At 43.6% G+C, this 144,179-nt stretch overlaps 1 protein-coding gene across 1 annotated transcript; it reads right to left on the reverse strand.

The window, feature by feature from the left end:
* Positions 1-3,357: 3,357 nt before the first annotated feature.
* LOC309554173 (adhesion G protein-coupled receptor E1-like) lies at positions 3,358-54,661 on the reverse strand. Its single transcript, XM_082255790.1, has 12 exons — positions 54,550-54,661; positions 46,175-46,343; positions 38,395-38,508; positions 36,422-36,609; positions 32,316-32,483; positions 30,933-31,127; positions 16,337-16,572; positions 14,986-15,046; positions 12,555-12,646; positions 4,997-5,165; positions 4,805-4,903; positions 3,358-3,472 (listed from the first exon to the last, which is right to left on the reverse strand). The coding sequence occupies exons 2-12, from the start codon at positions 46,290-46,292 to the stop codon at positions 3,398-3,400; spliced, it is 1,515 nt and encodes a 504-aa protein (XP_082111916.1). The 5' UTR covers positions 46,293-46,343; positions 54,550-54,661; the 3' UTR covers positions 3,358-3,397.
* Between the last annotated feature and the right edge of the window lie 89,518 nt (positions 54,662-144,179).

A 144,179-nucleotide genomic window follows, 5' to 3' on the forward strand; every position in this document is an offset into this window, starting at 1 on the left:
CCCCTCCCACGCCTGACTAAAGCCACCTGTTCTCATTGGTCTTTTCAGTTTTATGTGTTATTTTGAACTGGTGCTGTCTTTTCTTCGATTAGTGGTACCATCAACCAGTGGCGGCTGGCCCCCCCAAGGCTAGTCACCGTAACATCAACATTGAAAAACAATAAAAAAGTGTACCTTTAATGGCAGCGGGACACCGGACACACTGCTGGCTATGGAGAGGGGTGGGGGTTTTGGCATCATGTGCCTCTTTCTTGTAAGCTGATTGGCATCCTTTTAGAGTGTCCTCAGGGTGCAAAGCGATGCACCCCGAATACTCCCACTCGCGATTGCCATCCTGTGATTGGTCCAGGACGTCCAACGTCGTAGGGGCGGTGCTTGGGCGTCACTCTGTCTGCTTCCCGCCTGAGCCTCATCCCATGCAGATGTCTTTCCATTGTCTCTCTCTCATGTCTGCTACACAGGACGCTGAGTGAGGACTCGAGTGAGGACGGGTCGGATGAACCGATTCAGAGAGGACTCAGGACAGGACAGCGCTACCAGGGCAGCCAGCCAGCCAGGAGGACTGTCAGGACAGCTTTTTTACTGAGAGAGAGTTCTGCGAACATAAAAGGTGAGTAGAATTTCTGGAAGCAACCCTCCATCACCAGCTTGCCAGGGAAGGGAGGGAATGGATCATGTAGTGGCCCATACTGGAAGGACTTAGCAGGAGTTTGTTACCACTCCTGCTAAATCCTTCCAGTATGGGCCATTACATGACTATGAGCTTTCTGGACTGTTATCAGTTAGCATTGTAATCCCCATGAACTACAAGACACCTCCCCCTGTTGTAAAGAAGAGAAGGAGGCCTTACCTCCACTCACAGATTTTAATGAAACTATTTTCTTTTGTAAATGAGGTCCTATTAATTGGATGCATTTAAAATGTATGTGATTTTACCTTTTACATTCACTTTAAATGCCTCCACAAAGTAAAAAGAGGAAGTCTGATTTAGAAGGAGTTCTACTTTTTTTGTTTTGGTAAATAAATGGGTAAGCAATGCCTATTACATCTTTCTGCTTGCGCCCCCTTCGATCTTTCAGTTATTTGTGCTTGATGTATAAAGGTCCTCTGTTAGCTCCTAGCTTGTGGGAATGTATCCTTGGTTTCTTCTCCCCCCCCCCTTTTTTTACTCTATCTAGTAAAATGGTTGTACTTCTGCTGTCTATTTTCTATATATGGTTTGGAATTGTCCTCACCTTGAGATATTTAATTTCTTTAAAAAAAAAAAAAAAAGTGAGACGGTGAACACATTTTTACTTGGGCATTTAATAAGCTAAGTGAAAATTCACTCTGCAAAATGAACATGCTGTACTATATAAGCAAATCATCCCCAAAGTCCTGCATAAGGCAGTGTTTCTCAACCTTTTTCCAGTCGGGCGCACTTGAAAAGTATTTTCAGTCCTGAGGCACCCCTGTCCAAGGTTCAGTTCTCGTTCCTGTATGACGGGAATGCGCGCAAAATCGCGTTCATTCCTGACACACACAAAAATGCTCTGCTCTTTAGGGGTGCCAATAATTCCTGATGGTAACCTACAGATTAACAAACATGGGGTGCTTTTGGTGCTGTGTAATTTGAAAAAAAAAAAAAAAAAAAAAAGGCCAGGGACTTCTTTCTCTGCATTTCTGCAGGTAGTGAAGCCCATTGAAATAAATTGGCTGCCTTACACGCAGCACGCAGCCATGCAGAGGTGAACCAAGGGCTTGTTCACATGTCAGGTTGGAGAGGTGGTAAAACCACATGGTTGAGCTGTTTTTACCACCCCCACTTTCTTCCCCTTTAGCTGCAGAGGCAGCAGCTGGGGGTTTACACATGCTGTGGCTGCAGCTGGAGGTATACCCAGGGTGAATGGGGCTGCACTGCAACTACCCTGCAACTGTGTACGGTTTGCAGTGTACGGTTGCGTGTAGGGATGCTGCATTTACAGGCTTAAAAGAGGTGGTGAGGAGGCAACATAATGCCTCTTTACCGCCTGTCAAATGCCTCAGAAAAGCAACCTGAGCATGGATTGCTTTTCAGAGGAGCAGCAATCCTTGCTGCTATCACAAACAAGCCCTAAAAAAACATTTCTGATGGTACAGGAATAAGGGGGGGGGGGGGGGGGTCAGGATTAAAAGTAACATACATACACCACACACACACATACAGACATGTATATATGCACAAATACAGAACTGCAGGAGACATGCAAGTAGTATACAAAAAAAAAAATCTGTAAGCAGAATACAATATATAAAAAAAAAAAGTACTGTTATCATGATCAGTATAATATAGTAATACAGTAGTTAAAACAAACATCTTTATCTTTTTTTTTTTATATACCCACATATATTTAAATTACATATATTTTACATTTACAAAGTAATCATCAAGGTGATCCTGTGTACTAACAAAGGAGAATGAAAACAGCTGAGAGGAACACTGTTCAAGGGTAGGTCAAAAATCCCAAGCAGTACATTTATTAAGTAGGTAAAATATTAAAAAAAGTTATGCCACATAATCCTCTGTACCTCACAGAGCTGATATGCAGGCACAGAAGATCCTCCTTCCTGGTTTCTCTCTCCCGCCAGCTAGCATCACCCGGCTCGAACGTCCAGCAAGCCCTTGCTTGTGTGCCCGCCCCTCCCATAGCAACCGATGACGTCATCGGTTGGCAGGACGCGTGTCGGGAGGCCCACACAGCTTTCCGAGTGCCTGTGGCAGCGGGTAGCGAGTATTAGACAGCGGACCGGCACCGCTGTATCAACTGACCAGCCAGCAATCAATAAAGAGCAGATTAGTTAATGATAGGTTGGGGGTCATTTTGCCGCGGCACACTTGGGAACCCTTCACGGCACACCAGTGTGCCGCGGCACACTGATTGAGAAAACCTGTAATAAGGAATGGTAAATTCTTTCAATTATATGTAGCTTTGAAAAGCAGAAAGTAGACCTAAAGATGTAAAAAATATGTCTGTCTTAAAGTATATATTTTATTACAAAAATGTTATAATTTTTTTTTTCTTTTAAAATAGACATATATTAATAACTATATTTACATCACGCTGATGATTTTTTTACTCATGTATCTAAAAGTTTATTTAAAAAAATACAGGTTGCAGTATTGTTATGGAAGTGAGGTTGATTAGAAAATATACAATTCCTAATTGATTCTTAGCCAGCACTTATAGTATTGTTACATACAAAACAGTTTTTTTGATTTTTACATACACAGTTTTGCTTTTGATCCCTGAAAAGAATTGTTGCCGGTCCTTCTTTCACTATTCCGTCATATATTATCTTCAAATGTCCTTGTAGTTTACAAAGTCCTCAGTCTTTTCATTAACAGTGATTTTCTTTGAGATTTAGCCAAAACATTCCTTCAGAGTTCATACTGATTTTCCACAGCTCGAGCTGATTTCGCTTCGATATTTGGTACCTCCGAGGCTAGACTCTGCTACAAAGTAAAACATTTTATTATTACATTGTTATTGTCAGTTGTGAAAATACAAGCAGTGCAAACATGATTCATTTTCAAGTTTTGTTTGTATATTCGGATTCATTTTGTATATTGGGATTAGTTTAGTTTAGTAGTTCAGAATTTCGATTCGTAACTAAACGAATTTCACATGTCTAGCAGAAGGAAGACTTGTGATGACTGAATGGACGTAGCTCATGAAGATTAAAGATGAGCGGAGTGATTTGGAAAAAACACATTTTCCTGGGGAATTACTGATTTTGCCAATATTGAAATTATACTGAATCGGAAGCTTAATTCGGCTCATGGAGCTGTTTATATGAAACTTGTTTTAACAAAAAAAAAAAAAATCCTTTATTTTAATTTATGAAAAGTGTTGGTTTTCTTGTAGGGGGGGGGGGGCACTGGGGCAGACGGCCAGGTGGGCTACATTTAGAATAGTTCAGTTTATTCAATTTGTGCTCTTTGTATTTGTGATTTCTTTTTTTTTCTGTATTTGAACATTATTGGTCACTAGATTTTTAGTGTTTATGTTCTCTTTTATGACGCTAATATGGGGCACAAGAACAGGTCCAGGATAGTTAAAAAGAGATTATTTGACCCTCAGGAACCAGTTAAGGCCCTTGGCACCATGCGAAACTACCAAAAACACCTTCCATTTGTCTTTACCTTTTAAATGACTCCAGTGCATTTGGTAAGAATGGCAAAGTTTTGTTGAAATCACCTGATTTTAGAAAAATTTTAACTCTGTTTCATCCCTACTGATAGTCTTTTAAAGGTTGACAGAGCATTTGGATTAAATAATCATTAGGGTGCTTTTAAAGTGTATATAAACTATGAACTTCTCTTATTTGCTCAGTTTTGGTTTGTAAAATATACCACTGAAAGCATTTTGTTACATCTGTTCAATAAGTGCAAAAAAGTACCTGTTGATCCATCAGAAATCAGCTCTGCACAGTTCAGTCTGCAGTCTTATTATGGAGAGTTTGAGGGGGGGGGGGTGTTCTTCAGTCCTAACACACTTTCTGTCCTAGGGTAACAATGCTTTTTCTCCATAGATTTAGTACACTGAGTAAGCGTTGTCACCTTACTACAGAAACTGGCATGATAACCAAGTGAAAATGAAGGGTAAAAATGCCTAACAAAGAAATTGAATTCAGCCACCTTATCCATGGACTGGTAAGCTTTAAAATGTTATAGTTTTGTTCTTGAGTGTAGATAAACTTTATCATACGGTATCTCTATTGGAGTCTATTTGCATTTTTGTAGTGTATGCTGAACACTGTAAAACATATGAAGGTCAGAACTTACAGACTTTACAGTCATGGGCACCGTACTGCCAGACGTTGCTTCTAAATCTGACTTCTTGGACTGGAATTTTCGGAATCCTCTTCTATACTCTTCCCTTACCTGTACATGTAACAAGGAAACTGTTATTTAGCAGAGAACTATGGAATAGCACCATAGACATAAAGCTTGGTAAATAAATAATTGTCACATGACCTGGTGGTTGAGTAGGCAGTGTACACAGAATATGTACAGTCCCTGGAGGCTGTTGCAGATGGTGAAGATGTAGGACATGACCAGGGAGCCCGACCCAAACTGGAAGATCCCAATAATCCAGGTACAGCCCAATATGAACAGCTGGGACAAAGCCTTAAAGGTCAGAAGACTGTAGGGAAAAATAATGAACATAAGTTGAACCACAATACGAATGTGTCTTAAATAAAGCTCAAATCCATTGAAAATTATGTTTTTTTTCTTAATAGAGTGGTAAGGATTTAGAACCAGTCTTTTTTTATTGCTGTGTATCAGTGATTTCTCCCTGTCATAGTCCCCGTGACATCCTGTCATTCCCCATGAAAGGCATAGAGAGCAATAACAGTCTGAGGTTTTAATCCTTTTACAGCCTGTTTAAAACGTTGCATGCAATTAGTATTTAAATTCAATACTTGACTATTTACTTTCCAAGCTCAGATCCTTTCCATTCGTTCAGCTTTAGATGAGTTAATGTCTGTATAAAAGGAGAATGGGGCCTAAGCAACTTTATTTTCAATGTATATCCTGCCTAATGATAAAGCTGCAGAAAGACACAGTCTTGCTAATAAATTATCTGAATATATTTTAATTCCAATATCCCCACTGTCACCAGAATGTAACTATTCTTGGCTCAATTTTCACATACATTTTGCAGCGGGACAAAAATCGAACTGCCAACAGACTGATATTGATTGTCACTGGGGTTGGTTAACTATGCATTTAACGCTATAAAGGCACACATACAGTAGTGCCAAAACAAAGAAAACAGGGGTCCTTCCACCCCATGGGAAAACTCCCAGGGTAAGGCGCAAAAACCCCAAAAAGGGACTTTAAGTTGTGCAACACTGGGAGACACAATATTGTACAAACATATAGTAAAAACACAATTTTATATTACAGAGATTAAAATGTTACTTTAAAAGCCCTATATACATCCAATGCCATATCTCTACATATTTTTTTACAATAATAACTGATCATTATCTTTTAGAAGCGTGTAGGCTCTATGAGTTTTGCATAATTTTTCTCTTCAGGATCCACGCTTGCATATAGAGAATAGATATGGCTAGAGCAAGCAAATAATAAAATGAACATCATATACACACCTTTTCACTTAGGGGTGTACTCACATTTGTTGCCAGTGGTTTAGACATTAATGGCTTTGTGTTGAGTTATTTTGAGGGGACAGCAAATTTACACTGTTATACAAGCTGTACACTCACTACTTTACATTGTAGCAAAAGTGTCATTTCTTCAGTGTTATCACATGAAAAGATATAATAAAATATTTACAAAAATGTGAGGGGTGTACTCACTTTTGTGAGATACTGTATATTGTGTATAAAGGTTCATTGGGTTAGGTTGTGTATTCCACAGTCACAAGATAAATGTGAGGAGTGTACTCACTTTTGTGAGATACAGTGTATATACTGTATATATATATATATATATATAGGTCCAAGGGTAGCCACGGCACTCTAAATTTGAAGTAAATGCCCATATATGGAAGAAATCCATATAGTCATCACTTGGGGGGTGTTGTTGGTGGGCGGGGCTTTGGGTTTATTAGTCTGTTCACTTCCATGTTGTAGTGTCTTGAGAATGATGGACTGAGCTTCATCAAAATATTGTCAATAATAACATTGCTCTTTTTGATCTTCCTCCTCTGCAAGACCCGTGAGTGCCTCTACACACACATACACTTTCGTCAGAACATTTTATACTTTTGCAAGGAAAGTGGTAAGGAGGAAAGAGAAAGAAAACAAAAACAACCCCAGCCCCCACCCAAACCAACAAAGGCCCCCAATCCCCATTCGCCCCATATACCTCCATTCTCACAAGGGGTAAAACAGCCAGGCGTGGCATAACCAGGTAGACAAGTAAATATCCAAGGTCTAAGCTGTAATATAATGAATTATGTTTGGTGGTGGATGGGTGCCTTGGTTCAGATCTAACCTTTAGTTGTCCCCTCATGGTCTACTCGGTTATGACACACTTACCTATTTTGCCCCCAGTGGGAGTATAAAATGTTCTGATCGAAGCGTGGATCCTGAGGAATCAAGTTATGTGAAGTGCGTCGATCCTACATGCTTATAGAAATTACTGATTGGTTGTCATTGTAAAAATACGTAGAGGTATAGCATTGAATGTATATTGAGCTTTTAATGTAACATTTTAAACTCTGTGATAAAAAAAACATGTGTTTTTACTATAGGTTTGTACATTATTGTATCTCCCAGTCTGGCACAACTTAAAGTAAAATTTTTGGGATTTTCCACCTTACTCTGGGTGTTGTCCTATGGGGTGGACGGGCCCCTGTCTTCTTTGTTTTGGCAATATTTCATTGGGTTGGTGTCTGAGTGGGGATGGTATGGAGGGCACATTTTACACATTTGTTTTTCAACACACATACAGTAGCTCCCACCAAGTGTTTTAAGGGAAACAAGCACCATTTACAGAATCAGGTGTAGTGATTCTGACCTTTAAGAAATATCTGTGACACTCACTGCCACAGCAGACAGGCAGGTAAGAGAGTTTAAAATATGGCAGATTTCTTTGAAGAGGCAAGGATTCTTTAATTTTTGATGACAGCTTTAAAAAAAATCAGCTTAATTAATTTTAAAAATAATTTGAATAAAAATAAAAGAAAAACTGTATTTACAGATATTACAGATATGTAAAAAATATTAGAAAATAGGCAACTGCAACATTAAAATAAACTAGAATAACAGTGAAAAATTCTTAACGCGATTCGCCTGGCCTTTAGTTCCAGCAGTAACAAATCCCCCTCAGATTAGGTCCAATCCTATGTATTAAGAATATCAGCTCTCATGGATGACCCTTAGCGATCCATTACATATGGAAAATGAGTTCCAGCTGCAAATTGCAGCAGCTGTGTGTTGACCCATTCACAGGGTGTTTAGGGGAATTAAATAACTAATCAAAGGGTCTGTGGGGTGTGCTGAAGGGTGTGCTCAGAGGTATTGAAGTCTTTTATGATACTTTAGAGACACTCCCTTAAAGTGTTACTAAACCCTAAACAGTAAAATCAGTCTGTGTATGCAGTAAAGAATGCTTGTTATACTCACTGTGGAACCTCAGGGGGCAATCATCTGCATCGTGTAAAAAGGCTGTTTGATCCTGTCTTCTCTTAACCTCCCCTTCTTCCACTGTCCCCAATCTATCTGCTGACAGAACAAAGGCTAGGGGACAAGCTGCACATGCTCAGTTTGGTGTGCATTGTTAGAGATGTTTTTTTTTTCCTTGGGAGAAGGTATGTGATCAGCACAGGGCCAATCATACTGTCCAGACAGAGGGTCAGGGATTCTGCAGCCTCACAGGACAATCAGGGTAAAATGAAAACTCCTCCTACAAGCTTTAACAAGACACTGAAAGAAGTCACAAGACTGCTCTAACTGCTGATGAGAAAAGGTATTTAGCAGTATATATTTTCTAAAATAACTTCATTGCCATGCTCTGTGTACTGTGGGAGACCAGATATAGTGAATGCAGGGTACTGGTTTTAGTAACACTTTATTGCCAGTTATATTCAGATTATATCAATATTTCCATATTTATTTTTGAATAAAATGAAATCTCAGTTCAATAGACATCAAATCTGATATAGATCTTATACATAGTCTCCTCGGGAGGTAATGTGTCCCACCCACCTTCTGCACCTCATAATATAGCCATGTTTGGTGTGTAACTGATAGCTATATTCTAATACATCTGTGCATTTGCTTTTTATATCATAACAGGATTTATGGAATATAAATAGATTTTGGCAGGTTCAAAAACACCAGTATGTGTGTTTGTTTACAACCATTCCTGGAGTGTTTGGTTACAACCATTCCTGGAGTGTTTGGTTACAACCATTCCTGGAGTGTTTTAATGACTATTTTACAAGAGCTTTTAGTAGGTTCTGTCTTGGTTGAGGTTTATGACATCCAGTTATGGCTAGGATACAGGAGAGCTTGTTGATGGCTCTGCTAGATGTTTTATGACATGGAAATTTTGCAACAAAGCTTAAAGTAGAAGTTCAGCCTAATACTAAAATACCATAAAATAATATAAAATAATAAATAATAAAATATAAATGATTTTAAGTTATTACAATTTATTATAAAATAATACAATACTATATCTATAGACTTCCACGATCTAGCGCTAACCTATCTAGCCCTGTAAAGAAGAAATCAGTATACATACAGTGCACCTGGAAAGTATTTGCAGCGATTCAATTTTTCCACATTTTGTTATGTTACAGCCTTATTCCAAAATAAATTAAATTCGTTATTTTCTTCAAAACTCTACAAACAATACCCCATAATGATAACTTGAAAGAAGTTTGTTTGAAATCTTTGCCAATTTATATAAAAAAAAATCACATGAACATAAATATTCACAGCCTTTGCTCCATCCTTTGTTGAAGAACCTTTGGCACCAATTATAGCTTCAAGTCTTTTTGAGTATGATACTACAAGCTTAGCACATCTATTTATGGGCAGTTTTTCCCGTTCTTATTTGCAGGACCTCACAAGCTGAATCAGGTTGGATGGGGAGCGTCGGTGCACAGCCATTTTCAAATCTCTCCAGAGATGTTTAATCGGGTTAAAGTCTGGGCTCTGGCTGGGCCACTCAAGGACATTCACAGAGTCACTCCTTAGTTATTGTTAGCTGTGTGCTTAGGGTCGTTGTCCTGTTGGAAGATGAACCTTCGCCCCAGTCTGAGGTCCAGTGCACTCTGGAGCAGGTTTTCATCAAGAATGTCTCTGTACATTGCTGCATTACTCTTTCCCTTGATCCTGACTAGTCTTCCAGTTCCTGCCACTGAAAAACATCCCCACAGCATGATGCTGCCACCCCCATGCTTCACTGTAGGGATGGTATTGGCCAGGTGATGAGCGGTGCCGGGTTTCCTTCAGACATGACGCTTGCCATTCAGGCCAAAGATTCCAATCTTTGTTTCATCAGACAAGATAATTTTGTTTCTCATGGTGTGAGAGTCCTTCAGGTGCCCTTTGGCAAACTCCAGGTGGCATGTCATGTTCCTTTTACTGAGGAATGCATTTTGTCTGCCCACTCGACTATACAAGCCTATTTGGTGGAGCTCTGCAGATTTGGTTGTTCTTCTGGAAGATTCTCTCCACAGAGAAATGCTGGAGCTCTGTGAGTGACCATTGGGTTCTTGGTCCCCTCCCTGACTAAGGCCCTTCTCCTCTGATCACTCAGTTTGGGCTGGTGGCCCCCTCTAGGAAGAGTCCTGGTGGTTCCAAACTTCTTCCATTTATGAATGATGGAGGTCACTGTGCTTATTGGGACCTTCAATGCTGCAGAAATGTTTCTGTACCCTTCCCCAGACCTGTGCCTTGATACAATCCTGTCTCTGAGGTCTACAGACAAATCCTTGGACTTCATGGCTTGGTTTGTGCTCTGACAGGTGCTGCTAACTGTGGGACCTTATATAGACACGTGTGTGCCTTTCCAAATCATGTCCAACCAACTGAATTTACCACAGGTGGATTCCAATCAAGTTGTAGAAACATCTTAAGGATGATCAGTGGAAACAGGATGCACCTGAGCTCAATTTTGAGTGTCATGGCAAAGTCTTTGAATAATTATGAACATGTGATTTTCTTTCCTTTTTTATTTTTAATAAATTTGCAAAGATTTCAAACAAACATCTTTCCCATTGTCATTATGGGGTATTGTTTGTAGAATTTTGAGGAAAATAATGAATTTAGTTCATTTTGGTATAAGGCTGTAACATAACAAAATGTGGAAAAAGTAAAGCGCTGTGAAAACTTTCTGGATGCACTGTACCTTTTCTGAAGCCACTGCGGTTCAGTCCAAAGCTGGGCTGTCAGCCATGGCTTTGCTGTGGAGGCGGGTGCAGAGGATACAGCCGACAACGGAAGCCCCATAGTAAATCTATGGGTGACGTCACTTCCCATTAATTTCACAGCCGTTGTTGGCTATGTCCTCTGCAGAACTTCTGCCGCTGGCCACCGGACAGGAGTGGCTTAAAAAAAGGTATGTATATTGATTTCCTCTTTACAGGGCTAGACAGCGTAGTGTTAGATTGTGGATGTCTGTAGGTGTAGGGATTTTAGTGTTAGGCTGGACTTCCACTTTAATTAGAAGTCATTAGCACTTTTACAGACCCTGGCTAGTAATGTTTATTCAACTTGATCTGTTTGAGCTGGTTGTTTTGGAGTAGGAAGTGGGGTGACGTGAAATGTGTTCGCTCTCTGCCTAGCCATACAAATTTGTGAAGGATCATTAGTTTTAATTTAACCATTCAATGCCATTAAAGTATTGAACAGACTGTTGCAGTCCTGAAAAGGTGCCCTTAATCCCAGACCACTGTAACAGATCAGTTTCCCCCCATCCCTCCAAGCATTACTCTTCTTAGCTCCTGCAATTTTATACTGACCATTTAGGCCACCCATCATAATGATGACCCGTGATTCTGCTGCTCCAACCCCTACATGCCCCTAACTTTAAACGCTACCAGGAACCAATGAAACTGGCACATGCACATTAGTATTGTAAGGATTTAAAGGCTTTCCCATTCTAGTCTAAGGAGCTGAGCACACCCAACCTATTGACTCAGTGACAATACAGGTGATTGACTAAATTACAACTTATAATGGCATTATACTTTATAGCAATAAGTAACACGTAGCTGGTCAGGTCCAGGAGCAAGGTAAACAATAACATTATTAATAAAAAATACTGCATATTAAAGCTTTTTCTGGTAGCGGAAGAACATGATCCCTATACATTTTAAAGTTCCCGTTGGTTTCTAAACTGGACCCCTCTGCATTACTGGGTAAACTGTGCATTATATATTTGTATATATGGTCTGTTTTATTTACACCCTATTAGAGGTGTCTCTTGATCCCTCCCCATGACCTCACTCGGAAGCACCAGTGACAATACTGACATTGATATTAACATTAGGTATGCTTAAATCAAGGGCAGGTAGAAGGAGAGCTGTCAGCATTGTCAGTACATTATCAAGCACCAGTGCTATGGATATGAGTTGTCAGGGAAGAGGGGGGCAGCAGCGCACCAAATTAACTTTTTTTCTAGCTTACTATTCTGTTTTCAGTAGTTTACCAGATTTTTGTCATCAAGTATGGATTGAAAGAGGTAAGAAAGCATAAAGAAAGAAAAAGTTGATGAATTTAGATTTGGGACTAGTGAGGACCCTAAAGACTGTGCATGTGAGGTCAACTCAGATTTTGACCTCACAGGGGCTTGAGTCAATACAACCTCTCCCATCCTCCCACCCACATGGGCTGCCATGACAACTGTTACGCCACTGGTCACACTAATAAGTTTATGAAATAAAGTTATAAAAAAAGTAATGAGGGTATGCAATGTGCAATATAGGTCAATCACATTTTAGTTTTGAGATATCAGAAAAAGTTGAATTTTAATTGGCTACTGTGTACACTTTGCACATTGTACTTTCCCTTACTAAAAAAAAACCTATATATGCCATACTTACCGGGTGTGATTTAAAGTTGAGACATTTTTATTGAGAGATGCCAGCTTCTTCTTGAGGAGCACAAATGTAAGAACCAAGAGGATGAAATTTATCTAAGGAAACACATTGAGAGAAAGAAATTTTTTTAAAGATTTTTTTTTTTTTTTTTACAGTGGTCAGATCATCTCCTGAAAAATCTTCTATCCGGGTGAAACTTACACTGAGCATACACTGATCGAAATTTGGCCAATTCAGCAGGAACTGTCCAAATTTCGTTCAGAGGGTGGTCTCTGATGCCTGACAGAAGTCGTTTCTTTAATCAACTTCTGTTGATATGTTGGAAATTTTTTACTGATCATCGGCGGCAATCAATCAGCCGATCTCCAGAAGGGGAATTTCTCCATCCACCTAAAGCTGGCTATACACTAGTAGATTTTCAAATGAACATTTGCAAGTGAGCACATCCCTCACATTTTTGTAAATATTTTATTATATCTTTGGAGGAACTCCAATATCCTTGCTGATTGGTTGCCCATCCAGGTTCCCCAATGTGTCGCAACCTCTTCGGGTGCTGGGGACCCGGATCGTCAACTTTCTGTACAACGCTCTCGGAGGTAGCAGGTTAAGCTGTGTTTTCTAAGTCATTCTCAGAATTTACCTGCACCTGAATTTTTAAGTAGAGTCAACTACTCCTCGCTTTATGTAGTTCTTGTTTCATATTTTTCATTAGCCTTCTGTTGTGCTCCCGTAGCTTTAGTTCTAGAACCGTATCATGATGCCATAGCAGGAGGAAGACTCCCGATTTTATGCTTCCGGCAGTACATGATCGGTCGTGAATAAGGTTCTATAGTTCATGCCCTGCACGGTATAACAGACACAATTTGTTCTTTCTGTTTTATTATCTCTTGTTGTTCCTGCATCAAGGTTGTTTTAATGTCCCTTTAATGCTGTGTCACATATTGTATTGATACTGTATTCCTTGTTCGCTTGTTTTTTTTTTTTCTGGCCTCTTAATAAAAACTTATTGAAAACTAAATATTTTATTATATCTTTTCATGTGACAACACTGAAGAAATGACACTTTGCTACAATGTAGTGAGTGTACAGCTTGTATAACAGTGTAAATTTGCTGTCGCCTCAGAATAACTCAAAACACAGCCATTACTGTCTAAACCATTGGCAACAAAAGTGGTTACACCCCTAAGTGAAAATGTCCACATTGGTTCCAATCAGCCATTTTCCCTCCCCGGTGTCATGTGACTCGTTAGTGTTACAAGGTCTCAGGTGTGAATGGGGAGTAGGTGTGTTAAATTTGGTGTTATCGCTCTCCCTCTCTTATAATAGTCACTGGAAGTTCAACATGGCACCTCATGGCAAAGAACTCTCTGAGGATCTAAAAAAAAAAGAATTGTTGCTCTAGATAAAGATGGCTTAGGCTATAAGAAGATTGTATCAAAGTTTATTCCTCAATTTGATGGGATTGAATAGGCAATAATTCTAATAAGAACAAGGTATACTGTATTTCAAAAAAATCTTTACATTTTATTTAAGTTACATATAAAAGAATAGGATCCCTATGGGTCCTATATCATAATAGTCAAACATTGACACTTAGCACAAAAGAATAATAAGCAAAAAACAAACAAATTCAAAAGTAAAAAATGAACAATAGGGTCCATACAAACAACCATATTTCATTTTGTGAAGAGTGGCTCGACCCAGTGTGGTAATTCCAGCTATTGGAAGGACCAGTCATCCATGTTGCACTTTCTGTTGTAATGGATACTACAAATATGCTGGAAATCCCAATGCATTTCAACATACAAAATTGTGTTCTTCAGGGAAGTTTTTTACCACTTTCTATGAAACATTGGGATATATATTACCAGCCCCCAAAAGAAAGGTCTGGACAGGCACTTCCAATCCCTGCAGAGCTCACTGGGACCCTCTGGGTAATAGTACCCTCCAGGTTATGTACCTCCTACAAAGGATCATGCACTCCTCTGTGGCGGAAAGCACACAGGGTCAAGACTTTACCCCACCAACAATTAGAAAATTGAAGAATGTTCTTAAAACAATAATAAATAATATTCAGTAATTTTGAACAAAATTCTACTAGTGTATAGCCGGCTTTACAGTGTATGGCCAGCTCTACTATTCGTATCCTGCAAGCATGCTTGCATGTTTTTTTAGATCATAAATCCTCCCCCTTGTGCTGACACTTATCTGGGGAAGATTACTTCACAATAAAAAAAACACTCCAACTTGGCTGATACCTCACAGGAGATATGCAGAGGCTGTGGGAAATGCATAGATACAAACTGTTTTAAAGTAGTTGCTTCTAAAATCAGAAGCATTAAGGACAACCACCAAGTGTATAGGATAAACCAAAATGTAACTAGCTAGAGATAAGAATACAGTCAGTATAAGGAGTCTCATTTTATATACTCACAGTAATAAACACACAAACTGGACCAAGGAAACTCCAGATGAGATCTTTTTTAAGCCAACAACTAGAGGAAACACATAAGTATGGTTTCAGGTCACTAGACGTAAATGCATATTTTTTTTAAACATGTTTCCAAGAAGGATAATTTTTTGGGATGGTATCCTTAAAAACAGAAGCTCTGGGATGTTAATCATTGAATATGGGAAAATATCAGGTTATCAGTGAAAAAAAGACTCTCAGGAAAGGTTCCTGAAGAAATAGAAGATACTCAGAAAGCAAAAAAGCTGATTTGAGAAGCATAGTTGGTACTGAGGAAAATATCAGAAAGGTAAAATAATTGATAGAGGAGAATTTCATGAAGATTTATTAGCAAAGACAGAAGAACCTTGGAAAGGGAAAGTACTCAAAGCGGAGTTCCAGCCTCGGGTGTGAAATTTAGCTAAAAATACCCCCGGGACAGTCAGGGCTAGTACATTCCATAATGGATAGCCTCTGAACTGTCCCGGGTCGCACTAACCTTTTAGAAGAAATACTTACCTTGAAAATTTCTTCTCCAGTGCTGCCATCTCGGATGTAGGCAGCTGAAGCCAGTGAGTCCTCTTCTACGTCCTCTTCTGTGTCCTCTTCTCCCAGAATGCACCTGCACCGGCCCCGCTCGTCACTTCCGGTGCGGGCGCGTCATCCCTCCACAGCTTCTGGGCATGCCCAGAAGCTGTTTAGCAGAGAATGAGGCACCCACACCAGAAGTGACGATCGGGGCCGGTGCAGGCACATTGATTTCTGGGAGCGTTGACGTTCAGCTCCCAGGAATCAATGCAAGGAGGAAGTGACGGCGCGGGCTGCGGCCGCAGAGGGAGGAAGTGGAAGAAAGGTGAGTTATATTTTCTTCAATAACAAGGTAAGTAAACAAAAAAAAATTGTAACTATCCATTTGTTTTTCAGGTGACCTAGAGCAAGCGGATGGCCCAAAATCAATTATGTCGATTTTGAGGCCGGAACTCCGCTTGAAAGAAGAGAATCCTCGGCAAGGTTAATTAGTGGGGAGAGGACAATTTTGGGAAAAGTAAATGTTGGAGTGGAACAATTTTAGGAATGGTAATTGGTAAAGAGAGCAGAATGTTGGGAAGAGTAAATGATGGAAAGGTGAGAAATTTAGGAAGGGTAGTTAGTGCAGATGATGGTAAAAGGCACAACTTTGAAAAGGAATATTGTTTCCACAGTGGAATGAACAATTAGCAAACAGAGGGCAGACTGTAGAGAAAATCAAGGAGATATACTCTGGAAGGATGAATTGGAAAGTTATCAGAAATGGAACAATGGATTCGTCTTTTCTATACTACCATACACAACTTACTATTTTTCTGTTCCATATGAACCGTGTCGCATTGCTGCAGAGATAATAATGACGATGAGAGGAATTCCAAATCCAGCTATACAAACATATGGGAAAAGATGGCGTTGAGATGTCATGTAATTCATGGCCTGCAGGTTTCGGACTGTCATGAAGAGTAGGGCGCTCTCCAGAGACATCCAGCAGAAGGCACAGAGGAAGGAGAACTGAAGGAAACCTGCAATCATTGCACAAAGGACCTGAAACACACGAAGCAATAGTAGAGACACAGAGAATAAGTCCGCAGTCCCTTTGTGTAGACTGATTTTCATGCATAAAATGTTTTCAACCTCTAAGCCATGAATTTGATTATAAAAAATTACAACACCAAAATCTCAAGTAACCTGATTACTTACTTTAGGTCATAAGTGTAGAAAAATGTGTCCTACTCCACTAGCATCCATGAAATATGAGAACTTTGTTAGGTTTTATTCAGAGCTCACCACCAACCAGTTAAATAAATAAAACACAACCTATGCAGTTCTATATTCAATAATACATTCATTACTGGCATTAAAATAGTGCCAGCAATATATAAAGAATTTTACATACTGCACTTTCCCAACAGTCCCTGCCCTCAAGGAGTTTATAATCTATCTCACATACATTCATACATACATATACACACCAAGAACAGTTTAGACAGGAGCCAAAAAACCTACCAGCATGTTGTTGAAGTTTTGGAGAAAACCTATGCAGGAAAAGTGAGAAAACTCCATGCTCATATTGTCCTGGCCAGCATTCGAAGCATGAACCCCAACGCTGCAAGTTAAAAGTGCTAGCCACTAAACCACTGTGCTCTCTATTATTAACTACTGTATATACTGTATCTAAATTAGAGATCATTCCTATGTTACAGAGATAAGGAGAGGTGCATGGCCAGACTGGCCTACCAGGATAGCGGGAAATTTCCCGGTAGGCTGCCTGCCCTGGGGCTGCTTTAAGCTGTGGCTATGACCGCCGCTGCTCTCCTCTCCTCCCGAACAGTCAGGAGACACTAACATGCTGCCGAAAGAAAGGTGAATCCTGCCTGTGCATTTTTTAGTATGAAGAGGAAGATGATTGGCTAGCTGTCATGTCTCTTCATTGTGCTACGTCCTCTGAATGGCAAAGGAGAGTTCAGCGTCTTCCTCCTGGTAGCAATCACTAGGATGGGATGTGGCTTATTACCTGCTTCCTCCTCCCCCCGTGCTGAATGCTGAGTTCCCGGTCACTGCATGTCCAGACGCCTGTACCAGGTAATACACCGAACTCTCCTCTCTACATGACTTTCCTATCTGTGCTGTTTGAGTGTGTGGTCCTGGGAGGGGGCAGGGGAGGCACTGCACTGCACTGACAATGGTGTCCTGATTACACCATACATGTGCAGAGGAACCAAGCTGCACATGCTTTCTATATGCAAGGGGCTTCATGCACATTAAGGAAAAGTTCACACTTGTGAGTTGTGGGAGGGCATGCAAACATGCACCCCTTTTACATTTGCGCAACAGTGCAAGTGGAACTAAAGGGGTTAATGCTCTAGATCTTCACCCTCTAAACCACAGGTTTTAAAACATCTGGTGGCCCAAAGCTGTTGCGGAACTACAAGTTCCATGAGGCATTGCAAGGTCGACAGTAACAAGCATGACTCAGGCAGAGGCATGATGGAACTTATAGTTCTACAACAACTGGAGGGCCACCAGTCTAAACCATGATCCTTCTTCTCCAGCCCTCTGCATGGATTATGTTTTTTTTTTTTTTTTTTTTTTTACACAAAATTGTCCTGCCCCACCAACCTTAAATGTTAATTGCCTGGGAGAATGATGTGCACTGTCCTCCCTTAACCTCTTGGAATAAACATGTCACACAGGGCCGATTCTGAGCCGGTGCACAGGATGCACCACGCCCAGGCACTGCAAGCTGAGGCGGGGGGGAAGCCAGTGGTGTATCAACAGGGGGGCAGTCCGCACCGGGTGCCAAACATGGGGGGGGGGGTTGTCAGGCTGGTGTCGCCCGCTGTGAAAGCTTTGATTTGAATCACCGTGCTCCCGCAGACAGTCACACAAAGTTCCACTTCCTGGATCAGCTCCTTTGATAGACAACACACAGGTCCAATGCCGGGACATGTGAGGCCTATCATAGGAGCTGATCTAGGAGGCAGGACTTTGTCTGACTGCTAGCATTGGGAACAATGGGCAATTCAAATCAAATCTGTCACAGTGGGCAATTTCCCCTCTGTGTAATGATCTGGCCAGCTCTCCTCTTCCTCTCCCCTCTCTGATTCCCTGCGCTGATGGGCACTGGTGAGGTAAGGCTACATTGATGGGCACTGGTGAGGCTGCACTGATGGGCACTGGTGAGGCTGCATTAATGGGCACCAATCAGGCTGCGCTGATGGGCACTGGTGAGGCTGCATTGATGGGCATTGGTGAGGCTGCATTGATGGGCACTGGTGAGGCTGCATTGATGGGCACCAATCAGGCTGTGCTAATGGGCACTGGTGAGGCTGCATTGATGGGCACCAATCAGGTTGCGTGGATGGGCACTTGTGAGGCTGCATTGATGGGCACTGGTGAGGCTGTATTGATGGGCATTTGAAAGGCTATGTTGAAAGGCACTGGTGAGGCTGCATTGATGGGCACCAATCAGGCAGCGATGATGGGCACTGGTGAAGCTGCATTGATGGGCACTGGTAAGGCTGCGCTGATGAGCATTGGTAAGTATAATACACTCTTCAAATGTGTTTTAAAATGCATTTCCCTTTTATGAACAAGCAAATAATGACATTATGCTGGTGGGCTGCTATAATAATGCTATGGGGCTGGTATGAAATTATTTCCGGGGCTGGTATGAAATTATTTCCAGGGTTGTTTTTCATACCCAGTCCGGCCCTGGAGAGGTGTTGTAAAATCCTGTGGAAAAATTCCCGTTGATCCTGCCAGAAATCCAATGCCCTTGTAACTTTCTGTGCTCTAAAATTAACTGACTGAAATCTCAAGCAATGTTATTGCCTTTTCAGCTATAATAGGTGAACAACAAAACTCCTCTTCCATAATACAAATATGGACAAGAGAAGGTGTTTGCAGTCCAAATCAGGAGAGCAGCTTAGGGTGACAAAGCTGCTCCTCCAAAGATACAGTACAATAAGTGAAAGGACAGGCAGTGCATTACTGGCAGGATCACGGGGTGTAAATAAGGGGAAGAAGCCTGGAAACAAATGTATGCAGCCACAACATCTAAATACTGGTAATCTGCATTTTAATTCTGCTCGTGGGTTTAGATGTGCTTTAAACTAGAAAAATCTCAAAAGCAGATATGGCTCCCAATCAAAATTTCTGGAAGTCCTTGGTTCCTTGGTTAATGCAGTACTTCCCCTTTAAAAAGCTTTGTATACTTCCAGAGGCTGTCCAAAGAGATTTACTAGAGTGTGGGATATATGGCTCAATTTAAATTGTGCTTTTGCGGCTCATGACATAAATAGTTCAGACCATTGATTGCCAATTCATAGTGTGGGTTTCCGCCTAGCAGAAGATACATACACCGCCATATATGCTATAAGATTGGTAAACCAAGACATGTCTAACTTAATTTCTTCAATCCCAACTCAATAATATTAGCCTGATATATTATTCTCACTTATATTGGCCTCCTTTGGGCAATTGCATTCAAAATTGAAAGGATGGGGAGGAGCTTGCCCCCACATCAAACTCACCATGGCCTTAAAAACATAACTTGTATTAAATTATACATAAATTAAGATCAATTATATAAATTGAAATCTATCAAGTTCCCATGTGTATGTGTAGCACCCTCCTAGGAAGGTGCTAGTGAGAAAGTATAGTTTGAGCACTGTCTGCTTACCAGAAGAGCTGCAGGTAAATCTATATTGTTCTCTGCCTACCAGAGAGCAGGATCTGTTAGTGAGATCTGCTCATTATGCTCAGGATGCAACTCATTCTGTCTGCAGAGTGTTTCACACTGGTCCAATAGGGAGGCATGTGTGACAGTGGAAGGAAACCTGACGAATGGGTGCATGGGCTTTTGATACAGTCCTGATGATTGGCAGAGGGAAAATGACTCGGTGCATTTTAGAATACTGTATAAAAGCCAGGAGCACATGTGCTTTAGGTTTTTTGTCTGGATAGCGGAGTCCCGGAGGGAGGGGGAGGTAGAGATGTCATGCGACCTCAGGGAGTCTCCTGAGGGCCTGGAGAGTAGCAGTGAGGAAGTGACCCCAGAGGTCCAGAGAAGCTGACTGGGAGGGGAGACACCGGAGGATCTGTCTCTGCAGTACAGTGAGTACAGAATCTGGTGTTAAGGGGCCTGACCTGAGGGGAGCCACCCCTGCTCCTAGGATAGTCAGTGGAAGGGTGTCAGTTGAAAGGGGATGCTAATGAGAGTGTCCTGAAGATAATTTATTACCCACCAAGTGTCAGAGAGTAAAGAGAGCAAGAGACTTAACCCTTTCTACACTGGTGGCAGTGTGAATTAAACAGCCTAGCTGTTTCCAATTGACATAGAAGTTCTGAAGATAGAAGTCCTCAACCAATGTGAATAGTTCAGCTGGAGTATCCCAATTTTCCCTTCTCCTATCCCAATTCCAAATAAACACCAAAAACACCAACACCCCTAGACTGTTTATTTGTTTGACGAGCCATCAGGAGCAAGGAGGGATTCATGGACTATATCTCAAGGAAATCGTGTGCTGGTAATCAGGGGAGCCCGTCAAGTCACTATTCAGCAGGCCCTGCGGGGTCATTGCTACATAATACATATGTGACCCCTTTCATAGGGAAGTGTCAGTGCCAAGTGCCAAGTAGGGACTTAAAATCCCATAATTATGAAATGATCATATGACCATATAGACTACCCCAGTTACCTCTGAGGTTGGTGATTGCAACAGCCACTGAAGAAGAGTATTTCTCCTCTCCACAAAAAACTTTACTACCCTCAAATCTGTAGAATATAATAATTTCATTAATATGGGCTTTGAGTCCCTACACTGACACCTTTAAGTGAGCTCACATACAGATGGGAGTTTGAAAGACTTCAATTTATACGGCATAATTCATTTTATTTTATTGATGTATCATTTAATAAAAGTTATGCTTTAAGGCCATGGTAAGTTTGATGCACATCCCTGTCTTTTCAATTTTAACTTAATTTCTTGGCTCCCTTATTTCTGGGGGACTTGTATACTTTATTATGTGGATTAAATGTAAGGGTGAGGTTGTGGCGCTGCTCTATCAGCACTATAGATAACATCAAAAATCCCAATGCCTAATAATTATATGCAACAGATACAAATTTAGTGCAAAAACTGCTCCTGTTGTGCAAAAATATGTATTATAAATTATTGTGCAAACTTGGCAGAGGGTGAAAATAAATTTGAGTGCAAAATATGCCAAAAAGTACAAGTGCTACAATCAGTGAAGCCTTCAAATACACACAAATAATAAGGCGTCCCGTGATTCTGTTTTGCACGATTTTGCCACGATTGTCCCCCGATTGTTGCTGACCATGTCCATCCCTTTATGACTACAGTGTACAAATATTCTGATGGCTCCTTCCAGCAGGATAATGCACCATGTCACAAACACCAAATCATGTATTCCAATAGCCTCCACAGTCTCCAGATCCCAATCCAACAGTGCACCTTTGGGATGTGGTGCAACAGGAGATTCGCATCATGAATGTGCACCTGACAAATCTGCAGCAACTGCGTGATGCTATCATGTCAATATGGACTAAAATCTCAGAGGAATTTCAACACCTTGTTAAATCTATGCCATGAAGAATAAGGCAGTTCTGAAGGCAAAAGAGGGTCCAACCCGGTACTAGCAACGTGTACCTAACAAAGGTGGCAATGAGTGTATATTATATGGGAGTTCAGGAGTAGTGTTGAGCGAACACGGACTGTATTATTCGTGTTCGTACCGAATAATTGGATTTTTTTTACCCGAACACGGACACGGACACTTTACTGTATGTTCGGGTAAAAATCCGTGTTCGGTCGTTTTATTTCCGGGTTTTGCATGCTTTGGCGCTCTTTTCATGGCGGGCTTTCAACAGCCAATCAACAATCGTTTAACTGGTGTGCCTTAAGCCATCCCAGCCATGCCTGCAAATGTCTTAGTAGCTGTGATTGGCCGTCTGAAGCATGTGACCAAGTCTTTATAAGTTCGAGGCAGCCGCCGCAGCAGCGTCATTCTGCTGCTTAGCTAAGGGACAGAGCACACATCAATGTGCTGGCTGCTGATTAGGGAAAGATAGGCAGGAAAAAACCATTTGTGTCCGGATAGAATTGAGGGACAGGTCGGAGTGTTTAGGCAGGGCGAGTTGTAGGCATTTTAGGGATAGAGTCTGCTGAATTATAGGGTCAGTGTCTTCTACAAACTACAATCGATATTGCTGTGTGGGGGGTGGGGTGAATCTGCACTCAATCCTGATCTACGATCTCTTCTCAATCCTGTTAGGGACAGAGTCTGCTGAATTTTAGGGAAACTGTGTTCTACAAACTACAATCGATATTGCTGTGTGGTGTGGGATTGGAGATAGGCAGGTGTCAGTGATCCACATCCATTTTTCTGTGTGTGAGCTGCAGTGAACACAATCTTTTTGGGCTGCAGTGAACACAATCTTTTTGGGCTGCAGTGAACACAATCTTTTTGGGCTGCAGTGAACACAATCTTTTTGGGCTGCAGTGAACACAATCTTTTTGGGGTGCAGTGAACAAAATCTTTTTGGGGTGCAGTGAACACAATCCTTTTTGGTGTGCAGTGAACACAATCTTTGTGGGGTGCAGTGAACAAAATCCTTTGTGGGGTGCAGTGAACACAATCTTTTTGGGGTGCAGTGAACAAAATCATTTTTGGGGTGCAGTGAACAACATCCTTTTTGGGGTGCAGTGAACACAATCTTTTTGGGGTGCAGTGAACAAAATCCTTTGTGGGGTGCAGTGAACACAATCTTTTTGGGGTGCAGTGAACACAATCTTTTTGGGGTGGAGTGAACAACATCCTTTTTGGGGTGCAGTGAACAAAATCCTTTTTGGGGTGCAGTGAACAAAATCATTTTTGGGGTGCAGTGAACACAATCTTTTTGGGGTGCAGTGAACACAATCTTTGTGGGGTGCAGTGAACACAATCTTTTTGGGGTGGAGTGAACAACATCCTTTTTGGGGTGCAGTGAACAACATCATTTTTGGGGTGCAGTGAACACAATCTTTTTGGGGTGCAGTGAACACAATCTTTGTGGGGTACAGTGAACAGAATCTTTGTGGGGTGCAGTGAACACAATCTTTGGGGGGTACAGTGAACACAATCTTTTTGGGGTGCAGTGAACACAATCTTTGTGGGGTGCAGTGAACACAATCTTTTTGGGGTGGAGTGAACAAAATCATTTTTGGGGTGCAGTGAACAACATCCTTTTTGGGGTGCAGTGATCAAAATCCTTTTTGGGGTGCAGTGAACACAATCTTTTTGGGGTGCAGTGAACAAAATCCTTTGTGGGGTGCAGTGAACAGAATCTTTGTGGGGTGCAGTGAACACAATCTTTGGGGGGGTACAGTGAACACAATCTTTTTGGGGTGCAGTGAACACAATCTTTGTGGGGTACAGTGAACAGAATCTTTGTGGGGTGCAGTGAACACAATCTTTGGGGGGTACAGTGAACACAATCTTTTTGGGGTGCAGTGAACACAATCTTTGGGGGGTACAGTGAACACAATCTTTTTGGGGTGCAGTGAACACAATCTTTGTGGGGTGCAGTGAACACAATCTTTGGGGGGGTACAGTGAACACAATCTTTTTGGGGTGCAGTGAACAACATCCTTTTAGGGTGCAGTGAACACAATCTTTGTGGGGTGCAGTGAACACAATCTTTGGGGGGGTACAGTGAACACAATCTTTTTGGGGTGCAGTGAACAACATCCTTTTAGGGTGCAGTGAACACAATCTTTGTGGGGTACAGTGAACAGAATCTTTGTGGGGTGCAGTGAACACAATCTTTGGGGGGTACAGTGAACACAATCTTTGTGAGGTGCAGTGAACACAATCTTTGTGGGGTGCAGTGAACACAATCATTGTGGGGTGCAGTGAACTCAATCTTTGTGGGGTACAGTGAACACAATCTCATACTTCTGAAGATTTGAGGGTGCTGCCTGTTCCATACTCCCCCTACTCCTCATCTAGCCTTTTAGGGGTACAAACAATAGTAATTGGGGCCTAGTGTGGTTGTGTACGTGTGATATACATACACTTTTTTTGGATCATATTTTCTATTCCGCTATTTAATCAAAAACCTTTGGGGATCAGTTAAATTGGGGGATAGTCTGTGTTGGTACGTGTGAGAGAGATCCACCTTTCCAAGTTGTTGGGGTTCATCTCATACTTCTGAAGGTTTGAGGGTGCTGCCTGTTCCATACTCCCCCTACTCCTAGCCTTTTAGGGGTACAAACAATAGTAATTGGGGCCTAGTGTGGTTGTGTACGTGTGATATACATACACTTTTTTTGGATCATATTTTCTATTCCGCTATTTAATCAAAAACCTTTGGGGATCAGTTAAATTGGGGGATAGTCTGTGTTGGTACGTGTGAGAGAGATCCACCTTTCCAAGTTGTTGGGGTTCATCTCATACTTCTGAAGGTTTGAGGGTGCTGCCTGTTCCATACTCCCCCTACTCCTAGCCTTTTAGGGGTACAAACAATAGTAATTGGGGCCTAGTGTGGTTGTGTACGTGTGATATACATACACTTTTTTTGGATCATATTTTCTATTCCGCTATTTAATCAAAAACCTTTGGGGATCAGTTAAATTGGGGGATAGTCTGTGTTGGTACGTGTGAGAGAGATCCACCTTTCCAAGTTGTTGGGGTTCATCTCATACTTCTGAAGGTTTGAGGGTGCTGCCTGTTCCATACTCCCCCTACTCCTCATCTAGCCTTTTAGGGGTACAAACAATAGTAATTGGGGCCCAGTGTGGTTGTGTACGTGTGATATACATACACTTTTTTTGGATCATATTTTCTATTCCGCTATTTAATCAAAAACCTTTGGGGATCAGTTAAATTGGGGGATAGTCTGTGTTGGTACGTGTGAGAGAGATCCACCTTTCCAAGTTGTTGGGGTTCATCTCATACTTCTGAAGGTTTGAGGGTGCTGCCTGTTCCATACTCCCCCTACTCCTCATCTAGCCTTTTAGGGGTACAAACAATAGTAATTGGAGCCCAGTGTGGTTGTGTACGTGTGATATACATACACTTTTTTTGGATCATATTTTCTATTCCGCTATTTAATCAAAAACCTTTGGGGATCAGTTAAATTGGGGGATAGTCTGTGTTGGTACGTGTGAGAGAGATCCACCTTTCCAAGTTGTTGGGGTTCATCTCATACTTCTGAAGGTTTGAGGGTGCTGCCTGTTCCATACTCCCCCTACTCCTCATCTAGCCTTTTAGGGGTACAAACAATAGTAATTGGGGCCTAGTGTGGTTGTGTACGTGTGATATACATACACTTTTTTTGGATCATATTTTCTATTCCGCTATTTAATCAAAAACCTTTGGGGATCAGTTAAATTGGGGGATAGTCTGTGTTGGTACGTGTGAGAGAGATCCACCTTTCCAAGTTGTTGGGGTTCATCTCATACTTCTGAAGGTTTGAGGGTGCTGCCTGTTCCATACCCCCCCTACTCCTCATCTAGCCTTTTAGGGGTACAAACAATAGTAATTGGGGCCTAGTGTGGTTGTGTACGTGTGATATACATACACTTTTTTTGGATCATATTTTCTATTCCGCTATTTAATCAAAAACCTTTGGGGATCAGTTAAATTGGGGGATAGTCTGTGTTGGTACGTGTGAGAGAGATCCACCTTTCCAAGTTGTTGGGGTTCATCTCATACTTCTGAAGGTTTGAGGGTGCTGCCTGTTCCATACTCCCCCTACTCCTCATCTAGCCTTTTAGGGGTACAAACAATAGTAATTGGGGCCTAGTGTGGTTGTGTACGTGTGATATACATACACTTTTTTTGGATCATATTTTCTATTCCGCTATTTAATCAAAAACCTTTGGGGATCAGTTAAATTGGGGGATAGTCTGTGTTGGTACGTGTGAGAGAGATCCACCTTTCCAAGTTGTTGGGGTTCATCTCATACTTCTGAAGGTTTGAGGGTGCTGCCTGTTCCATACCCCCCCTACTCCTCATCTAGCCTTTTAGGGGTACAAACAATAGTAATTGGGGCCTAGTGTGGTTGTGTACGTGTGATATACATACACTTTTTTTGGATCATATTTTCTATTCCGCTATTTAATCAAAAACCTTTGGGGATCAGTTAAATTGGGGGATAGTCTGTGTTGGTACGTGTGAGAGAGATCCACCTTTCCAAGTTGTTGGGGTTCATCTCATACTTCTGAAGGTTTGAGGGTGCTGCCTGTTCCATACCCCCCCTACTCCTCATCTAGCCTTTTAGGGGTACAAACAATAGTAATTGGGGCCTAGTGTGGTTGTGTACGTGTGATATACATACACTTTTTTTGGATCATATTTTCTATTCCGCTATTTAATCAAAAACCTTTGGGGATCAGTTAAATTGGGGGATAGTCTGTGTTGGTACGTGTGAGAGAGATCCACCTTTCCAAGTTGTTGGGGTTCATCTCATACTTCTGAAGGTTTGAGGGTGCTGCCTGTTCCATACTCCCCCTACTCCTCATCTAGCCTTTTAGGGGTACAAACAATAGTAATTGGGGCCTAGTGTGGTTGTGTACGTGTGATATACATACACTTTTTTTGGATCATATTTTCTATTCCGCTATTTAATCAAAAACCTTTGGGGATCAGTTAAATTGGGGGATAGTCTGTGTTGGTACGTGTGAGAGAGATCCACCTTTCCAAGTTGTTGGTGTTCATCTCATACTTCTGAAGGTTTGAGGGTGCTGCCTGTTCCATACCCCCCCTACTCCTCATCTAGCCTTTTAGGGGTACAAACAATAGTAATTGGGGCCTAGTGTGGTTGTGTACGTGTGATATACATACACTTTTTTTGGATCATATTTTCTATTCCGCTATTTAATCAAAAACCTTTGGGGATCAGTTAAATTGGGGGATAGTCTGTGTTGGTACGTGTGAGAGAGATCCACCTTTCCAAGTTGTTGGGGTTCATCTCATACTTCTGAAGGTTTGAGGGTGCTGCCTGTTCCATACTCCCCCTACTCCTCATCTAGCCTTTTAGGGGTACAAACAATAGTAATTGGGGCCTAGTGTGGTTGTGTACGTGTGATATACATACACTTTTTTTGGATCATATTTACTATTCCGCTATTTAATCAAAAACCTTTGGGGATCAGTTAAATTGGGGGATAGTCTGTGTTGGTACGTGTGAGAGAGATCCACCTTTCCAAGTTGTTGGGGTTCATCTCATACTTCTGAAGGTTTGAGGGTGCTGCCTGTTCCATACCCCCCCTACTCCTCATCTAGCCTTTTAGGGGTACAAACAATAGTAATTGGGGCCTAGTGTGGTTGTGTACGTGTGATATACATACACTTTTTTTGGATCATATTTTCTATTCCGCTATTTAATCAAAAACCTTTGGGGATCAGTTAAATTGGGGGATAGTCTGTGTTGGTACGTGTGAGAGAGATCCACCTTTCCAAGTTGTTGGGGTTCATCTCATACTTCTGAAGGTTTGAGGGTGCTGCCTGTTCCATACCCCCCCTACTCCTCATCTAGCCTTTTAGGGGTACAAACAATAGTAATTGGGGCCTAGTGTGGTTGTGTACGTGTGATATACATACACTTTTTTTGGATCATATTTTCTATTCCGCTATTTAATCAAAAACCTTTGGGGATCAGTTAAATTGGGGGATAGTCTGTGTTGGTACGTGTGAGAGAGATCCACCTTTCCAAGTTGTTGGGGTTCATCTCATACTTCTGAAGGTTTGAGGGTGCTGCCTGTTCCATACTCCCCCTACTCCTCATCTAGCCTTTTAGGGGTACAAACAATAGTAATTGGGGCCCAGTGTGGTTGTGTACGTGTGATATACATACACTTTTTTTGGATCATATTTTCTATTCCGCTATTTAATTTAACTGGGCCTCCATGCGAGACCTGTGTGCCTTGTTGCGCTGTTTTGAGTACTCCACCAACATGGCCAGTGGCAATGACGCCGTTCTCAGCTTAACTATCCCACTTCTATGCCTCCTTGAAAAAACAATTCGGGCGATGATGGAAGAGGATGTGGCACAGGATGAGGAGGAGGAGGAGGATGAAGAGGTAACATTTCCAAGGCTTTCAGGGCAGTCATTCGCAAGGGGCTCCGAGGGTGGGTTCCTGCACACGCAAACGCCAGGGACGCAATTGTCCAGCAGGGGCACAGTTCTGGAGGATGAGGAGGATGAGGAGGAGGAGGAGCTGGAGGAGGAGATGGAACCATGTTCACAGCAGGGTGGCACCCAGGCCAGCTCATGGCCATCACTGGTGCGTGGCTGGGGGGATACAGAGGACACGGACGATACACCTCCCACAGAGGACAGCCTTTCGTCGCCTCTGGGCAGCCTGGCACACATGAGCGATTACATGCTGCAGTGTCTCCACAACGACCGCCGAGTTGCCCACATTCTAACTTGTGCTGATTACTGGGTGGCCACGCTGCTGGATCCCCGTTACAAGGACAACGTACCGTCCTTAATTCACTCACTGGAGCGCGATCGCAAGATGCGCGAGTACAAGCGCACGCTGGTAGACGCCATGCTGCTGGCATTCCCATCTGACAGCGGGGCCACAGTGGAAGCACAAGGCAGAGGAGGAGGAGGAGGAGGTCGCCAACGCAACCAGGGCACCGCCAGCACCTCAGAAGGCAGGGTTAGCATGGCCGAAATGTGGAAAAGCTTTGTCAGCACGCCACAACAAACAGCAGCACCAGCAGCTCAGATGGAACGTCTTAGCAGGAGGCAGCATTTTACCAACATGGTGGAGCAGTATGTGTGCACACGCCTACATGTAGTGAATGACGGGTCTGCCCCCTTCAACTTCTGGGTCTCCAAATTGGGCACATGGCCTGAGCTTGCCCTTTACGCCTTGGAGGTGCTGGCGTGCCCTGCAGCCAGTGTATTATCTGAACGGGTATTTAGCACGGCTGGGGGCGTTATAACAGACAAGCGCAGCCGCCTGTCCAGAGACAATGTGGACAAGCTCACGTTCATTAAAATGAACCAGGCATGGATCCCACGGGACTTTTCCGTACCTTATGCAGAATAGCAATGGATACCGACCTTACCCACCCATTGTTCCATTTTTGCTCTTTCTCACTCTTTTGGGGTGTACCCTCATTTAAAATTTTTGAAAAGAAGCAGTGTTGGCTACCTCGTCCTCCTCCTCAGGGCCAGATTAATGTAGGGGCTATTGGAGCTGCAGCTCCAGGCCCCTACCTTTTATATAGGCCCCGGGTTGGCCATATTCACTGTTACCGCTCTTCTGTCACTTGTAAACACAGAAGTCTGGCTTCTATGCTCGCTTCCCCAGGCAGCACCCTCAGAACCTCCCCACACAGCGTGAAGGCCGGACAAGGAGGGACAGTTGGCGATGCATGGATGTGTTTATGGGCTTCAGAGACAGCATCCCATGTTGAATTAGGCATGCATGGCTGCACCCTTCCTCCTCTGGGTGCATGGCAAGGCACGGCCCTTAAGGCCCTTCAAAATCCTCAGCACCAAGCCCATGATGCTGTTAATCCGGCCCTGGTCCTCCTCCACCGCCGCTTCCACCTACACCGCCCATAGGTGTGCGCAGCCTATTGCATTAAGGTGTGCACCCCAAAGTTGAAATACACATGCATGTGTTTGCCAGCAGGGAGAGTAATGTATCGGGGCCATGTACCTGTAGGCAAGGAGAAATAGAGCAGAGCAGGTCCCAGGGAGATCTTTCCCATCTCCTCACTGGCAATGCTATGTGCCCTAGGTGATTAGGGTGTGCCCAGGCACACCCAGCACACCCTGTGCGCACGCCTATGTCACCGCCACATCCACCACCACCTCAACCTCCCTCCTACTCCATATGGGCCTCGTCCTTCAGAGATGAAGAAGAACATTGTTTTATTTTTCTGTTTTTTTTTGTTGTTTTAAGTTATTTCCCTATCCACATTTGTTTGCAGAGCACTTGCCATGCTCTTAATTACGTTTTGCTGCCATTTGCAGCACTCTAGCCCTTTCCTTTGGTGTTTTAGAGCCATTTTAGTGCCTTAAAGTTCGGGTCCCCATTGACTTCAATGGGGTTCGGTGTCCGGGAAAAGTTCGGTAAAAGTCCGGGACACGGACCCGGACTTTTTTTTAAAGTTCGGCCGAACCCGTCGAACACGGACATCTAGGTGTCCGCTCAACCCTATTCAGGAGGGTGCAGATCCAAGGATGACTCTTACAGTAAAAGTGAAGATTTACATATACATTTACCTGCCCATATCTTCAGTTCTACTAATTGTTTTGGTATGTGTGGTTTTTACTGAAAGTCATCTGTGCTTATTCAATTGCCTATCAAATCAAATGGTCTATTGCTCAGGTTTATGAAGTTAAGTAGTAGAAAGCACACATTTACCTGATTCCCAGTTTGATGCAAGCCAAATAAAGCAAGTAGTTGTCCAAGGAAGAGGCAACCGCACAGAGCTGTCAGGAAAGAGGTGTGAGCGCTCTTTATAGACCGACAAAGGATGAATGTGAGGAATGATAGGCAGAGACAGACAAGAGACACACTCAGGCCAATGCGAGAGATCAGAACTAAGCCATAATCCACCTGCAGATGAGATAAATTAAACTTTCAAAGGATTTTAATATTTTTGGCTCGTACATTTAAAAACTACAACTGCTATTAAGAAAGGTAGATTTACTAATGAAGTTGAGAATCTTCACACAACGAATTGTGAGAATTCAACTTAATTCTACAATCATGTGAAAAGCAAAATCCATTTCATTTAATTCATCTGCACATCACTGGGTATCGGAAGTAAACAGTACTTTGCGTTTCATATAATTGGAAAACTGAAGTGAATATTCACAAAATGTGTCGTCAATTGCTAATTGAGTAAATCAGCCCCAATATATTGTATTTTCAATGATTTTTAGATGCATAAATAAAATAGATCGGCTTAATGTAGATTATATTATCAAGTTGTGTTAATAATTTAAAAAATTTGTTTCTAGGTATATTTTTTAAAATAATACATGAACAGTTGTACATGGGAGCAGCTATTTTTTGCCATTACATACTGAGGCTCTGCTTCCTACTTTGCAATGCTACACAATGATTGTGCTTTACTGCTCATTCTTTCAGTGTTAGCTAACCCATTAAAAACAAAGTGCTCCCTTTCTACAGAATATATTTTCTCAACAGTTCTTAAAGCCTAAGTTTAGCTAAAATCAAAGACATAAAAATCAGCACAAGGGACTATATTAACTTAAAGTTAGGATAATGTGTCCCTTTTGCGGATTCTTCTTCTTTTAGAAGAAATCTTCCCCTGCCCTAATCCCCCCCCCCAACCACCCCCACTGCCAATCTTCAGGTGCATCGGTGGTATATACCGTAAACTAAAGAGCTGTCAGGATCTCTCTTCAAAGGAGCTTGACTTTGCCCATCATTTTCTGCCTGACCAGCCATATCAGCCATACTAGAGCTTCTATGAATGACACTGAATCACTGAATAGAGGGGGCCAAGCTATTAATCATCTGCCTGTCCCTCATTCAGAGATCCTGCTTCTTAAGATTTTGGGTGTTTATCCATTATGATATAACCTACAAATATATCTTTATTAATATTTAACTAGAATAATATGAAAACTGTTTTTTTACCAAAGGTTCCGTTGGAGCCAAAGTGCTTGTGGGGGGTGTTCTTACTAGAGAACCTGCCATTTTTCTCTGATAGGGTAAAATGGCAAATATTTCACAGTCCTTATTTAAAAACATGGAAATTACAATTTATATCACCTGGATGTCTTCGGGTGCCATAAGGACAGCAAAGGTGGACAGGTGGTTGCAGACACAGAGAGTGGTGTTCACTTTGTCAGAATTCCTTGTCTCACATCCACGGCTTGACCAAGTCTTCAGGTCCATATCCAGAAACACACATTGTAAAACAAAAGAAGGTGGAACAACCTATTGGGGAAAATATAGTAGGTATAATACAGATATTTACTGTAAAGGTAACACCTGCTTTACTTTTACACCCATCTTAATTACATACCTTAAAGAAAATACCTCTAATTAGTATTGATGGCATTGTTTGTTTACCTGTTTATTCTTAGCTACTCTGTTGAAGAAAATCATGCTATTGTCAACGATCAATAGCCCAAACTCAATATACACGCACAGCTGAATAAATCAGAGGAGTGACTTCTCACCCTCCATCTCCCTCCTGCTCTTTTAAGTTCCTCTGCAGTTTCTAAGGGAGAGTAAGCGAGAGCCCAAAGGCAAACAGCTCCTGCTCTGCTCTTTAGAAAGTCCAAAACACTGTATAATCAATGTTATTGGTGCACCTTGTATTGGTTTTTTTAAAAAAACATTTAAATAAAGATTAGTGTCAAGTATAAAAATGAACTTAATCTCAAACTTTTATAGTTTCCCATCAAATATAAGCTTAAAGCCTAACTCTAGCTCAAATGTAGCTTTTTTTCGTTTTCAATAAGAAAGACACCGTGCCTGCAATTTTATCGGTGCGATTTTCCCTTACCTCCTGTCCCTGTCAAGCCCATCAAACAAATGGTGGGGTGTGGTGGTCAGCCAGATAGAAATAGAAACATTGTCAAATATTCTAACACTTCCCACTCAACCTAAAATGTGTTTTTTTTTGTCTGTGTCCTCATTACAAAAATTTCCCACCACTTCATGTACTGACAGGATATTCTTTATTCCTTTTAAAATGCAATTTGCTAAGGGACAGAGGGTTACTTACTTGCTCTGTCAAAAATGAAATAATATGTTTTGACTGGTGTTGATCTTAAATGAAGGGGCCTATTTTTCAAGCTTAAAGTGGAACTATAGGCAAAACATTTTTTTTTTCATTTTGGATAGAGTAAAAGAGGGTTATAACCCATCACATTTTTTTCACCATCAATGTCCCTTTGCAGAGATTTACCATCACTTTCTGTCCCAGAGTCAAACAGGAAGTGAGAGGAAATCCCTGCAAATAAAGGGAAATCTTTGGGGCCCCCCAGGATACCAGAACTAGGGTCCCCATTGGAAGATTTCCCCTCCATTACTTTTATGGTGACAGCCCAAAATGTAGGATTTTCTTTTACTTTCACTTTCAATGATAATGGTAAACAGGACATATAAATATAAATCTATATAGGGATAAATCTCCCTAATGGGGGCACAGACAGCAAAAAAAAAAAAGTGTGTGTGTATATATATGTACATATATATATATATATATATATATATATATTTGTTATTATTATTTAATTTCTTTTTTTTTTTTAGTCAATACATTTTTATTGAAATTTGCAGTTTTTTGCAGTTTTACAAACAAACAAACAAAGGGTATTGCAACATACAAGGAGGAAATATGTATATTGTATAATATTAGTAAAATACGATAACAATATGACAACAATAGCATCCACATTGCAAGCATATAGTCGGCCGGATGATAGGGATAAGCATTTATTAGTAGGAAGTAATCTATTGGTCCAAATATTCCAAATTTGGGTAAATTTGGCAAGGTTTAGAGAATTTATTGCTAGGAGATGCTCAAAGGAGTGGTTAGAGCTTACTATAGTCACTACCTCAGAGATGTTCGGATGTGTTTGTTTTCCATTTCCTCAGAATGGTGAACTGGGCTGCCAATAGTATATGGGTTACCACTGGTCTGTATGGGGTCGGGTATTGGTCTATACCTACGTTGAGTAGGGTTAAGGCCAGTTGCAGTTTGCATAATATACCTGTGCATGAAGCAATGAGTCAAAATGTTTGAGACCAGAAGCTAGTGAGATTAGGGCAGGACCAAAAGATATGCAAGAGATTACCCACTTTACCGCAGTCATGCCAACATAGAGGGGAGGTGTTAGGGGTGAATTTGGCTAGTCGGTAAGGTGTATAGTACCACCTAGTAGTAATCTTGATTGTCATCTCCTGGGGGTTAGTACAGTGTGATGCTTTGGAGCTGAGTGTGGAATGCCATTGTGTCAGGGTAAAAGTCATTCCAAGGTCCTTTTCCCATTTTGACATAGGAGTAGACTTAGATAGGGTTCATTTGTCCTGTAATGTGTTACAATAGAGGGAGATCCCCTTTGGTTGGTTGAGAAAGTCCCAGGTGGCAGGGGGTAGGTATAGTGAGAGAGTTGGGTATTTAGCGAAGAAGTGTAGGATTCTTATATATGTGTAGTGGAGGTGTTTGGGGATATGGTGTGTCCGAACTAGTTCTAATTATAAAGCACACTGTAATAGTTAGCAAACTCATCTGCAATGGCTTGACGGCTCGTAATCTTACATTTAGAGGTGGGGTGTATGAGGTGGGGAATTCTGTTTTTCGTTTGGGCGGTCTTTAGTCTGTTAGCTAAGTGTTTACCAGCTCTGTTAGAATTGACACGTGAGTTTAAGTGAGCGAGGATGTCTATCGAATTGTTCCATGAGTAGGTCCCTGCTTGCTACATGTTGGATGCAGATTCCCTGTATGTATGCTTTATGGGCATTGCATAGGGGTGAATGGGTCTGAGACAGAGTGGGTGTTGTGGAAGAAGAATTCCCGGAGATGCTGAGACACAATCTTAAAAGCTTGGCAATCCTGTAACAGTTTAACATTGCTTCGCCACGATTAAATTCTAGGGAGGGGATTCCGCTCCTCAATCACGATGGAAATAGCTGCATGGTCTGACCATGTAATATCGTGGATGGAGGAGGAGTAAACCCTCTGTAGAAGCCATTGATCAGGTACGAAAAGGTCAACACGAGAGTATGAGTGGTGCCTAGAAGAAAAGAACGTGTAGTCCCATTTGCAGGCATGCCAGACATCATGTACCCCCTCTTTGTGGAATAAGTCTCGTGGAGAGTTGTGCCTCGCTCTGCATAAGGAGCTGGAGACTAGGTGAGGGTGCATGGTTACATTAAAGTCTCCACATATCAAGAGTTGACCGTACCTGATAGGGGAGATGAGTCTGAAGATTCTGCTTAGAAATTGCACTTGACATGTTTGACCCTTTTGGGGGGACCAGTGACATTAATGCAGTAATCAGTGCAAAAAATATGCAGTTAGGGGACTGATCTGTCCGCTGCATTGTTGCAGTCCCGCTAAAAATCGCTGATCGCCACCATTACAATTAAAAAAATAAATAAATAAAAAATAAAAATGACATCAATCTTTCCCCTAGTTTGTAGACATGATAACCGTTGCGCAAACCAATCAAAATATGCTTATTGGGATTTTAACAAAAATATGTATCAGAATACAAATTGGCTTAAAATTTTGAAAAGATTTGATTTTTAATTTAACATTAAGTTTAACATTTAATTTTTTTTTTTGGGAATGTTATGTAGCAGAAAGTGAAAAATATTGGTCTTTTTTTTTTTTTTTTTCAGAATTGTCGCTCTTCTTTTGTTTATAGTGCAAAAAATAAAAATCACACAGGTGATCAATTACCACCAAAAGGAAGCCTGCCGCATGCCCGCGCAATTGTCCGTTAAAGTAAGGCAGTGCCGAATCACAATAAATGGCCTGGTCATTAAGGGGGAACGTCTTCCAGCCCAGAAGTGGTTAAAAATAGCACAAAAGTGTCAGAGGGGAGTGAACATTTAAAGATTTACCTTTGTTAATGCTTTGTGAACAGTTGAGTTTTAAACTGGTATCCCTATGAACTGGCATTGGAGGTCACTTATGACACCACCAAATATTTTGACACTAAAACGCCATAAGAAAAATAATCAATCCAAAAAACAAACAAACAAAAAAGTAAATTTCCAAATGGCTCTATTGTATTCTAGCTACAGTGATATCTGCAAATATGCTTGTAGACCCAGTTGGTGCTCCAATAGGTGAGGGGACACTTGATATAGAACAAATGAATAAATTATCAATTTGCTGCCTTTTTTGTACTGACGTTTAGTTGTCTCAGGTAGAAGACCACCGGAGGTTCCAGGTGTGCTATATTGGGACTAGTGATGGCTCCACTTATAATGGGGGAATTGATCTCCTCTCTATCTTCATTGTCACTTTCTCCTAATGCCCCAAGAAGGCTGGCGTTCAACTTAGATTCCAATCCTTTATAGGAAATGAAGATTGCTCCATCTAGGAAGAAAATATGTACATGCGATAAAGATTGAACACAATAACACAGATGTGTATCTTTTTATAGAGTAATACTCCCACACATGAGTCCTTATTGAACATTATTTAATAAAAAAAAAATTACATTTAAGCATTTTTACAAAGTGAGCCAAGTTGGACAGCCTATGCAAATTGACACCTCAATGCTCAAAAATGTCAGTCCTGTTACATTTTTTTGCAGTGTAAAATGTCCATGCACACTAAAGAGAAAGTGGTAGTAACAGTAACACCCAGCATTGGTGTTGGAGGTTGCTATCGAAACCCCCAATGTTAGTGTCAGTGGATGGTATAACAACCCTAAGCATTGGTGTTGGAGGATGCTATAATAACCCGAAACATTAGTGTCAGTGGATGCTAAAATAACCCAAAGTATTGGTGTCAGTTGCCACAACAATATCCACCAGCACTGGTGTGAGTGGCCGCAATAACCACCAGCATTGGCGTCAGTGGCCACAATATTACCCTCAGTATTGGTGTCAGGTTCTACAATAATAAACTACACATTGGTATCAGTGACCACAATAATACCCCCAGCATTGCTGATTGTATTGAAGCATTTGACTACATATACAATTTTTTAAATGCTGCTTTAAAGTGGAATTTTACACCATGTACGATTCTGGTTTTCTTTTCCTTGAGTATAGATGGAACCCGCTCTGGAGATATCTCTCAGCTTATATAATTATGAGCCCTGTGGTGCCCATGTTACCTAATAATGTAATGATTTACAGTACATTAGCTTAGGTCATGGATTGAAGGCGAGTGGTGTCCAGAGGGAAGTGGCAGTACACCAGGATGATCACATTCATGATGTGGAGAGAAGTTAAGAGTGAACACTGTGGGAAAATTTACTAAAACTGGTGCACACAGAATTTGGTGCAGCTGTGCATAGTAACCAAACAGCTTCTAGATTTTATTGTCAAAGCTTAACTGAACAAGCTGAAGTTAGAAACTTATTGGGTACTATGCACAGCTGCACCAGATTCTGTGTGCACCAGTTTTAGTAGTTCTCCCCCTGTGTGTTCATTGATGTGTGAATCACTACACTGCATGATTACATGTTTATATTACTGGACACTGCTTTTTATGGACATTTTGTTATCGGTGTACGTTTGACACAGGTGTGCATATACAGTATATTCTTTCATGTTATACTATAATTTGACATAATATATAATATATTTTATTTAAACAAATACATAGCAGCTATATAATAGATATTTATTTAATTCAACGATGCACTGGCATAAGGGAATGGTGTGCTTTTTTCTATTTTTGCAAATACCCCCGCATTGGTAGCAGTGCCAGTCCCTCCACCTGCACTAGTGCTAAGTGGCATTGTTTATAACCCCCAACTGTATTGGTAGTCAGTGCCAGTGAACTTTATTCACCCAGCAGAGAGGTTACTTACCTGATTACACACTGTCCCAGCGCTCTCTATTCTCTCCCCAAAGAGGCTAGGACTTTATTTGTACTGTCGGGCAGAGATCACTCCACCTGACAATATAGTCTTTATTTCAGTGCCAGGTGCTGGAATACAGAGGGTATTTCAGCACTCGGCATCATGCTGAATTTCTGAAATATAACATGAAGGCCCTTTCATATAGGCATTCCGATGAGGTCTGTGTGTCAGTTTTTTTTTTTTTTTGTTTAGAATTGCAGTAAAAGGTGATTTCTGCAAAACTGTAATGGACTTCTGTCCCTTGAATATTGCTCTTATCATGATTACATAAAAGCGGTACTCACCTTTATCTCCACTCACATGTGTACAAGGGACCTGCATGGTGCTCCCTAGCACAGTTAAGGTTATGGAAGTTTCTCCTCCACTGCATATGTCTATGGCAGCCTTCATGTGAACCTCTGGAAGAAAGACAAAGAATCATGGATAGCTCATACAGTCACATTAATGAATATCTAGCCGTATGCATTTTATAATGCCTGATCATTCAAAAATGATTTGCCCTCTCTGGGGGATTTCTTCTTGCTTCCAGTTCTGTCTTACCCCTGTAAAAATAGACACGAAGTAAAGAAATATTTTCTCACTTCCTCTTTTGTCTGAAACTTGCCAAGTGGACAGGAAATTCGGTTAAATCACCAAAAAGGGGGCAAGGACTGATAAGGAAATTGCATATTTCATATTCCTTATTAAGGTTGGCCTCACAAATATCTAAGAAAGCTTCTAATATCTTGGTTATTCTGGTAACTTTTAGCAGACTCATGTGATTGGAAAGTGATTCTAAGCTGACTATGGACAAGTTAGCCCCCCCCTCTTTTCCTTACATTCAAGTTCTAAATACCACAGCCCAAACTGGAATAAGTTAGTCTCACACCAGAGCTTGCAAAACATGCAGGCGTCTTTGATCACTTGCATACCATGCTGTACATACGCAGATGGGACTCCGTGGTGGGAACAGCATCTTTAGTAAAGTATTCTTGTCATATTTTCTTTATTTGTCATTAGATTTAATACATGTTATACTTTTAAGTATTTGTGCAATCTCTCTTTGCAGATATCGAACACAACCTCAAAATGTGAAAAAACACTTGGTACCAGAAAAGTGGGGTATTTGATTTGTGTAAACAAGAGATACAAACATAATGCAGAATTGGCTAGTCTGTTTGTGTTGGGTTTAATGTTATGTTATTGTATTGTAAGCCATAGCACATTCAGAAAGCATAGAAAATGTACTATATACTTTGCTGGTTTAATGGAGATGCCTGTAGGTGATCGGATGCAAGCACTTTAGTTTGCGATTTTGTTTTTAGTTTCATAAATTGGGTGAGAGACTGATATACGAGTATGTATCTTCTGCAAGCCTCAATTTATGATAGCAAAAGTGTTGGACTCTGGACTATAGGCAAGTTTCAGAGCTTTCTTGAATTTCAAAATGATGAGCTGATGTTCAGAATAGTGATTACTGCAGTAGCGTAAGTTATGTATGTATATGTTGACCTCTTTGTGTTGTGTTAGCTAAATAATGATGAGGATTTGTTGCTTGTATGAAGATATGTTGAATGCATGTAGTTTTGTCTGTGTTAAATTTGACAATGTTGCCTGAATAAAGATGGAAAGGTAATGCTAAGTATGGCTGATATGTAAAATAGGTTTTGCTACTGATGTTTGAAGGTTATCCTGTGTCAGAAAGCATTTGGGAGATGAGAAGCTTGCTTGTGTCTTCAAATTCCTCACCCTTCCCTTTACATGCCTGTGTGTGTCTGTGTAAGAGAGGAGAGGTAAAGAGACATTGCAGACATCCCCTCCTTCTTAACCCCTTTTTAACGAAAGCCTATCGGTGAACAAGACAGTACTGAACATCTAAGAAATTAGAAATATACTGTTAAATGTGATGTTCAAATGTGGGTGGTGGTTTTGTAAAGCAAACTAAATGTTTAATTTTGTTGTTGAAATAATATCCTAGTTAAAGTTGTTAGTTGTTGCTATGTAACTCTAGTATTCATTTGAAACAAAGGAAAGAAAATGTCATGGTTCTTGCCATGTATTACAGACGGCCAGGCGTGGCCGCCGTTAAGTACCTGACATGGGATTCTGTCCTGTTATCCTACCTCTGAGCCACACTTCAGCTCATATGGATCCAGTCTTGTTAATATGGTATTGCCTGCAGCACTAGGGGGCTGGACTTCACCTGAGTATACTCCTGTCTCTCATTGTCCACCTGAAGCAAATTCCTCAATTAAGCAAGCTATAAAACACTGCCTCTCCCTTAGAGCAGTGTCAGTTCATTGCTGATCTTCGTTCCTGTTTGACAGACTTTGATCCTGTGTTCCTGATCTTTGTTCCAGATTGTTCCTGTTTGTCAGACTTTGTTCCTGTGTTCCTATTAATTGAGCGTGTGTTCCAGACTGACTCCGGCTTCCATCCTTACCTTCGCTCCTTGTTGTTCCTGCGATCCTTATCCGGACTCGTGTCATCCAGTGACTACAGTTATTCCTGGACTTCCCTTCCCATTGTATTCCTGCCGGTCCTGATTATTGGAGCACCTTCCCTGCCAAGCCCCTGTGCACAGATTCACAGCTCAGGTGGCTTTCTTACCTGGTCACCTTGGACTGTGGATATCTGCAAGGGTGAGCGTACATCTCTGTGTTACAGACTCCAACAAAGGTAAGCTCTGTGACAGAAAATGGCTGATTGAGGTTGACACTCTGTAAATTCCTGAAAGGCCGCCATGATCATTATAATTATTTAAATGTTTAGTTCTCCAGTCCAGTCTATTGGGTGTGGAAAGGGAGAAGGCTCCACCTACTGATAAAGCCTGTGTGTGTTTTTTTAATGGCAGTCAGTTGAACAAGATAGCTGACTAGACTAGACAAGTTGTGTATAACATGTTAACCACTTAAGCCCCGAAGGATTTGGCTGCTAAACGACCAGGGGGTATTTTGCGATTCGGCACTGCGTGACTTTAACGGACAATTGCGCGGTCGTGCGACGCTGTACCTAAACGAATTTGGCGTCCTTTTTTTCCCACAAACAGAGCTTTCTTTTGGTGGTATTTGATCACCTGTGCGATTTTTTTGATCATGCGCTATAAACAAAAAAAGAGCGTCAATTTTGCAAAAATAGCAATATTTTTCACATTTTTTTATATGAAATTCCCCCCCAAAAAAATGAAAAATCAAAATTTTTTTAACATTTTCGGCCAATTTGTTTTCTGCTACCTATGTTTGCTAAAACAAATCCCAAAAAGCGTATTTTGATTGGTTTGCGCAAAAGTTATCGCGTTTACTAACAAAGGGAAAGATTTTTGTCATTTTTGTTGTTTTTTTTTTTAACGCCTAATGGCGGCGATCTGTGATTTTTTTTGCGGTACTGCGACATTGGGGCGGACAGATCGGACCCTTGACTGACATTTTTGACACTTTTGGGGTTACCAGTGACATTTCTACAGTAATCAGTGCTATACATATGCACTGTTACTGTAAAAATACACTGGTAGTGAAGGGGTTAACTTTATTTGGGAGGGAGGGGCTGTGTGTGTCCCTAGGGGCGTGCTTTCTACTGTGATTGGCTGTGGCTTGAGCTGTAAGGACACTGATCAACGGATCTACATAGCAGATCCGTGTGATCAGTGTCTTTACACCGAGGAGAATGACAGGCAGCTTGTTTGCACAAGCTGCCTGACTTTCTCCCTCTCCCCCGCCGATCGCAGAGTGGCCGGCGGACATCGAGTCCGCCGGTCACACGCGCGGGGGGGTCCGTGACCACGCGGGAGCAGGAGCGTGCCTCCGGGGGCGCGCGCTCGCTCCCTAGACCCTCACAAGCAAGCGACGTAGACCTACGTCAGTTTGCCTGTGAGGGGCTGACCGCCCACGTAGATAGTCGTGCGGCGGTCGGCAAGTGGTTAAATGTATGACCCAAGTAAAGAGTAACAGCATAAGATAGGACAACAGTAAATGATTACAGGAGATAAATATGTATATCTACTTTGTATTGTCCTTATTGGTGACTGTAATGAAGTGTGATATTTTAGAACAACACTAATGATTGTTTATACGTTTTTTCGTTAATAAAGATGGAACTGTGCGTAGAAGATTCCAAGACCTGTATAGTTAGGATTAAATGAGAGGCTGAGATTGTTAATTAAAAATGGATTTGGTGATGTATAATCTTTATGAACACATTATAAATGTTACTATAAATGTAATTTCAAACATGATGAATTATTACCAACTTTTGATGGACATCCTTTAATGAAAATCCTACATGGTGATAATTAACTAATTAATTAAAATTAGCTAATTTAATATGGATAGAAAAGACTGCACTCCATATGTTTTGTATTGTATGAAAGTGTTTTTTATAAGTTGTTTGTTGCTAACCATTCATTTATTTATAGGAGGGAAATGTAATGATAACCCACTAAGACCTTTCATTTTGTTTAGTTCTAGATAGTACTAAACAGCTTCAATCCACCTGCCTGATATAGTTTGATGTCCAAAAACTAAAGAGTAAGATTACAGCCTCCACTGAGAACTTGCGTCCTCTTATTGTTGTTGATATTTTGTTTGCCTATTGCAATGTAGTAATAGTTTTTGTTAGAACCGATTGTAAGCAGAGCAGCTAATAATCTTGAAGCTGCATGATGAATATCTAAGTTTTTTTTTTTTTACTAAGTTGAATAATTTGAAACAAGAGAAAACTAGTGTTTGATTATTAGTAAGATTGTTTTCGCATCTGGGATGGTATATTATTTTTAATGATTTGGGGAATGTAAGAATACCCAAACACAAAACATGTGGTTGTATATCTTCTTGTACTGTTCCTGTTACCTGTGTGTTCCGGCTGGATTATGGCAGCATGTACTTTGATATATTCTGCCATAATCCTTGTAATGGAACTGTAAGGCAGAACCACTGTTGGAGTGTGCATAAGTTTGAAAAAACAGAATCCACAGGATGTGCACAGTACAGAGAGAGAATGGGTGATACTAAAAGTTAAAGGTTTAACTGGGGTTTTACACATAACTGGGGTTTGATTTGAAATACATTTTTCTACATGATTCATTATGGAAAAAAGTAACTTTATGTAGACTCATAGATGTTAGTTTCAATCAGAGGTAATCATAATTTTGCAAGGGATACATTAAGATGTTCTAGTACATATACAGTCAGTTATATCTGACATTCAGCGATCCTTTGGTCACCATGTTTGATACACTTGGTTGAGGTTTTCCTAAAATCTTCCTTGTAATTGATTATGAAATGAGACAGGTCGACACAATTGGTTTTCCCCAATGCTCCCAAATTGCTTGGATTTGGAACTGGCATGTAGAGTAAGGTGACACATTATGTATGGGTAATTTGTACACACATACTGGGGTAATTGTAGACAAAAGCCTGCCAGAATATCCTTAGAGTGTGGGAGGAGACCAGAGTGCACACATTAAGTAGTTTTAAGTTGGGCCTATGGTATATAGGCATTGTTATTAGTTATGAAATGTTTGACTGACAGTCTTGGTAACACACCTGCCTTGACGCCAACCACAAGCATATTGGATAAAGGAGACAAACGCTTTTCTTTATCTTTATCTGTATCTGTAATTATCTTTAATGTTATACTTTTAATATAATTTTGTGTGATCTCTATTTGCACATATCAAACAACAGAACCCCAAAACAAGACAAAACAAGGACAGCAATAAAAAGTTGACAAAGTTGTAACCCTTAATACTTTATAAAATCTTAAAAAAGATTTAGCTACATTTTTAAGGACTTTGACCCCCAATATTAACTGAAACTAACCTATACCTAAAGCACATCTAAAGCTAAACCTAATCTAGATTTTTGGTCACATCACATGCTTTAATTTTATAAAAATCAGCTTTGTAACAGCAATGCAAACAATAGTACTTTTTGACAATCCAATATGTTTACTTGTGTAGCACCCTCCTAGGTAGGTGCTAGGAAAAAGTGTATTGTGGCCCTGTCTGCTTATCAGGGGGCCTTTGATCACTCAGCTAGACTGTCATGTGTTTCCAGGGGTGACTGTTGTGTCTGGGGAGTCTCCCCACTGTGTCTAATGAGGGCTCTCATTGGACAGTGGAGGAAACCTGGCCAATGGCACTTTAGGGCTTGTATCCATCCCAGAGGGCAGAGTCTGCCACAATGCATCCTGGGTGGGGGTATAAGTCTGAGGGGAGCACATGACGGGGCATCTTTGGTGGGAAGCAGAGTCCCAGGAGGGGGGTGATGGCTGTCTCTGCTCCTGTCAGTGCAAGGAAAGGTGTCCTTGGCGGTCTGCCTAGAGGACAGAAGGTTGAGCTGAGCTGCAGAGAGGGATCCAGTGTGCTGTGGACCGAGTGGAGCTGCTGGGGCAGGAGTCTCCAGGAAAACAGTGTTGTGAGTACTGTAAACTGCCCAGGGGTCTGCCTAGGATAGGGGACCACCCCAGAAGGTCAGAGGGATCCAGGAGCCAGCTAACCAGGTGAAGGCTTAGAAATGGGATGCCAGAGTCTAAGCCCTGAAGAGAAGTATGTGAGTAAAGAGGGCACCAGTGCGGGCCCTGAACTGTTAAGCGTTGCAGCAGATATTCAAATAGCTACCTCAGAGGAAAGTGTCAAGGGAGCTTCTATAAGGACTCTGTACTACAAGGAAGTGGCAGGAGTCAGTTCGGTGCTATCAGACCACAAGTCAGCGTTCATTAGCGCCAACCGGTGTTGACCACCATTCAGCCAGCGTCAAGTCAACGTCAGCAGGCATTTTTCAGTTGATCCCCTAACTTTGTGCATAGTTGAGCCAGAAGAGTATCACACTTATCCCTTCTCCCATCCAAGTTCTCAATAAACCAAAAAAACCCAAAGATAACAGACTGGTTCTTGTCTCAGTACTTGGAGAAGATGCCTAATTGCGCTATTATTGCTAGCGGTAACCCTGGCGGACCCATATCCAGCAAAACGTCTGGGAATCCTGCTAAACTTCCCAAATCTCCTTTCATGTTGTGAGTGCCGTCTGTCTGGTGGCTATCTCTTTTAACAACATTCTGGATTCTCCTTTGCTGTTTAGTTTAGGTTCCTAGGGACTACATATTCCATGGTACATTGCTGCTTGCAAGCAGTGGTTCTGCCTCCTGAAACTCCTCCTCTCAGCACCTCTGTAGTTCAGAAGGCAGTCTCCATGAAACGTGTAGGAGTAGGCTAGAAATTATTGAAATTCAATGTGGAAATAAATTTACGACTGATGATATGCTTTGACTTTGAAAATACATGAGCTCAGTTCTGGAAAGACTGAGTTTATAGAAGTGGTGTGCCATCCATACTAATATGTCAGTTAGTAAATTAGTGATGCAGTGATGCACAGGGAGACTGACGGGGTGATCAGAGGGATAGAGGGATAGATTTGGGTGTTGTCACCAAAGCAATGGTATTGGAATCTGTGGGAGACGGATCAGCTGATCCAAGGAGAAGGTATAGATAGAGAATAGAGGAGGTATGAGGATGGATGCTTGGGGGACCTCTACAAAAGGAGGAAGAGGAGAGAAGGAGTTGAAAGGGACACTTAAGATACAGTAAGAGGAGAACCAGCAAAAAGCAGAGTCAAAGATGACAGGGGAGTGGAGTTTTTTTGAGGAGAAATGGATGGTCAACTGTATCAAAAGCAACAGAGAGGTCTAAGAGTAGGTTAAAGGGTCAAGAAGGTTGTTATCAATCAGGTAGTTGTAGACTAGGAATTCTAAGAGATTAGAGGTAAAAGGGGCAAGGAGATGGGTCTTCGGTTGTTCAAATGGGTGGATGGGTGGAGGGCTTTTTAAGTACAGGGATGACCTATACATGTTTTAGAGGGTTGGGGATGATGCCATTAGAGGGGGAAATTGAAGATGCGAGCTAGAGAGTGTAGGATACAGCAAGAGGGTGATTGAAGTAGTTGTGAGGGAACAGGCACCAGGAAGCATGTGGTTAGGTGGGCATTAGAAAAATGATAAATTGTGTTAGAAGTTGTATGATGTAAAAGTCTTGAATGTATGAACATGTACAGCATATTTGCTGTCTATATACAGTGTTATCCATCCACTTACCCAGCTCAGGCATACTGATGTTTTCATTTTTAGGGTGTTTTGAGAATTTTACCAACAGTGAGGTCTCCACAGCCTCCACTATGGAAGAGACAGCTGAACGCAGCTCTGAAGCAGTCATATTGTTCAAGATCGTGTGGTTAAGAATTTGTGTGAACTCCTTAGCAACTTGCTATGAAAAAAAAAGTCAGGGCAATGAAAGACATACAGGATACAGATATCTACATAAATCTATAGCGAAACATATAGAGAGCCCTTGCCCAATGAGGATAATTATAATCAAAAAAGGGGACTTCCTTAAATTGTTGGCCACTTCCACAACCCTAGCCATGCCTGTTAAGGAAAATGAAAATTGTCCGGGTTAGACTTTCTTGGCCAATAACAACTATTCGTCCTGACATAGGCAATGTTTTCACAACTTGGCTAACTATTTTCTAATATCTGCAGACAGCTGTAGACTCAAAAAATAGTATAAACAAATAAGTTCACTATATTCACTATATTCTTAAGAAGCTCATATGATTATTTTTTTCTGTTCAACCAGTGGGTTAAATGAAAAAAAAAAATCCCCCATTCCCCCATCCATGATCCTTCTGTTTTGCCTTCTCCTCTGACTTTCCCACTATCAGAATACACTGATCAGCATTGCCGGCTATAGCAGATATAGCAGAAGTAGATCGACTTCTGTACAACCACCCCGGCCATACATGCATGGAATTCATCCGGTCCCTGTTGAACCAACCAAATTTTGATCCATGTATGGCAGGTTGATTAGTGAAAAATACTAGAAATTATCGAGATAATAGGACAGCTGATAAGTTCCAGGGAAAGTCTCATTAGATCCACATTATTGCATTAGTCAAACCAGGCACGCGTATTCCAGAGAGCACTAGGTCCGCTTAGTAAAGATAAGAAGAGAACAATCAGCTTTCACCCAAGAGTTTGAAAATGAACGCTGGCCTTGAAAAAGTCTCTTTCGGGGCTGTAAATACCTAATGTAATGATGTATGATAACCTCTGCCTACTAGAACCACAAATGTGATGTCTGTAGAAATTTGGTTAACCTGTGAGAGAAAAGGGGCTTCGGTTGATAGGCAAATGTATAATGCAGAACTCATTTTCAGGTGCATTCAGCATTCATTTGGGATTTGTTTAGATTAGTAAAGAGTTCCATCTGAGCTTCTTCATAGGTAATTCTGACCAGAATTTCACTTCCTTCTGACTTGAAATTGACTCCCTTTCTAAGCTTAAAGTTGATTTTGCATTCTCTTTGACCTTCATGGGGAAAAAATCTATTGTTGCAAAAACAAAAGCCTGTGTACACAGACCCTAAAACTGCTGAATCATGTAGATCAGGACACTGTGCATGCGTGGGTTTTCAATGAGGAACAGCGCTCATTCCCGTAATGCTGCGAGAGAGAGCTCAACATATGGAACATCCCAGATTTTGGGCAGGATGGAGCTGATCACTAAGGCAGCCCATACATGAATCCGTTTTTTTGTTTAACTAGTAGGTTGAATGAAAAAAACTGACTTGATTCCCCCATTCACACATTTAAGGTGGATAGAGGAATCGTTGCCGTAGTGGGCGGATGGTGCGACCAACATAGAGTAGTCCACAGGGACAGGTCAGGCAGTAGATCACGTAATCAGTAGAGCAGTTGTAGAATTCTTCCAAACGGTAAGTCTTATTCTTATGGGTGAAATGTTTTTTACCATGTCGCACAAAGGCACATGTTTTGCATAAAGGCTTGTTACATTGATACATGCCCTTTAAGGGAATGAGGCATAGTGGATTATGGACTTTTTTAGTTTTGAGACGGCTGGGTGCAATTTTGTTTTTTACGGTGGGAGCCCTACGGTAAGTAACTCTAGGTTTGTGACCTAAACTGGGTAAAAGATGGGGGTCCTGTAATAGAATGTTCCAGTGTTTCTGTAGTATGGATTCCATTTTCCTGTAGCGGCAGTGGAATCTGGTGATAAACCTCGGAGTGGATTCATCATATTTAGCTGTATTTTTGGGGGGTTTACCAGGCAGGAAGGTGGTGTAAGCTTGATTGACCAATTGGTCAGGGTAACCCTTATACCTAAACTTGGCTCTCAAAGCATCACTCTGTGTGATGTAATCTATATCCCTGGTACAGTTCTACCTGGTACAGGATAGCTATCTTTGGTTGTCCCTGGACGTTAATTCCCTTTATACGTCCATCCCCCATGATATAGGTCTGCGGGCGACACAACACTTTTTATTAAAAGATCCTATGCTCAATAACCGACAAGCCACCTTTATCCTTGATGCCACCGATTTTTGTCTTAGGCATAACTACTTCTGTTTTAATGGCGACTTCTACCTTCAGACCCATGGTACCGCCATGGGCGCTAACTTCGCGCCCTCCTACGCTAACCTGACCATGGGTTTCTGGGAAGAATCCTTCATTTGGCACAACAAACCTTTTGCTCAATATCTAGTTTTTTACGGCCGTTACATAGACGATATCATTATCATCTGGGACGGTCCTCCATCCTCGATTGATGATTTTGTCATCCACTGCAACACCAATGATTTCGGTCTTGCCTTTACTTCACTGTCAATCAAATTTACACCACCTTCCTGCCAGGTAAACCCCCCAAAAATACAGCTAAATATGATGAATCCACTCCGAGGTTTATCACCAGATTCCACTGCCGCTACAGGAAAATGGAATCCATACTACAGAAACACTGGAACATTCTATTACAGGACCCCCATCTTTTACCCAGTTTAGGTCACAAACCTAGAGTTACTTACCGTAGGGCTCCCACCCTAAAAAACAAAATTGCACCCAGTCGTCTCAAAACTAAAAAAGTCCATAATCTACTATGCCTAATTCCCTTAAAGGGCATGTATCGATGTAACAAGGCTTTATGCAAAACATGTGCCTTTGTGCGACATGGTAAAAAACATTTCACCCATAAGAATAAGACTTACCGTTTGGAAGAATTCTACAACTGTTCTACTGATTACGTGATCTACTGCCTGACCTATCCCTGTGGACTACTCTATGTTGGTCGCACCATCCGCCCACTACGGCAACGATTTGGTCACCATTGCAGGTTTGTGGAGGAGGGTTGTGACCAACAGCGTACCACGCCATTTCCTCGAGTTCCACAACAAGTCCACATCAGGATTGGAGGTTTGGGTAATAGAGTCTATCCCCAAACTTTCATCTGAGGCTGAACGATTTGCCAAAGTATGCCAACGAGAGACATTTTGGATCTATACCCTTGATTCACTTTCACCCAAGGGTTTAAACGAAGAGCTAGATGTTAACACCATATTATGATTAGAGCCGATGTATGTCTTTTTACCTTGTTAAATAACCATTTTCTATATATTTTTTTTTATGCGATTTTATTTGTATGCAATTTTTTTTCTGGTGTTTATTTTCTTATTGCCGCCTTAAGTATTGTGGTCCCACTGTCCAGCCCATTTATAATGGCCACTTTAAGTCCATCTGTATCCGCCCAGCTTGAGTGCTGGCTTCCTATAAACTTGTTCAGCTCTTCTGTGTCATGCCACTGCACTTGAGAAAGGAGCGCGCACGCCCTGTGAGGCTACTGCGCACGCTCGGAAACGCATTGTGCGATTGGCTGCTGGATCTGTCACGCTGGGCTCCCCTATCTGTTGGCGCCGGATGTACCGAGGAGCAGGGCACCCTTCTGAAGCCGACAGCCATCCTACCTAACGTTCTCTCGGCTCACCAGGTGTCTCCCTGAGGAACAGAACACCTCCCTGAAGCTGCTGGCCATCCTACTATATGGTCTCTTGGCTCTCCAGACATCTCCCTCCTTCACCATCCCCTGCACCACCTCTTGGAGCCACAAACATCCAGCCGTGGACCCCTGTGTTCCTGCAGACCACCTAACAGATGAGCTATTTTATACTGTTTTAAATGTGAGCAGCTTTCCTGTACCTGCATTACCCTTTTAATTAAACTGATAACACTTAGAGGCGCTCTGCTTTTTGTTTTTATTTTCACTTGCAGAGCTGACTTCTCTCTGCAGCTGAGCTGGCCCTGAGTGTAATCTATTTCAGCCATCAACTACACCAGACTAATGACCAGTGATGGAAGTAACTGCGTTAAAGTAAACGGCGTTACTTAACGCAGTTACTTTAGAGGGTAACGAGTAATCTAACCGACTACTCGTCCCCTCAAGTTAATGCCGTTGAAATTACTTTGGCTACGTTACCGCAATTACATCCACCGCCACTAGATTGCAGTAGTGTAATTCCTCCTCTCCTCTATGACCGAGGGCGGCGCTGTCCGCAGCACTGGCCTCAGTCAATGAGAGAGAGAAGCAGCAGCACAGGCCTGGAGGAGGAGGACGGAGCCAGACAGACCCCAGTGTGCTGGGCTGGCCACCACCAACACCAACAGCCAGGCAGCACCTCCACCAGCAGCCAGGCAGCACCTCCACCAACAGCCAGCGACCACCACCACCAGCAGCTAAGCAGCACTGCAGCAGCACAACAGGTACCGAAACAAAAAAACCTCAGTCACAGACAGTCAAGACAGGAGAACTCAGGACTCAGACCGCCACAGTGCGCCACACCACCACCAGCCACCACCACCTACCCACCCTATACACCCATCGACCCCTATATACACCTACCCACCTTCCCTATACACCCACTGACCCCTATATACACCTACCCATCCACTCTATACATCCACTGACCCCTATATACACCTACCCATCCTTCCTATACACCCACTGACCCCTATATACACCTACCCACCCTCCCTATACACCCACTGACCCCTATATACACCTACCCACCCTCCCTATACACCCACTGACCCCAATATACACCTACCCACCCTCCCTATACACCCACTCACCCCTATATACACCTACCCATCCACTCTATACACCCACTGACCCCTATACAGTATACACCTACCCACCCTCCCTATACACCCACTGACCCCGATATACACCTACCCACCCTCCCTATACACCCACTCACCCCTATATACACCTACCCATCCACTCTATTCACCCCCTGACACCTATATACACCTAACCACCCTCCCTATACACCCACTGACCCCGATATACACCTACCACTCTCTCTATACACCCACTCACCCCTATATACACCTACCCATCCACTCTATACACCCACTGACCCCTATATACACCTACCCACCCTCCCTATACACCCACTGACCCCTATATACACCTACCCACCCTCCCTATACACCCACTCACCCCTATATACACCTACCCATCCACTCTATACACCCACTGACCCCTATATACACCTACCCACCCTCCCTATACACCCACTGACCCCTATATACACCTACCCACTCTCCCTATACACCCACTGACCCCGATATACACCTACCCACCCTCCCTATACACCCACTCACCCCTATATACACCTACCCATCCACTCCATACACCCACTGACCCCTATATACACCTACCCACCCTCCCTATACACCCACTGACCCCTATATACACCTACCCACTCTCCCTATACACCCACTGACCCCGATATACACCTACCCACCCTCCCTATACACCCACACACCCCTATATACACCTACCCATACACTCTATACATCCACTGACCCCTATATACAACTACCCACCCTCCCTATACACCCACTGACCCCTATATACACCTACCCACCCTCCCTATACACCCACTGACCTCGATATACACCTACCCACCCTCCCTATACACCCACTCACCCCTATATACACCTACCCATCCACTCTATACACCCACTGACACCCATATACACCTACCCACCCTCCCTATACACCCACTGACCCCGATATACACCTACCCACCCTCCCTATACACCCACTCACCCCTATATACACCTACCCATCTACGCTATACACCCACTGACCCATATATACACCTACCCACCCTCCCTATACACCCACTGACCCCTATATACACCTACCCACTCTCCCTATACACCCACTGACCCCGATATACACCTACCCACCCTCCCTATACACCCACTCACCCTTATATACACCTACCCATCCACGCTATACACCCACTGACCCCTATATACACCTACCCACCCTCCCTATACACCCACTGACCCCTATATACACCTACCCACCCTCCCTATACACCCGCTGACCCATATATACACCTACCCACCCTCCCTATACACCACTGACGCCTATATACACCTACCCACCCTCCCTATACACCCACTGACCCCTATATACACCTACCCACCCTCCCTATACACCCACTGACCCCTATATACACCTACCACCCTCCCTATACACCCACTGACCCCTATATACACCTACCCACCCTCCCTATACACCCACTGACCCCTATATACACCTACCCACCCATCCCTATACACCCACTGACCCCTATATACACCTACCCACCCTCCCTATACACCCACTGACCCCTATATACACCTACCCACCCTCCCTATGCACCCACTGACCCCGATATACACCTACCCACCCTCCCTATACACCCACTGACCCCTATATACACCTACCCACCCTCCCTATACACCCACTGACCCATATATACACCTACCCACCCTCCCTATACACCGACTGACCCCTATATACACCTACCCACCCACTCTATACACCCACTGACCCCTATATACACCTACCCACCCTCCCTATACACCCACTGACCCCTATATACACCTACCCACCCTCCCTATACCCCCACTGACCCCTGTATACACCTACCCACCCTCCCTATACACCCACTGACCCCTATATACACCTCCCCACCCACTCTATACACCCACTGACCCCTATATACACCTACCCACCCTCCCTATACACCCACTTACCCATATATACACCTACCCACCCTCCCTATACACCCACTGACCCCTATATACACCTACCCACCCTCCCTATACACCCACTGACCCCTATATACACCTACCCACCCTCCCTATACACCCACTGACCCCTATATACACCTACCCACCCTCCCTATACACCCACTGACCCCTATATACACCTACCCACCCTCCCTATACACCCACTGACCCATATATACACCTACCCACCCACTCTATACACCCACTGACCCATATATACACCTACCCACCCTCCCTATACACCCACTGACCCCTATATACACCTACCCACTCTCCCTATACACCCACTGACCCCTATATACACCTACCCACTCTCCCTATACACCCACTGACCCCGATATACACCTACCCACCCTCCCTATACACCCACTCATCCCTATATACACCTACCCATACACTCTATACATCCACTGACCCCTATATACACCTACCCACCCTCCCTATACACCCACTGACCCCTATATACACCTACCCACCCTCCCTATACACCCACTGACCCCTATATACACCTACCCACCCTCCCTATACACCCACTGACCCCTGTATACACCTACCCACCCTCCCTATACACCCACTGACCCCTATATACACCTACCCACCCACAGTGCCACTCTCAGAAAATACCACTCAGGTACCACTAACCAAATACCACGCATACAAGGGGCATACAAGTTATTTGACATATTTAAATATTTTTTTAAAGTAACGCAATAGTTACTTTCCCTGGTAATTAGTTACTTTTTTACTGATGTAACTCAGTCACTAACTCAGTTACTTTTTGGAAGAAGTAACTAGTAACTATAACTAATTACTTTTTTTAGGTTACATGACCAACACTGCTAATGACTATACATGAACTGCATACCCCTTGATGCTATATAGGTTTGTGTGATGCGCCAACTCTTATCCTGCACTTTCCTTTCTGATATGTGCTTCATCTAGTGGGCATGCTCTGCGATTCAAAGCTGAGCTCTGACACAGCTCACTCTGGACAGCCACTTCCTTTTCTGACAACATTATCCTGGAGAAAGCTTCATCTCCAGGGAAAACTCACATACAGCAACTTAGTGGTCACGTGACTGCAAACAGTAAAAAAAGTATATATATGGCAATTTTTTAACATGATAAACTTTTTGGAGCGATAAAGCAACTTAAGACTGGGTTCACATTCTGTATATGCAGCTGCAGTTTGTGTGGCAGTCCGGTGCGTTTCTGTTCAACAGTTAAGGTGCAAATTATTGACTGAATTCGCACCTAAACTGGACCCAAAAATGCATAGGACCCTTTTTGAAACCGCACCACAGCTGCTCTGGACATGTGTGAACCGGCTCCATTGAGAGACACATTCACATGTAATGCGCATTGGATACGGTTTAAAACGCATCCAGTTCGCATATATATGAACCCAGCCTTAAGGTAACATTAGGTCTGTTGCTAATGTTTGACTTTCAACTTTATGACTATTACAGCCATATTATATTTTCCTACCTGCACAGTAATGTTCGTGTCATTTCTTTGACATGAAGTTTCTTTAATACGGGCACTTTGCCTCAACAAATTGCAAAACGCATCCTATAGTAAAACAAAAAACATAAATGTCATGTTATCACATAGTATAGTGGTGGCTGCAATGAAGCAAGGAGTGGTAAGTATAAACTGAGTATAAAGTGGTCACGGGTGGCTTTACACTTGAATGGGAAAGGTGAAACATGAAAGAGTAATAAGCATATTGTACAGTACATTATTTTATTTATCTTCCATCTAGAATGTATGCAAACACACGCATTCACTTTCTGAAGTGTTTCAGAAACCCACTGGTATGTTTTTTGGGTTGTGGGACTAAACCAGATGACCAGGAGAAAACCAATGAATGCACCATATGAATCCAGCATCGCAAATCACAAAAGACTTGGGGCACTAAACCAGGACTGCCCATGGTCATGTTAGGCTTCATTCACACCTATGCAGATGTGATGGCGCCTGTTCATTTTGGTGCTAGGCATTTAAGGCAGCCCAGTTATTTAAAAAGTTGCACCAAAGAGGTGCAAGTACCATTTTTTTTTTATTTAATCTCCCCCCCCCCCCCACCACCACACCAAAATGCATGGGTACTTTGTTACCATGCATTTAGGAGCATGATTTTTCTCATAAGTTAGCAAGGTATGCTGGGTGCCTTTAAAAATTTATTGCACAGCCATGTGTTCTGGGGTGCAATTAGGAATTAATGACACCGTCACATGCCTGCAAAAAGGTTGTGCATTTTTGTTTGTTTCAGGAATGCGCATGATTTTGCATGTGTTACTGCATCACATAAATATGAACTAAGCCTTACAGTATAATTGAGAACCAATACACACCTGATTCATGGATTTCACACATTCCTCAAGCTCCTTGCTGCTATACTGCGAATGGCATCTCTTGTAATCTGAGAAAATAAAAGAGAATCTAAAGGCGAGCTAAACTCTCCCAAAAGAGCACTTCAATCATTTTAATGTGGAACTATATCCGTTTCTTCTGCAGTATAAGCTCATCATCTGTCTGCCACATCCTCTTCTTCTAAAGGAACAAACAAGGTAATTATGTCATCCCATGATGGTCAATCAAAATGGCCAAAGACATAGAACCTGGAAGAAGACTGGGCAAAGATGTCAACAGCTGCAAAAGAAGCTTGCGGACGTCACATTGCTGGAGGGTAGGTGAGTACAGCAGATGTTTTAAAGTAAAACAAGATCATATCTATGTAGCCACCGGGCCGGTGCTTCCACTAGGCAAACTAGGCAGCCACCTAGGGCGCATTGCCACCTAGGGGCGCAGCCAGGAGTCAGCACTCTCTCTCTATCATGAATGATTATTGTGAGCTGAGGGGAGAGGTGGTGGTAGGGGAGGAAGAAGGGACAGAGAAAGATGCCAGATGTCTTGGGCAGTGGCGGAACTATCAGGCCCTGGCTTTCCACCACTGTTGGAGGGGCCCCAAGAGGCAGGAATGGAGCCCACCAGAGTGCTGCCTGCATGATAATCCTCTTCAGCTTAAGCCTTAACCCCAGGGAGGAAGTGACTCTCTGCACTGAGCTGGTGGGCAGCCGTTCATTTCCCTGGGTAGGTATTAAGCAGGGAGTGGAGGAGAGCTGAACCTGAGCCAGAGCTCGGCATTGGAGGGCGGAACCTTTACTGGGGCAGAATCGACGAGGCACCGGAATGGTCTGAGGAGGTTGGTGATGAAGGACATGCGGAGCTCTCTGACTGCTGCTTTTCCCTCCACCAGGAGCCGGTTGGAGCTGTGGTGAGCACTGTGGTCCAGGAGAGGAGCGTCCTGGGAGAAGGAATCAGCAGGATCACAGTGAAGGAGGGCAGAGTGCGGGCCACTCTCTTCATACCGCCCAGTTAGTGTCCCCAGATTAGGGGATTGGGGTCCATGGGTGTTACATGGAGAATCCCTGGTATGAAAGGGAATCGGGGTCACCAGGTGTGCCATGGGGAATCAGAGTCACCAGGTGTGACATAGAGGATAGGGGTCACCGGGTGTAACAGGAGTTCGGGGTCACCAGTTGTGCCATGAGGAATTGGGGTCCCTGGGTGTGCCATGGGGGATTGGGGTCCCCAAGTGTGACACGGAGGAACATCAGGGTCCCCAGGTGTGACATGGAGGAACATCAGGGTCCCCAACTGTGACATGGAAAAACATCAGGGTCTGACATAGAGGAACATTGGGGTCACTGAGTATAACAGCATGACATGGAAGAACACGGGGGTCCCTGGGTGTGACATGGAGGAACATCAGGGTCAGTGGGTATGACAGCATGACATGGAGGAATATTGGGGTCCAAGGGTGTGACATGGAAAAACATCAAAGTCCCTGGGTGTGACACGGAGGGACATTAGGGTCCCCGGGTGTGACATGGAGGAATATGGGGGGTCACCGGGTATGAAAGCATAACATGGAGTAACCATCGGATCAGGGTCACTGGGTATGACATGGAGGAGTTTTTAACCCCTTCCCTTTTTTTTAGGGGGGGGGGCGCAAGTAGCTGGTCTTGCCTAGGGCGTAAAATAGTCTAGCACCGGCCCTGTATAGCCAGGTGCTCCAGCAGTACAGAGCAGGTTTACTGGAGCTCAAACCCTCATGAGGGGTCGATCTGCTGTCAACATCCACAGCTAAAGTGCAGGATTGGTGAGAGGATTGTCAACCCAGTGAACATGTTGCACAGCAAAAACTAAAACTTTAGCCCAAAACATTTTGCCCTTCTGTTTCTTTAGACATTGCCTCGTTCACTTAGCAAACCACTGAGCTTTGCCATACACCTATCCAGGATTTTTTCCTAAAACCCAAAACTTTAGCTTTTCCTCAAACTTGTTGCATGCTCTTTTCACTACCATTTAATAATTTTTGGCATGTTATTTTTTACCAAAGCTCCCTCTCAATCTTCAGTCCTTCTGAACTGGAAGCAGCTGGAAGCCACCCGACATCACCACCAGTGCATCCCTCTAAGGACCCCAACAAAGTCGGCAGAAATAACTACTCTTTTTTTTTTTTTGAGACTATACTATTCTGTCTCATAGTATTTTGCATTGATTTAGTTTATTTCTACCTTTCTGGAATAGTCAGGTCCTGCAGGCAGACCTGGACTTAGCAGAGTCCAGGGCCTGAAGGCAGCATAGCTTTGGGGGGTTTACATTATCCAAGTTCAGGTTGCCCTTATGATAGCCTAGGTGACTCTGTTACAGTTAAAGTTAATTGGTAAAACCTGAACAGTGAACACCAGTTACTTTTGGCCAGGGCAGCAGAGGGGCCCGTCAGGGATACTGTACATAAGGGTTTCTGCTATCCCGTTTAATAGAAGATCATCCAATGTTGTAGTACATGTCCTCCTAGCCCACCCACATAGTACACTGGCAGGCTGGGACCCCTCAGCCCCCCCTAATACTTACCTGAGGTCCATCTAGATCCAGCGATGTTGCAGGAGTGTCTTAGTTGCCCGGGACTCCCCTCCTCATTGGCTGAGACAACAGCGCGGGGCCATTGGCTACTGTCAATCAAAGTCAGTCAGCCAATGAAAAGAGAAAAAGGGCAGAGCCGGGCTGCGGCTCTGTGTTTAAATTGACACAGGAAGGCATGTCTCGACTCAGGTGCCTCTATAACAAGGTGCTTGCTGTAAAAGCACTGAACAGAAGGTAGGGGCCAGGAGCACTGAAGAGGGACCCGAGCAGAGGAGACGTTTAGATATCCTTTAAAAAGTCAATGCTGTACTTTACCTTGATAAAGGTCCTATATATTTGCTTTAGCCCCATCATCAAAATTTAACTGGTTATACTGTCTTGTTGCTTTTCAACAGAGCACATGATATTTAATGTAATGAAAATAAGGGATAATGATGGAGTTATACTTTCAGCTACCACCATGTCATTTTACAGAAGAAGAGGTAATGAACTGCTTACCTCAGGGCCATTTTACCGCATGGGCATGCTGTTCAGTTTCCCAGGGCCCCACTTGCCCGGGGGGGTCCCACCTTCCCAGTGACCCAGCCCCATCCCCAGCCTAGCATTAGTCTAGGCATCCTAAGTCTCCCGCAAGGTGCGGGCTGCGACTCCTTGACACCCGCAAGTGCCACGCAATGTCCCCGCTGTCTGTGTCAACTGTGACAGAATGGAGTCAATGCTTCCTGTATAGTTTCGGCTCCGTCCTGTCACAGGCGGAGTGATATCAAATGCACTCTGCCTGTGAGGAGACCGAGAGATACAGGAAGCATTGGCTCTGCATGCTTCCTCCAGCGCCGCTCCTCACTCTCCGCCAGCAGTTCCCACCAGCAGTACCAGCCAGCAGTACCCACCAGCAGTACCCACACCAGTACCCGCCAGCAGTACCCACAGCAGTACCAGCCAGCAGTACATACAGCAGTTCCTGCCAGCAGTACCCACAGCAGTACCAGCCAGCAGTACCCACCAGCAATACCCACAGCAGTACCAGTCAGCAGTACCCGCCAGCAGTACCAGCCAGCAGTACCCACCAGCAGTACCAGCCAGCAATACCCGCCATCAGTTCCAGCCAGCAGTACCCATCAGCAGTACCAGCCAGCGGTACCCACCAGCAGTACCAGCCAGCAGTACCCACCAGCAGTACCAACCAACAGTAACCAACAGCAGTACCTGCCAACAGTACCCACAAGCAGTACCCACCAGCAGTAAGTCACATGTGCTAGGGGTGCAAATAGCCCCCAGCACATAATTGTAAATATCCCAGCATGTGCAGTGTTTCTGACTCCTACCACCATGACCACTTAAAATCACTGAAGTGGTCATGGTGGTTAGAGTAATCCTTTAATATCTCTCAGAAGAAGTAAACCTCTGTATACTGATTGCATTTCATTTGATCGTCCTCTAGTTGTGTTAAATTGGTGGTGGGGGAGGGGGGCCACCTCCCTGAAATTAGTTTTTGCAGGTTAGAATGTCTGTTAGTTATGACTCCCGTGTGCATCCCGCCCCTAAACTTAGGAGGTGGCAAGCGCCTGTTGGCCCTGAGCTGCTGTCAGGCCACTTGGGCCGTGGAGGGGCAGCCCACAACTGCAGGAATGCCTGTCCTCCTTTACGGAAACAGGCACACACGGGACAGTCAAGTCTGACTCCCGTCCGTGTGTGTGTGTGTTCACCGGACCCAGCCGCCAAACTTGGAAGCTGTCATTAGCCTGGCAATGCTGTCAGGCTAATCGAGCCATGGAAAAGTGGTTCACCCTGGTCCGCATTGCCCAGCTCGGTTCTCAAGGAGTGCCTGCTTGCTTCCAAGGTCCACCAGAAGACAGGCACACACCAGGACAGCCACAAGGGCGGTGGCACTGCTGTAGAAGCCTAAAGTGGAAGCCAGCATGGCAGAAAGGAAAGAAAGACAGAAAGGGTAAGTACTAACTTTTTTTTATGTGCATAAATTAATATTGTCTTTGTATCTTCAGAAACATCTGCATGTCACTTTTAAATTAGCTTTGCAGCACAATGGGGCAGCAGTGTTTGAACTTGCTTTCACTCATGTGTATAGAAAATGACATCCTGAAGACCACTGACTTCAAGCCAATTATAAAAGTATTCTCTACAAAGAAGTATCGCAAATATAATAAATAATTCATAGTGCTTTCATACTGTGCAATTTCAGTCTGTAATTTCTTGTTTTTCAATTTCTTGTTTTTCAAGCTTGTGTTATATTCTCCAAATGTGTTAACGTTTAAACACTGATTTTGTTGGAGGTACCAATAAATATAGCCTTATCGATATTTTGCATTTTTATTCTTGTGGGTAATTGTGTAGGCAAGGTCCCAGTGCACTGCATTGCCCTGGGCCTATAATGCTCTTTAAGATGGCACTGGCTTACCTGCCTGTGTTGTTTGTGGCTCTTGTGGGGACGTTGAGGGCTTCTGAGAAGTGATCTGTAAGGTTGATGACCTTGATGTATGGACTGCTGAATTCATCTCTACACTTGGTGTCATTTGTGTCGTTTCCACAGAGGTGAAGGTTAGGTCTGAAGAACAAAGTAATACTATTAATTTGAGAATTGCCATCAAAATCTATTTACCATAGTCTGCTCCTGCAAATTATCCATATTATGAACTTTTAAAAAGACTATATAGGGGTTTTGTATATATTCCCTTTATTTATTATAAGTGGGACAAAATATAACAATTGGTTATCATCCAGGTAACTAAGAAATATTATAGTTTATTATTTTATAATTTGATATGCAGTCAGCAGGTGGTGCTTTCAGTTTATTTTTACGTGATTTCCAGGGTTTCCTTATTGGCTCTCAAGGTGAAATTTAGATACACAAGTCAATGGGTTAGAGCCCCTCTCTATATCCTTACATACAGTATTACTTTGTATGATATTTCAAACAGAGAGAAGGAGTATCTGAGCCACCATTCACACTTGAGCACAGCGTATTCAGGAGTTTTTGAAGTTTTTCTGTGTATTTTTGTAAGTTTTTCACACCTTTTTTAGACACTATGTGCCCTGCAGGAATTTCTTTGGGGCAGAATTGCACATATTTTGGCCCCATAGACTTTTTATCACAGTGCCTGTATAACTAGCACACCACACCTCTCCTTTTAAAGTCTATGGGTCCATAAATGTTCGATACTGCCAAAAAAAAGCTCATGTACTTACTCAAATGATAGGCATTGAGCTACAAGTGACTGACTGCTCACATGTGAACGGCATAATTAATAACAATGGGATTTTTGATATTGAGCATTGTTGCTTGTTGAGAATCGCATGCCATAAAGTTTAGGTCCATAGGCGTGCGCACGGGTATGCCAGGGTACACCCTAATCAAACCCCTGTGCATCGCTCTGCCAGGACCTGACAATTTAACTCCTGCTCTGGCTCTGCAGCTATTTTAAAAAAAATCTTCCCAGGTCCCATTTTTCAGCTAAGGACCTGGGGGCAGAAAAAGGAACAATTTAACCACTTTCGGGTGCAGGCGGAGTGATCTACCGCACTGCGGCTCCCGACAATTAAAGTCCTGGCGGCGAGCCTCTTCTATATCAATCCGCTGAGGCAGGCTAGGGCTTTATTTTGTAGGCAAAAGCTGCGGAACGAGAGATTACTCCACCTGTCCCAAAAGTGGTTCACCCTGGTCCGCATTGCCCAGCTCGGTTCTCAAGAGGAAGTCAGTAAGCCAGTCCCTGGCTCTCGGCTCAGAAGAAGCACTGTACCCAGGTAAGAGAAGTCGGCCAGACCAGGTGCGGGAGGAGACAGGGTTGCCACATGTCTTGATTCACCCCATGATGGCTCCCTGCAGCACTGATGGCATCCCTCTGTCCTCTCCTGCCAGCTGCTGCGGGGGAAAGGGAGGGGGGAGGGGGTTGCTATGCTTCTGTTTGTGAATGAATGGTATGCTGCTCAGCACAGAGCACTTCCCATTCATTCACTATCCAGTGCAGCTGAGGCTGCAGAGATAGGGACTGGGGAATCTCTGTCCTTAGCCCCTTTCTTTGTCTCAAAAGTGAGATATTAGGGGTCTGTTTAGACCTCTGATATTTTACCAAAGCCCCCAAACAAGGCTGTTAAATAATAAAATTGTAAAATTAGATTATAAAAAAAAAACATCCACTGCTCTACTGACACCGTCCACTGGCTTACTGACACCGTCCACTGGCTTACTGACACCGTCCACTGGCTTACTGACACCGTCCACTGCCCTATTGACACCATCCACTGCCCTACTGACACCGTCCACTGCCCTACTGACACTGTCCACTGCTCTACTGACACCGTCCACTGCCCTACTGACACCGCCCACTGCCCTACTGACACCATTCACTGCCCTACTGACACCGTCCACTGCCCTACTGACACCGTCCACTGCCCTACTGACACCGTCCACTGCCCTACTGAAACTGTCCACTGCCCTACTGACACTGTCCACTGCCCTACTGACACTGTCCACTGCCCTACTGACACCGTCCACTGCCCTACTGACACTGTCCACTGCTCTACTGACACTGTCCACTGCCCTACTGACACTGTCCACTGCCCTACTGACACTGTCCACTGCCCTACTGACACTGTCCACTGCTCTACTGACACTGTCCACTGCCCTACTGACACTGTCCACTGTCCTACTGACACTGTCCACTGCTCTACTGACACCGTCCACTGCCCTACTGACACTGTCCACTGCCCTACTGACACTGTCCACTGCCCTACTGACACTGTCCACTGCCCTACTGACACCGTCCACTGCCCTACTGACACTGTCCACTGCTCTACTGACACTGTCCACTGCTCTACTGACACTGTCCACTGCCCTACTGACACTGTCCACTGCCCTACTGACACTGTCCACTGCTCTACTGACACTGTCCACTGCTCTACTGACACTGTCCACTGCCCTACTGACACTGTCCACTGTCCTACTGACACTGTCCACTGCTCTACTGACACCGTCCACTGCCCTACTGACACTGTCCACTGCCCTACTGACACTGTCCACTGCCCTACTGACACTGTCCACTGCCCTACTGACACCGTCCACTGCCCTACTGACACCGTCCACTGCTCTACTGACACTGCCCAAAGAATAATGTTTATTTACATTGATACTTGTTTATTTAATTAAAAATGTTTTAATACCGCTTACAATGTTTGTTTACATTTATTTATAAAAGTGTGTGTGTGTGTATATGTATATGTATGTATATGTATATGTACACATATACACACGCACATGTGTTTGAGCTTTGGTTTGAGGTGCACACCCTAATGCCATAGGCTGCGCACGCCTATGATCGTCCACTGCCCTACTGACACCGTCCACTGCCCTACTGACACCGTCCACTGCCCTACTGACACCGTCCGCTGCTCTACTGACACCGTCCTCTGCCCTACTGACACCGTCCTCTGCCCTACTGACACCGTCCTCTGCCCTACTGACACCGTCCTCTGCCCTACTGACACCGTCCTCTGCCCTACTGACACCGTCCTCTGCCCTACTGACACCGTCCTCTGCCCTACTGACACCATCCACTGCCCTACTGACACCGTCCTCTGCCCTACTGACACCGTCCTCTGCCCTATTGACACCGTCCTCTGCCCTACTGACACTGACACTGTCCACTGCTCTACTGACACCGTCCAAAGAATGTTTATTTACATTGATACTTGTTTATTTAATTAAAAATGTTTTAATACCGCTTAAAGAGGAAGTAAAGTCCCCCAAAAAAACAGAGAAAAAAAAAAGCCCTGTAAAGAGAAAGGCATAATGAGCTAGTATGCATCGCATACTAGCTCATTATGTAGTACTTACCTTAAAACGAAGCGACATGTCCGGCCGTCCTGCTTCCGGGTTCGCGTCCTCCGGCCATCTGATTGGCCGGAGGCACGATTACATCACTCCCACGCCTGCGCGCGGGAGCCGCCGTTCACGGCACTGAGCTCTGAAGGAACGGCACGGGTGGCCGTTCCTTCAGAGCGCCTGCGCCGATGACCTCATCGGCAGTATGCACTCTAAATATCTCCTAAACGGTGCAAGTTTGGGAGATATTTATAGCACCTATAGGTAAGCCTTAATAAAAGTTTGTGAGGTGGGTTTGCAACCTCTTTAAAATGTTTGTTTACATTTATTTATAAAAGTGTGTGTGTGTGTGTGTGTGTGTGTGTGTATATATATATATATATATATATATATATATATATGTACACATATACAAACGCACATGTGTTTGAGCTTTGGTTTGAGGTGCACACCCTAATGTCATAGGCTGCGCCTATGATCGTCCACTGGCTTACTGACACCCTCCACTGCCCTACTGACACCCTCCACTGCCCTACTGACACCCTCCACTGGCTTATTGACCCCCTCCACTGGCTTACTGACACCGTCCACTGCTCTACTGACACCGTCCAAAGAATAATGTTTATTTACATTGATACTTGTTTATTTAATTAAAAAATTTTTCATACCGCTTAAAATGTTTGTTTACATTTATTTATAAAAGAGTGCGTGTATGTGTGTGTATCTATAGATATATATATATATATACACACACATGTACAGATATACACATGAACATGTGTTTGAGCTTTGGTTTGAGGTGCACACCCTAATGCCATAGGCTGCGCACGCCTATGTTTAGGTCTGAATGGGGGCTGAAAGGAAACAGCTTCTGCTCTCCTATGCACACAGTCCCCATGCACACAGGGCATTAGCACAAACAAGCTGCAAAGCCACTACTGACGCCGGGAAAAAGCGACTGTAAAAATACGCTTTTAGTAGCTTTTTGCATTACCGTGAATTTGTGTTTAGCCATGTTAGCTTTTAGCAGCGTTTCTCTGCCTCTATTCAAAATCAGTGGTTCCCTATGAGAGCTGTCTTAACTGATCCGACTTTCAGCCTATTAATTTGAATAGAAGTCGCATCTAAGTCATATCATCATGATCCAACTTGTGGCATGCGACTTGTGTTCTGAGAAAATTGAAGGGAAACTCATTGCCAAAATAAAAAAAATGGTGTGGAGTCCCCCCAAGACCATACCAGACCGAAGGGGAAACACCACGCCTCCCCAAAAAAAGGCCCCCCCCTCCCAAAATTCATATCAGACCACTATCCGAGCATGCAGCCTGGCAGGTCAGGAAAGGGGGAGTGGGGGGGGGGGGGGTGAGTGAGCAAATTATACCAGGCCACATGCCCTCAACATGGTAGGGTGGGTGCTTTAATCTCCCTGGCGAGTGTGGCTCGGGGTTAACTTTCAGTACCAAAAGCAGTAACCCAGAGCCACACTCGAGATTACACCAGAAGCACACTCACCTTCCCTGTGATCCTCCGCTGCAATCACCCGCTGTCCTTACACTCTCTCCCCGCTCTGTGCTCGGCAGATGCCAGAACTTGCCTCCAGTTCCCTTTCCTGCGAGCGTTGCGATGCAGGGGGGGGGGGAACCGGTGGCAAATTCAAAAGTGTAAATACACAAATGACATGATACAAAGCTGTGATCCTAACGGATTTCACTGTATGATGCTATTTCACCACAGGATTTCACCTGGTGACTTTTCCAGTGCCCTGCCTGTGTTTTTCCAGTGCTTTGTGCCTGGAAAATAGAGAACGACCATGGTGTCCAAAAAGCGTTTTTTTTGCACAAAATCACTTTTAGACGAACTGGAAAACAGTGACAGCGAAACGGAGTTACTTGAAGAACTGAGCGATAGCGATTCGTGGGAAAATTCATCATCGGGTACAGAAAGTGACGACAGCGACGATTCTGATGTCTCTTTCTGCCACATAGCTTGTGGAATTTGGGAAGTATATCAAATGATTCTTTCAGAATTTCCAACAGAGCTATGTGCCAGAAAGAGACATCAGAATCGTCGCTGTCGTCACTTTCCGTACCTGATGACGAATTTTCCCATGAATCGCTATCGCTCAGTTCTTCAAGTAACTCTAAGTGTAAAATAGTATAGATAGCTACCAGGTAATTGGTTACCATAATCCCGTCATAAATTGAAAGAGAAACCCCCTTAGGTTTGTGGGACTTTAAGGGTAACAGTAAAGGCTCTCATAAGAGAAGTTTTAACGTGAAGTAGTTATAAAATTATTTATTTTGTAAGGTTGTGGTTGTAACAGACAATCATCATAAGCTGTACATGTTTAAGTCATAGAATCGAAAAAGCATGAATGATACAATACAGTTGTAGGTACATAGCAGAGTCCAACGCGTTTCAAACTGTTTGTTTTAGTACATAAATCTTCCTCAGGGAGTCTGCATATGTTCCTGAAATACATGGTCAAATGTAAGTTCCAAGAAACAGAATATATATAAACATTTTACAGTGAAAAGTTTTTTATACATGTAAAAAGTATTATTAGCATCTGCGACCACATGTTGCCCTTAAAGAGGTCCTGGAAAGCCTCTTGCTAGTCCAGGATACTCCTAGAGAGGAAACCTACTCCCAAAGATTGAAAAGGAAAAAGGAAAAAGGGGGGAAGGGGGAAGAAGAGGAAAGGGGAGGGGAAAGAAAGAAAAGGGAGGGAAAGGGGGGGAAAAGAAAAAGAAAAAGAAAAGAAAAAGGGGAAGGATGAAAAGACCCCTTGTGTTAAAAAGACATACCTGCAAAATAGTAGAGCCCAAAAGAAGGTTCCCCTTCGGGGGGATTGAAACTCCCATGCGTTGAGAGCTAGAGTCAGGTATAAAGATTTATTTTGTATCTGAAACAGTGAGTATATTTACAACTGTCAGAGATCCAGGGTTAATGTAAGTATGTATATAAACATTATTACAAAGAATATTCATGTAAAATTCACCTGTTATGATGATTTTCATGTAGACATATAAAGAGGGGAAAAAAAGAGAAAACGAAACCAGGAAAAATAGGGAAAAAAGGGAAAAAAAAAAAAAAAAAGGCTAATTTTTCCCAGAAAAATATATTATCTTCCGATGTATATATCTCTTGGATTTATTGAAGTGGGACCCTATCAGGGGAAAAGGAGATATATCTTTTCAGCTTTGGTAGATCAAGATAATGTATATATTATATTAAGTAATGTGATTAAAATAGCTCTTACCTCACTAATTTATTGGAGGGTGTGGGGTATCCCATCAGTTTCCAGGGGTTTTGGGGAGACCTATATCTTCCCAGTGGGAATATAAGTCCTTGCCTGAAAGGTATAGGACAGGGATAATATGCCTATATAGGTATACATTTTGCATATCTTATTATTAGTTAAAAGTAGGTATTCCACCTGAGACGATCATACCGTTCTGATTGAAGCCTGTCGTCACCGTATCCGATGAGGACCGCAACATATCATCCTATGAGATATAGGATGTGATCTAAAATTACTCGTCCTATGGATCCTGATAGTCACATAAAGAGAAAAATAAGATAAAACCCTCTTGTAATAAGTTGCCATCATAGTTAAGAAAAGAGTTTTTAATTATATAGGTCTCCTCCAGAGTACTCACTGTTATGTATGGATATCGGAGCGATAGGCGTTCGGTGTTGCATCGGAGAGATAGCTCTCCGTTCTGGCTCTCGGCGTCCCCTTAAGTACCCAAGTGTCCAGAGTCTCGTGGTGATTCCCGCGGGAGCTTTGTAAATAGTTACGTCATATCCGTCTTTTACCACCGGAAGTTCCCCGGACTGGCGGTGACATCACATCCGCCCAAATCAAAGGCTCCGACGTGTGTCATTTCCGCCTGAAATGCCCGGAGATTATTCCGCTGGACTGGCGGTGACGTCATATCCGCCCTTTTCTCTAATAGACTCCGCTAATATGTCCGCCTAAGTTGTAGCGGTATAGTCATGCGGTAGATACATAGAGGGGGGATAATTTTAATTAAATTTAATTTTTAATTGAAAGTGAAATAAACTTGTGAATGGGATAAATAATACCTATCTATATTGTATATAGAGACTGCTAGTGGACACTTGTTTTAAAGAAAGGGGAAATCTGTAGAAGATAACGCCCCAGGCACGGGTGATGCGTATATCCCCTGGAAAAGATTGACCAGGGGTTTCAGGATGAGACATATGGAGCATAGCAACCAAATGTTAACATCCCGGAAACGCTCGTTTCTCCAGATGTTTGAGGGGCCTATTGGTGGTCCCCATAGGAGATGTCTCACCCGTGCCGGGCTCTCATTTGCAGGGGAGCCCCCCGAGGGGAAAGAAAAAAAAGGATGATATAAATGCCATGTTGGTGTCAATTACATGGACAGGGATACACGTTGGCTGGTAGGCCTACACAATGGGAAGAAAAAAGGAGATAACAGAATCTAGAAAAGGGGGGTTTTTCAAAAAGAGGGAAAGGAAAAACCTCTGGTGCACAGGAGAGGGGGGGGCAGGAGGGGCAAAAATTCCCCAATCAGGGGATATTTGCACAGAGAAGACCCAAAACTGGTCTGTAGTTGTAAATCCACCCACCCAGAGTTGACCTGTGACAAAAGGGAAAAATGTTAGTCGCAGAATGCATCACATATTTATTTTGGACAGTTTAAATGTATATCCAATTTAGGATATATTAGTATATTATAATGTTGATAATTTTGTGACCCACTTAGAGATCTGATATCTCATAAAGTTTGGTATCTTAGTACTATCACATAATCACGATGGGGGGAGGGGGGGAATCTTATTTTTCTCTTTATGTGACTATCAGGATCCATAGGACGAGTAATTTTAGATCACATCCTATATCTCATAGGATGATATGTTGCGGTCCTCATCGGATACGGTGACGACAGGCTTCAATCAGAACGGTATGATCGTCTCAGGTGGAATACCTACTTTTAACTAATAATAAGATATGCAAAATGTATACCTATATAGGCATATTATCCCTGTCCTATACCTTTCAGGCAAGGACTTATATTCCCACTGGGAAGATATAGGTCTCCCCAAAACCCCTGGAAACTGATGGGATACCCCACACCCTCCAATAAATTAGTGAGGTAAGAGCTATTTTAATCACATTACTTAATATAATATATACATTATCTTGATCTACCAAAGCTGAAAAGATATATCTCCTTTTCCCCTGATAGGGTCCCACTTCAATAAATCCAAGAGATATATACATCGGAAGATAATATATTTTTCTGGGAAAAATTAGCCTTTTTTTTTTTTTTTTCCCTTTTTTCCCTATTTTTCCTGGTTTCGTTTTCTCTTTTTTTCCCCTCTTTATATGTCTACATGAAAATCATCATAACAGGTGAATTTTACATGAATATTCTTTGTAATAATGTTTATATACATACTTACATTAACCCTGGATCTCTGACAGTTGTAAATATACTCACTGTTTCAGATACAAAATAAATCTTTATACCTGACTCTAGCTCTCAACGCATGGGAGTTTCAATCCCCCCGAAGGGGAACCTTCTTTTGGGCTCTACTATTTTGCAGGTATGTCTTTTTAACACAAGGGGTCTTTTCATCCTTCCCCTTTTTCTTTTCTTTTTCTTTTTCTTTTCCCCCCCTTTCCCTCCCTTTTCTTTCTTTCCCCTCCCCTTTCCTCTTCTTCCCCCTTCCCCCCTTTTTCCTTTTTCCTTTTCAATCTTTGGGAGTAGGTTTCCTCTCTAGGAGTATCCTGGACTAGCAAGAGGCTTTCCAGGACCTCTTTAAGGGCAACATGTGGTCGCAGATGCTAATAATACTTTTTACATGTATAAAAAACTTTTCACTGTAAAATGTTTATATATATTCTGTTTCTGTCCAAAATAAATATGTGATGCATTCTGCGACTAACATTTTTCCCTTTTGTCACAGGTCAACTCTGGGTGGGTGGATTTACAACTACAGACCAGTTTTGGGTCTTCTCTGTGCAAATATCCCCTGATTGGGGAATTTTTGCCCCTCCTGCCCCCCCCTCTCCTGTGCACCAGAGGTTTTTCCTTTCCCTCTTTTTGAAAAACCCCCCCTTTTCTAGATTCTGTTATCTCCTTTTTTCTTCCCATTGTGTAGGCCTACCAGCCAACGTGTATCCCTGTCCATGTAATTGACACCAACATGGCATTTATATCATCCTTTTTTTTCTTTCCCCTCGGGGGGCTCCCCTGCAAATGAGAGCCCGGCACGGGTGAGACATCTCCTATGGGGACCACCAATAGGCCCCTCAAACATCTGGAGAAACGAGCGTTTCCGGGATGTTAACATTTGGTTGCTATGCTCCATATGTCTCATCCTGAAACCCCTGGTCAATCTTTTCCAGGGGATATACGCATCACCCGTGCCTGGGGCGTTATCTTCTACAGATTTCCCCTTTCTTTAAAACAAGTGTCCACTAGCAGTCTCTATATACAATATAGATAGGTATTATTTATCCCATTCACAAGTTTATTTCACTTTCAATTAAAAATTAAATTTAATTAAAATTATCCCCCCTCTATGTATCTACCGCATGACTATACCGCTACAACTTAGGCGGACATATTAGCGGAGTCTATTAGAGAAAAGGGCGGATATGACGTCACCGCCAGTCCAGCGGAATAATCTCCGGGCATTTCAGGCGGAAATGACACACGTCGGAGCCTTTGATTTGGGCGGATGTGATGTCACCGCCAGTCCGGGGAACTTCCGGTGGTAAAAGACGGATATGACGTAACTATTTACAAAGCTCCCGCGGGAATCACCACGAGACTCTGGACACTTGGGTACTTAAGGGGACGCCGAGAGCCAGAACGGAGAGCTATCTCTCCGATGCAACACCGAACGCCTATCGCTCCGATATCCATACATAACAGTGAGTACTCTGGAGGAGACCTATATAATCAAAAACTCTTTTCTTAACTATGATGGCAACTTATTACAAGAGGGTTTTATCTTATTTTTCTCTTTATGTGACTATCAGGATCCATAGGACGAGTAATTTTAGATCACATCCTATATCTCATAGGATGATATGTTGCGGTCCTCATCGGATACGGTGACGACAGGCTTCAATCAGAACGGTATGATCGTCTCAGGTGGAATACCTACTTTTAACTAATAATAAGATATGCAAAATGTATACCTATATAGGCATATTATCCCTGTCCTATACCTTTCAGGCAAGGACTTATATTCCCACTGGGAAGATATAGGTCTCCCCAAAACCCCTGGAAACTGATGGGATACCCCACACCCTCCAATAAATTAGTGAGGTAAGAGCTATTTTAATCACATTACTTAATATAATATATACATTATCTTGATCTACCAAAGCTGAAAAGATATATCTCCTTTTCCCCTGATAGGGTCCCACTTCAATAAATCCAAGAGATATATACATCGGAAGATAATATATTTTTCTGGGAAAAATTAGCCTTTTTTTTTTTTTTTTCCCTTTTTTCCCTATTTTTCCTGGTTTCGTTTTCTCTTTTTTTCCCCTCTTTATATGTCTACATGAAAATCATCATAACAGGTGAATTTTACATGAATATTCTTTGTAATAATGTTTATATACATACTTACATTAACCCTGGATCTCTGACAGTTGTAAATATACTCACTGTTTCAGATACAAAATAAATCTTTATACCTGACTCTAGCTCTCAACGCATGGGAGTTTCAATCCCCCCGAAGGGGAACCTTCTTTTGGGCTCTACTATTTTGCAGGTATGTCTTTTTAACACAAGGGGTCTTTTCATCCTTCCCCTTTTTCTTTTCTTTTTCTTTTTCTTTTCCCCCCCTTTCCCTCCCTTTTCTTTCTTTCCCCTCCCCTTTCCTCTTCTTCCCCCTTCCCCCCTTTTTCCTTTTTCCTTTTCAATCTTTGGGAGTAGGTTTCCTCTCTAGGAGTATCCTGGACTAGCAAGAGGCTTTCCAGGACCTCTTTAAGGGCAACATGTGGTCGCAGATGCTAATAATACTTTTTACATGTATAAAAAACTTTTCACTGTAAAATGTTTATATATATTCTGTTTCTTGGAACTTACATTTGACCATGTATTTCAGGAACATATGCAGACTCCCTGAGGAAGATTTATGTACTAAAACAAACAGTTTGAAACGCGTTGGACTCTGCTATGTACCTACAACTGTATTGTATCATTCATGCTTTTTCGATTCTATGACTTAAACATGTACAGCTTATGATGATTGTCTGTTACAACCACAACCTTACAAAATAAATAATTTTATAACTACTTCACATTAAAACTTCTCTTATGAGAGCCTTTACTGTTACCCTTAAAGTTCTTCAAGTAACTCTATTTCTCGGTCGCAGTCGCAGCCCATGTAAAAAAAACAGTCTTTCCCCCAATATATCTGGACTTGACATGTTGATATGGTAAGAAGCCAAAATTAATAATTTGCCAGTTCATATTGGGTCCTTGGTAAACCCAAATTTCCTGTGTAACCCATATTAAACCCAAGAGTCCTATCCTATTCATTCTGTGAACTCTGTCAAATAATGAAGTCATATCAACCCAGACAGCTCTGTTAGGTCAAAGTAGCCAGGATCCAAGTCCACAGGCACAAGGAGTGCTGCTTGTTGCTTTAGGACCGATGACTGGTGGTGGAAAATAATAAGTTAGTGTAATCTATTTAGTAGCAGAATGTGAACAGCTAAAAAAAACTTTTTTTTTTCTCAATAGAAAACTTTTATTCATGAGAATGAACAAACAAGGAACAGTATGCATTACAATGGTAAAATGTGTATCAAATTTAGACATTATGTTCAGTAACATTCAGATAAGGCTGATGAACATTCACATAAGGTATCCACAGTCCAGTCTCAAAGAGAAGGTGTGAGATACATAGATGAAAATAAACATGCATATAAATTTCCAAATGTATACATTTTATAATCATATAATCTATAAAGAGGAATGCAATTCAGTTACTGTTGTGATTTTGTCCAACAGACGAGTCACATAAAGTGGCTCAACTGTATAATGAAAGAAAAACAGAAAAAAAAGGAAAAGAAAGAAAGATGAGAGAAGAAAGATAAAGGAGTGAGAAGTAGAGATAGTAGAAAAATGGGCCAGGGAAGGGAAGTAAGGGGGGGTAGGGGTGGGGTAGAAGTTGTCAATGTGCCTGAAGTTGAGTGAATGTACTATCGGTTCTTATTGAACTGCCATAAGGTCTTTGTACTCTGATGAGACCGTGAATGTTTGCCAGGGGGACCACATTTTTTGAAAGATGTCGTTTCTCTCCAATTTTATAGCCAACGTCTCCTCCATCTCATATATGTTGCCAATTCTGGCCAACCAATCTTTTGTTGTGGGAACCACTTTTGTATTCCAGTGTATTAAGATGAGGGATTTAGCTGCGTTGAGCATATGTCTTGTCAATGATTTTTTATATTTTCTATAGGGAAAGTGGTTAATATGTAATAGACAGCATGCCGCATCTAGATTGAGCTTAGTTTCTGTGATATGTCGTATCCATTTGGAAATTTCTTTCCAGAAGCTTTCTATGATGGGACAATCCAACCAAATGTGGAGGAATGTGCCTTGAGGTGAGCCACATCGCCAACACGCACTAGAGTTTTGTTCAGACCAACGGTGAAGGAGAACTGGTGTACGATACCATTGGGTTCTAATTTTATAGGATGTCTCCTGTATTTTCGTGCTTAGAGAACATTTATGAGAGAAACAACATGCTTTCTCCCATTGAGCTGGTGTGAATGAACGGCCCATCTCTTGTTCCCATTTTTCAGTCAAGATACCCACACTTTTTTTTCGCAGATTAACAGCTTTACAAAGAACATTTGTTTGGGCAAATAGAAAACCACAAATTAAACTTAGCTATTTACAGCTGCCTAAACTAAATGGTGGTATGGCATTACCAAACTTCCAAAAGTACTACCAGGCAACGCACCTGACAAGGGTCCTAGATTGGCATTGCCACTCTAACAGCAAAGATTGGGTGGGAGTGGAAATTGGATCGAGCTCTATTCCTTCACACCACCTTTTGTGGACAGACCAACAAAATTATCCCGCAGACATCAAGAAGCACCCGCTCATAAGTAATACCCTTAACATTTTCAAAAATGTAGCATTGGCGCAAAAAATCTCCTCCTTCCCAAGTCCACTTATTCCACTTCACAATAACCCAGACTTTTCGCCCGGTATTGAGAATAACTCTTTTATACTGAAAAAGAATGGACGTCTATTACCGTTGAGGGTCAACCAATGTTTCCGTAACAATAAGTTTAATTCTTTTGACAATCTTAAACTAGACTGCTTGAGCGAAAATCCCTTAAAGTTCTGGTCTTATCTATAACTGCACGATTTCATCTCACGCACTAAACATAGAGAACTCTTTTTTAGGCCGCTGACAGATTTTGAGGAACAGTGCATGAAAGGAGAGAGGATTGAGGGAGCCACATCCCAATCGTACAAAAAACTTATCACAGCATCACCAGACTTTGTTGACCCATACAACTTTTATAATAAATACTGTATACAGCATTGGCAACATTCAGGCTATTTCCTCTTCATTATATGATGTGTCAATTAGGGAGAGAAACTTGCAAAAATATGCTGAAGGCATCCACTTACCAGAATCAATATATCCGCTTCCACTATCATCTTGTCCATCTATTTAAAATCAAAGAGCAAAATAAGTATATACAGTTCTCTCTCTGCAACATTACTGTAATGTAATATCTACACCTTAAAGGCACCCCCCCACCCAAAAAAAAAAATTAAAAACTATAAATATATAAGTATTTGGAAACATATTCATTAAACAAGAAACCTTGTCCACTGACTTCCTGTGCTCTGAGTATGCTTTATTGTTTCCCATAACATTGTTTCCAGTTATCTCTGGTATAAATAACCAGAAAAAAAAATGAATGCAGTCACCACATCCAAAGATTGTCAAGATGAAACATATAATTTTGTTCTTGGGTTTAGCTATACCCTATTTGTGTATGTATGTATGTATATGTATGTGCACAATATTACCAAAAATATTGGGATGCCTGCCTTTAAACGCACATAAACTGTAATGGCATCCCAGTCTTAGTCTGTAGGGTTCAATATTGAGTTAGCCCACCCTTTGCAGCTATAACAACTTCAACTCTTCTGGGAAGGTTTAGGAGTGTGTCTATAGAAATGTTTAACCATGCTTCCAGAAGCGCATTTGTGAGGTCAGGCACTGATGTGGACGAGCAGGCCTGGCTCGCAGTCTCCACTCTTAATTCATCCCAAAGGTGTTCAATTGGGTTGAGGTCACTCATCAAACTCACTCATCCATGTCTTTATAGACCTTGCTTTTTGCACTAGTCTAAATCATTTGGTGGAGGGGGATTATGGTGTGGGGTTGTTTTTCTGGGGTTAGGCTTGGCTCCTTAGTTCCAGTGAAGGGAACTCTTATGGCCTTCAGCATACCAAGACATTTTGGACAATTTTATGCTACCAACTTTGTGGGAACAGTTTGGGAATGGCCCCTTCCTGTTCCAACATGACTGCGTACCAGTGCACAAAGCAAGGTCCATAAAGACATGGATGAGCGAGTTTGGGGTGGAGAAATTTGACTGGCCTGCACAGAGTCCTGACCTGAACCTGATAGAACCCCTTTGGGATAAAATTGGAGAGGATACTACGAGCCAGGTCTTCTCATCCACATCAGGTTCTGACCTCCCAAATGCGCTTCTGGAAGAATGGTCAACTATTCCCATAGACACACTTCTTTTTTTTTTCCAAAATATTTTTATTTGGTAAAAACATGAGTTACAATCGTGGAAAGACAAACAAATGTGAACATTCGCGAGCAATAATGTCTAGACGTCATTACAAAGTTTTCTAATACAGAACTCAACTATTAAGAAAAAGTACAACTTGAGTCAGAGAACTAACCGGGATAAACATAGCTACAATGTAGCAAAAGGAGAATTCAAGTAAATGCAATCACAAAATTAATAGGATTATTGATATTCTAATCATATATAGAGACTGGTGTTGGATGACGATTGATGTAATGTTCTCTGAAATTTCCCGTGAGTGTATTAATGGTTAAGAACAAAGAGTCTGTGAGGGAAGTCTGGATGTTGTTGGGTTCTTACTAGGGGATCTTAGAGAGTAGTGCTATTACCATAGGCAGATGTAGGGTTAAGGAGGAGCACCGCACAGCCGTGGGGCAGCCCGGTCCTCTCCCCCAACCCACTCATAACATGTCTGTCTTGCGTAAAATAAAGATATGTAAAGGAAGGGAAGGAGGTAAGAGGGAAAAGGAGGGGAGAGGTAGGGAAGGGAGGGAGGGTGAGGGAGGAAAGGATGACCCTCTCCTCCTGGTCTCTGCCCCAAACAAGTCTCAGATCAAAGGTGAGATGAGTTTAGAGTGAATTAAGTCTTAGGAAAGTGGTAAGGTATATTTCGGTAATGGTGAAGGAGTAAACTATAGCGAAAGCAGGGAGCCTCTCACATTCATTGGGGGGCACTGACATATCAGTACACTTCTCTCTCTAATTCATTCCTTGTGACCAGCAACTCATTACAGACCTGTTAAAGCTATCAGGGTCTTTCTTTTCTTTTTTTTTTTTGTTTGCTGGGCTGGCCTAAGAACGGAACTGGAGTAGAAGCTTCAGGCTCAAAATAGAGCCAGATACCAGAGTCTGGAATAGCAGACAATATCCTAATGAGGAATAAACCAGCAAAAGAGGGAGGTGGAAAAACCGAAAAAATCAGTGCAAGCCCAGGGAATATTAAAAAATACATGACCATAGAAGGACCTAGTGACAGCTTGAATGGTGTAAGACAAACAGGGGCTAAATCAAAACAGACCTCCGAAGGTAGTAAAAAACCCCCAAATCAAAAAATCTCAGAAGCAAGTGAACTAAGTAGTCCTAATGGAACAAAGGACAGTATGCAGATGGAAATAGAGATGGAGAAAGAACAGGGTATAAAAGATCAACCTCCCACAAAATCTGAGATGGTGGAAATGTTCACCAAACTGGAACATAATATGAAAACAGAGATGGCAACCTTACATGGGGATCTAGGGCAAATCTTAACAAGAGTTGAAGAAACCGAAGGTACATTAGATAAACACACAAAGGAGATTAAATTAGTAAAAGAACAAATGAGGAAGTTGCGGAAAGCTCAAAGGGACATGCTCTATGAAATAGAAGACCAAGAAAATAGAGATATGAGAGGAAATCTGAGAATCCAGGGTCTCCCTGAGGGGGAAGTAGAGGGGAAGTAGAGGGGGGACTGGAAGGAATGATTGAATCCGTGTTTAATCCACTCTTTGGGAGAGGAGAAACAGAAAAGATAGAGCTGGAAAGAGTCCACAGGATTAGAAAATCACCAAATTCACCCAAAGACGCAACAAGAGACGTGATTGTAAGGTTCCACAAGTATGAAGTGAGAAAACAGATTTGGGAGAGACTAAGGAGCAGACCCCCCCCCCTGAGATATGAGGGGGCAGAGATATGGGTGTTCGCTGATGTATCACAGGAAACTAAATGCAATCACAAAATTAATAGGATTATTGATATTCTAATCATATATAGAGACTGGTGTTGGATGACGATTGATGTAATGTTCTCTGAAATTTCCCGTGAGTGTATTAATGGTTAAGAACAAAGAGAGTCTGTGAGGGAAGTCTGGATGTTGTTGGGTTCTTACTAGGGGATCTTAGAGAGTAGTGCTATTACCATAGGCAGATGTAGGGTTAAGGAGGAGCACCGCACAGCCGTAGGGCAGCCCGGTCCTCTCCCCCAACCCACTCATAACATGTCTGTCTTGCGTAAAATAAAGATATGTAAAGGAAGGGAAGGAGGTAAGAGCGAAAAGGAGGGGAGAGGTAGGGAGGGGAGAGGTAGGGAAGGGAGGGAGGGTGGGGGAGGAAAGGATGACCCTCTCCTCCTGGTCTCTGCCCCAAACAAGTCTCAGATCAAAGGTGAGATGAGTTTAGAGCGAATTAAGTCTTAGGAAAGTGGTAAGGTATATTTCGGTAATGGTGAAAGAGTAAACTATAGCGAAAGCAGGGAGCCTCTCACATTCATCCCTTGTTTAGGGGTGAGAGGGATCCGCCTCATAATATTATCGCTATATGTGGGAAGAAATTTGATTGTAGGATTAAATCATAAGGGGATAGAAAGTGATATATTGTCCGTTGGTCAGGACACTATGTTGCAGACACGATCTTGGTTTTAGATGAGGTTTTGGTTTATATGTGAAAGATATGTGGTTGAGGTCTGGAAATGGGTCCATGGACTCCAGATATATGCATGTTTGACGGTCGTATCTCGTGCTATGGAGATCAGTTCTTCCATTTGTGCTATTTTGTCAACTCTGCGAATCCATTCATGAATGGAGTGGGGGTTAGGTGACTTCCAATGTATAGGAATGCAAGCTTTTGCTGCGTTGAGTAGGTGTGGTATCAGGGTTTTGCAATATCTATGATTAGGGATGTCTGAATTGTGTAAAAGGAATTGTGCTGGGGAGTAATCTAGCGTAAAATCCATGATAGATGCAATCATAGTGCGAATATGGTTCCAGAATGGCTGTAGGCGGTTGCACGCCCAGAAAAGATGAAGCATCGTCCCTGTTTCAGAGTTGCATCTCCAGCATTTGTTTGAGAAGGATGGGTTTATTTTGTGGAGAAGGGAAGGCGTTTTGTATAGTGTTGAGCGAACACGGACTGTATTATTCGTGTTCGTACCGAATAATTGGATTTTTTGTACCCGAACACGGACACGGACACTTTACTGTATGTTCGGGTAAAAATCCGTGTTCGGTCGTTTTATTTCCGGGTTTTGCATGCTTTGGCGCTCTTTTCATGGCGGGCTTTCAACAGCCAATCAACAATCGTTTAACTGGTGTGCCTTAAGCCATCCCAGCCATGCCTGCAAATGTCTCAGTAGCTGTGATTGGCCGTCTGAAGCATGTGACCAAGTCTTTATAAGTTCGAGGCAGCCGCAGCGGCGTCATTATGCTGCTTAGATTCAGGGACAGAGCACACATCAACGTGCTGGCTGCTGATTAGGGAAAGATAGGCAGGAAAAAACCATTTGTGTCCGGATAGAATTGAGGGACAGGTCGGAGTGTTTAGGCAGGGCGAGTTGTAGGCATTTTAGGGATAGAGTCTGCTGAATTATATAGGGTCAGTGTCTTCTACAAACTACAATCGATATTGCTGTGTGGGGGGTGGGGTGAATCTGCACTCAATCCTGATCTACGATCTCTTCTCAATCCTGTTAGGGACAGAGTCTGCTGAATTTTAGGGAAACTGTGTTCTACAAACTACAATCGATATTGCTGTGTGGGGGGTGGGGTGAATCTGCACTCAATCCTGATCTACGATCTCTTCTCAATCCTGTTAGGGACAGAGTCTGCTGAATTTTAGGGAAACTGTGTTCTACAAACTACAATCGATATTGCTGTGTGGGGGGTGGGGTGAATCTGCACTCAATCCTGATCTACGATCTCTTCTCAATCCTGTTAGGGACAGAGTCTGCTGAATTTTAGGGAAACTGTGTTCTACAAACTACAATCGATATTGCTGTGTGGTGTGGGATTGGAGATAGGCAGGTGTCAGTGATCCACATCCATTTTTCTGTGTGTGAGCTGCAGTGAACACAATCTTTTTGGGCTGCAGTGAACACAATCTTTTTGGGCTGCAGTGAACACAATCTTTTTGGGCTGCAGTGAACACAATCTTTTTGGGCTGCAGTGAACACAATCTTTTTGGGCTGCAGTGAACACAATCTTTTTGGGGTGCAGTGAACAAAATCTTTTTGGGGTGCAGTGAACACAATCCTTTTTGGTGTGCAGTGAACACAATCTTTGTGGGGTGCAGTGAACAAAATCCTTTGTGGGGTGCAGTGAACACAATCTTTTTGGGGTGCAGTGAACAAAATCCTTTTTGGGGTGCAGTGAACAACATCCTTTTTGGGGTGCAGTGAACACAATCTTTTTGGGGTGCAGTGAACACAATCTTTTTGGGGTGCAGTGAACACAATCTTTTTGGGGTGGAGTGAACAACATCCTTTTTGGGGTGCAGTGAACAAAATCATTTTTGGGGTGCAGTGAACAAAATCATTTTTGGGGTGCAGTGAACACAATCTTTTTGGGGTGCAGTGAACACAATCTTTGTGGGGTGCAGTGAACACAATCTTTGTGGGGTGCAGTGAACAACATCCTTTTTGGGGTGCAGTGAACAAAATCCTTTTTGGGGTGCAGTGAACAACATCCTTTTTGGGGTGCAGTGAACACAATCTTTTTGGGGTGCAGTGAACACAATCTTTGTGGGGTACAGTGAACAGAATCTTTGTGGGGTGCAGTGAACACAATCTTTGGGGGGTACAGTGAACACAATCTTTGTGAGGTGCAGTGAACACAATCTTTGTGGGGTGCAGTGAACACAATCATTGTGGGGTGCAGTGAACTCAATCTTTGTGGGGTACAGTGAACACAATCTCATACTGAAGGTTTGAGGGTGCTGCCTGTTCCATACTCCCCCTACTCCTCATCTAGCCTTTTAGGGGTACAAACAATAGTAATTGGGGCCTAGTGTGGTTGTGTACGTGTGATATACATACACTTTTTTGGGATCATATTTTCTATTCCGCTATTTAATCAAAAACCTTTGGGGATCAGTTAAATTGGGGGATAGTCTGTGTTGGTACGTGTGAGAGAGATCCACCTTTCCAAGTTGTTGGGGTTCATCTCATACTTCTGAAGGTTTGAGGGTGCTGCCTGTTCCATACTCCCCCCTACTCCTAGCCTTTTAGGGGTACAAACAATAGTAATTGGGGCCTAGTGTGGTTGTGTACGTGTGATATACATACACTTTTTTGGGATCATATTTTCTATTCCGCTATTTAATCAAAAACCTCTGGGGATCAGTTAAATTGGGGGATAGTCTGTGTTGGTACGTGTGAGAGAGATCCACCTTTCCAAGTTGTTGGGGTTCATCTCATACTTCTGAAGGTTTGAGGGTGCTGCCTGTTCCATACTCCCCCCTACTCCTAGCCTTTTAGGGGTACAAACAATAGTAATTGGGGCCTAGTGTGGTTGTGTACGTGTGATATACATACACTTTTTTGGGATCATATTTTCTATTCCGCTATTTAATCAAAAACCTCTGGGGATCAGTTAAATTGGGGGATAGTCTGTGTTGGTACGTGTGAGAGAGATCCACCTTTCCAAGTTGTTGGGGTTCATCTCATACTTCTGAAGGTTTGAGGGTGCTGCCTGTTCCATACTCCCCCCTACTCCTAGCCTTTTAGGGGTACAAACAATAGTAATTGGGGCCTAGTGTGGTTGTGTACGTGTGATATACATACACTTTTTTGGGATCATATTTTCTATTCCGCTATTTAATCAAAAACCTCTGGGGATCAGTTAAATTGGGGGATAGTCTGTGTTGGTACGTGTGAGAGAGATCCACCTTTCCAAGTTGTTGGGGTTCATCTCATACTTCTGAAGGTTTGAGGGTGCTGCCTGTTCCATACTCCCCCCTACTCCTAGCCTTTTAGGGGTACAAACAATAGTAATTGGGGCCTAGTGTGGTTGTGTACGTGTGATATACATACACTTTTTTGGGATCATATTTTCTATTCCGCTATTTAATCAAAAACCTCTGGGGATCAGTTAAATTGGGGGATAGTCTGTGTTGGTACGTGTGAGAGAGATCCACCTTTCCAAGTTGTTGGGGTTCATCTCATACTTCTGAAGGTTTGAGGGTGCTGCCTGTTCCATACTCCCCCTACTCCTAGCCTTTTAGGGGTACAAACAATAGTAATTGGGGCCTAGTGTGGTTGTGTACGTGTGATATACATACACTTTTTTGGGATCATATTTTCTATTCCGCTATTTAATCAAAAACCTCTGGGGATCAGTTAAATTGGGGGATAGTCTGTGTTGGTACGTGTGAGAGAGATCCACCTTTCCAAGTTGTTGGGGTTCATCTCATACTTCTGAAGGTTTGAGGGTGCTGCCTGTTCCATACTCCCCCCTACTCCTAGCCTTTTAGGGGTACAAACAATAGTAATTGGGGCCTAGTGTGGTTGTGTACGTGTGATATACATACACTTTTTTGGGATCATATTTTCTATTCCGCTATTTAATCAAAAACCTCTGGGGATCAGTTAAATTGGGGGATAGTCTGTGTTGGTACGTGTGAGAGAGATCCACCTTTCCAAGTTGTTGGGGTTCATCTCATACTTCTGAAGGTTTGAGGGTGCTGCCTGTTCCATACTCCCCCCTACTCCTAGCCTTTTAGGGGTACAAACAATAGTAATTGGGGCCTAGTGTGGTTGTGTACGTGTGATATACATACACTTTTTTGGGATCATATTTTCTATTCCGCTATTTAATCAAAAACCTCTGGGGATCAGTTAAATTGGGGGATAGTCTGTGTTGGTACGTGTGAGAGAGATCCACCTTTCCAAGTTGTTGGGGTTCATCTCATACTTCTGAAGGTTTGAGGGTGCTGCCTGTTCCATACTCCCCCTACTCCTAGCCTTTTAGGGGTACAAACAATAGTAATTGGGGCCTAGTGTGGTTGTGTACGTGTGATATACATACACTTTTTTGGGATCATATTTTCTATTCCGCTATTTAATCAAAAACCTCTGGGGATCAGTTAAATTGGGGGATAGTCTGTGTTGGTACGTGTGAGAGAGATCCACCTTTCCAAGTTGTTGGGGTTCATCTCATACTTCTGAAGGTTTGAGGGTGCTGCCTGTTCCATACTCCCCCTACTCCTAGCCTTTTAGGGGTACAAACAATAGTAATTGGGGCCTAGTGTGGTTGTGTACGTGTGATATACATACACTTTTTTGGGATCATATTTTCTATTCCGCTATTTAATCAAAAACCTCTGGGGATCAGTTAAATTGGGGGATAGTCTGTGTTGGTACGTGTGAGAGAGATCCACCTTTCCAAGTTGTTGGGGTTCATCTCATACTTCTGAAGGTTTGAGGGTGCTGCCTGTTCCATACTCCCCCTACTCCTAGCCTTTTAGGGGTACAAACAATAGTAATTGGGGCCTAGTGTGGTTGTGTACGTGTGATATACATACACTTTTTTGGGATCATATTTTCTATTCCGCTATTTAATCAAAAACCTTTGGGGATCAGTTAAATTGGGGGATAGTCTGTGTTGGTACGTGTGAGAGAGATCCACCTTTCCAAGTTGTTGGGGTTCATCTCATACTTCTGAAGGTTTGAGGGTGCTGCCTGTTCCATACTCCCCCTACTCCTAGCCTTTTAGGGGTACAAACAATAGTAATTGGGGCCTAGTGTGGTTGTGTACGTGTGATATACATACACTTTTTTGGGATCATATTTTCTATTCCGCTATTTAATCAAAAACCTCTGGGGATCAGTTAAATTGGGGGATAGTCTGTGTTGGTACGTGTGAGAGAGATCCACCTTTCCAAGTTGTTGGGGTTCATCTCATACTTCTGAAGGTTTGAGGGTGCTGCCTGTTCCATACTCCCCCCTACTCCTAGCCTTTTAGGGGTACAAACAATAGTAATTGGGGCCTAGTGTGGTTGTGTACGTGTGATATACATACACTTTTTTGGGATCATATTTTCTATTCCGCTATTTAATCAAAAACCTTTGGGGATCAGTTAAATTGGGGGATAGTCTGTGTTGGTACGTGTGAGAGAGATCCACCTTTCCAAGTTGTTGGGGTTCATCTCATACTTCTGAAGGTTTGAGGGTGCTGCCTGTTCCATACTCCCCCTACTCCTCATCTAGCCTTTTAGGGGTACAAACAATAGTAATTGGGGCCTAGTGTGGTTGTGTACGTGCGAGATACATACACTTTTTTTGATCATATTTCCTATTCCGCTATTCAATAAAAACCTTTGAGGATCAATTGAATTGCGGGATAGTCTGTGTCGGTACGTGTGAGAGAGATCCACCTTTCCAAGTTGTTGGGGTTCATCTCATACTTCTGAAGGTTTGAGGGTGCTGCCTGTTCCATACCCCCCCTACTCCTCATCTAGCCTTTTAGGGGTACAAACAATAGTAATTGGGGCCTAGTGTGGTTGTGTACGTGCGAGATACATACACTTTTTTTGATCATATTTCCTATTCCGCTATTCAATAAAAACCTTTGAGGATCAATTGAATTGCGGGATAGTCTGTGTCGGTACGTGTGAGAGAGATCCACCTTTCCAAGTTGTTGGGGTTCATCTCATACTTCTGAAGGTTTGAGGGTGCTGCCTGTTCCATACCCCCCCTACTCCTCATCTAGCCTTTTAGGGGTACAAACAATAGTAATTGGGGCCTAGTGTGGTTGTGTACGTGCGAGATACATACACTTTTTTTGATCATATTTCCTATTCCGCTATTCAATAAAAACCTTTGGGGATCAATTAAATTGCGGGATAGTCTGTGTCGGTACGTGTGAGATCCACCTTTCCAAGTTTTTGGGGTTCATCTCATACTTCTGAAGCTTTGAGGGTGCTGCCTGTTCCATACTCCTCCTCCTCCTCATCCATCCTTTTAGGTGTACAAACAATAGTAATTGGGGCCTAGTGTGCTTCTGTACGTGTGAGATACATACACATTTTTTGATCATATTTCCTATTCCGCTATTCAATAAAAACCTTTGGGGATCAATTAAATTGCGGAATAGTCTGTGTCGGTACGTGTGAGATCCACCTTTCCAAGTTTTTGGGGTTCATCTCATACTTCTGAAGCTTTGAGGGTGCTGCCTGTTCCATACTCCTCCTCCTCCTCATCCATCCTTTTAGGTGTACAAACAATAGTAATTGGGGCCTAGTGTGTTTCTGTACGTGCGAGATACATACACTTTTTTTGATCATATTTCCTATTCCGCTATTCAATAAAAACCTTTGGGGATCAATTAAATTGCGGGATAGTCTGTGTCGGTACGTGTGAGATCCACCTTTCCAAGTTTTTGGGGTTCATCTCATACTTCTGAAGCTTTGAGGGTGCTGCCTGTTCCATACTCCTCCTCCTCCTCATCCATCCTTTTAGGTGTACAAACAATAGTAATTGGGGCCTAGTGTGCTTCTGTACGTGTGAGATACATACACATTTTTTGATCATATTTCCTATTCCGCTATTCAATAAAAACCTTTGGGGATCAATTAAATTGCGGAATAGTCTGTGTCGGTACGTGTGAGATCCACCTTTCCAAGTTTTTGGGGTTCATCTCATACTTCTGAAGCTTTGAGGGTGCTGCCTGTTCCATACTCCTCCTCCTCCTCATCCATCCTTTTAGGTGTACAAACAATAGTAATTGGGGCCTAGTGTGTTTCTGTACGTGTGAGATACATACACTTTTTTTGATCATATTTCCTATTCCGCTATTCAATAAAAACCTTTGGGGATCAATTGAATTGCGGGATAGTCTGTGTCGGTACGTGTGAGAGAGATCCACCTTTCCAAGTTGTTGGGGTTCATCTCATACTTCTGAAGGTTTGAGGGTGCTGCCTGTTCCATACCCCCCCTACTCCTCATCTAGCCTTTTAGGGGTACAAACAATAGTAATTGGGGCCTAGTGTGGTTGTGTACGTGCGAGATACATACACTTTTTTTGATCATATTTCCTATTCCGCTATTCAATAAAAACCTTTGAGGATCAATTGAATTGCGGGATAGTCTGTGTCGGTACGTGTGAGAGAGATCCACCTTTCCAAGTTGTTGGGGTTCATCTCATACTTCTGAAGGTTTGAGGGTGCTGCCTGTTCCATACTCCCCCTACTCCTCATCTAGCCTTTTAGGGGTACAAACAATAGTAATTGGGGCCTAGTGTGGTTGTGTACGTGCGAGATACATACACTTTTTTTGATCATATTTCCTATTCCGCTATTCAATAAAAACCTTTGAGGATCAATTGAATTGCGGGATAGTCTGTGTCGGTACGTGTGAGAGAGATCCACCTTTCCAAGTTGTTGGGGTTCATCTCATACTTCTGAAGGTTTGAGGGTGCTGCCTGTTCCATACCCCCCCTACTCCTCATCTAGCCTTTTAGGGGTACAAACAATAGTAATTGGGGCCTAGTGTGGTTGTGTACGTGCGAGATACATACACTTTTTTTGATCATATTTCCTATTCCGCTATTCAATAAAAACCTTTGAGGATCAATTGAATTGCGGGATAGTCTGTGTCGGTACGTGTGAGAGAGATCCACCTTTCCAAGTTGTTGGGGTTCATCTCATACTTCTGAAGGTTTGAGGGTGCTGCCTGTTCCATACCCCCCCTACTCCTCATCTAGCCTTTTAGGGGTACAAACAATAGTAATTGGGGCCTAGTGTGGTTGTGTACGTGCGAGATACATACACTTTTTTTGATCATATTTCCTATTCCGCTATTCAATAAAAACCTTTGGGGATCAATTAAATTGCAGGATAGTCTGTGTCGGTACGTGTGAGATCCACCTTTCCAAGTTTTTGGGGTTCATCTCATACTTCTGAAGCTTTGAGGGTGCTGCCTGTTCCATACTCCTCCTCCTCCTCATCCATCCTTTTAGGTGTACAAACAATAGTAATTGGGGCCTAGTGTGCTTCTGTACGTGTGAGATACATACACATTTTTTGATCATATTTCCTATTCCGCTATTCAATAAAAACCTTTGGGGATCAATTAAATTGCGGAATAGTCTGTGTCGGTACGTGTGAGATCCACCTTTCCAAGTTTTTGGGGTTCATCTCATACTTCTGAAGCTTTGAGGGTGCTGCCTGTTCCATACTCCTCCTCCTCCTCATCCATCCTTTTAGGTGTACAAACAATAGTAATTGGGGCCTAGTGTGTTTCTGTACGTGCGAGATACATACACTTTTTTTGATCATATTTCCTATTCCGCTATTCAATAAAAACCTTTGGGGATCAATTAAATTGCGGGATAGTCTGTGTCGGTACGTGTGAGATCCACCTTTCCAAGTTTTTGGGGTTCATCTCATACTTCTGAAGCTTTGAGGGTGCTGCCTGTTCCATACTCCTCCTCCTCCTCATCCATCCTTTTAGGTGTACAAACAATAGTAATTGGGGCCTAGTGTGCTTCTGTACGTGTGAGATACATACACATTTTTTGATCATATTTCCTATTCCGCTATTCAATAAAAACCTTTGGGGATCAATTAAATTGCGGAATAGTCTGTGTCGGTACGTGTGAGATCCACCTTTCCAAGTTTTTGGGGTTCATCTCATACTTCTGAAGCTTTGAGGGTGCTGCCTGTTCCATACTCCTCCTCCTCCTCATCCATCCTTTTAGGTGTACAAACAATAGTAATTGGGGCCTAGTGTGTTTCTGTACGTGTGAGATACATACACTTTTTTTGATCATATTTCCTATTCCGCTATTCAATAAAAACCTTTGGGGATCAATTGAATTGCGGGATAGTCTGTGTCGGTACGTGTGAGAGAGATCCACCTTTCCAAGTTGTTGGGGTTCATCTCATACTTCTGAAGGTTTGAGGGTGCTGCCTGTTCCATACCCCCCCTACTCCTCATCTAGCCTTTTAGGGGTACAAACAATAGTAATTGGGGCCTAGTGTGGTTGTGTACGTGCGAGATACATACACTTTTTTTGATCATATTTCCTATTCCGCTATTCAATAAAAACCTTTGAGGATCAATTGAATTGCGGGATAGTCTGTGTCGGTACGTGTGAGAGAGATCCACCTTTCCAAGTTGTTGGGGTTCATCTCATACTTCTGAAGGTTTGAGGGTGCTGCCTGTTCCATACTCCCCCTACTCCTCATCTAGCCTTTTAGGGGTACAAACAATAGTAATTGGGGCCTAGTGTGGTTGTGTACGTGTGATATACATACACTTTTTTTGGATCATATTTTCTATTCCGCTATTCAATAAAAACCTTTCTAGGGCAAGATCTTAAATTACAGAAATATGAGGAGACCGTCAAATAAGGGCCGTGGCCTGGGTCGTGGTGCTGCTGGTAGAGCTCCTGTTGCAAGGAGAGGACATGGTCGATCTGTGCCAGCTACACGCACAAGTGAAACACCTTCCTCAAGTGTGAGTAGGCGACAGAACCTGCATCAGTATTTGGTAGGGCATCAAACGCCCCTAGAAGTGATGAGGCCAGAACAAGTTGAGGCGATAGTAGATTGGTTTGCTGCTGACAGTGCCTCCAGTTCCTTCACATTGTCTCCCACCCAGTCTACTGCAGAAAGGTCAGAGTTGGCACCTGCAGCCAATGTCCAACCGTCTTTCACCTCACCCCCTTGCAAATCAGGCCAGCAGTCTGAGCCCCAAGCCATACAGCAGTCTCTTATTCTTTTTGAGGACTCTGTCAGCAGGGTTTCCCAGGGCCATCCACCTAGCCCTGCCCCAGAAGTGGAAGAGATTGAGTGCAGCGATGCCCAACCACTTATTCCTCAAGATGAGTACATGCAAGGATCATCGCAGCACGTCTCCGATGATGACGAAACGCAGGTGCCAACTGCTGCGGCGTTCAGCATTGTGGAGACCGACAAGGAGGGCAGGGGTGAAGACTGGGTGGAAGATGATGTGGAGGACGATGAGGTCCTCGACCCCACATGGAATGAACGTCATGCAGGTGAACTGAGTAGTTTGGAGGAAGAGGCGGTGGTCGCACAGAGCCACCAGCACAGCAGAAGAGGGAGCAGGGTGCAGAAGCGGAGCGGCCGTGCCCTAGACACTACGCCCGCTACTGCCCAACGCAGCAAGGGAACGAGCGCACCAAAGTCAGCTCAAAGGAGTTCTCTAGCGTGGAAGTTCTTTAGAAAATGTGCTGATGACAGGACACGAGTGGTTTGCACCCTGTGCAATCAGAGCTTGAAGCGAGGCATGAACCTTCTCAACCTGAGCACAACCTGCATGATCAGGCATCTAAGTGCAAAGCACGAGCTGCAGTGGAGTACACACCTTCAAAACCAAGAAACGTCTCTGGCTCATCCTGCTTCCTCTTCTGCTGCAGTCTCGGCCGCTCCAGCCACATCTGTAGTGATACCGGCACCTGCCACCCCGCAAACAGACGATCTGTCAGCAACACCACCACCTGGGTCACCAACAACCATCTCCACAATGTCCCGTGGAAGCGTTCAGCTTTCCATCTCCCAAACACTTGAGAGGAAGAGGAAGTACCCCCCTACCCACCCGCGATCCCTGGCCCTGAATGCCAGCATTTCAAAATTATTGGCCTTTGAAATGCTGTCATTCCGTCTGGTGGAGACGCACAGTTTTAAAAACCTTATGTCGGTGGCTGTCCCACAGTACGTCGTGCCCAGCCGCCACTACTTTTCCAGGCAAGCCATCCCTTCCCTGCACAACCAAGTGGGGGAAAAAATCAGGTGTGCACTGCGCAACGCCATCTGTGCCAAGGTCCACCTAACTACGGATACGTGGACCAGTAAGCACGGTCAGGGGCGTTATATCTCCCTAACGGCACACTGGGTAAATGCAGTGGCGGATGGGCCTGAGGCGGATAGCAATTTGGCGCATGTCCTTCCACCACCGAGGATTGCAGGGCGCTTCAGTTTGCCTCCTGTTCCTAACTCCTCCTACTCCGCTTCCTCATCCTCTACCGCCTCCTCATCCGGACAGCGTAACACCTTCACCACCAACTTCAGCACGGCCAGGGGTAAACGACAGCAGGCAGTTTTACAACTTGCCTGTTTGGGGGACAAACCACACACCGCGCAGGAGTTGTGGAGGAGCATGGAACAGCAGACAAATGAGTGGTTGCTGCCAGCGAGCCTCAAGCCCGGCCTGGTGGTGTGCGATAACGGGCGAAATCTCATAGCAGCTCTGGGCCTAGCCGGTTTGACGCACATCCCTTGCCTGGCGCATGTGCTGAATTTGGTGGTGCAGAGGTTCCTTAAAAACTACCCCGATATGTCAGAGCTGCTGCAGAAAGTGCGGGCCGTTTGTGCGCACTTTCGGCGTTCTCACCCTGCTGCTGCTCGCCTGGCAGCGCTGCAGCGTAACTTCGGCCTTCCCGCTCACCGCCTCATATGTGACGTGCCCACAAGGTGGAACTCCACCTTGCACATGCTGGAAAGACTGTGCGAGCAGCAGCAGGCCATAGTGGAGTTTCAGCTGCAGCACGCACGCGTGAGTCGCTCTGCGGAACAGCACCACTTCACCACCAATAACTGGGCCTCCATGCGAGACCTGTGTGCCTTGTTGCGCTGTTTTGAGTACTCCACCAACATGGCCAGTGGCAATGACGCCGTTCTCAGCTTAACTATCCCACTTCTATGCCTCCTTGAAAAAACAATTCGGGCGATGATGGAAGAGGATGTGGCACAGGATGAGGAGGAGGAGGAGGATGAAGAGGTAACATTTCCAAGGCTTTCAGGGCAGTCATTCGCAAGGGGCTCCGAGGGTGGGTTCCTGCACACGCAAACGCCAGGGACGCAATTGTCCAGCAGGGGCACAGTTCTGGAGGATGAGGAGGATGAGGAGGAGGAGGAGCTGGAGGAGGAGATGGAACCATGTTCACAGCAGGGTGGCACCCAGGCCAGCTCATGGCCATCACTGGTGCGTGGCTGGGGGGATACAGAGGACACGGACCATACACCTCCCACAGAGGACAGCCTTTCGTCGCCTCTGGGCAGCCTGGCACACATGAGCGATTACATGCTGCAGTGTCTCCACAACGACCGCCGAGTTGCCCACATTCTAACTTGTGCTGATTACTGGGTGGCCACGCTGCTGGATCCCCGTTACAAGGACAACGTACCGTCCTTAATTCACTCACTGGAGCGCGATCGCAAGATGCGCGAGTACAAGCGCACGCTGGTAGACGCCATGCTGCTGGCATTCCCATCTGACAGCGGGGCCACAGTGGAAGCACAAGGCAGAGGAGGAGGAGGTCGCCAACGCAACCAGGGCACCGCCAGCACCTCAGAAGGCAGGGTTAGCATGGCCGAAATGTGGAAAAGCTTTGTCAGCACGCCACAACAAACAGCAGCACCAGCAGCTCAGATGGAACGTCTTAGCAGGAGGCAGCATTTTACCAACATGGTGGAGCAGTATGTGTGCACACGCCTACATGTAGTGAATGACGGGTCTGCCCCCTTCAACTTCTGGGTCTCCAAATTGGGCACATGGCCTGAGCTTGCCCTTTACGCCTTGGAGGTGCTGGCGTGCCCTGCAGCCAGTGTATTATCTGAACGGGTATTTAGCACGGCTGGGGGCGTTATAACAGACAAGCGCAGCCGCCTGTCCAGAGACAATGTGGACAAGCTCACGTTCATTAAAATGAACCAGGCATGGATCCCACGGGACTTTTCCGTACCTTATGCAGAATAGCAATGGATACCGACCTTACCCACCCATTGTTCCATTTTTGCTCTTTCTCACTCTTTTGGGGTGTACCCTCATTTAAAATTTGTGAAAAGAAGCAGTGTTGGCTACCTCGTCCTCCTCCTCAGGGCCAGATTAATGTAGGGTCTATTGGAGCTGCAGCTCCAGGCCCCTACCTTTTATATAGGCCCCGGGTTGGCCATATTCACTGTTACCGCTCTTCTGTCACTTGTAAACACAGAAGTCTGGCTTCTATGCTCGCTTCCCCAGGCAGCACCCTCAGAACCTCCCCACACAGCGTGAAGGCCGGACAAGGAGGGACAGTTGGCGATGCATGGATGTGTTTATGGGCTTCAGAGACAGCATCCCATGTTGAATTAGGCATGCATGGCTGCACCCTTCCTCCTCTGGGTGCATGGCAAGGCACGGCCCTAAGGCCCTTCAAAATCCTCAGCACCAAGCCCATGATGCTGTTAATCCGGCCCTGGTCCTCCTCCACCGCCGCTTCCACCTACACCGCCCATAGGTGTGCGCAGCCTATTGCATTAAGGTGTGCACCCCAAAGTTGAAATACACATGCATGTGTTTGCCAGCAGGGAGAGTAATGTATCGGGGCCATGTACCTGTAGGCAAGGAGAAATAGAGCAGAGCAGGTCCCAGGGAGATCTTTCCCATCTCCTCACTGGCAATGCTATGTGCCCTAGGTGATTAGGGTGTGCCCAGGCACACCCAGCACACCCTGTGCGCACGCCTATGTCACCGCCACATCCACCACCACCTCAACCTCCCTCCTACTCCATATGGGCCTCGTCCTTCAGAGATGAAGAAGAACATTGTTTTATTTTTCTGTTTTTTTTTGTTGTTTTAAGTTATTTCCCTATCCACATTTGTTTGCAGAGCACTTGCCATGCTCTTAATTACGTTTTGCTGCCATTTGCAGCACTCTAGCCCTTTCCTTTGGTGTTTTAGAGCCATTTTAGTGCCTTAAAGTTCGGGTCCCCATTGACTTCAATGGGGTTCGGTGTCCGGGAAAAGTTCGGTAAAAGTCCGGGACACGGACCCGGACTTTTTTTTAAAGTTCGGCCGAACCCGTCGAACACGGACATCTAGGTGTCCGCTCAACCCTAGTTTTGTACCATCGGGTTAATATTTTATAATTAGTCTCCTTAGTGGAAACGTTCAGGGAACATTTGTGTGCTATGGTACATATTCGCTCCCACTGGATTTCTGAGAGATTTAAATCCAAATCGGAAGTCTAGGATTTGAATGCTTTGATATCGAGTATGTTAGATTTGTCAAATAACATATTGTAAGTAGCTGAGATTAGATGTCGTTGTGGGGTTGCGTCGAGGCATATTTGTTCGAGAGGTGTAAGAACTCTTGAGATCGAACCGTTTTTGTTTATCGTGTTTAGGGAGTGACGTAGTTGGAAGTTTGACCATAATGGAATTGGGGTATTGTCAGGGGTGGTCGTAAAAGACAAGCGATCAAGTAGTGTATTGTCCTTGAAAAATTGAAATGCCTTGAGCTGGCTGGGTGTGACTCCATAGGTTGTCCAGAAAAGATGGGGACATTCCAGGGGTAAATGCTGGATTGAGTTTAATAGGTGTGAGGGGTCCTGGATTAGATGAAATTTTGGAATGTTTGCATGCTTCTCCAAAGCAGGTTAGTGTTGTGCCTATCAGGGGATGTTGCCGCAAGGAGTGTGGAATGTGAGGAGTATCTATCCATGGTGTTGTGTGTATGGGTAGATTAGATAATGAGTATTCTAGGTTGAACCGATCTTTACTCTGCTTGTGGATTGACCAATCTTTCAATCTGACACACTTCTAAACCTTGTGGACAGCCTTCCCAGAAGAGTTAAAGCTGTTATAGCTGCAAAGGGTGGGCCAACCCAATATTGAACCCTACGGACTTAGACTAGGATGCAATTAAAGTTCATGTGTGTGTAAAGGCAGCCAATACTTTTGGTAATATGGTGTGTATATATGTGTATATATATATATATATATATATATATATATATATTGTGAGGGATTAGCTCGGTGGCGGGTGTAGATGACTCCTTGGGGGGGTGCGTTTTCACAGAGAAATAGCCCAAAAGTGCTTGCAAACAACAGGTTTATTCTTCAAACAAGTGCATGCAGCAAAAACATCAAAATAAAATAAAACAAAATAAATCCTTGCCTCTGTGGGCGGCTACCTTCTCACGCTGGAACCTACCTAAGAAGTCTTCCCAACCTACTGTTGGGCCGACACTGCTGATCCTACAGCAGACACTCAAATGTCCATTTGTTTGCTTTTCACACAGCACAAACATTGTCCATTGAACATGTCCCTTTGTTTTCTTTCACATCAACAACACTTCGTCTTCTCACCTTTGAGACGTCTTCACTCTTGGTTACCGTCCCGGGCACACATCACTCCGGGGGGTCTTCTCCCAGGCCCACACATCCTGTCGGGAGGCACACGCTGACTGTCCTCCTGCTCCCAGCCCACATGGCTTCAGGACACAGCTTCTGGAGGCAGCAGTCAATAGATTTTCTCTGGACAAATTATAGAGTCCTTGATCTCCTCATTCTGAACAGGTGAAGGCCTTTCAACTTCCTGCTGGCTAGCTCTGTAGCCAACACCCTAAATTAATTAATGGACTTTCTAAATCAGGTAGAAATGTATCTCCTTCCTGTGACTACATTCCCAGATTTAGCTGACTTCCTGTTACATACCCCCCCCTCTTGTTTCAACCCTAGGGTTGGGACACATATTTCCAGGCACGCATGTGTCAGGCACTGCTGACTCACTGATAAGCCTCCTATTATCCTCAAGCTTCCGGATGAAACTGTTTTGTCATCTTCATTGACAGATTTCTCATAAATGCCACACAGTTTGTCTCTCATCTCATATACACATTCTTCAACTGCATTTTTGGCATCATTTTGCTCCTTCTCGTTTCTGTCATCTTCATTGACAGCTTTCTCATAAATGTCAGACAGCTTGTCCCTCATAACCGTCTGTCCAATCCACCATGGAGGACCGTGATCCATAGGCAACTCAATTGGGCTAGTCTTAATGTCTTCAACATTCTTAAGACGCCTCTCTCTGCAATCCATAAATGTTTTCCACAAAACTTTGAGAACCTTTGCTTCACTAAGCTTTGTTCCAAGTAGGGACTCTTGACATCCCTCTGTGACTTGAGTTGCCTCTCCATACAGCTGTACACAATCATTGACTTTTTGTTGTAAAAGGGAATGATCTTCCTTCTTGAGCTTTGCTTGCTCTAAGATGCTGTGCAGAGGATTTTCCAATTGAGACAACAGGCTGTCACACATTTCTTCAAAGTGACCCCTGTTCCTTTTCCCAGAGATATCAATATCATTCAAACATTTCATATTCATAGGCAGATCTGAAGCATTTGCACTCATCAACTTCTTAAACTTTTCGCCCTCCTGAGCGAGTCGCAGTAAAGGCCTACTACTTGATTTGATATTCAGTTTATATTTCTTGCCAAACTCTTCACAGAAGTAGCCAACCAGAACATCATCAACTTTCCTTCCACCAACATAGGGGTCAAAGGCAACAACACAGTTGAACCCAGCGATCTGGGTGGTATCCATTATAGACCTCCTCTCTGCATCAGTGAAGAAGCATGGAACTGCAACACATTCTTTTACAGGTTTCTTCAATGCACTTTCTGCTGAACTATTTGACCGCTCAAGGTCACCTAGTTCTTTTTCTCTATCTGAATTCCACATGGAATGCATCTCAAGATCACGATCAAACTTCTGCCACCCGTCTTTCACCAGTTCCATTTTGGAAACACTCCCTGAAAGGCACTTATTCATTTGCTTCACGTTTTCACCAACAGCCTTAGTTTTCTCCACTAGGTTTTCAGCCTGAACTGAGAAATCACCACATTTCTTACTCAGCTCCTTTGTTTGCTGAAGTTCTAATGATACATTTTCCAATGCTTGAAGTTTTTGAAGGAACGGTTTATTCCAAAGGGGTGATTCAAGCCACATGTCGTCACATTTCTGAGGCTCACTCAGGACAGACCCCAAAACACTGATCCTTTTAAAAACTGCATCAGGCACACTATCCCCTCTTTGGGACAGATCCTCTGTTGCCTGGAATTCCTCTTCCAGTTCCTGCAACGGAATCTTCATCTCTTCTACTTGCTGTTCTAAGGCTCGCTTAGACTTTTCTAGCTCCTGAACGCTTTTCACAACATCATCCTTGGAGCTGACCAATTCTTCCATTTCTGTACGCAGCTGTTTAACACTTTCTAGTTCAGCCTTACACTCTAGAGCTTCCTCCAAAGAGCGAGCCAAGAACAGGGCTTTGCTCTCGTTATCACGCACCTCCGTTTCTGCACGTGCGCGTTCTTCTGCATATTTTGCAGACACAGTCTTCTCTTCACCAAGCATCTGATCAAACTTCTTTTTCACATCTTCAACACACTGTAATGAACCAACGCTTTCTTCCATGCGTTTTTTCATATCCGCTATCTGAGCTTGCAATGTTGCGACTTGCTCTGATAGGTTTTTCTTTGCTTCCGCCTCCTCTTTTAATTGTTCCAGGAAGCCATTTTTCTCATCTTCCATTTGTTTGAGCTTTGTGCTAAAACTCAGCCTTTGACACCTCTCTTCCTGTAAGAGTTCCTGCGTGTCTTGCAGCTGCGATTCCAAGATAGAAAAATCTTCCGCAATTTCTCTAGATTTGCTGTCTGCTTGAGAAAGCTGATTTGTAACATTGTCCAACTCAACCTGCAGTCGGTTTGCCTTCTCTGACAGCTTAGCACACAATCGGTCACCTTCTGACACCTTGACTTGCGATTCCAGAAGCTGTGCCTCTACTTTTTCCCTCTTATGTTCACAATCTCCTTTTCCCTGCATAAGAGCCTTCACCTCATTGGCTAGTTTCTGGGAATGAGATTGTAATTCTGCCACACAGGCTTCTTTCTCCTTTAACTGCTGCTGGACACGTTGGGCTTCCCCTTTCCAACTTTCACAGTCCGCACGCCATTCATCTACCACATTGCTCAAAGTAGTGAGCTCATACACAGTACTCAGTAATTTAGCCTCTCTTTCACTTTTCTCTTTGTCGCTGAGAGACAATGTCGCTTTCAGAGCAACATTCTGTTCCTGCGACTCCTGCAGGTCTATTTTTGTAACTTCCAAACACTGAAGACTTTTTTCCAGCTGATTACGCAACTCCAACATTTCACACATGCTTTGCTTCTGCAAAGTCTGAATTTCACTTTCCTTTTCCATGAGGATGGTATCTTTCTCCTTTATAGTGTCTTGACATTTTTGCAACTCGACCAAAAGAAGAGCAGTGGATTCTTCCCACTGTAACACATGAGACTTGAGTAGTTCATTCATTTCCTGCAAGTTTCTATGCTCCATTTTAAGCAATTCCAAGGCTTGTTCCTTTTCTTCCATTTTCCGTTGCAAGGCATCCAACTCAGCCCTGCACACATACTCGGTTTCCTCCAAACCGATGGCCTCCATTGGCTGCTGGCGTCTCTGTTTCCAGCCTGCCATGCTCTCTTGATGAGCCTTTTGTTGAGCTGCAAAGCTCCGTTGTTTCAGCATCTCCCCCATTTTGGGTTTACTTTTCATCTGAGCACACTGCGTCTCCATAGCAGTTTCATCAGTGTTGCTAGGGACAACAACCTTCCTCTTTAGTAGACTCTCTTTAGGCATGGATGGGGCTGGTTCAGACGGTAACATCCCCTCCATCCATAGAATCCGGTCTCTCATTTCATCTATCTTTGCATTTTTCAGGCGTTTGGACCGCCCCATCTTCAATAACTCCACAAACAAATTTTTCACAGTCCAGCAAAAATTTTTCAGACTACTGTCTCTTTAACACATGTAGTTTTTCTCTCTCTCTTGCAAGATCTCTTTTCCTGCACACACAGTTTGTGCAGTCACTTGCACCAGACACAACAAAGTTCATCAAATAATTTTGAGACCGCTGTCTCTTTAAAACACTTTTTTTTTTTTTTCTGTCAGGATCTTCTCTCCTGCACACATAGATTGTGCAATCTCATGCACCAGATAAAGTTCATCAAACATTTGCACTTCCTTGCAGGGATCTCTGCTTATGCCCGCTGCATACCTCCACCATATGTGAGGGATTAGCTCGGTGGCGGGTGTAGATGACTCCTTGGGGGGGTGCGTTTTCACAGAGAAATAGCCCAAAAGTGCTTGCAAACAACAGGTTTATTCTTCAAACAAGTGCATGCAGCAAAAACATCAAAATAAAATAAAACAAAATAAATCCTTGCCTCTGTGGGCGGCTACCTTCTCACGCTGGAACCTACCTAAGAAGTCTTCCCAACCTACTGTTGGGCCGACACTGCTGATCCTACAGCAGACACTCAAATGTCCATTTGTTTGCTTTTCACACAGCACAAACATTGTCCATTGAACATGTCCCTTTGTTTTCTTTCACATCAACAACACTTCGTCTTCTCACCTTTGAGACGTCTTCACTCTTGGTTACCGTCCCGGGCACACATCACTCCGGGGGGTCTTCTCCCAGGCCCACACATCCTGTCGGGAGGCACACGCTGACTGTCCTCCTGCTCCCAGCCCACATGGCTTCAGGACACAGCTTCTGGAGGCAGCAGTCAATAGATTTTCTCTGGACAAATTATAGAGTCCTTGATCTCCTCATTCTGAACAGGTGAAGGCCTTTCAACTTCCTGCTGGCTAGCTCTGTAGCCAACACCCTAAATTAATTAATGGACTTTCTAAATCAGGTAGAAATGTATCTCCTTCCTGTGACTACATTCCCAGATTTAGCTGACTTCCTGTTACAATATATACACAGTATCTTACAAAAGTGAGTACACCCCTCACATTTTTTGTTAATATTGGGGGGGACAGCACTTTTACACTGTTATACAAGCTGTACACTCACTACTTAACATTGTAGCAAAGTGTAATTTCTTCAGTGTTGTCACATGAAAAGATATAATAAAATATTTACAAAAATGTAAGGGGTGTGGTCACTTGTGAGATACTGTGTGTGTGTGTATATATATATATATAGATACACACCATTTTTTTAGGCAAATATATTTTTAACCACTTCCATACCGCGTCATGTAAAATGACGTCGGCAAAGTGGTTGTGAGGATCCAGGCCGCCGTCATATGACGTCGCCCGGATCTCCCCTCTACTGCGCGCCCCCGGGGGCGCGCAGCGCGGCGATCGGGGGTGAGGCTCGTCCCTCGGACATAGCCCATCCCTGATCAAGGTAAACAGCCAATAGAAATTGGCTGTTTACCACGTGATCGGCTGTGTCAATCACAGCCGATCACATGAGCGGCTCCAGCACGAGCCGCTCATTCTCTCTGCAATGCGCGCCCCCGGGGGCGCGCAGAGCAGCGATCGGGGTCGAGGCTCGTCCCTCGGACAGAGTCAATCTCCGATCTAGGTAAAGAGCCAATGAAATTGGCTCTTTACCACGTGACCGGCTGTGTCCAATCACAGCCGGTCACAAATGTCAACAGAGAACACGGTAACAAGCTGCCACCGTGTTCTCCTCCTCACACACTGATCCTGTGTGAGGAAGAGTGTGGTAACAGCTAGTTACCAATCATAGTGCACCCCAAACACACTGATTGCCCCCCCCCCAATAAAGAGCACCTGTCACTAGCCCATCAAAGTACCCGAGTACCTGTCACCAGCCCATCAGGTACTCAGATGACAGGTACTCGGGTACTCTGATGGGCTGGTGACAGGTATTCGGGTACTCTGATGACAGGTACTCGGGTACTCTGATGACGGGTACTCGGGTACTCTGATGACGGGTACGCAGGTACTCTGATGATGGGTACTCGGGTACTCTGATGACGGGTACTCGGGTACTCTGATGACAGGTACTCGGGTACTCTGATGATGGGTACTCGGGTACTCTGATGACAGGTACTCGGGTACTCTGATGACGGGTACTCGGGTACTCTGATGATGGGTACTCGGGTACTCTGATGACAGGTACTCGGGTACTCTGATGACGGGTACTCGGGTACTCTGATGACAGGTACTCGGGTACTCTAAAGACAGGTACTCGGGTACTCTGATGACAGGTACTCGGGTACTTTGATGACAGGTACTCGGGTACTCTGATGACGGGTACTCGGGTACTCTGATGACAGGTACTCGGGTACTCTGATGACGGGTACTCGGGTACTCTGATGACGGGTACTCGGGTACTCTGATGACGGGTACTCGGGTACTCTGATGACAGGTACTCGGGTACTTTGAGTACCTGTCAACGGAGTACCTGTCATCAGAGTACCTGAGTACCTGTCACCTACCCATCAGAGTACCCGAGTACCTTCCACCTGCTCATCAGAGTACCTGACGCCTGAAGTACCCGAGTACTTGCCGCCTGCTCATCAGTACCCATCACTACTCATCAGTACTCATCAGTACCTATCACGTATCAGTACTGATCATCAGTACCCATCAGTACAGTATCACCTATCAGTATCAGTACTACTCATCAGTTCTTATCACCTGCCTGTCACCTGCCCATCAGAGTATCCGAGTACCTGTCACCTGCCTATCGGAGTACCCGAGTACCTGCCACCTGCTCATCAGTACCAGAGTACCTGTCACCTGCCCAACAAAGTACCCGAGTACCTATCACCCTTCATACAGCCACCATGTCCAAGTCCAAAAAGGTTTATATACGTCCTCCGTTTAAACCTAAATACCGGTGTTATGGCAGCAGATAGCTGCCATAACCCTGGTATTTTTTTAAACGGTGGACGGTTGGCTTTCCGATAAGGGTGGTCCCAGCGGCGGATTCGCCGTAGGGTCACCCTTCCGCCCCCCCCCCCTCCCGCCACGTTCCGGTCCTTTTCCCCGCTTACCGGACCCGCCGGCAGCGGGGAAAACGATCCGGTCCCGGATCCTCACAGACAGGATGTCGAGTGAGGGCAAGCTTGCCCTCACTTGACTCTATGGTCTTGGAGGACCGGAGCTACGGAAAATGTTGTTGCCTAGCAACCGGTTTAAAGGTCCTTTTTTTTTTTTTTTCATTTTATATAACAATTTTTTTTTTTTTTTCTATCTTTTAGTGTACTTGTGAGATCTGAGGACTTTTTGACCCCAGATCTCACAAAAAAGAGGTCCTGTTTACATTCCTTTTAATAGAAATAAAAATGATCAATTTTTTTTTTTTAAATGGTGTAAATATAAAAAATAATAAATAAAATAAATAGTAAAAAAAAAAAATTAAAGCGCCCTGTCCCCGTGAGCTCGCGCGCAGAAGCGAACGCATACAGAAACCCCGCCCACATATGTAAACGGTGTTCAAACCACACATGTGAGGTATCGCCACGATCGTTAGAGCAAGGGGAATAATTTGAGCCCTAGACCTCCTCTGTAACTCAAAGATGGCAACCTGTAGAAATTTTTAAATTGTCGCCTATGGGGATTTTTAAGTACCAAAGTTTGTCGCCATTCCGTGAGCGTGCGCAATTTTGAAACATGACATGTTGGGTATCTATTTACTCGGCATAACATTATCTTTCACATTATGGAAAAAAATTGGGCTAACTTTACTGGTTTCTTCTTCTTTTTTAATTAAAAAAAGTGAATTTTTTCCAAAATAATTGCGTTTGGAAGACCGCTGCGCAAATACGGTGTGATAAAAAATATTGCAATAATCTCCATTTTATTCTCTAGGGTCTCTGCTAAAAAAATATATATAATGTTTGGGGGTTCTAAGCAGTTTTCTAGCAAAACAACTGATTTTAGCTTGTAAACACCAAATGTCAAAAATAGGCCTAGGCAAGTGGCTAGGATGCATGATGGTGCGCCTTGGATGATGGGCCCCTCTATATGGCTAGGCTGTGAAAAAGTCTCACACATGTGGTATTACCATACTCAGGAGGAGTGGCAGAATGTATTTTGGGGTGTCATTTTTGCTGTGTACATGCTATGTGTTAGGAATATCCTATAAATTGACAACTTTGTGTAAAAAAAAAAAGTTTTCATTTTTTCCCACATTTTCCAAAAACCTGTGGAAAAAAATGATATGTTCAAACGACCCATAATGCCTCATAGAATATACGTTGGAGTGTTTGCTTTCCAAAATGGGGTCATTTTGTGGACTTTTCCATTGTATTGGTGCTCTAGGGCCTTGAAAAGTGTGATAGGTAGTAAGAAAGTTTTATGTGTATTTATGCTCCTAGAACGCCTGAAGGTGCTTCTTGGACGTGGAGTCTCTTTTTGTGGCCAGGCTGTGTAAAAGTCTCACACATGTGGTATCGCCATACTCGGAAGGAGTAGCAGAATGTATTTTTGGGTGTAATTTTTGCTGTGTACATGCTATGTGTTAGAAATAGCTTATAAATTGACAACTTTGTGTGAAAAAAAAGAAAAAAAAATTTTTTTCTTCATTTTCCCAAGAACAGTCCCCTTTCACAACTTGGGGCATCCCCACGGTGGCGGAATGCCAGGGCCCAGTTGCAAGTGTGACCTTTGCGATCCTGGAAGTTCACCCACTGATGTCAGTAGTTTTTATTTTTTAGTACAGTATTTTAATTGTATTATTATTTTTTTTTTCCATTTTATTTTACTTTTTTACAATATGAATCACTATGACTCTGTCCATTCAGAAAAGGAAGGAGCTGGTAAATTACATATTTACCGACCCCTTCCTGGTTCTCTATTGTGACACATCCCCTGCAGCAGCCGGCAGGAGAGGGGGGGGGGGCAGCACAGTGGAGAGGACCAGGGGAGCACACAGGGGCCCAGAGACAGCAGAACACAAGTAAACTGGATAGGAGGAGTGGCGGGGGCAGAATACAGAGGAACCAATCTTCTCCATTTTCCTCCTGCAGCTACAGGAGGAAAAATGAGGACAGTGATTTCTCTACATGCTGCACCCCCCCCCCCTTGCTGTACAGTGGAACCACACAGGCCCCCTGGAGCATGGGGCCCGGTTGCAATTGCAACCCCTGCAACCCCTGTAGTTACGCCCCTGGTATTAAACACGCTAACTGAAATTTATTTAATTCTTCGTACAAAAACCTTAGTTGGTAATGACCGCTTCAAGATACCTTCTGTATGCAGAAACTAGTCTCATGCATTGCTCAGGTGTGATTTTGGCCAATTCTTCCACACAAACAGTCTTCAAATCTTGAAGGTTCTATGGGCCTCTTCTTTGAACTCTGATCTTTAGTTCTTTCCATAGAGTTTTAATTGGATTCAAGTCAGGTGATTAGCCTAGCCATTCTAGCATCTTTGGGCCCCTTTCACACGAGCGATCCAATCAGATCCGCCTGTCAGTTTTTTAGGCGGATCTGATCGGATCCCCCATGCATCCCTATGGGGCAGCGGATGTCAACGGAGACATGTCCGCTGACACCCGCTGCCATCCGCATCCGATCCTGTCCGTGAAATCCGGACGGATGGAAACCATATTTTTCATCCGTCCAGGGGATCGGAGCGGATGTTGTCTAAATTTCCATATGGAATACGATGACAAAGAGTCAGTATATCAAGGCTATTAAAGGGCATCGTCCGGGGATTACAATGGCTGGACTAAGGAGGGGCATATTTTCATTCATTTCTCTTCAGCGATTAGCAATTCGGTTCTGCCATTGCACCCCCCCTTCCCCCTTTCCCCTTGGGGGGCACTGACATATCAGTACACATCTCTCTCTAATTCATTCCTTGTGACCAGCAACTCATTACAGACCTGTTAAAGCTATCAGGGTCTTTCTTTTCTTTTTTTTTTTTGTTTGCTGGGCTGGCCTAAGAACGGAACTGGAGTAGAAGCTTCAGGCTCAAAATAGAGCCAGATACCAGAGTCTGGAATAGCAGACAATATCCTAATGAGGAATAAACCAGCAAAAGAGGGAGGTGGAAAAACCGAAAAAATCAGTGCAAGCCCATGGAATATTAAAAAATACATGACCATAGAAGGACCTAGTGACAGCTTGAATGGTGTAAGACAAACAGGGGCTAAATCAAAACAGACCTCCGAAGGTAGTAAAAAACCCCCAAATCAAAAAATCTCAGAAGCAAGTGAACTAAGTAGTCCTAATGGAACAAAGGACAGTATGCAGATGGAAATAGAGATGGAGAAAGAACAGGGTATAAAAGATCAACCTCCCACAAAATCTGAGATGGTGGAAATGTTCACCAAACTGGAACATAATATGAAAACAGAGATGGCAACCTTACATGGGGATCTAGGGCAAATCTTAACAAGAGTTGAAGAAACCGAAGGTACATTAGATAAACACACAAAGGAGATTAAATTAGTAAAAGAACAAATGAGGAAGTTGCGGAAAGCTCAAAGGGACATGCTCTATGAAATAGAAGACCAAGAAAATAGAGATATGAGAGGAAATCTGAGAATCCAGGGTCTCCCTGAGGGGGAAGTAGAGGGGAAGTAGAGGGGGGACTGGAAGGAATGATTGAATCCGTGTTTAATCCACTCTTTGGGAGAGCAGAAACAGAAAAGATAGAGCTGGAAAGAGTCCACAGGATTAGAAAATCACCAAATTCACCCAAAGACGCAACAAGAGACGTGATTGTAAGGTTCCACAAGTATGAAGTGAGAAAACAGATTTGGGAGAGACTAAGGAGCAGACCCCCCCCCCCCCCTGAGATATGAGGGGGCAGAGATATGGGTGTTCGCTGATGTATCACAGGAAACTTTAACAAGAAAAAGGATTCTTAAACCTTTGGTGACAATACTAAGACAACGGGACATTCAGTATTTCTGGGGTTTCCCAGCATGTCTGGGAGTCAGAAAAGAGGGGAAGACAATAATGTTAAGATTCCCAGAAGAACTGAAGGACTTCTGCGATAGACTGAATCTCCCAATGGTGGAAATACCTGAATGGACAGACTTAGGGCAGGAAGAGATGGAGGAAGAAGAAGATATTCAATGGCAAGAGGCCGGAGTGGGGTTTTTTTTTTTTATTCCCTCCGGATGGGGCTCCCAGGGACCCAAATCGCATCTTCCTCCCTCCACAAATAGTGGAGGGGAGAGGAGTGCTAGGCGATCGTGGTCAGAGCTCAACCTCAGGGGATAAAGTTGAACCAAGAAGGGAGGAAGGCATTCGACTAGGTGGCCCTGATAGATGAGGGAATACAACCCGAATAGGGACATTGGGGAGGGGGGGGAGAGATGGAGGGGTGGGAATGGGAGGAGAGGGAATGGGAAAGTAGGAAAAAATCCCATGAAAAGATAGTCATTATATGGCCCCTGCAGAGTCCCCTCCTGAGTTTGTCTGCCTATCCTGATGTGCTTTATGTCCAAGAAACTAGATACTGTATGTGCCAGAATTGTGACAAGGGAGTAGGAAGAAGACTGAACGAGAGGGAGAAAGAGGAAGAGTGTAACATGATAGAAAACCAAAAAGATAAATGACAGTAGTAAACTTTGTTACATACAACGTTAGAGGCCTGAACTCACCAGAAAAAAGACACAAAATCCTAAAGGAAGTTAAATATCTAGCAGCAGACATAATTTTTCTACAGGAAACCCATATTACTCATGCATCGAACATCAGGTTATGCTCACGAGATCACCCCACATGGTATTATGCAGATTCATTTAAAAAAAATCTAAGGGGGTGGCTATTGGGCTGGCTAAAGGATTGAGGTTTTCCTTAGAAGAAAGACTAACGGACCCAGAGGGGAGATTCCTCTTTTTAAAGGGGAAACTCTTTGAAGAGGAAGAAACCCTTGTCAATGTATATTGCACCAATGATAATTTGGCAGATTACTTGGGGAAGGTACTGGGACAGTTAATGGACTTCAGGAAGGGGGGAGTGATCTTGGCCGGGGACCTGAACTTATGTCTCAATCCAAGAGGACAGTACTTTGCGTGTTCAGAGGAGCAGAAACTCCCAGATAAAGAGTTTAAAGAAAAAACTATTCCAGTGTCAATTATCTGACATGTGGAGAATATGTCATCCAAAAGAAAGGGATTTTACTTTCTGCTCAGCTGTGCACGGGACATACTCAAGAATCGATTATATGATGATTGAACATAGATGGATAGAGAGGGTAATTGGAACGAGGATAGAGGTTAGGACCTGGTCAGATCACGCCCCCGTTACATTGAAAATGAGATTACCAGGAAGTCAACCCAAAAGGAGTTCCTGGAGAATCAACGAGGAACTTATAAGGGATAAAATCTGGGGAAAGGAAATTGAGAAAGTTAGAATTATATTTCCAAATTAATGAAACTGAGGAAACTTCAAAAGATATCGTATGGGAGGCCCACAAAGCCTATATCCGGGGAGTATTAATCGCAAAGGGCGCACAAAGAAAAAAAGAAAAAACTAAAAATAGAGACAGATTAATAAGGGAGATCTTTGAATTAGAACAAAAGCATAAGAAAACTCAGGAAATAGAATTAACCCATTCACTAGAGGCAAAAAGGGAGGAATTAAAGGAACTACTAGACCAGGAAATTAGACAGGAGTTTAATAGAATAGCTGAAGAGAAGTATTTAGAAAGTAATAAAAGCGGAAAAAATTTGGCAAGAGTCCTTAGAAAGAAGAAAGCAGTCAATTTTATAGATAGAATAAAGACCAAAAATGGGGATATAGTCCATTCAACGACGGAGATAGCGAGAGAATTTCAGAGTTATTATGGGAATCTATATGCAGTAAGAGGAGAGGATAAAGAGGAAAAGGAGCCAAATAGAGTGGGAAAAATTGAGGAATATCTGAGAGAAGCGAGGTTGACTAAAGTAGATGAGGAGAAAATAATACAATTAGAAGCCCCGATTACAGAAGAAAAGATGGGAAGAGCCATAAAAAATACCATAGCAGGAAAGAGCCCAGGCCCGGATGGGTTTACAATTAACTATTACAAAAGGTTCAGAGAAATATTAATCCCTAAACTTAAAGGGTATTTAAATGGACTGGGGTTAAAATTTGAGATGAGTAAAGAAGCTCTCTTGGCATCTATTACTGTCATATTGAAAGAAGAGAAGGACCCAACATTGTGCTCGAGCTGCAGGCCAATCTCACTCCTTAACGCAGATACAAAGTTGTTTACAAAAATCTTAGCAACAAGGTTGAAGGGGTTAATGACAGATTGGGTGCACTGTGACCAGGTAGGATTCATCCCTGGGAGACAGGGAAGAGACAACGGAGTAAGGTCCATCCTTCTAATACAACAGATGATGAAAAATGGACACCCAGGTCTGATACTGTCAATAGATGCTGAAAAAGCATTTGACAGGGTTAACTGGGAGTTCATGATAAAAACCCTGGAGGAGCTAGGAATAGAACCAAGAATGATGGCCTGGATAAGAATAATATATAGTTACCCTACAGCAAAAGTAAAAATTAATGGGACATTATCAGAACCATTTGAAATGTATAATGGAACGAGACAGGGGTGCCCACTCTCACCGATGCTATTTGTCCTGTCCCTGGAACCCCTTTTGGCAACAATAAGGGGATGTCTGGATATTGGAGGAATAATGGTGGGAGAGGTAGAGCATAAGGTCGTGGCTTTTGCGGACGATATGTTGTTCTACGTCTCCAACCCAAGGATTACCCTGCCAAATATGATGAAAATCCTGAAATACTATGGAGATCTATCTAATCTAAAAATTAATCCTACAAAATCAGAGATCTTGAGTATTAAAATGAGTAAACATGAGGAAGAGGATCTAAAAAGTGAGTTCCCTTTTGTATGGAGAAAATCAGAATTGGGATACCTAGGAATTAAACTAACTCTAATCCAGAGAAAATGTACAGGCTAAATTATATTCCACTTTTAAATGAAATAAAAACTGAAATTAACAAACTAACAACTTGGGCCCTATCGTGGATGGGAAGAATAAATATAGTAAAAATGGCAATACTCCCAAAGATAACATACAAGTTTCAAATGATCCCAATTCCAATACCTCAGGAATTCTTTAAGATAATGAAATCGATCGTAACAAGGTTTATCTGGAAAAACAAAAAACCTAGAATACAATATGCAGTATTAACTAAAAGCAAAACACAAGGGGGCCTAGCGCTCCCCGACTTTAAAAATATTACCAAGCCTCAGTACTCTCACGGGTGTTGGAATGGGGTAAAGAAAAAAGTGAGAAAAGTTGGGTGAAGATAGAATGCACGATGAGCGACGCACAATTAGGAAAAATTATTTGGATACCATCACAGTATAGAGAATTAAATTTAAAAACACACGTAATCACACGCCAGGCACTGAAAATATGGGATTTAATATTTAAAAAAGAAAATTGGAAATATAATTCACCGCTTATCCCTTATATTTTTGGATTCACCAACACTGCGTCACTTTATTGTTTATTGGACACATTATATTCGGCTATTCACATTTTGCAGTGTCTATTTTTCATATTGATTATCTATTGATCATTTACTGATGCACTTTGAACAAGTATTAGACATTCATACTTGTCACCTTTCACTAAGCACTTTATATTTATATCATATTTGATTCATATTGCCTTTGTTGAATGTTTTATAATACTATTTATTATTGCTCACACCACTCAACATCACTTTATTGCACTGATTGCACCTTTAAATGTTGATTTTTTTTTTATATATATTTATTACATTCAATATATTTATTGTGGTGTTAGAGTCAAAAATACAATTATCCGGTCATACCAATCCCCCTATTTATCTATAGGCAGCGCCATTTACCTCACCATTTTAATATTAATATATTAAATATAGCCCCCACAGGTTGTATTTTGAGGTAGGCCACAGCCTTAATTAGTTCCATAAGCACTGAATTTCCAATTCCATATATAGGGTAGAGAGCTTGTTGAACAGACTGGACCAGAAGGCTTGCGCTACTGGGCATGTCCACCAGGTATGCAGGAAGGATCCATGGACTACACAGCCCCTAAAGCAATTAGAGGGATAGTGAGGGACATATTTGTAGATCCTGGCGGGGACCAAGTACCAACAGGTTAAGATTTTGTAATTAATTTCAAGTGCCACAACATTCTGCGAAGAGGATCTTGTGGCTTGCCAGATATGGTTCCAATCTGCGGTATATAGCATGATTTCCAAGTCACTTTCCCATTTAGAGCCATAGGAAGGAGTAGAAGGGGATCCAGTGGTGAGAAGGTGGGAGTAAAGGGCTGAGATAAGCCCTCGCCTATGTGGGTCATGTTTGTTCGAAGATGGACATAGAGGGAGCAGAGGAGTCTTTAGAGATTAGGGGTGTAAGGAAGTGCTTGATTTGAAGGTATTGGAAAATTTCAGCAGAGGGAATGTTATACGACTCCCTAAGAGTGTGAGATGGCCTAATTCCGGAAGGGGTCATGAACTTATAGTGAAGTCCAGGCTGGGTAGAACGCAGGATTGGGAAGAAATGAGAGCATGGGGTTGTGGGGTGATTAGAGCGAGTGTTTAAGCTTGAGGTAATCCCATAGAGAGAGAAAGTGACTGGTCACTGGGTTGAGAATGATACGACAGACAGAAGGATGAAGCCATAAGAGGTTAACGACTGAGAGAGGATCACACTTAACCGACTCCAGAGCCACCCAGAGGGGTATTTCAGTGGTTGCATGATACTTGGGCAGTTGAAAAAATTGGGCAGCATGGAAATGTTTTGTAAAGTTAAGAAGACCTAGGCCACCTCTTAGCCTAGGTAGGTATAGGGTATACGAGGTTTGACAGGGCCCCAAATGTAGGAGAATTTGAGTCATTGCAGCAAGCGAAGGAAATAGCTTAGAACCGGGATGAGCAATACCCGGAAGAGGTATATTATTTTTGGAAGGATGGTCATCTTGGCTACTGTTATCCTGCCCATCCAGGCTAACAATAGATTAGACCACTTGGTCATAAGGTTTGTGAGATGTATAAGCAAAAGAGGGTAGTTACTAGAGAAGAGGTCAGATATATTGGCTGTCATTTTAATACCAAGGTATGGGATGGAGCAGGAAGACCAAGGGAATGGTAGGGGGTTCTGCAATTGGATCCATTCGTCAGGGGGAATGGAAACGTTCAGCGCTGTAGATTTAAGTGGAATAACTTTCAAGCCCGAAATATAGACAAAGTCTTGCAATACTTTAATGAGGTTGGATGCGGAGGTCAGCGGTGATGTCATAAAGAAAAGGACGTCATCGGTGAATAAACATAGTTTGTGGTGACGACCACCGAATTCCAACCCCCATATATAAGGATTTTGGAGAATCAGGTGTGCTAGGAGCTCAATAGCCAGGGCAAACAGGAGCAGTGAGAGCGGGCCACCTGACGCGTTCCTCTTCTGATCGGAAAAGGCTCAGAACTATAGCCCATATAGCGTACAAAGGGATTAGCATAAAGAGCTGAGATCCAGGAGAGAAAATGTGTACCGAATCCCCAGCGCCTAGGTATATAATGGAGATAAGGGCAGAAAACTGAGTCAAAGGCCTTTCTTATGTCTAGAGATAGTAGGGATAAGGGGATTCTGTGGGCACGGCTATATGTGCTAAGAGGACTGTGCGTCGAATGTTGTCTCATGCTTGTCGGGTGGGAAAAAAGCCCACTTGGTCCCTATGGGATCCAATAATAGGATTAATACAAGTAGCTAGGATTTTGGCTAGCAGTTTGATGTCCAGGTTAAAGTTAGTTATGAGCTGATAATTTGACCAAGAGGAGTCGTCGGTCTGTGGTTTTGGAATCATCGTGATGGTCGCCGTCAGTGTTTCAGAACTGAACGTATGGCCCTTGAGGATAGCATTATAGGCTTTGGTTAACATGGCAGCTAGTAGGTTGACAAACTTTTTATAATATGTGGCCGAGAACCTATTTGATCCAGGGCATTGATGCGATTTAATAGATTTAGTGGCCAACATTACCTCCTCGGTCTCAATGGGTTTCTCGAGACTATCACATTGAAGAGAAGATAGGGAGGGTAAAGCAGTGTGTAGGAAAAGGGTATTGGCTTGGGTTTGGTCAAGGATGTTGCTTTCCGAGTAAAGAGTGGTAAGGTGTTTACGAAACACCTAAAGAATTTTGGTTGGATTGCTAGTACAGGCATCTTGAGATGTTTTCAATCAGATCAGTTTAGGGGCGTGATCTAAGCGTCTAAGAGAGAGGGCCAGAAAAGTGTTGGATTTGTTCGTTTTAGTGTTTTATCTGTGCCTTTAACGCCGTAGAGTTTTTTTCAGCCATCTCTGTTAGGAAGAGGTTGAGCTCTAGTCTAGCTTTTTTATAGGGCCTGCCTGTTTGGTGGGTAGAGTCAGTCTGAAGCTCCGGGTGAGTGGTTTCAAATGTGGACTCTAGGTGCTGACGAGTGAGGCATTTCTCCTTATTGAGATAAGACGCCTGACTTATGCAGGCTCCTTCTATAACTGGTTTGTGGGCTTCCCATAGTAAGGGAGGAGAGATGACTGGGGTGCAAATAGTGGAAATGTATTCCTTGAGCACCGTTTCTATCTCAAGACGGTTGGATGGGTGGGAAAGGAGGTTATCGTTGATTATCCATGAAGGATCTTCAGTGGATGGGGCCAAGGAGGACGGGATGGTAATGACGCCACTGTGGTCAGACCAGGAGATCGGAAGAATAGTTGAAGAGAGAAGCTGGGGAATGGTGCCTGTAGTGAGTAATATGTGATCAATGCGCTAGAATGTGCTTTGCAGATGTAAATAAAATGTATATGAGGATTATGTTCACGCCAGGAATCGACTAATGAGTGATGTTGCAGGAGTTGCTGAAAGCTAAGTTTCTTATTGCTAGATAGGGATGTCTGTACGGATTTGTCTATAAAGTGGTAGAGGGATTGATTCAAATATCCACAGAGGAGAAGAGTACCTCACTTATATGAGTCAACTACTGCCAGTAAATGGGAAAGAAATGGGAGGGGGTGTAGAATTGGGTGCATTATAGGATACTATGGTCACTCAGGAACTAGTAGGAGGCCAGAAAGGGATAAGTAGCGGCTTTCTGGGTCCTTGATCTCCGCCAGAGGGGTGAAGGGAGTCTTAAGGTGAAAAGCTATTAGGACTCCCTTACATTTGGTACTAGCTGATGCTGTGTATACTTTTGGATATGCCGAGTTTAAATATTTAGGGGTGGAGCGAGGGGTGAAATGAGTCTCTTGCAGACACACAATGTGTGCCTTTGTTGAAACGAATGCCTTGAAGGTCTTGGTCCTTCTTTTATACGGTGAACTGAGTCCCCTGGACATTAAGGGTTAGTACATTTAGCGGTTCCATTGTAGAGGTAGATGAGGTCCAGTGCAAGGACTGCTTTTGAGATTCTCTAGAGGGTACCTGGTAGGGAATGAAAAAAGGGAAAGAAAAGAAGCCGAAAGAAGGGGAGAAGCAAGGTGCCTTTGGGTGGAAAAAGACTGGCAAAGAGCATCTTATGTGGGAACACATCATGAAAGGCAAGAAACGTGTCCCTGAGACTGGTGAAAAGTCACAAAGTAACTAAGGATAGTTCCATGGACTATGTGGAGGTGCGGTGACAAACGCTGAGGTGGGAAACACCCCACAAAAATGTATCGAATGACAACCATAAAGAACATAGAAGGTATAAACATTGCGACAACCGGTATAACATTAACATCAGAGGCTCAATAATATGGGATGGCAGAGGTAATTAAAATGAAAGGAAGTGGGAGTGTAAATAATGAGCTCCTGAGATCTACTGTCCTGTGGAAAGAAAATACTGCATGTCCTAGCAGTGCGAAGTCATAGGATCAAAAGATGATTACTGCATGTCGTGACAATAGTCATGATGACATTAACTACTATAGTCGAGGAAAGGAAGTAATAGAGCAGTGAACACAACCTCAATATATAGACATGATAGGACTCAAGTATGATTGAAAATTAATGGGGGTCATTCTGAATCACTCAACAATATGTATATTATGTAAAGATTAAGTTGCACGAAAGCTCACATGGCAATACTAGTGAGGGGAAAAAAAGACAAGGGTCAGCTACGAGTCCTCAGAGCCACTGTGCATGACTAGAAGCATCAGCAATAAAAAATATTGAATGTGCTAAAATGCACAGTGGGGTGAGGAAATCAGAACTATCCAGGCTATGAGAGATCACAGCGGTCACGCAATCACGTGAGCTGCGGGTGAGGATGAGGTAGCGTACGGGTGGCTGAGGGTACGGTGTTAGCTTTTTCCCGCTGTTTCTCCCCTGAGCGGTGTGTAGTCTCAGGCAGACATGTCCATCTTGATGGCAACACGCATGCGCCCCCTCAGAAATTTATTCACTTAGAAAAATGGTGACGTGTTCAATACTTATTTTACCCTCTGTATACAGCATTGGCAACATTCAGGCTATTTCCTGTTCAGTATATGATGTGTCTGGAGTTCAATTAGGGAGAGAAAATTGCAGAAATATGCTGGAGGCATCCACTTACCAGAATCAATATATCCGCTTCCACTATCATCTTGTCCTTCTATTTAAAAATTAAAAAGAAAAATAAATAAATACAGTTCTCCTTCTGCAACATTACAGTAATGTAATATCTTCACCTTAAAGGCCCCCCAAAAATTATAATTATAAGTATTTGGAATCCTATTCATTAAACAAGAAACCTTCTCCACTGACTTCCTGTGCTCCAAGTATGCTTCATTGTTTCCCATAACTTTGTTTTTAGTTATCTCTGGTATAAATAACCAGAAAAAAAAAGCGAATGCAGTCACCACATCCAAAGACTGTTAAAATAAATATATAACATTTTTGTTCTTGGGTTTAGCTATACCCTTTTTTTGTGTGTGTGATTGTTTGTATATACAGTATCTCACAAAATTGAGTAAATTCCTCACATTTATGTAAATATTTTATTATATCTTTTCATGTGACAACACTGAAGAAATGACACTTTGCTACAATGTAAAGTAGTGAGTGTACAGCTTGTATAAAAGTGTAAATTTGTTATCCCCTCAAAATATCTCAACACACAGCCATTAATGTCTAATATGTCATGTGACTAGTTTGTGTTACAAGGTCTCAGGTGTGAATGGGGAGCAGGTGTGTTAAATTTGGTGTTTTTGCTCTCACTCTCTCATACTGGTCACTGGAAGTTCAACATGGAACCTCATGGCAAAGAACTTTCTGAGGATCTAAAAAAAAAAAAAAGAATTATTGCTCTACATAAAGATGGCCTAGGCTATAAGAAGATTGCCAAGACTGAGTTGCAGCACGGTGGCCAAGACCATACAGCGGGTTTAACAGGACAGGTTCCACTCAGAGCAGGCCTCACCATGGTCGACCAAAGAAGTTGAGTGCATGTGCTCAGCATCATATCCAGAGGTTGTCTTGGGGAAATAGACGTATGAGTGCTGCCAGGATTTCTGCAGAGGTTGAAGGGGTGGGGGGTCAGCCTGTCAGTGCTGAAACCATACGCTGCACACTTCATCAAATGGGTCTGCATGGTTGTCGTCCCAGAAGGAAGCCTCTTCTAAAGATGATACACAAGGAAGCCCGCAAACAGTTTGCTGAAGACAAGCAGACTAAGAAAATGGATTACTGGAACCATGTCCGGTGGTCTGATGAGACCAAGATAAACGTAGTTGGTTCAGATGGTGTCAAGCGTGTGTGGTGGCAACCAGGTGAAGAGTACAAAGACAAGTGTGTCTTGTCTACAGTCAAGCATGGTGGTGGGAGTGTCATGGTCTGGAGCTGCATGAGTGCTGCAGACACTGAGGAGCTACAGTTCATTGAGGGAACCATAAATGCCAACATGTACTGTGACATACTGAAGCAGAGCATGATCCCCTCCCTTTGGAGACTGGGCCACAGGGCAGTATTCCAACATAACGACCCCAAACACACCTGCAAGACGACCACTGCCTTGTTAAAGAAGCTGAGGGTAGAGGTGACAGACTGGCCAAGCATGTCTCCAGACCTAAACCCTATTGTGCATCTGTTGGGCATCCTCAAATGGAACTTGGAGGAGTTAATATCCACCAGCTTTGTGATGTCATCATGGAGGAGTGGAAGAGGACTCCAGTGGCAACCTGTGAAGCTCTGGTGAACTCCATGCCCAAGAGGGTTAAGGCAGTGCTGGAAAATAATGGTGGCCATACAAAATATTGACACTTTGGGCCCAATTTGGACATTTTCACTTAGGGGTGTACTCACTTTTGTTGCCAGCGGTTTAGACAATAATGGCTGTATGTTGAGTTATTTTGAGGGGGACAGCAAATTTTCACTGTTATACAAGCTGTACACTTACTACATTACATTGTAGCAAAGTGTAATTTTTTCAGTGTTGTCACATGAAAAGATATAATAAAATATTTACAAAAATGTGAGGGGTGTACTCACTTTTGTGAGATACTGTATATTGTATACTGTATATAAAGGTTCATTGGGTTATGTTGTGTATTCCACAGTCACAAGATAAATGTGCACCAGGTGAATGCAACTGCTGTCGACCAGAAGTCACACCTTAGATGTATACAGCATTGGCAACATTCAGGCTATTTCCTGTTCATTATATGATGTGTCTGGAGTTCATTTAGGGAGAGAAACTTGCAAAAATATGCTGGAGGCATCCACTTACCAGAATCGCCATATCTGCTTCCACTATCATATAGTCCTTCTATTTAAGATCAAAAATAAAATATATATATTTATACAGTTCTCTCTTTGCAACATTACTGTAATGTAATATCTACACCCCAAAAAAAATGACAAATTATTGTGGCGCTGCCGCAGTCAGGGGTCGCTGAGTATAAATCTATCTTGGGTCTCCCTCTGATTATCCTGTTGCCAGATACCTGACATTTTCACACATTGCCAGGTGCACACACTCTTTCACTTCTTGTCTCCAATGAACAGTCTAGGGGATTCGTTTTTGGTGGTTTATTTGGAGAACTTGGATAGGAGAAAGGATTAGTGCGATACCCTAAATTCAACTTTGTACAGGTGAGGACAACTCTCACTTGGCCTCACTTAATGGAACTGAATAGCAGATCCTTTGCTGAACCATGCAGCACTTGCATGGGAAGAATAAGCCCTTTTCTCATATTAGCTGCCAACCCAATGAACTCTGTATCTTCAGGAGACTACCAAGTATAAATTTTAGCTTACACCCAGTACACTGACTTTCTAGCACCAAGAGGGGGGATTTTAACAGCAACAGTCTCTAGGATCCCTTGAGGTGAGTCTGTACTCACATGGCCTTGGTTGTAGGTCACCTTCCTCCATGATACCAGACAAGATCCTCGGACATCCTCCTTCAGTCAGCTCTCAAAAGAATCCCTGGGTTTCAGCATCTCTGTTACTGGCCCTCAGGTCAACCACCTGAGGCCGCATGGCAGCCTTTGCTGGGGAGAGTCAGCAGCCCCCTCCCCACCTGGACTTGGCTCTCCAGCCAAAGACCAAGAGCCCCATGTGCCTCAGGATATAAGTACAGTCAACCAGCATGCACCGGGGCACCTCCCATGGCTATTGGCCAAGGTTGTACAGATATCCCCTGCTCTCACCTGCATGGTTTCCTCCCACTGTCCAATACACTCTATTACTTTTGGATCAGTGTGAAACATCAAGCCAGGATGAGCAGCATCAGAGCACACTGGGCAGATTCTACTCAAAAATCACAGCTCACTGTTAAGCAGACAGCACCTAGATTTACCTGGCTGTCTCCCTGTTAAGCAGTGAAACCAAAAACTATATACACCTACACTAGAACCTATCTAGGAGGGTGCTACTCTATAACTATTTAAGTATTTGGAATCATATTCATTAAACAAAAAAACCTTGTCCACTCACTTCCTGTGCTCTGAGTGTGCTTCATTGTTTCCCATAACATTGCTTCCAGTTATCTCTGGTATAAACAACCAGAAAAAAAAACGAATGCAGTCACCACATCCAAAGACTGTCAAGATGAAATATACAGTATAACATTGTTGTTCTTGGGCTTAGAATATACACTATATATACATAAATATAAAGGTTCATTGGGTTATGCTTTGTATTCCACAGTCACAAGATAAATGTGCACCAGGTGAATGCAACTGCTGTCAAACAGAAGTCACACCTTAGATGTATACAGCATTGGCAACATTCAGGCTATTTCTTGTACATTATATGATGTGTCTGGAGTTCATTTAGGGAGAGAAACTTACAAAAATATGCTGGAGGCATCCACTTACCAGAATCGCCATATCTGCTTCTACTATTATATTGTCCTTCTATTTAAAATAAAAAAGAAAAAAAGATATATATACAGTTCTCTCTTTGCAACATTACTGTAATGTAATATCTACACCTTAAAGCCCCCCCCCCCCCCAAAAAAAAAATTACAAACTATTGTGGCGCTGCCGCAGTAGGGGTCGCTGAGTATAAATCTATCTTGGGTCTCCCTCTGATTATCCTGTTGCCAGATACCTGACATTTTCACACACTGCCAGGTGCACACACACTCTTTCACTTCTTGTCTTCAATGAACAGTCTAGGGGATTCGTTTTTGGTGGTTTATTTGGAGGACTTGGATAGGAGAAAGGATTAGTGCGATACCCTAAATTCAACTTTGTACAGGTGAGGACAACTCTCACTTGGCCTCACTTAATGGAACTGAATAGCAGATCTTCTGCTGAACCATGCAGCACTTGCATGGGAAGAATAAGCCCTTTTCTCATATTAGCTGCAAACTCAATGAACTCTGTATCTTCAGGAGACTACCAAGTATCAGTTTTAGCTTACACTCAGTACACTGACTTTATAGCACCAAGAGGGGAGATTTTAACAGTAACAGTCTCTAGGATCCCTTGAGGTGAGTCTGTACTCACATGGCCTTGGTTATAGGTCACCCTCCTCCGTGATACCAGATGAGATCCTTGGACATCATCCTTCAGTCAGCTCTCAAAAGAATCCCTGGGTTTCAGCATCTGTTACTGGCCCTCAGGTCAACCACCTGAGGCCGCGTGGCAGCCTTTGCTGGGGAGAGTCAGCAGCCCCCTCCCCACCTGGACTTGGCTCTCCAGCCAAAGACCAAGAGCCCCATGTGCCTCAGGATATAAGGAAAGTCAACGAGCATGCACCGGGGCACCTCCCATGGCTATTGGCCAAGGTTGTACAGATTTACCCTGCTCTCACCTGCATGGTTTCCTCCCACTTTACAATACACTCTATTACTTTTGGATCAGTGTGAAACATCAAGCCAGGATTATTTATTATCACCAAAAAACCGTCGATCACGTACCGCAGGACAAAAGCGTTAAAAGATTATCTAACACGCAGTGAATTTGTTGACAAATATCGTAAAGACCCATGTAAAAGGTTTGGGACCTTCACTTGTGGGGGTTGCAATTATTGCCAATACATAAACAGAGACAAAAATATTCGCCTCCCCAATGGCAAAATATTCAAAGCACACCACTTTGTGAATTGCAAAACAGCTGGGGTGGTTTACCTACTCTCCTGTCCTTGTGGTTCCTACTACATAGGGAAGACCCAATTACCATTTCACAAACGGATCTATCGTCATGTATTGAGTATGCAAAAACGAGACCCAGATCTACCACTTGGTAGACATGCACGAGACATGCACATGGGAAGCCCTCCAGTACCTAAATTCCTCGCCCTAGATAGGGTCCATCCCAGCCCCCGTGGGGGGGACTGGAATAAGACCCTTCTACAGCGGGAAACCCGGTGGATTATAGACCTCAATGCCACCACAGCCCCGGGTTTGAATGATGTCGCCAGTTTTCGACCATTCCTGGAGGGTTTTGCCTCAGGTGGATGGGAAAAGTAGAAATTCTAATTCCCCTTGACATGAAGTGTCCCTTCTTCCATTGACTTGGGATACAAACATATAATCTTTAAATCCTTCAATTCTTATTTACCTACACCCAATCTGTTCACATGGACACGCCTCCTACAGAGTCTACATATGAGGGGAGACAAAAAACCCTCAACATACTCCAATTATTGCTTCACTCTATCAAGTATTTGGTATTGGTGAACATGACATCACCCATTTTTGCTTACTATGCATGCGTGTGTAGACATACATATGTATATGGGGATATTAGGATACCTGTATTACTCTATATGGGATTATGAGAAGACATGGTGATATCCTTACCACATCTTATAATTAATACCACAATACCATGGTACCCATAGTTACTGTCCTTTTTTGTTACACTGTGCTACATTTGCGTATGTCCTTCCTTGTGACATTGTGTCACATTCAAATGTGAAGTTAATGATTGTGTGTATATTATACATGGGGATATGTTTTGCACAAGATTGGATATCTGTTTCCGGTTATACCTCTGGGGGCTATACTAGTGTAAATATGTTATTATTATAACATGTATAGATATATTTGTTATACCATCTGTTACATGCAAATGGCAGACTGATTTCGATCCATCTTCGTGGTTCCCCCTCCAATTTTGATTTGGACTCTCCACAATGATCGGCTTCAAATTTGACAATATAGTAAGACCCTCGCAATACATGACTAAATACTTCTATCTAATTATTAGGGATTGTATCCAATCTCTTATTAATCTTTTTGTCAGATACGAAACTCTGTCTGATTTGCCTTGTACGGCACGTCCTTAAACTCCCTGATTATTTTCTGCTGTTCATTTCTTCCTTCTTCTCCTTTCTCATTTGCCTTCCTTTTCTCTTGCTTCCTTTCCCTCCTTATTCTCTCTCCTACTCTCTCTCTCTTGTCAGTTTTCGGCTGACTTTTCTATGCACCATCCCAGTGCCGGGTGTAGGTCCCCCCGGCGCGGGTAGGGGGAGCCCTTGAGGGTGTCTCTCCCCATTCATACCAGCGTTCCTTCCGAACTGCTGGTTTCCCGCGTCGGTGCCCGTGGAGCGCAGACGCGGCCTCTCCTTCCGGGATGGGCGGGGTCTGCGCTACACGGGCAGATGATCGGATTGGCTCTTACACTATTGTGATGACGCCGCATGCCTCTAGTGCGCATGCGCTGGCGTCTGTTTCACCCTATATCAACAGCCCGGGCTGGCGTCCCTCTGCAGAGGATGCCAAGCCCATAGCGAGATAGGAGACAGGTAAGCTGGTTTTCCCACTATATTGGTCGATACCACTTAATATAATGGCACATTTGTCACCTTTTCCTTGTCACATTTTAATTATATTTTATTTTGTTCCTCACCGGCACCCTCCTTCCCCTTATATGGGGACCTTCTCTGCACGTTCATTGGCACACTTGCTTTTTGTTTCTCTCTATTGATTTTTTCTTTATTGGTTTTTTCCATCTGTATGGGTCTGTACACTGCTCTCTACTGCATGCGTTTTTGCAATATCCCCTTTCATACCTCAATGTTCTTACATAGAGGTTTGTGGCTATATATTTTGATTTATATATAGCACCCTTTACCCAAGATAAGTATGCATATATACATACCGCTACAAATTTGCCTTTGTCGCTTATATGTATGCCCAAAGTGTTCTCTCCCCCCTCCCCCCCCCCCCCCCTTCTGGGATAAACGTTATTACGAGTGGCTACTGATATTGCTTTATTAGAAGCCATGATGAAATAAATAGATGCATATTCTGGGGTTAAAGGAGTATTACCCTTTCTCATGTTTTTACTTTCTCTGACACTCACCTTACATACTTCCACAATTCTCACAATTCTATGGTGGTCTCTTCTTCTTTGGGCGTTGGTTCCGAATTATTAAACTATCTAAGTCACTACCCCTTACTTAAGATGGTCTAGCATTATCTGTTATTCACCTATTGGTATACCATCTACATTTACAGATACACATACACCTTGATCTTACCCATACAAGATTATTACTACTCGTACTATTCTGGACCCTCTGCGGTCTCATTCTTCCTGTGCAATACAGGTAAATATTAACCTCTTGTCACTTTAAACGTATAGTGACGAATTTGTTGTATATTCCTACCATCAGCTAATTTACTTTTTACTATTCTTGCTACTTCATCTTCTGTGTACTAGGTTGTTATATGGATATATCCCTCTCCCCCTCACGGGAGTAGTTTATACTGAGCCAATTTCTTTTGCCGGTCATCGTGGTGCCTCCCTGGTTCCTCTGGGCGGATGTTACTACTCCTTTCATACTCTCACGGACTTCGCAGCCCCGGAACGGGCCTGTGGGAATTTGGGCATTCCTCCCAATGGTAGCAATACCATCTTTTAGCTGACAGACCAATCCAACCCATAGGGATAGACGCTAAGGGTAGGTCCATGAACATTGAGTATATATTATGAAACTCAAAATATTAAACATACTGTCTACTTACTTACATATATATATACGGACTAACCTTGTTATACCACACTTAAAACATTTCTTCCTTGTTTTAGTTATACTAGGTACTGTATCTGGAGCTTTGGGTGACCCCTGAGGAAGGGCTCCTTTGCCCGAAACGCGTAGGGTCGGTTCCGGTTCCACGATTACCTTGTACTCCTAAGCGCCCCTAGTGTGTTCGGTAATTGGTCTGTCATATGCATGCATATTTTTATGCCCTGTGATGTTATTGATTTATGTTATCATTGTATGTATTTTGTATTAATAAAGATATTTTATGCATAACACAGTGTTCAGTGGCATTTACAGTCCCATACACAGGGGAATCCTTTCTTGTTTACAATTTACAGGGATGATGGCCACTGACACTGGGCACTGAGTGACAAGATACTGTTTTGTTCTTATCGATACCGGGTGGAAAACACCCATTCCCCGCTCTTTGTATCTTCTCACCCCGTGCCGTGTATACTAATTATAATTTAACTACTCTGTGTGTGGACTACGGTGATCCACCCTAGGACCACATAACCATCTGTTTATTTCTATGCAAAGAATTTCATTGTTCTTATTTTTTCTTTTTTTCTATTATTCTCTTTTTGATTCAATCTTTTGACTATTGGGTCCAACCATGTTCAAGGGCAAGAACTTTGAGAGTATTCTATCTTCTTACAGGGAGCAAGGAAAGAAGGAAGCTCAGGAGTCCGAATTGGACTCTCTGTTTTTCCAACTTAAGAAAACAGTTGAGAAAAAAACCAATTTACATCTACATATTGAGAACTTTGAACAATATGTTAGGGAGGATATTAACCCGTTTGGTCTGCGCATCCAGATCTTCCCTACCATGGAGGATCTGGATGAAGCATTCAAAAAACGTTGGGAATCAAATCTTCAGATCTGCTCTAAAAATATGATGCTATTGCTAGTAGAGGAGTATAATAAACGTATAAAACTTCTGGAAGGTAAAATTGATAAAATATATGAGAAATTAACACCATTCCAAGACTCACCGAGGTACAAAAATCTTGAGTCCAACATTAAAATACAACTTGACAAAATCATTAGCGAAAACATCATTAAAAAAGAACGAAAAATTTGTAGGGACAGAGTAGCGTTCCGTGATCGAGTAGCATATAAATGGTCTAATTCCTCCACATATCAACCCCCGAGAGGCCTAAGACCCTCGAGAAACCAATATGGCTCCAATTCTTCTCTGAACTCATCCGTCTCCTCCTCGTCTTTCAAACATGATCTCCCTAGGAAATCGGTTAAGAATAAACGAAACTCACCTAAAGTTAAAAATCCATCGAAAAAACAAATTACAGAAGGGGGTCGAGTACTCCCAGTAATCGGGGCATACAACACCCGCCAAAACCGTAACATTCCCAACACATCGGACTCTACCAATACATTATTAAAACAACCTAAACGTCCTAACACTAACACGGCTCCAATGGAAGCAGGGTCAGAGAATGAAGAGGACTCAGACGGTTTTTTAGAAACAGGAGACCAGGAAATCTGAGAGATTCCTTGGATCCTGGTCCACAACTATTAACCTCGGGACAGTATGTACCACCCTACTCAGACCCCATCGATAACAACCCTGAACAAGACCATAGTGATGTTATTAACCTCACGGACTACCCCATCACCAATGCGGAACTGTCCTTACTTTCAAAAGGCCTAAGTTTCTGCCCCCAGAGCAAACCGGACAAATTTTCCATCATAAAAGACCTACACTTATTTGCTAGAAAGGTCCTCCTAAAATCCCAATATGACAAAAAAACTCGTATTTCATCTCTCCCCACAAACATAGATAGTAAAACCACAAAAGAGAAAGAAGCTCTAGACTGCCTCATATCCCTCCTCGAAGAACAGGAAGAAAGAGATGTCATTGACATCATTGATCTGGACTCACTATTAAATCCAGTAGAGACCGATCACGATAAGTCGATTGTTCAGACAACCCCCCTATTCCGCAAAAAATCGGACATGTTCCCGTCCCTAAATCTTAACTCAAACCTGGCGGCATTTATCTCTCTGACTACACAGGAGATAAATAAAATAAAATTTTCCACGACTATGTCTAATCTGTCGAATGAAGAAAAAAGAGCCCTAAAACATCTAGTAGAACAACATGATCTTACGATAAAGCCGTCGGACAAGGGCGGGAACATCGTCATATTAAGCAATACCCAATACAGGGAAATGTGTCTTCGAATACTTAACAATAGGGAGTGGTATAGACCCATCTCTAAGGGTGCTATTGAGAGATCCAATCTGGAATTCTACACTATGGTTGATCATGCCTACCTATATAACATCATCGACAAACCCACGTGGGATTATTTACGTACCAAATTCCCAGTCGTTCCTACATTTTATAGCTTGCCAAAAGTACATAAACATCCATCCAAACCCCCTGGTCGCCCGATAGTGTCCGGATGTGGGAGCATATCAGAAAACTTGAGCAAATTCATTGATTCCAAATTGCGTCCCTACGTGCAGAGCTTACCCTCGTACGTTAGGGATACAATTCACCTACTTCAGATGCTGGAGTCCATTGTGATCCCTCCGGATGCCCTGTTGGTGGCTATCGATGTAGAAGCACTCTACAGTTCGATACCACACCAACAGGGCATCCGGGTGATCCAAAAAATTCTGTCTCAAACCGATAGACATCAGAGCGACCTCAATGGGTTCCTCGTGCGGGGCCTTAATTTCATACTTACCAACAATATTTTTTCATTTGATGGCTCCCACTACCTCCAGGTGCAGGGGGTGGCGATGGGGACTTCATGTGCCCCATCGTATGCCAACCTGTACCTGGGGGAGTGGGAGCGTCAATTACTCTCAGATGATTCGCCTACAAGCTGGACAAGTCATATTTTGACTTGGTACCGCTACATTGACGATGTTTTGGTCATTTGGAACGGCTCCGTGGACGAGCTTGTTGAGGGTATCGCTCTGATGAATGTAAATGACTTTAACTTAAAGTTTACTATGAGCTTTGACTCAAATTCCATCAACTTTCTCGACATTACAATCGAGAAAGACACTCTGGGTAATTTACAAACTACCCTATATCGCAAACCCACATCCGCGAACACTATCCTGTATGCAACCAGTTCTCATCCCACACCACTTGTCAGATCCATACCCTTTAGTCAGTATCTTCGGATACGCAGAAATTGCTCAAATGACATCAAATTTAAAATCGAGGCCAATAACCTAAGGAAACGCTTATCTAAAAGAGGCTACTCTAAAACCTGCCTCAGAAAAGCGTTCAATCGAGCTAATTCAATTACTCGACAAGAACTACTATTTAAAAATAATAAAAAAACTAAATCAGGAGGGCCTAATGCGGATTTTCCTCGCATCATAATGCAATATTGTGAACAACATGGACAGGTGGTGAAGGCAATTGAAAAATACTGGCACATGCTGAGTTGTGACCCACACATTGGCCCACATATCACCAAAAAACCGTCGATCACGTACCGCAGGACAAAAGCGTTAAAAGATTATCTAACACGCAGTGAATTTGTTGACAAATATCGTAAAGACCCATGTAAAAGGTTTGGGACCTTCACTTGTGGGGGTTGCAATTATTGCCAATACATAAACAGAGACAAAAATATTCGCCTCCCCAATGGCAAAATATTCAAAGCACACCACTTTGTGAATTGCAAAACAGCTGGGGTGGTTTACCTACTCTCCTGTCCTTGTGGTTCCTACTACGTAGGGAAGACCCAATTACCATTTCACAAACGGATCTATCGTCATGTATTGAGTATGCAAAAACGAGACCCAGATCTACCACTTGGTAGACATGCACGAGACATGCACATGGGAAGCCCTCCAGTACCTAAATTCCTCGCCCTAGATAGGGTCCATCCCAGCCCCCGTGGGGGGGACTGGAATAAGACCCTTCTACAGCGGGAAACCCGGTGGATTATAGACCTCAATGCCACCACAGCCCCGGGTTTGAATGATGTCGCCAGTTTTCGACCATTCCTGGAGGGTTTTGCCTCAGGTGGATGGGAAAAGTAGAAATTCTAATTCCCCTTGACATGAAGTGTCCCTTCTTCCATTGACTTGGGATACAAACATATAATCTTTAAATCCTTCAATTCTTATTTACCTACACCCAATCTGTTCACATGGACACGCCTCCTACAGAGTCTACATATGAGGGGAGACAAAAAACCCTCAACATACTCCAATTATTGCTTCACTCTATCAAGTATTTGGTATTGGTGAACATGACATCACCCATTTTTGCTTACTATGCATGCGTGTGTAGACATACATATGTATATGGGGATATTAGGATACCTGTATTACTCTATATGGGATTATGAGAAGACATGGTGATATCCTTACCACATCTTATAATTAATACCACAATACCATGGTACCCATAGTTACTGTCCTTTTTTGTTACACTGTGCTACATTTGCGTATGTCCTTCCTTGTGACATTGTGTCACATTCAAATGTGAAGTTAATGATTGTGTGTATATTATACATGGGGATATGTTTTGCACAAGATTGGATATCTGTTTCCGGTTATACCTCTGGGGGCTATACTAGTGTAAATATGTTATTATTATAACATGTATAGATATATTTGTTATACCATCTGTTACATGCAAATGGCAGACTGATTTCGATCCATCTTCGTGGTTCCCCCTCCAATTTTGATTTGGACTCTCCACAATGATCGGCTTCAAATTTGACAATATAGTAAGACCCTCGCAATACATGACTAAATACTTCTATCTAATTATTAGGGATTGTATCCAATCTCTTATTAATCTTTTTGTCAGATACGAAACTCTGTCTGATTTGCCTTGTACGGCACGTCCTTAAACTCCCTGATTATTTTCTGCTGTTCATTTCTTCCTTCTTCTCCTTTCTCATTTGCCTTCCTTTTCTCTTGCTTCCTTTCCCTCCTTATTCTCTCTCCTACTCTCTCTCTCTTGTCAGTTTTCGGCTGACTTTTCTATGCACCATCCCAGTGCCGGGTGTAGGTCCCCCCGGCGCGGGTAGGGGGAGCCCTTGAGGGTGTCTCTCCCCATTCATACCAGCGTTCCTTCCGAACTGCTGGTTTCCCGCGTCGGTGCCCGTGGAGCGCAGACGCGGCCTCTCCTTCCGGGATGGGCGGGGTCTGCGCTACACGGGCAGATGATCGGATTGGCTCTTACACTATTGTGATGACGCCGCATGCCTCTAGTGCGCATGCGCTGGCGTCTGTTTCACCCTATATCAACAGCCCGGGCTGGCGTCCCTCTGCAGAGGATGCCAAGCCCATAGCGAGATAGGAGACAGGTAAGCTGGTTTTCCCACTATATTGGTCGATACCACTTAATATAATGGCACATTTGTCACCTTTTCCTTGTCACATTTTAATTATATTTTATTTTGTTCCTCACCGGCACCCTCCTTCCCCTTATATGGGGACCTTCTCTGCACGTTCATTGGCACACTTGCTTTTTGTTTCTCTCTATTGATTTTTTCTTTATTGGTTTTTTCCATCTGTATGGGTCTGTACACTGCTCTCTACTGCATGCGTTTTTGCAATATCCCCTTTCATACCTCAATGTTCTTACATAGAGGTTTGTGGCTATATATTTTGATTTATATATAGCACCCTTTACCCAAGATAAGTATGCATATATACATACCGCTACAAATTTGCCTTTGTCGCTTATATATATGCCCAAAGTGTTCTCTCCCCCCTCCCCCCCCCCCCCCCCCCTTCTGGGATAAACGTTATTACGAGCGGCTACTGATATTGCTTTATTAGAAGCCATGATGAAATAAATAGATGCATATTCTGGGGTTAAAGGAGTATTACCCTTTCTCATGTTTTTACTTTCTCTGACACTCACCTTACATACTTCCACAATTCTCACAATTCTATGGTGGTCTCTTCTTCTTTGGGCGTTGGTTCCGAATTATTAAACTATCTAAGTCACTACCCCTTACTTAAGATGGTCTAGCATTATCTGTTATTCACCTATTGGTATACCATCTACATTTACAGATACACATACACCTTGATCTTACCCATACAAGATTATTACTACTCGTACTATTCTGGACCCTCTGCGGTCTCATTCTTCCTGTGCAATACAGGTAAATATTAACCTCTTGTCACTTTAAACGTATAGTGACGAATTTGTTGTATATTCCTACCATCAGCTAATTTACTTTTTACTATTCTTGCTACTTCATCTTCTGTGTACTAGGTTGTTATATGGATATATCCCTCTCCCCCTCATGGGAGTAGTTTATACTGAGCCAATTTCTTTTGCCGGTCATCGTGGTGCCTCCCTGGTTCCTCTGGGCGGATGTTACTACTCCTTTCATACTCTCACGGACTTCGCAGCCCCGGAACGGGCCTGTGGGAATTTGGGCATTCCTCCCAATGGTAGCAATACCATCTTTTAGCTGACAGACCAATCCAACCCATAGGGATAGACGCTAAGGGTAGGTCCATGAACATTGAGTATATATTATGAAACTCAAAATATTAAACATACTGTCTACTTACTTACATATATATATACGGACTAACCTTGTTATACCACACTTAAAACATTTCTTCCTTGTTTTAGATATACTAGGTACTGTATCTGGAGCTTTGGGTGACCCCTGAGGAAGGGCTCCTTTGCCCGAAACGCGTAGGGTCGGTTCCGGTTCCACGATTACCTTGTACTCCTAAGCGCCCCTAGTGTGTTCGGTAATTGGTCTGTCATATGCATGCATATTTTTATGCCCTGTGATGTTATTGATTTATGTTATCATTGTATGTATTTTGTATTAATAAAGATATTTTATGCATAACACAGTGTTCAGTGGCATTTACAGTCCCATACACAGGGGAATCCTTTCTTGTTTTCAAGCCAGGATTAGAGGTGTACCGAACTGTTCGGACAGTTCCCGGCGAACTTAGCATGTTCGCGTTCGCCGCTGCGGGCGAACATATGCGATGTTCGGTCCGCCCCCTATAATACATCATTGAGGCAAATTTTGACCCTGAACTTCACAGTCAGCAGGCACATTTCCAGCCAATCAGCATACCTCCCTCCCACACCCTCCCACCTCCTATAAATAAGCAAGGGCAGCATCCATCTTAGATCATTCTGAAGCAGTGTGTGTTAGTGAGAGCAGGGAGAGCTGCTGCTGTTAAGCTAGGGACAGTTAGTCAGTGTTCCTGGTCTTGCAGTGTTCTTGCAGTGTTCTTGGTCCACTACTGCTGTAAGGACAGCATCCTGACAGCACCCCAAAAAGCCCTTCTAAGGGCTGGTATTTGTGTAATTTTTATATATATATATATATATATATATATATATATATATATATCTAGTGTCCCCAAAAGCCCTTTTAAGGGCTGGTAATTGAGTTTTTTCTTCATATATATATATATATATATATATATATATATATATATATATATATCTAGTGTCCCCAAAAGCCCTTTTAAGGGCTGGTAATTGAGTTTTTTTCTTCTTATATATATATATATATATATATATATATATTTATCTAGTGTCCCCAAAAGCCCTTTTAAGGGCTGGTAATTGAGTTTTTCCTTTTTATATATATATATATATATATATCTATATCTATATAGATATATACAGCCCTCAAAAATTCCACTCGCCCGCTCGCATTTTGCGAGAGAAATTTAATTGAGGGCGAGTGTTCTAGCTTGGCTTAGATGAATGGCTCGGCTCGGGCTGGGGCGGGTGGATCGGATGGCTCGGCTCGGGCTGGGGGCGGGTGGATTGGATGCCTCGGCTCGGGCTGGGGGCGGGTGGATTGGATGGCTCGGCTCGGGCTGGGGGCGGGTGGATTGGATGGCTCGGCTCGGGTTGGGGGCGGGTGGATCAGATGGCTCGGCTCGGGCTGGGGGCAGGTGGATTGGATGGCTCGGCTCGGGCTGGGGGCGGGTGGATCAGATGGCTCGGCTCGGGCTGGGGGCGGGTCTGCTCGGCTTTAGACAAGCAGCCTCCCCAGTCATCTCTATGGAGGGCTCTGTGAGCCGCACTGCACACTGGGAAATGTAGTTTCCAGCACAGCACAGCACCGCAGATTTTCTCCTCACTTACATGCCGGACTTGAGGTGGCAGAGAAGATGCGCGTCCCAGGGCAGTGAGGAGGAGGAAGAAGAGTCAGCAGCGAGAACTCAAACTTCAGGTAACAGCCTACTGGGGAGAAGTGAGAACCGAGACATTGGGGAGACCATCAGAGAGACAGAGAGAGACAAGTCTGAGTGTGTAAATTTGCACAAGCAGGCAATATACAGGGATGATGGGTGCAGGCTGTTAACTAATCATATCAACTGTACTGGCTTCTGAATGATTGCTATTAGGCCCCATTTACACCTAGTGTTTTATGCACAACATGCATAGGGCAGCCCATTCATTTAAATGGGGATACACTACATAAGGCAAAGTAGTTCATTGAGCTTTTTCTGCATTCAGTTTTTTTTTTTTTTTTTTACACCACTTATTTTACAGTGCTTTCACATTTTTGCATGCAGAAAAACACATGTCAGCTTGTGGTGTTTGGGATGCCATTAACAACGAATGGCACAGCAAACGTGATGTGGTTTTAGCATGTTTTATAAATGCGTGCACATGCAATTTTGCATGCGTTTACAAAACACATATGAACACAAGTATGAGTGGAGCTTTAAGGATGGGGTCGGTGAGAACCCAGAAAGAAGGTGTCACTCCTGCACAATAATTTAGCGTAGTGCACCTCTCAACCCTGCACTCTGTATGTAGTGTATATTTACTTAGGAAGGCAGTAATAATGTTTACAGTGCCTGTGCCCATATTATTAAAGTTGTTGTTGATAAATATTTCTGTAACCTAATTTTGCATACAACATTTAACAGTGTTATTTAATGAGATAACTAGGAGGGCGTGTTTAGGGGCGGAATTAGGGGTGGGGCAGGGTAGGAGTTGGGTGGGGCAACTGGTGGCGAGTAACTCTTAAGGCCTGGCTAGTAGCTCAGGACTTGAAATTTTGAGCCCTGATATATATATATATATATATATATATATATATATATATATATATATATCTATTGTACACTGCAGTTGCCTTCCCGCTGTGTGTGAGAGGCCACAGACCCACCACAGACTGTACTGTGTGCACACCACACTCATTTCGGGTGGCACAGGCACAGTACCATTTTTTTTTTTCCTCTGTCATAATTGCAGTGAGTGCTGTGTCAGGTCCACAGAGTGCACTGTACCCACTGCAGTGCACTGCCCACCACTGATATATATACGGTGGCACAACATCTTGTTGCAATTTGAAAAAAAAAAATATTTTTTATTATTGCAGTTGCCTGGGCTGCCAGTGACTGTCAGGTCCACAGAGTGTACTGTGCCCACTGCAGTGCCACTGCGTGCCCACCCACCACTGATATATAAGGTGGCACAGCAGCTTGCAAAGTAAAAAAAAATATATTTTTTTATAATTGCAGTTGCCTGGGTGCCAGTGACTGTCAGGCCCACAGAGTGTACTGTACCCACTGCCCAACACTCCTATAGGGTGGCACAGCACCTTGCACTCATAGTACAACACATTCAAAAAAAAAAGTGACAGGCAGAGGCAGGCCACCCCGCAAGGGCCGTCGTGGTCGTGGTGCTGTGATTTCCTTAGGCCGTAGAATAATGCCCAGTGTTCAGAGGCCACCACAGACCCTGAACTCTGAGGACATAGTTGACTGGCTTACACAGGACACCCAATCGTCTACAGCTTCCGCTCTGAACCTTAATGCACCATCCTCCTTCAGCTCAGCTTCGGGCACCTCTCAATTTACCACTCGCCAGCCCGCCGGCACCACCACCAACACTAGCACCACAGCCGCTTCACTTGATCCGTCAGAGGAGTTATTTTCACATCAGTTGGAAGAAATAAGTGATGCGCAACTATTAGTGCCAGAGGATGTAGATAACGGGGATATGTCTCAGTCAGGCAGCATTATACACATGGACGTACATTGTGATGATGATGATGTTGTACCTGCTGCTGCTGCCTTTGCTGAGTTGTCAAGTGAAGCGGCTGATGATGACGATGTGTCTGTGGATGTCACCTGGGTGCCTGCTCGAAGAGCAGAAGAAGAGGGGGAAAGTTCAGATGGGGAGACAGAGAGGAAGAGGAGGAGACGAGTTGGAAGCAGGGGGAGGAGGTCATCGCAAGGAGCTAGTGGCGCAGTCAGACAGCATGTAGATTCGGCACCCGGGGTCAGCCAGACAGCACGCCAATCAACGCAAGCTGTTGCCACCACCAGAATGCCGTCCTTGCAAAGCTCAGCAGTGTGGCATTTTTTTTGTGTGTCTGCCTCTGATATCAGCGATGCCATTTGTAACCTGTGCCAAAAGAAACTGAGTCGTGGGAAGTCCAACACTCACCTAGGTACAACTGCTTTGCGAAGGCACATGATCTCACATCACAAACGCCTATGGGATCAACACATAAGTAAAAGCAGCACACAAACTGAAAGCCACCATCCTCCTCCTGGTCCAGCATCTTCAGCCACGTCAACCACTGCTGTCCTCCATGCCCCCTATCAACAACCCGCCCCTCCACCTCTCACCTTCAGCAGTTCCTGCTCACCTGCTCACAGTCAGGTGTCTGTCAAGGAAATGTTTGAGCGTAGGAAGCCAATCTCACAGAGTCACCCCCTTGCCCGGCGTCTGACAGCTGGCTTGTCGGAACTCTTAGCCCGCCAGCTTTTACCATACAAGCTGGTGGAGTCTGAGGCCTTCAAAAAATTTGTCGCTATTGGGACACCGCAGTGGAAGGTACCCGGCCGAAATTATTTTTCACAAAAGGCAATCCCCAACCTGTACTCTATTGTGGAAAATGAAATCATGTCACGTCTGGCACACAGTGTTGGGGCAAGGGTCCATCGGACCACTGATAGCTGGTCTGCAAAGCACGGTCAGGGCAGGTATATCACTTACACTGCGCATTGGGTAAACCTGCTGGCAGCTGCCAAGCATGGAATGCGTGGCTCTGCTGCAGAGGAGTTGGTGACACCGCCACGACTTGCAGGCAGGCCTGCTGCCACCTCCTCTACTCCTCCTACTCCATCCTCTTTGCTAATCTCCTCGGCTGAGTCCTCTTCTGCTGTTGGGTCTTGCTCCACACCAACTGCACCCCCCCAGCTCCCCAGGGGCTATTCCACATGCCGGATACGACAGTGTCACGCTGTCTTGGGGTTGACTTGCCTGAAAGCAGAGAGTCACACCGGACCAGCACTACTGTCCGCCCTGAACGCACAGGTGGATCAGTGGCTGACCCCGCACCAACTGGAGATCGGCAAAGTGGTGTGTGACAATGGAAGCAATTTGTTGGCGGCATTGAATTTGGGCAAGTTGACACATGTGCCGTGCATGGCACATGTGTTGAATCTGATTGTGCAACGCTTTGTGCAGAAGTACCCAGGCTTACAGGACGTCCTCAAGCAGGCCAGGAAGGTGTGTGGCCATTTCAGGCGTTCCTACACGGCCATGGCGCACTTTGCAGATATTCAGCGGCGAAACAACATGCCAGTGAGGCGCTTGATTTGCGACAGCCCGACACGTTGGAATTCAACACTGCTAATGTTCGACCGCCTGCTCCAACAAGAAAAAGCGGTCAACGAGTATTTGTATGACCGGGGTGCTAGGACAGCCTCTGCGGAGCTGGGTATTTTTTTGCCACGTTACTGGATGCTCATGCGCAATGCCTGTAGGCTCATGCGTCCTTTTGAGGAGGTGACAAACCTAGTCAGTCGCACCGAAGGCACCATCAGCGACATCATCCCATATGTTTTTTTCCTGGAGCGTGCCCTGCGAAGAGTGCTGGATCAGGCCGTAGATGAGCGTGAAGAGGAAGAGGAAGAGTTGTGGTCACCATCACCACCACCAGAAACAGCCTTACCATCGCTTGCTGGACCTGCGGCAACACTGGAAGAGGAGTCTGAGGAAGAGGAGTCAGAGGAGGAATGTGGCTTTGAGGAGGAGGAACACCAACCACAGCAGGCATCCCAGGGTGCTCGTTGTCACCTATCTGGTACCCGTGGTGTTGTACGTGGCTGGGGGGAAGAACACACCTTCAATGACATCAGTGAGGACGAGGAATTGGACATGAGTAGCTCGGCATCCAACCTTGTGCAAATGGGGTCTTTCATGCTGTCATGCCTGTTGAGGGACCCTCGTATAAAAAGGCTGAAGGAGAACGACCTGTACTGAGTGGCCACGCTACTAGACCCCCGGTATAAGCAGAAAGTCTCTGATATGTTACCCAATTACTGGCAGTCGCAAAGGATGCAGCAGCTAAAAAATAAGTTGAAAAGTATGCTTTACACAGCATATAAGGGTGATGTCACAGCACAACGGGAATCCAACAGGGGAAGAGGTGAAAGTAATCCTCCTCCTACCACCACAACCACGCCGGCAAGGACAGGACGCTTTACAGACGTCTTGTTGATGGAGGACATGCGGAGCTTTTTTAGTCCTACGCATCGCCACAGCCCTTCGGGGTCCACCCTCAGAGAACGACTCGACCGACAGGTAGCAGACTACCTTGCCTTAACTGCAGATATCGACACTCTGAGGAGCGATGAACCCCTTGACTACTGGGTGTGCAGGCTTGACCTGTGGCCTGAGCTATCCCAATTTGCCATTGAACTTCTGGCCTGCCCCGCTTCAAGTGTGCTGTGAGAAAGGACCTTCAGCGCAGCAGGAGGTATTGTCACTGAGAAGAGAAGTCGCCTAGGTCAAAAAAGTCTTGATTACCTCACGTTTATTAAGATGAATGAGGCATGGATCCCAAAGGGACTGACAGTGGGGGATGCATTTGACTAAAAAAGGCCTGGTGATGACTGAGATGCCTTGGGCTAAAAATGGTCCACACGCTGCTGTATTTAATCATTCTCTGCATGCCGGATGACTTACGTGACGTCTCCGCCACCAACTACGGTTCAAGCCGCAATGTTTTAGTGCACTTTCTGCCTTGAAAACCTCAATTTTTCAGGCCGCTGCTACAGCAGCGGCTGCAACAATACCTACTTTTTCATGCATGTGTACATGCCTAATTTTTCTGGCCTCTGGTGCTACACTGTGGCTGCAAAAAAACAAAAAACAAAAAAAAAGGCACATACATGTTACATAGTTACATAGTTGGTGAGGTTGAATAAAGACAAAAGTCCATCCAGTTCAACCTGTGTAGATGTGTGTGGCTGTAATCATCTTGCATACCCCTGAATGTTCTGATCCTTGAGATGTACGTCTAAGAGTCTTTTGAAAGCCACCATACTACCCGCAGAAACCACCTCATGTGGTAGAGAATTCCACAATCTTGTAGCCCTAACAGTAAAGAACCCCCCACGTTGCCTGAGGTTAAAACGCTTCTCCTCTAATCGCATTGTATGCCCCCGAGTTCTCATGCAATCCCTTCGACTGAACAGCTTTTTTTCTAAGCCTAGATCCCCATTTAGATATTTAAAAATTGCTATCATGTCCCCCCTCAGGCGTCTCTTCTCCAGGGAGAATAAATCAAGCGATTGCAGACGCTCCTCATAATCAAGGTCCTCCAATCCCCTAATTAGTTTAGTTGCCCTTCTCTGGACTCTCTCCAGCTCCAACACATCCCTTCTGAGGACTGGTGACCAGAACTGGACCGAATACTCCAGATGAGGTCGGACCAGAGTTTTATAAAGTGGAAGGATTATAGTCTTATCTCTGGAATACATCCCTTTCTTTATGCATGCTAATATTCTGCTAGCCTTGGCAGCTGCCGCTTGACATTGCATGCTGTTGCCTAGTCTATCATCAACCAAGACTCCCAGATCCTTCTCCATTTTTGATTCTCCCAAGGGTTCCCCTCCTAACGTGTATTGTGCTTTTATGTTTCTAGTCCCCAAGTGTAAAACCTTACATTTCTCCACGTTAAACCTCATTTGCCATGTCTTTGCCCACTCCGTTATTTTGTCCAGGTCATTCTGTAGGATATCTGCTTCATGCTGTGCTGTTATTGTCCTGCCTAATTTTGTGTCATCTGCAAAAACTGATATTGAACTACTGATCCCGTCCTCAATGCTGTTTATGAATAAATTGAACAAGGTTGGTCCTAGGACTGAGCCTTGGGGGACCCTGCTTACTACCTCAGACCAGTCTGAGTACGCGCTGTTTATTACCACCCTTTGGACACGCCCTTTTAGCCAGTTCCGTATCCAAGAGCAAACCCTGCTGTCGATACCTGCAGACCTTATTTTATAAATTAAGCGCTTATGGGGAACTGTATCAAACGCCTTAGCAAAATCTAGGTACACCACATCCACTGGTCTGCCCCTATCTAGCTCACAGCTCACCTCCTCGTAGAATGTTAAGAGATTGGTTTGACAAGAACGCCCATTTGTAAACCCGTGCTGGTTACTACTGATGATGCTGTTGTCCTTAGCAAACTCTACGATATAGTCCCTTATCATCCCCTCCAGAAGTTTACATACTACTGATGTCAGACTGACAGGCCTATAATTTCCCGGTATATGCCTCTGACCCTTTTTGAATATCGGAATCACGTTAGCTTTCCTCCACTCCCCTGGTACATCTCCTGTCCTAATACTGTCCGCAAAGATCAGGAACAGTGGTCTGGATATAACCTTACTGAGTTCCTTGAGTACTCTCGGATGTACGCCATCCGGGCCTGGTGATTTGTTTGTGTTGAGTTTATCCAGCCTTTCCCTGATTTCCCCCTCTGTTAGCCATAGTGGCAAGTCCTGTGTATTACTACTAACTATACAGTCATGGTCAGTGTACCCCTCCGATTCCTGTGTAAAGACTGATGAGAAAAAAGCATTCAGTACGATTGCTTTTTCAGTGTCCTCTGTAACCATCCTCCCATCATTGTTAATTATGTGTGCAATATGCTCTGCCCTAGTTTTTTTGCTGTTGATATACTTAAAGAATTTCTTTGGGTTTTTTTTGCTATCCTCCGCTATTTGTCTCTCAAAGTCTATTTTAGCCATCTTGATTTTGTGTTTACACTTCCTGTTTGCCTCCTTGTATTGGTCGAAAGCCAATACTGTGCCCTCTGATTTATATTTCCTGAAGGCCAATTTTTTTCCCCTAATAAGTTTTTTAACGCTCCGGTTTAGCCAGCCAGGTTTGGCTTTGTCCCTTCTAAATTTATTTCCCATAGGAATGCACTGCAAGATGCCTTTGCTTAATACGTTCCTAAAGCATTCCCATTTTTCCTCTGTGGTCAGGGATCCCAGGGTTCGGTCCCAGTTTACCCTTTCCATCAACAAGTACAATTTTGGAAAGTTTGCCCTTCTGAAGTTAAGGGTTCTTATGTTCCCCACTTGCCTTGCTATATTGTTATTTACGCTAAATGTGATCATCCTGTGATCGCTAGAGCCCAGGTTGTCCTGGACTCCTACCTCCGAGATTAGGTCTGGGTCATTAGTGATCAATAGATCCAGGATTGTGTTTTCTCTGGTAGGGGAATCCACCAACTGTGACATGTAATTATCCTGTAAGGTTTCCATGAATTGACGGCCCTTATGTGAGTGTGTAGTCCCCTCTCCCCTTGTGTCAATTCCCCTTCGTGATCATTACCTTGTCGTGGTGAAGGGGCTTGCGTATCACAATGAAGCGATCACCTCTAGGAGTGTGTTGGCACACCCCAGATGATAAGTTCGTTGCTTCATTGTGAACAGACCAAAAGCGATCCGCGGGATAATTTTTCATAGAAAAAACATTCATTTTCTTTCCTTCTTTTTGCGGAGCTGGGTATTTTTTGGCCACGTTACTGAATGCTCATGAACAATGGCTGTAGGCTCATGCGTCCTTTTGCGGAGGTGACAAACCTGGTGGTCAGTCGAACCCAAGGCAACATCATCGACCTCATCCCATATGCGTTTTTTCTGGAGCGTGCCCTGCGAAGAGTACTGGATCAGGCTGTAGATGAGCATTAAGAGGAAGAGTTGTGGTCCCCATCACCACCAGAAGCAGCCTTGTCGTTGTCAATTGCTGGACCAGTGGCAACGCAGAGAGAGGAGTCTGAAGAAGAGAAGTCAGAGGAGGAAGGTGGCTTTGAGGAGGTGGAATACCAGCCACAGCAGGCGTCCCAGGGGGCTTGTTCTCACCTTTCGGGGACCCTTGGTGTTGTACGTGGCTGGGTGGAGGAAGAGACCTTCAATGATGTCAGTGAGGACAAGGAACGGGACATGGCTAGCTTAGTATCCAACCTTGTGCAAATGGGGAGTTTGCGGTTGTGCAAATGGACTGACTGACTGTTAAACGGGGAGTTTGGTCGGTCAGAGTTTGGTCTGTCACTGTGAAGCGGGCGACGGGCGTAACCCTTACACTACTTGACCGATAAAACATCATACCTGATCGTATTCACACACTGGATGTTTTAAAGCACATTATTCCAAACAATTTAGGAATGTTAGGTGATTTCTGCCCTTTATGGATCAAAACCCGACTCTGCGTCAACTACGTAATTTTCCATGGGAGTTTTGCCATGGATCCCCCTCCGGCATGCCACAGTCCAGGTGTTAGTCCCCTTGAAACAACTTTTCCATCACTATTGTGGCCAGAAAGAGTCCCTGTGTGTTTTAAAATTCGCCTGCCTATTGAAGTCTATGGCGGTTCGCCCGGTTCGCCGGTTCGCGAACATTTGCCGATGTTCACGTTCGCCGTTCGCGAACGGCGAATTTTAGGTTCGCGACATCACTAGCCAGGATGAGCAGCATCAGAACACACTGGGCAGATTCTACCCAACAATCACAGCTCATTGTTAAGCAGACAACACCTAGATGTACCTGGCTGTCTCCCTGTTAAGCAGTGAAACCAAAAACTATATACACCTACACTAGAACCTATCTAGGAGGTTGCTACTCTATAACTATTTAAGTATTTGGAATCATATTCATTAAACAAAAAAACCTTGTCCACTGACTTCCTGTGCTCTGAGTGTGCTTCATTGTTTCCCATAACATTGTTTCCAATAAATAACCAGAAAAAAAAAGAAAAAACGAATGCACATCCAAAGACTGTCAAGATGAAATATATAACATTGTTGTTCTTGGGTTTAGAATATACCCTATATATACATAAATATAAAGGTTCATTGGGTTATGCTGTGTATTCCACAGTCACAAGATAAATGTGCACCAGGTGAATGCAACTGCTGTCGACCAGAAGTCACATTCAGGCTATTTTCTGTTCATTATATGATGTGTCTGGAGTTCATTTTGGGAGATGAAATTGCAAAAAAAAGCTGGAGGCATCCACTTACCAGAATCGTTATATTCACCTCCACTAGTTCTCTCTATGCAACATTACTGTAATGTAATATCTACACCATAACCAGTTGCCGACTGCCCCACGCAGATATACTACATCAGGGTGGCGGCTCGGCTGCGCAAAATCACGTAGATCCAGATAGACACAGCGGGAGGCGTGCCGCGATAGGAGCGGCGGCGATCACCGCTGGCTTTCCGCAATCGTCAGAGAAACTAACAGAAGACCCGCCTGCTTATGTATACCAAGCAGGCCAGTCTTCTGTCAGACAGGCAGAGAGCGATCAGGAATTTCAGCTAAGCTGATACCCCGCTCTCTCTGTGCCTGTCACAGAGCCCTTCCCCCTCACAGTGAGTAAGCACAGATAGGCATACATTAAATCCTTTGATCGCCCCTAGTGTTAACCCCTTCCCTGCCAGTGTCATTTATACATTAACAGTGCATATTATTTAGCACTGATTACTGTATTAATATCACTGGTCCCCAATAAGTGTCAAAAATGTCAGTTAGGGGTCCGATCTGTCCGACACAATGTCGCAGTCCCGCTAAAAATCGCTGATCGCCGTCATTACTAATAAAAAATAAAAAAAAAGTCCAAAAATCTATCTCGTAATTTGTAAACGCTATTACTTTTGCGCAAACCAATTAAAATACACTTTTTGGGATTTTTTTTTACCAAAAATATGTAGCAGAATACAAATTGGTCTAAAATGATAAAAACATTTGATTTTTAAAACATTTTTATTGGGAATGTTTTATAGCAGAAAGTAAAAAATATTGTGTTTTTTTTTTTTTTTTTAAATTGTTGCTCTTTTTTTGTTTATAGCGCAAAATCTAAAAGCCGCAGAGGTGATCAAATACCTCCAAAAGAAAGCTCTATTTGTGGGGAAAAAAGGACATCAATTGTATTTGGGTACAGCGTTGCACAACCACGCAATTTTTCATTAAAGTAAATCCTTCTGGAGCTGAAGTGGTTAAAGCCCCCCCCAAAAAAATGTAAATATATATATATATATATATATATATATATATATAATATATATATATATATACACATCCGCACACTAAACATTTTTTCTTTTTTAAAGCCAGATTGTTCAAATTGCACAGAGTATTCTCAACTTTACCGCGTTCAGATTAATTTCAAAATCTCTTTTCAACCTCAATTACATTTTTCATCAGCTATGTATTATGGGAATTTACCTAAATAGTGCATTTTTTTTATTTTCAATCAGGTAGTCTTTCAAACTACATGGTTTTTGGTGAATCTAAAGGATAGGTATAGCATAAGAGATTGTAAGCACTTCTATTTCATGCAAGTATAGTGTAACAGTGGACAAACATATGGAGATTTTTTTAACTATTTCTCCTTTCAACCAACTTTCCAATTGTAAAAATGACCCTACAGATCAAAGTAATTGATTACCAAAAACATTGTACTATTAGATTACAAAGTTTTCTTATATCTATTCATTATAGCCTACATTTTTTTAACACTATATGCTTTAGTGTTACCAGCACTACAAAGCAGAACTAAACTCTGGAATACTTACCATAGCTCCAGTGGTCTGATGCCCGGGAGGTCCCTCGCCAGGAATCTTCTCACAGGCTTCTTCCGGGTGCTGGTCTTGGGCCATCTTGTTTGGCCATCTTTGGATGATAAAACTCCAATGCATGTACAGGAGTTCAGTCATCCTAAGACACTGACCACCAGGGAATTGGTTTTAGCAGGGGTTCCTCTGAGGTTAAAAGTTTGAAAAGGCTGATCTGGAAGAGGTATTAGGAAAGATCTCTCCACTGTTTGGGGATGGTTGTTTTGGTTCTCCAAAATTTGAATGTTACTGTCAGTGGCGGCTGGTCTATAGTGGGCACAGGGGCGCCGCCCCCCCACATCTGTGGCCAAAAAAAAAGGACCTACTGGTGGCTATGGGGGGGGAAGGGAGTTTGCACCCCACGTGCGGCAGGCAGAGGCGCCGATTATAGCGGCCTTCTGGGGGTCATCGGGGCACAGAGCAATGCGCCCGATACTCCCCACTTTAGTGATGTCCTGGCTGTGATTGGTCCAGACTCCAGCCTGGACCAATCACACAGGAGGACATCCCGGGTGATGTGCGTCAGTCACTCACTGTCCCGGCATCACGTCATCACCTTCCCGCCCACCAGCACCATCAGACCAGAGGAGAGCCGGCGCGTGAGGAGGAAGACAGAAGAGGCAGAGGGACTCGTTCGGAATCGTCTCGTGTTCTTCTCGTCTGCGTCTCAGAAGAGAGTGTCTGTGAGTAGTCCCGGGCCGATTCAGCAGCAGCAGCATGCGGTGACGGAAGTGATGCCTCGGGGGGGGGCCTGGCCCACACACTGCTTTGAAGAGGGCATGCACGCATGCTGGTCTCTGCATTGATGGGGGGGGGGCACGGCAGACAAGCTGGTCACTGCATTGATGGGGGCATGCTGTGGTCACTTTACATTGATGGGGGCACGCTGTGGTCACTCTACATTGAAGGGGGCATGCTGTGGTCACTCTACATTGAAAGGGGCACGCTGTGGTCACTCTACATTGAAGGGGGCACACCGTGGTCACTCTACATTGAAGGGGGCACACCGTGGTCACTCTACATTGATGGGGGCACGCTGTGGTCACTCTAGATTGATGGGGGCATGCTGTGGTCACTTTACATTGATGGGGGCACGCTGTGGTCACTCTACAATGAAGGGGGCACGCTGTGGTCACTCTACATTGAAGGGGGCATGCTGTGGTCACTCTACATTGAAGGGGGCACGCTGTGGTCACTCTACATTGAAGGGGGCACTCTGTGGTCACTCTACATTAAAGGGGGCATGCTGTGGTCACTCTACATTGAAGGGGACACGCTGTGGTCACTCTACATTGAAGGGGGCACGCTGTGGTCACTCTACATTGAAGGGGCACGCTGTGGTCACTCTACATTGAAGGGGGCACGCAACGCTGTGGTCACTCTACATTGAAGTGGGCATGCTGTGGTCACTCTACATTGAAGGGGGCACGCTGTGGTCACTCTACATTAAAAGGGACATGCTGTGGTCACTCTACATTGAAGGGGGCATGCTGTGGTCACTCTACATTGACGGGGGCATGTTGTGGTCACTCTACATTGAAGGGGGCATGCTGTGGTCACTCTACATTGATGGGGGCATGCTGTGGTCACTCTACATTGAAGGGGGCACACCGTGGTCACTCTACATTTATGGGGGCATTGCTCACTGGTCACTCTGCATTGATGGGGGCACACTGTACCTTGATTACTGAAGGCCCCTTTTACACTTTTGTGACCTCAAAGTCACGCTATTTTTACCGCGTTTTTTGCCGCGAAGCAATGCCTATTACATTTTTCTGTTTGCGCCCCCCCCCAAAAAAATTTTGAGCCCCAGCAGCCACTGGTTACTGTCCTCAAAAAAAGATCTATTTTTCTTAAGGTATAGGAAGACTGCAGAGTTCCCCTTCTAAAATGGGCTATCCACTTGTTGAGCAGTTGTTTCATTTCCTCAATGTACAAAAAAGGAAGATCACAAATGGAGAATCTTCCCATGGAAAAAAAAAAAAAAACTGAAAAAGGTTTTAATGCTTCCAACGACAGTCATGGTCCAATACTGAGCCCAGTATCTGAATTCACCAACACCTGGGCTTGTGATCCTTTTACAGAGCACTCACTAAGCAGTGAGCAGTGCTGTAGTAGCACAGTGCATTACAAAGACTATATCCTTTAAAGTGGTAAGGGAGAGGATTCTGTGGCTGAAACTGTTAAAGGTAACATAGCAAAACATTACCACTTGCAGTACTCCTAACTGTGACTATTAGAAAATCCCTTAGTTATATAACAAGTTAAAGTGGCCTACATTGTCAAAACTCTTACATAGACTGGCCCAGGTATACAAATAAACTATATGCCCAAATGTTTGTGGGCACCTGACCATCACACCTTTCTATATGGCCAAAAGTATTTGGACACCCTTAAAAATCATGGACTTCAGGTGTTTCCAGTGAAGGGTACTGTTAATGCTACAGACTACAAGGATGATTAAGACAATTGTGCATTTCCAACCTTGAGGTAATAGTTTTAGATACGCTCTTCTGCATTCAAGGCTAACTCAGAAAAGACATGAAGGAACTTGAGTGGCCTGCACAAACTAACATGGGATAAAGACACATGTGTGCACGTACTATCCTACATCAGGTATATGGAAAAGACAGCACTGGGGTCAGCAATCTTTTGTGTACCTATAGGAGGCAAAGCAGCATTTCTACAGATTTACAGTTTTTTTTTTCCTGTAGCTCACCTGTCATTACAAACCAGAGAATTATAATACAGACACCTGAGAAAATAATCAGGAGAAAAATAACTATTAATTTTATTGTTATTATTTGCAATTGATGGTGTTACACAGAATTTTATAGACTACATAAAATGTTTCACATCTATCCTTCCTAAAGAGGTTTACAGTATAATCAAATGCGGGGGCCACACTTATGCCTGGTGCACACAAAGAGAAAACCGAACAAATGATCATTCAGGGTTTTTTGAATGCTAATCTTATATGAAATGAAAAGAAAAATAAGGGTGCGCTAACCTAAATAATATGCAGCTGCACTAGAACAGTTGAAAAAACAGTGAAAAAATGAAGTAGTGCGCTTACAATGTGACATAAAGTGTATACAACCAACACAATAATAGCATTAATAATATAGTGATAATATACCACACAATAGTGGTAAAAAACAACAGCATAGAGTGCATCAAAAGTCCATTTAGGAGGGAAATCCCCCAAAGGAATGCAAAAGGTGATTGTGACAAACGCCCATTTGCTGGGACGTTCGTCACGGGTTACTGGAGGAGTGTGGAGGCCAGCTTCCTGCCCACGGACTATGGCCCTGGCTTGTAGGGGAGCGCGGCTCTGGTTGGGGGTGTATGCTGGGGGACCCTTGGAGTACTGTTACTTTGAATTCAAGTCCCTGTCACCCCTAGCGACACAGCATTTGGGCCTAAGCTTCATATTACAACAAAGGACTTTACACCATGAGAGACTAAACAGATCCTAATGACATAAGACTGAGCTATGGTATACTGGGGGGATGTGAACTGACACTATATATGTTATAATAAGGTGTGTTTAAAATGGAGACGGGCAGTCTGAAAGCCTATGTCTTCTGCTTTCATCTGTTTAGAGGTGGAGTGTGTTCACACTTCTAGGAATGCGTATTCGGCTATGTTTTGGGCTTGTTGTTTGTGGAATTAATTATGATAATGTTGCAGTCTCATTCACCTATTGTCTCTTTCTAGAAGGCCAAGGTATGTTAACTATGTTCTGTATACAATTACATTTGCATATGATAATGAAATCAAACTCATGAGTCTGTATATATTGGAAGTGAGTTGGTGAATAAAGTGTCTTTTGTTTAATCCTTCATCGAGCTTCGGCTGATGTTTGGTCCAAGTATTTCTGTCTTATGTCTCCAGAATGTAAGACAGAAATACTTGGTCCAAGTATTGGGGATCTGTTACACTGGGGGCAAGTGGTGGGATTCTTCTCTGAATAGATCCCAAACCAGGAATGCAGTGAAGAGCCCAGCAGCATCTCGGTCGAAGGAGGAACTCAGGAGATGGAGCGAGCTAGCCCCCGGGCAGTGTCCTCATATAAGGTGGAGTTCCAGCAGAGACTACAAGACATACTGGCAAAGGAACAGGGCCATATGTCAGCCAAGGACAAGGGGAACTGGAGAAAATATTTAATGCAAGAACTCTGGCAGGACTCCATGGAGGTAGCACAGCTTCGGCGGAAAGAGAAGCTTCCAAGTACAGCACAACGCTGGCAGGAACAAGTGAGCCAATGGATGTTTATCCTGGGAGAACAACTCTTGATGCAGTGAGAAAGGCACCTTGAGTGCCTGGTCAAGAGAGAAATTATGCTGGACGACTCGTACCGGTCACTATGGTGGTGCGCAGTCCAACGAGACCCTTGGTTGGCAGAAGGCATTGAACCAGAGGGGGGGGGGGGTATGATGGACCAGGCCTGTTATGGAAGGCCATGGAGGAGGAGGAGGATGATTTTGGCAGTCCTGCGATGTTGCGGTTCTGGGCTATTTATTATTACCGGAGAAGGATGCTACCAGCCCAGTTGTTGTTGGAGCTGAGACTAGACCTAATCTACCTTGTTATCATCAAGTGGGGGTTGGAACAGGACTACCAACACCTCCTAGACTTGGTCCAGCAGCAGCCCACAGGACTGGGGGTGGAGATGGTTGTGCCCACTACCCAGGACCAGCCAGCGATACCGGGAGAGGCGATTGTAGGTCCCTCGTCCCAGCAGCAGCCAACAGCACTGGGGGTGGAGATGGTCGTGCCCACTACCCAGGACCAGCCAGCGTTACCGGGAGAGGCGATTGTAGGTCCCTCGTCCCAGC

This window comes from Pelophylax lessonae (genome assembly GCF_965119305.1).
Source record: "Pelophylax lessonae genome assembly, chromosome: 4".
NCBI classification, from domain to species: Eukaryota; Metazoa; Chordata; class Amphibia; order Anura; family Ranidae; genus Pelophylax; species Pelophylax lessonae.

What these genes read in the sequence shown, in the direction of transcription:
- LOC309554173 (XM_082255790.1), bottom strand. Translation starts at nt 46,292, where the DNA reads ATGACTGCTTCAGAGCTGCGTTCAGCTGTCTCTTCCATAGTGGAGGCT. An exon ending in TGCATCAAACTGGGAATCAG is followed by an intron (nt 16,573 to 30,932) that starts GTAAATGTGTGC and finishes CGTGTGTTTCAG; the next exon opens with GTCCTTTGTGCAATGATTGC. An exon ending in TCATATGGAACAGAAAAATA is followed by an intron (nt 15,047 to 16,336) that starts GTAAGTTGTGTA and finishes TGTTTCCTCTAG; the next exon opens with TTGTTGGCTTAAAAAAGATC.